Genomic DNA, 144,179 nt, shown 5'->3' with positions numbered 1-144,179 from the left:
TTAAACATAAAATTGAATTGGCCTCAGGTTTGCATTCCGTCCAAATCACCAGGTGCTGCATAGTGGACCTCACAGTCCAGGGGAGGGTTTTCAAAAATTTCAAACTCCTCATTCTCTCCCGTCTATGCGCTCCGGCACTCTTGGGCCTGGATTTCCAGTGCAACCTGCAGAGCTTGACCTTTCAATTCAGCGGCCCTATTCCTCCTCTTAGTGTTTGCAGCTTCACGTCCCTCAAAGTGGACCCCCCTTCCTTGTTTGCTAATCTCACCCCAGATTGTAAACCTGTCGCCACTCGGAGCAGGCGCTAAAGAGCCCAGGACCGGACCTTCATCGGGTCCGAGGTCCAGAGGCTCCTTAAGGAAGGAGTTATCAAGGCCAGCAACAGTCCCTGGCGAGTCCAAGTGCTGGTAGTTCGGACTGGGGAGAAAAACCGGATGGTCATCGATTACAGTCAGACCATCAACAGGTTTACGCAGCTGGACGTGTATCCTCTCCCCCGTATTTCCGACCTGGTTAACAGGATCGCGAAATACAAAGTCTTCTCCACGGTGGACCTTCAGTCCGCCTACCACCAGCTCCACATCCGCGCGAGTGACCGAAAGTACACCGCGTTTGAGGCAGATGGGCACCTCTATCACTTCCTCAGGGTTCCATTCGGTGTCACAAATGGAGTCTCAGTCTTCCAACGGGAGATGGACCGAATGGTCGACAAGCACGGTTTACGGGCCACCTTCCCGTATCTTGATAATGTCACCATCTGCGGCCACGACCAGCAGGATCATGACATCAACCTCCAAAAATTCTGTCCGAACCGCAAAACTCCTTAATTTAACCTACAATAAGGATAAGTGCGTGTTTAGCACCGACCGTCTAGCCATCCTTGGCTACGTAGTGCGTAACGGAGTGATAGGCCCCGATCCCGAACGCATGCGCCCCCTGATGGAACTCCCTTTCCCCAACTCCCTCAAATCCCTCAAACGCTGCCTGGGCTTCTTCTCATACTATGCCCAGTGGGTCCCCCAACTACGCCGACAAAGCCCGCCCCCTCATCCAGTCCACCTCCTTTCCCTTGTCGATGGAGGCCCGCCAGGCCTTTAGCCGCATCAAAGCGGATATCACAAAGGCCACGATGCATGCTATCGATGAGTCCCTCCCATTCCAGGTCGAGAGCGACGCATCTGACGGCCACCCTGAACCAAGCGGGAAGACCCGTGGCCTTCTTCTCCCGGACCCTCCACGCTTCCGAAATCCGCCATTCCTCGGTGGAAAAGGAGGCACAGGCCATAGTCGAAGCTGTGCGATACTGGAGGCACTATCTGGCCAGCAGGAGGTTTACCCTCCTCACAGACCAACGGTCAGTGGCTTTCATGTTCGACAATGCACAGACGGGCAAGATCAAGAACGACAAGATCTTGCGGTGGCGGATCGAGTTGTCCATGTACAATTACGATATCGTGTATCGTCCTGGGAAGCTCAACGAGCCTTCCGATGCCCAGCGCGCAGATTGACCGCCTCCGCTCCCTCCACACGGACCTCTGCCATCCAGGGGCCACCCGTTTCTACCATTTTATTAAGACCCGCAACCTGCCCTACTACATCGAGGAAGTCAGGACGGTCACTAGGGACTGCCACGTCTGCACCGAGTGCAAACCACACTTTTACTGCCCCGAACGAGCGCATCTGATCAAGGCATCCCGCCCCTTTGAACGTCTCAGTATAGACTTCAAGGGTCCCCTCCCCTCCAACAACCGTAACACGTATTTCTTGAGTGTTATCGACGAATACTCTCGATTCCCTTTCGCCATTCCCTGTCCCGACATGACCACAACAACCGTCATAAAGGCCCTCCTATCCATCTTCTCCCTGTTCGGTTACCCCGCGTACATCCACAGCGACCGGGGGTCCTCCTTTATGAGTGACGAACTGCGTCAGTTCCTGCTCAGCAGGGGCATAGCCTCTAGCAGGACGACCAGTTATAACCCCCGGGGTAACGGTCAGGTCGAGCGGGAGAATGGAACCATTTGGAAGACCATCCTGCTGGCCCTACGGTCCAGAGATCTCCCTATTCCCCGTTGGCAAGAAGTCATCCCTGACGCCCTGCATTCAATCCGGTCTCTCCTCTGTACTACCACTAATCAAACACCTCATGAACGTCTTCTTGTTTTCCCCAGGAAGTCGTCCTCAGGATCCCCTCTCCTGACCTGGCTGGCCATCCCCGGGCCCATCTTGCTCCGGAAGCATGTGCGGGGCACAAGTCCGACCCGTTGGTTGAGCGAGTCCTGTTACTCCACGCCAACCCGCAATATGCGTACATGGAGCATCCCGACGGTCGGGAGGATACGGTCTCGCTCCAGGACCTGGCACCCGCCGGCGTGCGGCCTTCTTCCCCTACACCAACACCCCCCCCAACCCCAATTCCCCCCCGCGCCCCCACGACCCAGCGCACATGCCCCCTCTCCCCCAATTACAGCGTCTCCACCACCGGCCCGGGGTACGGAGACACATCTACGACCGACGCTCCCGGAGACAAGGACAACCATCGGCCCGACATCACCGGCTCCACTGCGACGGTCTTCCAGAACACCACGGGCACCCAACAGGCTGATCGTCTCCATCTAATGCGGCCATGGGACTTTTTTTTGAACATTTTGTTTTATTCTGTTGTTATTAGTAGTAGTATTGTTTTGCCATTTTTTTTTCTTGGACATTTTTGTGATTATTCTGTTGTTATTAGTAGTAGTAGTATTTTTTTGCCACGAGCCAGTGGGCAGCTCACCCGTATCAATTTTCGCTGCTCATACCACCAGTCTTCGGACCCCCCCCCCCCCCCCCGCCCTCCCACTTACCCCCCCCTTCTTTCTCCACAAGGGGTGAATGTGGTGGTATGGATATGAGAACTGCCATTGGTGCAGAGCACTGGCTTCCCATTGGCTCTGGCTGGTCAGGTGCCTCTCTTCCGATTGGTTGGGACTAGTCATGTGACTGCTCTCCAATTGGTCGAGAGGCAAGTAGGCCTCGCCTCTGAGGTGAGGTATAAGTACCCAGAGTTCCCGGCGGTCGGTCATTCTCTGTAGTCGACCACCAGGCTAACAACTAGCTGATTAAAGCCACAGTTCGGATCCTAAATGTGTCTTGAGTCGAATTGATGGTACATCAATCACCATGTCCTGGTAAAGATGGATATAAAGTATTGATCTAATACCTCAGCCATGCCTCCTGCCTCCTTGCGTAAACTCCAATTTAGGTCTCTAATCAGCTCTACTCCTTTTAACATTCTCTTATTATTTATATGCCTGTAAAAGACTTTGGGATTCCACATTATGTTGTCAGATGTTCTCATAACCCTTTCTCACGTCTCTAATTAGCTTTTTCACCTCCCCTTTGAACCTTCCATATTCCTCTAAGTTCTCAACTGACACCTGTTATCGGTTGTAAGCACACTTATTTTTTTCTTCACTTAAATTTTATCTCCTTTTCATCCTGGGAGCTCTGCATTTGTTTGCCCTACCATTCCCTTTTAACGGAATATATCTTAACTATGATATCTGGACCATTTCTATTTTGAAGGTATGATCGGATGTATCTTATGAAATACCCTTTGGGTACATCACATCTATAGTTTCCTTTTGTCCACTGATGATTATTGACATGCCATATTTATTACTGTATCCGTTGACTATAGTGTAACTACTGTTAGAGGGACAATAAACTACTTCCATAAATGTTCTCTTAACTTTTCTATTTATCTCCTAATTCTACATCTTGTTCTTTCAAACTAAGTTCATCTCTCGCTGCCGTGCTAATGACATGAGTAATTAATAGTGCCATCTCACTGTTTTTCTACTTCCCTGTCATTCCAGAATGTCAAATATCAATTTCAATGTTCAATTCCTAGTCATTATAATTACGTCCATGTCTCTGTAACCTTGCATCCCTGTCTCTGCAATGGATACCAGTTCATACATTCTAATTTCTATTTGTGCAAACAATTCATCCATTCAGTTGTCACAACTGCTCACATTCAGATAGAAAATCTTTCCCATCCTGCCCACAGTGGTTTTGTTGACGGACAGAAGAATCTAGTTGCAATTCTCCCAATGATGGGTTAATGGTAGGCCGGTCTTCCCAATGGCTGGTGGCATAAACACCATTTTCAACATTTGCATCTCATGAATGCTCATTAAAACAGCTGGTTGCCGCTATCCCATCGGGCCCTCCAATCTTGTGTCACACCAGTGTGGAAATTACATTGTTCGAAAACCTGAATGGCAAGTGAGTGGCGTGATGGTCCTCAGTCTGCAAGAGATTTTGATGTGAATGCAACAAAGCCCTCATGCCATCATGTTGCACTGCACCTTATGTGCTGTACATCACCCTGCCGGGGCAGACCAGTTTCTGCCCTCCATCTTCAGGCTGAGCTGGATAGCTCTGTGCTGCTGGACCCACTTGTGTCACTGAGTCGGATTGGTACAGATTCTGGGATTGGGGAATGGAGGGGTCTGCACACCATTGTCAACCTGGACAGCACCGTGCTGCAGTGCGCATACTGCCGCTGCAACAAAAGTCTGAGGTTTGACCGAGGATGGAGTGTGAGGTGAGGCCGGATGGGGGGAAGGTGGGGGGGGGAAGGTGGGAGGATGGCCTGATTAAGTAAAGGGGGGCAATGTGGAAGGCGGTGTGTGCAAGTAGACAGATTTTGGAAAGAGGTAAAAGCAGGGCTGTGGTGGGTGATTTTAACTTCCCCTATATTGACTGGAATTTACTTAGTGCTAGAGGGGTGGATGGAGCAGAGTTTGTAAGGAGCATCCAGGAGGATTTCTTGAAACAATATGTAAATAGTCAAACTAGGGAAGGGGCTAGACTGGACCTGGTATTGGAAAATTAGCCCGGCCAGGTGATTGAAGCTTTAGTAAAGGAGCATTTCAGGAACCATGACCATAATTCCGCAAGTTTTAAGGTACTCGTGGATAAGAGTAGTCCTCGGGTGAAGGTGCTAAATTGAAGAAAGGCTAATTACAACAATATGAGGCAGGAACTGAAGAATTTAGATTGGGGCAGTTGTTTGAGGGAAAAACAACATCTGGCATGTTGTGAAGATGAAGGATAAGTATGTCACGTTTCGGGAACCTTGGATAATGAGGGATATTGTGCGTCAAAAAGAAGGAAGAATTTGTAAGGTCTAGAAGCTGAGAACAGGTGAAGCCCTTGAAGAATATAAAGAAAGTAGGAACTTAAGCAAGGGATTAGGAAGGCTAAAAGGGGTCATGAAATATCGATGGAAAGAGGATTGAGGAGAATCCCAAGGCATTTTACACGTATATAAAGAGCAAGAAGGTAGCCAGGGAAAGGTTTGGCCCACTCAAGGACAGAAGAGGGAATCTATGTGTGGAGCTAAAGGAAATAGGCAAGGTACAAAATGAATACTTTGTATCAGTACTCACAAAACAGAAAGACATGGTAGATGCTGAGTCTTGGGAAGGGTGTGTAAATATTCTAGGCCATGTTGATATCAAAAAGGAGGAGGTGTCTTAAAAAGCATTAAGGTAGATAGGTCCCCAGGGTCTGCTGGAATGAGAATACTGGGGGAGGCAAGGAAGGAAATTGCTGGGGCCTTGACAGAAATCTTTGTATCCTCATTGGCTACAGGTGAGGTCCCAGAGGACTGGAGAGGGGTGATAACTAATGGTTCAAGGATATATACTTGGATGCACGGGATCGGGAGGAACTGAGTCTGCCTAAGTGCTGAATCTCAGTGCCATCCATTGGAGATCCATTAGCCCTTAAGATGGACAGAACCGTCCATTTGACCCTGCCCATGAGGATGGATGAGCATTGAAACCTCCTGTCAGAACCCCCAGTGATGTAAAGATTAAGGGAGGGGACAGTCGGACGGAAGGCCAGAGGCGTTGACTAGGGCTGGTCAAGTAATGGAGACGGAAGGGCACCTGAGATGTGAATGAATGGTAGCCGCCAGATGATGTGTCAGACTGGCTGCTTCCTTGACTGGGAGGACAATGGGTGAGGGGAGCTACTGAAGTTAAGCAGCTGTGACACCAACCTCAGTATCTGTCTCTCTCTCTCATCTCTCACAGCTAACAGATCGAGATCGGTATGGAGCCAGTGGAGCTGGCAATTCTGTTAATTACAGTGCTGGAGGAGCACAGACTTCAGCAACGACGGGCAGCGGCATCCAGGGAACAGCCAGTGCCACGAAACCAGGAGGCCGCAGGGTAGGCTGAAGGGCCAGAGGCAGCAGCAGACGAACAGGGGGTTCGAAGGTGAAGAAGGAGACCGAGGGTATAATGAACCCGTCTGTCCTTTATGGAGCTATTGAACAACATGAGCCACAAGAGACTCTGCCTCACCGGGGAGGCAGTGTGGTACCTGTGCTACATTCTTTACAACTTGGTGCCATGTGGAGGCGAAGGAGACCCCTCCCTGCGGCCATGAAGGTCACAGCAGGCCTCAACTTCTACACAATGGGTTTGTCCCAGAATTCCATTGGTCACCTGTGTGACATTTCACAGTTATCCACCCATAAATGCATCCCTGTTCTCACAGATGCACTCTTGTCGAGGGCATTGGACGTCATCCATTTCGAGCTGCACCAGGTGTAGCAGAACGAGAGGGCTGTGGGATTTGGCAGCATAGCTGATCTGCCACAGGTGCAGAGGCAATCGACTGCACTCATGTCACTCTATGTACCCCGTGATATTAGGGAGTCCATTCATTAACAGGGAGGGATGCCACTCCCTTAATGCCCAGCTGGTGTGTGACCAGATGAGGTTCTTGCATAACAACGTGCATGATAACTACATCCTCGGGCAATCGCAATTCCCTGGAATATTCAAAGATCAACCAAGGCTGCAGTAATGGCTTATTAGGGGCAAAGGATACCCGCTGAGCTCTTGGCTGATAACACCAGTGTAGGGGCCTGAGACTGAAGAAGATGCCTGATAACAAGGCTATCAGTGCTGTAGTGAATGTAATATATGATATGTTAATTCACACTGTCTTTGTAAGCGCAGTAGCGTTATCCAACCACTAGGGGGAGTAGCTCTGGGAGTACTCAGGAACTTGTACTGGGCTCCACCCTTGGCTCCGTCCACGACTCCTCCCCCGAGCGCTGCTGTATAAATACCCTTGTCCGGAGTCAGCCTGAGTTCACTAAGAGTTCATCAACGGGTAACAGGCTGGCTCTGAAGTAAGTCGATTATAGCCTAGATTCATATCGAAAACACGTGTCTGGTGAATTGATAGTTCCATCAATTTAATCGACTTAAGAACAGTAAAGATCGATCATGGAGTCGGCCCTCAAGCCTGGACGCCTGGAACTCGACCCGCAGGATGCATGGGCTAAAGAAATCTTCTCCCACTGGCTGCGGTGCTTCAAGGTCTACCTGGCAGAAGCGAGCACAGCTGAAACGACAGAGGATCAGAAGCTAAGTCTACTGCACGCGAGGGTGAGCCACAGAATCTCTACGCAACTAAACTCGGCCAGTTCATATACTGCAGCGCTAGCAGTTCTCGATAAAATTTATGTAAGGCCGATTAATGAAGTTTACGCTCGCCATGTGTTCACGACTCGCCGCCAGCGGCCTACAGAATCACTCGCCGAATTTCTAAGGGAACTCAATTATTTGTCCAATGACTAATTATCAAGCGGTTACCGCGGCTGAACACAGGGAACTTGCTGTACGCGATGCTTTTGTAGCGGGCCTCAGGTCTAACTATGTGCGCCAACGACTGCTGGAAAAGGGGGCCCAGGACTTAGAAACGACTGTGGAAACTGCTACCACGATGGAGGTCTCCTTCCGCAGCCTTAACTCGTTCCCCGCGGACCCCGCGACCCAATCATGGGCCCCCGACCAGCGACTCCCCCAGGCCTGTGCCCCTAGGCCGCCCAGCCACCATAATGCTCCAGCCAGCCACTATGCTGCTCCAGCCAGCCACTATGCTGCCCCAGCCTGCCATTTCTGCGGCCAGAATCAGCACCCGCGGCAGCACTGCCCGGCCCGCAACGCGACCTGCAGCAGCTGCGGGCGAAAAGGCCATTACGCAAGAGTGTGCCTCGCTAAAAGGGCCCCAGCTTCCAACTCCCCAGCGACTCAAAGTAATTGCTCCCCTCACTCGCAGGCCCGCGGGGCCCGAAACGCTGCGGCCTATGCCCCGACTCCGCCCCCTCCAGCCATGTGCGATCCATGGGGGCCGCCATCTTGGAAAACCTCCACCACGCGGCCGGCCACGTGTGACTCATGGGGGCCACCATCTTGGACGCTATCTTCCTCGCCGCCCACCACGTGCGATCCACGGGTCCGATCGGCATCTCCGCGCTCGGACAACTCAGCGGAAGAATACGACTATGAACTCAGAGGGCAGTCATCATGGGGCCACTCCAGCACAGCTGATCGAGCCGCCGACTACCCGCAACTCAGCGCAGTCACCCTGGACCAATCACAACCAAAGAATCTACGAAACTCGATGGCAGAGGTCCATATCAACGGGTACAGAACGCCATGCCTCTTTGACTCCGGGGGCACTGAGAGCTTCATATATCCAGACCTGGTAAGACGCTGTTCGCTCCCCGTTTTCCCCATGCAGCAAACTATCTCACTCGCTTCAGGCTCCCATTCGGTCCAGATCCAGGGGCGCACCGCCACGACACTCACAATCCGAGGCGCTAGCTACTCGAAATTTAAACTCTACGTTTTGCCCGAACTCTGCGCGCCACTCTTATTAGGCCTCGACTTCCAATATAACCTCAAGAGCCTCACCCTCAGCTTCGGAGGGCCCCTGCCCCCACTCACTATCTGCAGCCTCGCTAAACTGCGAATCCCCCCCCTCCTCTCTTCGCCAATCTCACAAAGGACTGTAAACCCGTAGCCACTCGTAGCTGGCGGTATAGCCTGCAGGATAGGTTATTTATCAGAGCAGAGATCCGAAGGCTACTCAGTGAGGGGATTATAGAGGCCAGTAATAGTCCCTGGAGAGCTCAGGTGGTGGTCGTTAAGACCGGGGAAAAATTCCGTATGGTGGTCGACCATAAATAGATTTACGCTCCTCGACGCGTATCCCCTCCCGAGGATTGCAGACATGGTAAACCAGATCGCCCAGTACCGGCTCTTTTCCACGGTGGATCTGAAGTCTGCATACCACCAGCTCCCAATCCACCCGGAGGACCGCCACTACACGGCATTCGAGGCCGATGGCCGTCTCTTCCATTTCCTCCGGATTCCCTTCGGTGTCACTAATGGGGTCTCGGTGTTCCGACGAGCAATGGACCGAATGGTGGACCAGTACGGACTGCGGGCCACGTTACCGTACTTGGACAATGTCACCATCTGCGGCTATGACCAGCAGGACCACGACGCCAACCTCCACCGTTTTCTCCAGACGGCACAGAAACTGAATCTCACGTACAACAAGGAGAAATGCGTTTTCCGCACAACCAGACTAGCCATCCTCGGCTATGTCGTGGAAAACGGAGACCTGGGCCCAGACCCGGACCGTATGCGCCCCCTCTTAGAACTCCCCCTCCCCCATTGCCCCAAGACCCTCAAACGGTGCTTGGGCTTCTTTTCATACTACGCCCAGTGGGTCCCCCAATATGCGGACAAAGCCCGCCCACTCTTTAGGGCCACACGATTTCCCCTGTCAGCCGAGGCACGCCAGGCCTTCGACGACATCAAGGAGGACATCGCCAAAGCAGCCATGCGGGCGGTGGATGAATCCACTCCCTTTCAGGTAGAGAGCGACGCCTCAGAGGTCGCTCTTGCAGCCACGTTAAATCAGGCAGGGAGACCAGTCACATTTTTCTCCCGTACCCTCTCTGCTTCAGAACTCCGACACTCCTCAGTCGAGAAAGAAGCACAAGCCATTGTGGAGGCTATCCGTTACTGGAGGCCCTACCTCGCAGGTAGGAGGTTCACCCTCATCACCGACCAAAGATCGGTTGCCTTCATGTTTGACAACTCGCAAAGGGGCAAAATTTAAAACGACAAAATTCTGAGGTGGAGGATCGAACTCTCCACCTACAATTACGATATTAAATATCGACCCGGGAAACTCAACGAGCCTACGGATGCCCTATCCCGTGGGACATGCACCAGCGCGCAGATCGATCGATTAAAAGTCATCCACAATGACCTCTGCCACCCGGGGGTCACCCGGCTCGCCCATTACATCAGGGCCCAAAACCTGCCTTTCTCCAACAAGGAGGTAAAAGCGGTCACCAGGGACTGCCCGATCTGTGCGGAGTACAAACCGCACTTCTATAGACCAGACAGGGCCCACGTGGTCAAGGCTTCTAGGCCCTTTGAACGCCTCGCGATTGCTTTCAAAGGGCCACTCCCCTCAACTAACAAGAATGTTTACTTTTTAAACGCCGTAGACGTGTTCTCCCATTTCCCATTCGTTATCCCGTGCCCCGACATGACCTTCCACACAGTCATTAGGGCTCTGCATAGCATCTTCACCCTGTTTGGTTTGCCCAGCTACGTACACAGCGACCGGAGTTCGTCCTTCATGAGTGATGAGCTGCGTCAGTACCTGCTCAACAAGGGCATTGCCTCGAGCAGGACTACCAGCTACAACCCCAGGGGGAACGGGCAGGTGGAGAGGGAGAATGCGACGGTCTGGAAGACCGTCCTACTGACCCTCCAGTCTAGAAAGCTCCAAGTCTCCCAGTGGCAGGAAGTCCTCCCAGACGGGCTCCACGCTATTGGGTCCCTTTTGTGCACGGCGACCAATCAGACCCCTCACAAGAGGCTCTTCATTTTTTCCAGGGGCACTACCACGGGGGTCTCACATCCGGCATGGCTGAGGACGCCGGGCCCCGTACTTCTGAAGAAACACGTCAGGGCGCACAAAACCGACCCCCTTGTTGAAAAGGTGCGCCTGCTCCACTCCAACCCCCAGCACGCATTCGTCGAGTTCCCTGACGGCCATCAGGACACGGTATCCCTCCGGGATCTGGCACCCGCCGGATCCAGCACCCCCCTACCCCCATAGAAGGACCTCTCACCCTACACCCCATGCTGCCGCCCCCTTGCGCGCCCGAGCCCACGAGCTCGCTCCACCAGTTCCACGCACCCGCGCCGGCCAGCCCCCAGCGCCCCCAGTCCCCGGTCGTACCAGGAGAGTATGAAGCTCGGATACAACCCTCCCTGGAGTCCGCCATTGTACCCCAGCACACAACACCCATCCAGCCACCGCAAGAGGCTGCAACCCCGGTGCTCCGCAGATCACAGCGGACAATTCGACCACCGGACAGACTGACGTTGTGGACAACCACCCCCGCCGGACTTGATTTTTTTGCAGGGGTTGAATGTGGTAAATGTAATACAGTAGTCCCCCTTTATAACGCGGGTGTTGGGGTCCAAGACCCCAACCCGCGTTGCATCCGAGCCGCGGATATCCACGATGGGGGTTTTAAATTTATTTAAAAATCTATGCTAGCGCTTCCCATTGAGAGTCTACGGGGGGTGGGGGGAGAGGTCAGACCCCCGTAGACTCACAATGGGAAGCGCTAGCATAGATTTTTAAATAAATTTAAAACCCCCATCGTGGATCTAATTAAAACAGTGTCAATTTCAGCGGCCGGCTCACTTTGATCCGGAGAGGGAAGCTGCTCTCTCACTGAAACAATCAGCCGGCCGCTGAAATTGACACTGCCGGCTGCTCTCTCCCTCCAATCCAACTTTTAAGTTTTAATGTTTCTGATTGGAGGGAGAGAGCAGCGGGCAGTGTCAATTTCAGCGGCTAGCTCACTTTGATCCGGAGAGGGAAGCTGCTCTCTCACTAAAGCAATCAGCTGGCCGCTGAAATTGACACTGCCGGCTGCTCTCTCCCTCCAATCAGAAACATTAAAACTTAAAAGTTGGATTGGAGGGAGAGAGCAGCCGGCAGTGTCAATTTCAGCGGCCGGCTGATTGTTTCAGTGAGAGAGCAGCTTCCCTCTCCGGATCAAAGTGACCCGGCCGCTGAAATTGACACAACTGACAGTTGGGGTCCATAAGCCCCCCCGCGGTATATCGCGAACCGCGGTATTGCGGAGCGCGGTATAACGGGGGACTACTGTATATGATATGATAATTCACACTGTGTTTATAAGCGCAGTAGCGTTATCCAACCACTAGGGTGAGTAGCTCTGGGAGTACTCAGGAACTTGTACTGGGCTCCACCCTTGGCTCCGCCCATGACTCCTCCCCCTAGCGCTGCTGTATAAATACCCTTTGTGGTGAATGTGATTCACACTATATATAGTTGCCAATATCACTCCATGCATATATGTTCGTTATCTACCCATTTTAAGTGCAGTTGCACTATCTGACCACCAGGGGGGAGTCGCTCTGGGAGTACGCAAGAGTTTGTACTGGGCTCCTCCCTTGGCTCCGCCCAGGACTCCTTCCCCTGGGACCGGTGTATAAAGATCAGTGCCTTAGAGCCAGCCTGCCAGTTCACCTGAAGATCAACGACGAATAGGCGGGTTCTATTGTCAGTGTATTAAAGCCTCGGTTCAGATCCAACTACACGTGTTCGCTGACTTGATGATTCCATCACCCTTGTCCAGAGTCAGCCTGAGTTCACTAAGAGTTCATCAACGGGTAACAGGCTGGCTCTGAAGTAAGTCGATTATAGCCTAGATTAATATCGGAAACATGTGTCTGGTGAATTGATGGTTCCATCAAGTGCTACGTGGTCTGTGATTCAGTGATGCGTTGGGTATAATGTTTTTCTGCTGCCTGACAGGTCCGGTGGGGCCCTACAGTGCAGTTCCAGAGGGTCTCTCACATTGTGGTGGTCTGTTGCGCCTTACATAACCTGGCACTGCAGCAGGGTAACCAACTAATGATGAAGGCCTGGAGGTGTCGACATCTCCTCAGATGAGGAGGAAGACCAGGAGAGAGGCTGGAGAGGATGGAGGTCAGGTGGGTGCGAGGATTCGTATGGGCAGAAGGACCGGATTACTTTTATTTCTTCCCTTTTCACACTAAAGGAACACCATGTTGCCTGACAACTCAAGAAGCCACCCCCCCCCCCCCCCCGAACCACCACAAGACCATGCTAACCCCTCCACGACCATGGAAGGAGGGTTGTAGTAAAGCTTAGTCGTCAGGGCAGCGGCGTGCAGAGGTCTGGTGATGCCCGGGGCAAATCTTGATTGTATGCCCCAAAGACTCAAGTATAAGGCCTAATATACTGAGAAATATTATGAGAAAGGAAAACATTTTGAATATATAAACACAGATGAAACATGAAATAAACGCTTTATTCAATTTTAATATTAATCAATCAAATTTATTAAGTTATTTTCCCCAAATGATACCTCCTGTCACAAAACACCTGAACTACTTCACTTTTTACATCAGCTGTGAGAAATTTTTTTTCAATGCTTATTAAAGCCAGGTTGGTCAGTCGCTCCTGTGACATAGAAGACCTCAGATATGTTTTTATTAATTTCAGTTTTGAAAATGACCTTTCACAGCTTGCGACTGAAAATGCAATTGTAAGCAGTAATCTGTATGAAACACACAGCGTCGGAAAGACATCCCTCCCATACTGCAGTAAAGACTCCAGAGCATCTTTAGGATCAGGGGGAACTCTATTCCCTCCAGCTCGAAGGAGCATCACAAAATCAATAATTTCGTCATATAACTGAATTGCAACCACATCATTGTCATAATAATTTGCAAAGTCTGAACATTCCTTTTTTAATTTCTCTCTTTCTTGTTCATCTTCAATCACTACTGAATTCAAGTTCAGAAGAAAAGAAAATCGGTCACTGAGTCTTTGAAGACGGACACTGCGGTCTTCAATTTCAGTTTTTAACCTGTTCACAATCTCTACCATTACTCTATTCATTTCTTCTTGTGCCGTCAGTCCACTATCTCTTGCTGACTCTCCAGGCATTCTTCTTCTTCTCCTTGTTCGTGCAATTGGTATTCCCCAATTTTCACAATATTCATTGGCTAAATCTATTGCATTGTGGATAATTTCGTCATTCTTCAAATTCAAGATATGAATAAGTCCTCTCAGATCACAAGAAGCTTCATGGAACCCCATTTTCGGATCCTGCAAACGTTTTGAGACTTTCTCCACTGATGATAAAACTGAGTACCAAAAATTTAATAAAGCTATAAACGGGAACTGTTGAATAGAGTTAAGTAGCGATCCTGCATCAGATTTAGTTTCCCTTGAAAATTCTCCTTCCAGCAGGTGTTGAAGGCTTGCAATAACGTTGTCACACTCTTCGTGGATTACTTGCACAGCATCATGGCTGGAACTCCATCTTGTGTCACACTGTCTTTTCACAGTCCGAGTGACAAATGATTTTAACACTTCCCAACGAGAAGTAGATGAAGAAAAAAAAGTAAAGAGTTTTTCTAGAATGCCAAAAAATGTAACAACAACAGGTTGCACCTCACTTGCATGGACACAGGCCAAATTGAGGCTGTGGTTCTCGCAGTTCACAAACACAGCTTTTGGGTTAACTTCAAGAATTTTTTGTTGAACACCTCCTCTCACTCCAACCATAACTGCTGCGTTATCATATGCTTGACCACGACAGTCATTCATGGAAATTTTGTCTTCTTACAATTTTTCCTGAATTTTATTTACCAGGCTGACTGTATCTTTCTTGTTGACTTGAAAAAATCCCAGAAATGTCTCCTTTATTTCTACTTTTCTGTTTTCATCAATATGAACGTAACGCAGAATTTCAGAAACCTGATCTTCATGGGTAATATCTGGAGTTGAATCCAGCATTATGCTAAAATATTTTGCGTCCTTAATTTCGGAAATTATATTTTTCTTGACAGTTTCACCAAGAAGATTGATTATTTCATTTTGAATTCTGTTGGACATATAGGTGACACTTTTTGGTTTCTCTTTCCCTCTCTGCAAGTGTTTTACTAAGATGTCATCATATTTGGCCAAAAGTCTGATTGTTGCTAGAAAGTTTCCTGTATTTTCACTGACTGTCTCCCCTGGCTCTGATAACCCAGATATTCCTTCTCCTCGATGTCCACGATAGGCCAGATTCTGTTTTGCCAGAAAGGATATAACCTCGACAATCCGTTCAGTTATAGCTTTCCATCTTTTCTTTTCAGCAGACATTTGCTGTTGAAGTTCAGCATCTATCGTAGTTGAATGATGGAGTCGAACTACAAGGTTCAGGTATTCCCTCATGTGAGCTCTATGAGAAGGGCTTTTCTCATGGTCAGGTATTGTTGGATTTAATTTTCTCCAAGTGGAGAAACCGTCTTCTTTTCCAAAGTTTGACACAGACGACAAATGCTCCTTTGAAAACAAAAAGCAAACAAAACAGTAGCATGCTTTCCGATATGGAGAGTATAACAACCATTTTCTCTCCACAATTTCTCCGTTTGTGGAAACTTTATCAAACCACTGTTTGGAAAATGATCTCCCATCCTTCTCAGCAAATGGACCACTTTTATTCTGATATCTTTCAGGGCCATGTTGTAATATTGTCATCTTCAAATGATCTGGAATCGGTTTCTTCAAACAGCCAAAATCGCTTCTTTGCAAAGATATGCAAATATCTTCTTTATTTTCTTCACATGGATCATCATCCTGACAACGAGACTGAGGAGAGAGAGTATTATGTTCTGACCGAGCTGAATCTGTATCAGAAAAATCCTTCTCTGCACCCACATCATCTTTTACTTCTCCAGGTTCTCCTACTTCTTCTTTACTTCTTTTTATCCATGCATCTAATGCCCCTCTTTGATGGGACTCTTCTTCGACTCTGGCCCTCTTTTTTTTCCTGTTCTGTGCTCCACTCGGTTGTACACGAAATACTCGTAACATTTCATTTTCTATCTCAAAAACCGTAAGACGCATGAGAAAATGGGAAGAAAATGGTAAACAATCGGTCAGTTGCAGACGGATAAACCATATTTCATTTCTTTGTTCCTTCGTATCAAATTATTTCACACTGATTCTCCACTGATAATTTTGTGCAATTTATAATCATAGATTTGCAAATTAGTGGTATCTGTATTCGAATATTAGCATGTTAAGGAATAAATGTCTCCTATTCCGAGATTAAATGCCATAGCAGTCCTCTGATCATCCAGGCTTCACTCTTACTACATCCCACATAAATATTTCATTAAATATCGCCAAAAAACCTATAACAACCGTAGTTGCACCTGTTCTAGAGCTATTCACTGACCTGAGTAGGTAAAAGAACTAATCTAGATGCACAAAAAGCTGAAGAAAAGACGAGTTATGACTCGAGGAAACGCAGGAACGAACAGCCACGTCTGCTTGTTGCTTTTGATGGTTGCACCACGTACATCATCCGCATGCGTGTGGGGGGATGGGGAGAAGGACCATTTTCTCTAGACAGAAAGGGTACACCATGTTAAAGGAATAAAGGGCTAACAACTGCCGCTGCAGTGTGGTGAGCCTCCAAAAATTGATTTATCACCGCTGAAATTTTAAAATTACTATCTTATTTCCTTCTCTGGGGCAGCATGGTGGCTTAGTGGTTAGCACAACCGCCTCACGGAACTGAGGTCCCAGGTTCGATCCCGGCTCTGGGTCAATGTCCGTGTGGAGTTTGCACATTCTCCCCGTGTCTGCGTTGGTTACGCCCCCACAACCCAAAAAATGTGCAGAGTAGGTGGATTGGCCACGCTAAATTGCCCCTTAATTGAAAAAAATAATTGGGTAATCTAAATTTTAAAAAAAAATTTTTAAAAAAAAGAAAAAATTTAAAAAAAAAAAAATTATTTCTTTCCTTCTCTGATTGGATGCCCCCATCCAATGGATGCCCGGGGCCAATGCACCGTCGCCCCCCCCCCCCCCCCTCCCCCCCTCTGCACGCCACTGCATCAGGGTGCTGGGCCTGGGGAGTCTTGTGCCTGCTGATCAAAAAATGCAGTAGGTTGATGATGACTCACAATGATGAAAGCTCTGTGATGCACCTCAGCTATTGCTTATGTCTGACTCCTGTCTATCTGCTGCCAGCATGCTGACTCTCCGGCTCATGTGAAAGTGAGGTTCAGCCCTAGATCCCTTTGGCACATAGCACTCAAAAGGAATTTGGGCCGTAGGTCTCGGACTCATGGATTAATGCAGGGTCCATTCAGGAATTATGCTATTTTCACTTTGAGTGGGCCTAACTGTTTACCTGACTTCAGTGCCTGATTTTTACTTTGTGGGACCCCTTGCTCATCTTCATTTCTGGGCCCCCCACATGACATCAACATTTCCCTACGAATGGCGCCATACCCCTCCCGACCCCGCCCACCCTTGCCACACAGAACGCGAAGGCGCAAGAATTTACAAATTGATCGCTGCTAAACTGCTTTAGTGCTTTTTAACTTTTAAAAGCTCACATGTATGAATAATTGCTAAATTGAAAACCTCTTGGCAGAATGACAGTAAAGATGGTCAACATTGGGATGTGTGTGTCTTGAGGCGAACAAACATGGAACTTGCTGATGAGCAACGAGATGGAAAAATCAGCCAATGGCATCACTGCTGCACAGGCCAGTGCAGCACAGAATGAGCCAGTCCAGTGCAGGAGCAAATACTCCAATCAGCAAGATGCATATACTGACAATCAGTATATTTTAGAGTCTTTTTCAGTTTCAAAAGTTAACTTCAGTATTACCTGCCACCTGGAGTGTCCAGTGAGTCCAAGTCCAACATAAATGGCTCTGTCTGCAGGATTCCGTTCTTTGCCTGAAGGGACCATCTAAAGGCCAGTGTTGAGAGTGGTTACAAATATCAGCATGTGACCAGCTGCAGCCATTCTATCAGACCAGCAATGGTCCATTTTGGAAAACAGAATTTAATCAAGAAAATATGGATGACGGATAGATATTTAAGATTTTCTTAGACTTTGCTTGTTGGCATGGCAACTTACATAGCTTTTTTTCTCTTTATTCACAACACCATCAATTGTAATATCGTAGGTAAAATCTTGTAAAGACGCACTTTCAATCGTCAATATTCCTGAACTTGTCAAATATTTCTGATTCATTATACTTCGCAAATAATTTTAAATTCTTTTCAATTCAGTTAAAGAATGTTCATCAGAAGCATTTGTGATAGGTATTGTTAAAAATATTTTCATAATGGTTTCCATATTTGGGAAGGCTGCCCCCAAACCATCATGTACGATTCTGTACAAATTAGCTGGTAATCTCGAAGCATAGAGCTCATCATTATCAATGAAATTAATGAATTGTTTCACTTCATCTTCAAAAATAGTTGTGTCCATGTCCTCTCGATATAATTCATTTAATTTCCTATTGCAGTGGCTTTTAACATTCCCATCCAAACCCCTGTTGAAAAACACGCAAAATAAATCAACAATTTTCTTCAGAGATTCACTTCTACTACATAATTGCACTATTATTGTGTCACAAATAATATTGACAGTCTAAATGATGATCTTCTCGTTCCCTTTTAAAGTGATTTCATTGTCTCTAGTTTTATCGAAAAATAACTTCTCATCAGAGGGACCTATATTTTTTGCTAATGTTAGTGCCTCTGCTTCCCCCGAGCTATAGTCATTTCGAACTTCCATAACAAAACATTTGACTGAGGTTAACGATTGTGTAGCATTCAGTAAAGTTGTCTCAACATTTTGCAGCAATTTACTGATGGCATGAATTGTTTGAAGTAAACGATTCCATGGACCTTAATATTTTCCTGCCAAATTTGCAGCTTTATCGAAGCTCTGCCTGTGACAACTTTTGATGTCCAAACCTAAATTTGCAATGATTTCCAAAACAGTTGTTCCCAGACATTCAGAGGTTTGGGATTGTAAATGGAGAAAAGAAGAAAGTCAGTCTACAACTTCACAATCGCTGGTCACTTACTTTAAAATGAATGTTAATCAGTCCACCTGTCTCACATCTGGTGTTGAATCAACCATTATCGAATAGTCTTCGGCATATTTTACTTCACGAGTGAATTGGTTTCTGAGCAGCTGTGCCATTATAGTGATGAAGCCTCCATAGGTTCTGGGTGTTAAAAGGTGGTCTTCCTGAGGCACAATGTTGATAACTTTTCCATGCTCTTTGAGAAGCTCATCAAATTCACCGAGATATCCAAGGCAGGCTGAAAAATTAGCTCTTCAATTTATCAATGATGACTCATCATGCCCTCTTAGCGGCAGTCCCAATGAAGACAGCAGTTGGACAGCCTTGCACCTCATAGCGATGACCTTGCCTCGCTACTGGCCCAACTGCTTGGCTATGGCCTACTCATCCCATCTCAGCTCTGGCCTGGGGGTTTAAGATGCCTCAGGGATCGGTGCTGGGTCCACTGTTACTTGTTATATATATTAATGATTTGGATGAGAATGTAGGAGGCATGGTTAGTAAGTTTGCAAATGACACCAAGATTGGTGGTATAGTGGACCGTGAAGAAGATTATATAAGATTGCAACAGGATCTTGACCAACTGGGTCAGTGGGCCAGTGGGCAGCAGGGTAGCATGGTGGTTAGCATAAATGCTTCACAGCTCCAGGGTCCCAGGTTCGATTCCCGGCTGGGTCACTGTCTGTGTGGAGTCTGCACGTCCTCCCCCTGTGTGCGTGGGTTTCCTCCGGGTGCTCCGGTTTCCTCCCACGGTCCAAAGATGTGCGGGTTAGGTGGATTGGCCATGCTAAATTGCCCGTAGGGTCCTAATGAAAGTAAGGTTAAGGGGGGTGTTGTTGGGTTACGGGTATAGGGTGGATACGTGGGTTTGAGTAGGGTGATCATGGCTCAGCACAACATTGAGGGCCGAAGGGCCTGTTCTGTGCTGTACTGTTCTATGTTCTATGTCTATGAATGGCAGATGGAGTTTAATTTGGATAAATGTGAGGTGATACATTTTGGTAGATCAAATCAGGGCAAGACCTACTCAGTTAAGGGTAGGGAGTTGGGGAGAGTTACAGAACAAAGAGATCTAGGGATACAGGTTCATAGCTCCTTGAAGGTGGAGTCGCAGGTGGACAGGGTGGTGAAGAAGGCATTCAGCATGCTAGGTTTTATTGGTCAGAATATTGAATACAGGAGTTGGGACATCTTGTTGAAGTTGTACAAGACATTGATAAGACCCCACATACTGTGTTCAGTTCTGGTCACCCTATTGTAGGAAGGATATTGTTAAACCAGAAAGAGTGCAGAAGAGATTTACGAGTATGTTACCTGGACTTGATGGTCTGAGTTATAAGGAGAGGCTGGATAGGCTGGGACTTTTTTCCCTGAAGCATAGGAGGCTTAGGGGTGATTTTATAGAGGTCTATAAAACAATGAGGAGCATAGATAAGGTAGATAGTCAATTTTTTTTTCCCAAAGGTAGAGGAGTCTAGAACTAGAAGGTATAGGTTTAAGGTGCGAGGGGAGAGATACAAAAGAGACCAGAGGGGAAATTTCTTTGCACAGAGGATGGTGAGCATCTGGAACGGGATGCCAGAGAGTGGTCGAGGCAAGTACAATTTTTTCCTTTGAAAAGCAGTTAAACAGTTACATGGGTATAGCGTGGGTATAGAGGGATATGGGCCAAATGCGGTCAAGTGGAATTAGCTCATTGATAGAAACTGGGCGGCATGGACAAGCTGGGCTGAAGGGCCTGTTTCCATGCTGTAAACCTCAGTTAATCGAACCGTGACAGGCTCCCCCAATCAACTTTTGATTTCTTCCGTGCAGCTGTAGTCAGGTTCCCCGTACCTTCTAGGCTACGACACATTTTCTAGCAGCCTCTCTCAATCTCTTTCTCCCTTTTTTTGGTTAGAGGAGGAAGGAAGGATGGAGCACTACAGTAATGTTTGCAGCTTACCATTCATTGACACCGAGTTCTTCCGCGATCCGTTGTTTAGTTGTGGTGACCGTGGTGACTGCTCCCAGAATGCACCTCAGCAACTGACATCTCTCTCTGTTGGATGCTCGGTGCCTTGACGTTTCTCTGCCACTCTCTTGCTTGTCCTCCTCACAGTGCCTTTTTTTTTTGTTTAGAGGAGGAGAGAGGGAAACTCAAATGTAGTGTTTTGGGCTTAACCACTCCTTCACATCAGTTCTTTGGCTACCCAGTCGCTGCGACTGAGTAGACTTCCCCCATAATCCTCTTCTGTCACCTCTGCTGGATGATCTTCCTCCTGTTTATCACTGAAAGGATTGTTCTTAGGTTGTGGTATTTCCAAAATTGTTCTCATGTTCTTCTGCTCCTTGTGTAAGCCATCTGCATCGATGACGTGGCCCAAATAATTTATGGATGTCCTGAAAAAGTCGCAATTTTCCTTTTTAACTTGGAAATTATAGTTTTGTAGAGGTTTCAGAGGGTCATGAATGCCACCAAGTCCATCACACAATCCCGCCTCCCATCCATTGACTCTGTCTGCACCTCCCGCTGCCTGGGGAAAGCGGGCAGCATAGTCAAAGACCCCTCCCACCCGGCTTACTCACTCTTCCATCTTCTACTATCAGCCAAGAGATACAAAAGTCTGAGAACACACACTAACAGATTCAAAAACAGCTTGTTCCTCACTGTTACCAGACTCCTAAATGACCCTCTTTTGGACTGATCTGATCTCTTCACATATCTTCTCCACTGAGTAGTACTACACTCCTGTATGCTTCACCCGATGCCTGTATCTATGTATTTACATTGTGTATTTATGTTTGCCCTACTTATTTTCTTTTCCTGTACGGAATGATCTGGCTGAGCTGTACGCAGAACAATACTTTTCACTGTACCTCGGTACAGGTGACAATAAATTAAATCCAATTCTTTCTTTTGTTTTTTTTTTAATAAACATTTTATTGAGGTATTTCTTTGGCATTGTAACAGCAACAAAATAAACAATATACATAACAAGGAAAATATTAACAGAGTGCAAATACCACCTCCCTCTCCCACAGATCCCACCATTACTTACCCCCCCTAATCTATGCTAGCCTAACCCCCTCCCCCCCCCCCCCCCCCACCCCCCTTCTGCTGACGTTTAATTCTCTGCAAAGAAGTCGACGAATGGTTGCCACCTCCGGGCGAACCCTAACAGTGACCCTCTCAAGGCGAACTTAATTTTCTCCAGGCAGAGAAAGCTAGCCATGTCCGATAGCCAGGTCTCCGACTTCGGGGGGCTTGAGTCCCTCCAATCTAATAGTATCCGACTCCGGGCTACCAGGGAAGCAAAGGCCAGAACATCTGCCTCTTTATCCTCCTGGATTCCCGGATCCTGCGACACCCCAAAAATCGCCACCTCGAGACTCATTACCACCCTCGTATTTAATACCTTGGACATGACGTCAGCAAACCCCTGTCAAAATCCCCTCAGCCTTGGACATGTCCAGAACATGTGGACATGGTTCGCTGGCCCCCCTCCTGCACATTTCGCACACCTGTCTGCCACCCCAAAAAATCTGCTCATCCGGGGCACTGTCATGTGAGCCCAGTGAACAACCTTAAATTGGATCAGGCTGAGCCTGGCACATGTTGCGGTCGCATGTGACCTGCTGGTCTAATGGGGAATGGAATTGGAGACTCACTTGGACTTGCCTGGACTAGCAATTGGAGGTTTTGAACATGTAGAGCTCGATAATGTGCATGCTTGTTCTTATAATAAACCTCTGTTAATTCACCTACCTGAGTTTGAGCCTTACCTAGCTACACTACACTGTCTCCATACTGTTTTGAAATGAAATCTCACCTCTGCCAAATCTTTTCAATGAAATCTTGCCTCTCTCTTTATGCTGCCTTCAAATAAAATCTCCCCTCTATCTCTTCATTGTTTTAAATTGAATCTCACCTCTCTGTGTTTCTGTGGTGAATGTGTAATCACTATAAATTCACACTGTACATTACTGTGTCCCTGTGGGCTCCATCTGTGAGCCGTTGCCCGGCTCTGCCCACAGGGGGAGATGAGGAGCATGTACAGGGCTCCGCCCTTGGCTCTGCCCCCAGCAGGAAGTATAAGTGCTGCGGTCCTGCGACTCCGCCCTCAGTTCAGCATAGTCGCAGGCAGGCTCAGTTATAAGCCGATTAAAGCCACAGTTTACTTCAACTCGTGTCTCTGAATGAATTGATGGTCGCATCAGTTTCAAAATTAAATCTCTCCTCTTTCTTGTCGCTGTTTTGAAGTGAAATCTCTCCTCTCTCTTCACGTTGTTTCAAAATGAAATCTTGGGCGAGATTCTCCATTCGGCAATGCCAAAATTGTGTTCGCCAATCGGCCAGAGAATACCTGTTTCCGACGTAATCGGGGCAGCGTGCTTTCGCAATGCCGTCTCAACGGCCTCAGGACATTGCCTGAGGCCCACCCCCTCCCCCCCGATGCTCTGCCCCTCACCGGCTGAGTTCCTGACAGCGTAGGTCTCTCATGGTCTTACCTGGCGGGAACTCGGCATGGTGGCTGCGGACTCAGTACAGCGCTGCCACAGTTGAGGGGAGGGCCGATCCGCGGGCAGGGAGGAGTCTGACAGGGACTGGGGCACTGTTGGGGGGGGGTGGTCTGGGGCTCGAGAGACTGCCAAAGGGGTAGCACTATTTTGCAGGCTGCGTCCGCGCATGGCCGTCGCCATGTTGCACGGTGCAGCCGCTGCAGGTCGCCGCCGTGCACATGCGCAGCCAGGGACCCGGTAATTCTCCGGGCCATATCAGCAGCGAGAGCCGGGTGCTCTACGCTGCTTGGCTGCTAGCCCCCAGCCAAATGGAGGATCGGTGGCCGTTTTGCGCTGAGTTTTCGGTCATAAAACGCCACCATTCCCACACTGGCATCAGGACATAGCCTGAAAATCGGAGAATCCAGCCCCTTGTCTCTCTCTCTCTGATCTGTTTTAAAATGAAGGGATGGACTCTCTGCCGCTCGCTACCAGTAGTGCAGTCCCCATCCCGGCGGAGAATCAAACATTGGCCAAGACACTGATCTCGTTCCTGTCCCCCGTTGGCAGCAGTGACTGACAGGACCTGTGCCTTTGGGAAGATACAAATGGTTCATTTGCACCCATTTGCATCCAATTCACAGGCTGGAAGCCCTTATCCCCAGGCCCCCGAGATGCTCCAGACCTTTCAGCTGGGATTCACGTGGCCATGTGTAGATATTTTCAAGCGTGGCCCTGGACCCCACGGTGGGCCAAGGGGGAAGGTGAATAATGGAGGTGCCTCCAAAGTCCATCGGATGACCCCCTTTTACCTACAATCCTTCCCCCATCTGACCACCTCCCTGAGCCCCTGCATCAGACCACTCCCAGTTCCTCCATCAGACACCACCAAAAACACTCCAACAGGGAGCACCATGAGACTCGCTTACCCTGCTTTGATGTTAACCACAATGTTTACAAACACTCGTGCTCAGTGCCTCCTGAAGAAGTCAATGCACCTAACTGCATCCTATGTAGTGAGTGGCTGTCAATCATAGTAAGAGTTTTTATAAACATCGTGGTGAGCATCAAAGCAGGGTACATGAGATGCATTCAATCATGAAGGGAAAATGGATCAACAATCCATCAAGCATCTGTCTCTAGAGTAATAATACTGTCAATCACTGGCTAATACAATGTATTGCTGTGTGAAATTGAATGCAAGATTTACATTTCAAAGGCTGTCAATGGATTTAAAGGACTTTGAAGTGCACTTGACTTTGGAGGAAGCCGCTGACACTTGTAACAGCTGCTGCTTTAAACACTTTTGTCCCAGGCAGTAAATTTAGGGAAATGCAGTGATTTTTCACTCTACCTGGACTGCTCGTTAGCTTTCAGCCCGTGGTCCCTCATGGGGGTGGGGGGGTCTATGATTGGGTGATCTGATGGGGGGGTATGATTGGAGGTTGGATCACCCTCATGTGTTTGTGCTGTGGGGGAGGGAGGGGGGGGGAATAACCCGTTATTCTCATGGGGGTTGGAGGGGTAAGATACCCCTACTTGTCAGTGGGGGGGCCACATAACTTGCATTGTGGGGGGGGCAGGGGCACAGCGCTAGACCTCAGTATCAGGCTACTCAGAATGGTATGCCGATACCAGGATTCCAACGGACTCCGACGAGCTCTCCACCATGCATAAATTAGCATCAGAAGGGAGAGGTAATCACACCTAGGCGCCAGCTCCTAGCACCAGCGGAGACCAGTAGCAAGTCTCCGCTGGCAGGAGCATTTAGTGTTCAGGATTGTTCTGCATCTGTCCCTCAGCCTCTCTAATGCACTGAACCTCCCCGATCTTCTAGTTTTCAATGTAAGTGGAGGTATATTTCGGCATTTCGCTCACCCTTCTTGTGGATTCTGACCCAGGAGTCTTGCCCAGTTCTCTGCATTGCCCGTGCACCTTGTAACTGGTCTCCTTTTCTGATTCTACAGTACTCAGGGTCTGGCAATACCTCAATATCTCAAATAGAGATATTTGCCCAAAGAGAGGCATTCTGGTGAGTACTTTTGTTCAGACTTCGATTAAAACAGGATAACCACAGGTGTTGGGCCAGAGGCAGTGTCACGATAATATTATTGTCATTGTCAGATGTAATGATGCACTTTTAATTTGCAAACACAAAATGGATTTATTAGTAAGAAAACAGCAGCCTTATGGCTCTCTACATGTCTCCTGTTGAAGAGAGGGCTCCACCCCATGGGGTGATTATTCTTTTTTTTAAATTTAGAGTATTCAATTGATTTTTTCCAATTAAGGGGCAATTTAACGTGATCAATTCACCTAGTCTGCACATCTTTGGGTTGTGCAGGTGAAACCCATGCAAACACAAGGAGAATTTGCAAAGTCCACATGGACAATGACCCAGAGCCAGGATCAAACCTGGGACCTTGGTGCCGTGAGACAGCAGTGCTAACCACTGTGCCACCATGCTACCCCACATGGGGTGATTATTGACTGGGTCCCAATTGGTGCCCCAAGCCAGGTGACTCTGCTGAGTTGCCCTTTGTAATGACTTAGACCAGACATTTGAGATTGGCCAATTGGAATATGAGTTCCCTGATTAGTTGGTCAATCAGGGAACCTCTTCTTTGTATATAACAGGGAGTTTCAGATCCCATTCCCACTGCAGACAGCAAGCTGAATGCACATGGTTGTACGGCTGTTGGTTTTGTTAATAAAAGGGATTCTGCTGAAGGGGCTTCTGGCTCCCAGGACATATTACACCCTTAAATGGACAATCACCACAGATGTTGAGTCACAGATTAACCATTATCTAACTGAATAACTGAGGGGTTCTAGCATCTGAATGGCTTACTCTTATTCCCAATGGTTCTTATCATTGCAGGTAGAAGCAGAAAAAAATTAATAAACTTTTCAATTTGCCATAAATTAGCTAGACTTTCAAAAGTAACTAGAGGGTGATTAAATTATTTACATGTGAAAACATATTGAATTGAATAGGAGTAACTCCACAACTTATATGCTGATGAAAAATAGTTATGAGAAGTTTGTCTACTGTAACTTTGGGTGGTATAAGCGGTGTTGACTGTGGAAATGATTTATGTGTTGCTATTTTACATTCAGAAGTGGTGGAAATTGATCCCCCATCTCCATCTCCATCTCCCCTTCATTGTGCACCTTGCTAACTGAACTCAATGGGCAGGGAATATGGGCTGCGTTTATAACAGGCTCCTACCCGTCTCCTGCTGCCAAAAATGGAAATTACCTCGTGATGGGGTTGGGGGAGGGTGGAATTCTTTACCTTCAACCTAAAATGCTCTGCACATCCACAGCATTTAAACAATTTTCAGGAGCAGGTCAGAATTGAATCTTTCTAACAAGCTGCCCGCAGCAAACGGGAGCTTGGCTGATTTAGGATTGTGGGAATTTGGCTGCCTGTGGTGGTATAACTAGGAGGTTGACGGTACCTATCTGCCATTGGTGCAGAGCACTCGCTGCCCATTTGCTCAGGTCGGTCAAGTGCCTCTCTGCTGATTGGTTGAGGCTAGTCATGTGACTGCTCACCCATTGGCCGAGAGGCAAGTAGTTCCGCCTACGAGGTGGGGTTATAAGAACCCATAGGACCCGGCAGTCGGCCTTTCTCTGTAAGTCGACTGCCGGGCACACAACTAGTTGATTAAAGCCTGATATATGGAACTTCTTCACGACTCGAGTCCAATTGATGGTACATCAATTTAATCAACAAGAATTTTGAAATGGAGCTTCGGATCAAACCAGACCGCCTCCGCATCAGCCTGCATGCTACAAACGCGTCAGCAACTTTTAAACATTGGCTGGCGTGCTTCAACAGCTACCTCTCCACCACAGGCAGCCAACCCACCAAGGAGCAGAAACTTCACATCCTCCACTCGTGCGTGGGCACCGCCGTCTACTCGATGATTGAGGATGAACAAGACAAGGCCATGGACCTTCTGAAAGGACATATTCTCAGGCCTGTTCACCAAGTCTACGCACGGCAGCTCCTGGCTACAAGGCAGCAGTTCCCCGGTGAGTCCCTTGATTAATTTTATCGGGCCCTCGTTGTCTTGGGGAGAAATTGCGTCTGCCCGCAAGTTACTGCGGCAGAACAAACGGAACTGTTAATTCAGGATGCGTTCGTCGCAGGCATGCAACCTTCTGCAATACGCCAGCGACTATTAGAAAAAGACATTTTAAACCTCGCTGAAGCATCGACTCTCGCATCCTCTCTGGAGGTTGCCGACCGAAACGCCCGCGCATATGCCCCGGCCATGCGGCAGCCCCTTGGGCAACGTGGCACGCAACCCCCCTGTCGCCCGCCGACTCCGATCCCCCCCAGGCCTGCGCTGCGGGGCGTCCCGATAAGCTCACGGGGCCCCGCTGTTACTTCTGTCGCCTGGCCAAGCACCCCCGCCCGCGCTGTCCGGCCCGCTCTGTAGTATGTAAGAGCTGCGGTAAGAAAGGTCACTATTCAGTGGCCTGCCAATCAAAGTCGGTCGCTGCTGTTCCGCGCAGCGACCGCGGATTGCCCCCCCCCGCGCTCCTCCAGTGCCCCACGCAGCACACAGGCCTCTCTGCCCCCGCTCCTGGCCACCACGAGCAACCCACGGACACCTTTGCCCCTGCCTCTAGCCACCACGAGTGACCCACGGGCACCGCCATTTTGGGTCCCGGACGCCACGAGTGGGTCTTGGGCGCCGCCATCTTGGGGCCCCGTCTCCATGTGCGGCCAATGGGCGCCGCCATTTTGGACCAATGCAGAGGACCCCACCAGCGACTACTCCGCAAGCGAAGACGACCCAGACCACCTGCCACGACTCGCTGCAGTGACTCTCGACCAGTCGCGACCACGCACGCTCTCCACGGCGACGACACAGATCCTTCTCAATGGACACGAAACAAGCTGCCTACTAGACTCCGGGAGCACAGAGAGTTTTGTCAACCCCGATACGGTAAGAGACTGCGCGCTCCCCGTTCACCCGGTCAAGCATAAGATAGCTTTAGCCTCAGGTTCGCACTCTGTCCACATCACCGGGTGCTGCATAGCGGACCTCACGGTCCAGGGGAGGGTATTTAAAAATTACAAACTCCTCGTCCTCCCCCGTCTCTGTGCACGGCACTCTTAGGACTGGATTTCCAGTGCAACCTGCAGAGCTTGACTTTTAAATTCGGCGGCCCTATTCCACCCCTTACTGTCTGCAGCCTCACGTCCCTCAAAGTGGACCCCCCTTCCTTGTTTGTAAACCTCATCCCGGATTGCAGACCGGTCGCCACTAGAAGCAGACGGTACAGTGCCCAGGACCGGACCTTCATCGGGTCCGAGGCCCAGAGGCTCCTTAAGGAAGGAGTCATCGAGGCAGCAACAGTCCCTGGCGAGCCCAAGTGCTGGTAATTCGGACTGGGGAGAAAAACCGGATGGTCATCGATTACAGTCAGACCATCAACAGGTTTACGCAGCTGGACGCGTACCCTCTCCCTCGTATTTCCGACCTGGTTAACAGGATCGCGAAGTACAAAGTCTTCTCCACGGTGGACCTTAAGTCCGCCTATCACCAGCTCCCCATCCGCGTGGGTGACTGCAAGTACACCACGTTCGAGGCAGATGGGCACCTCTATCACTTCCTCAGGGTTCCATTCGGTGTCACAAATGGGTTCTCGGTCTTCCAACGGGAGGTGGACCGAATGGTTGACCAATACGGTTTACGGGCGACCTTCCCGTATCTTGATAACGTCACCATCTGCGGCCACGACCAGCAGGACCATGACATCAACCTCCAAAAATTCCTCCGTACCGCAAAACCCCTTAACCTCACATATAATAAGGATAAATGCGTGTTTCGCACCGACCGTCTAGCCATCCTCGGCTACGTAGTGCGTAACGGAGTGATAGGCCCCGATCCCGAACGCATGCGCCCCCTGATGGAACTCCCTCTCCCCAACTCCCTCAAATCCCTCAAACGCTGCCTGGGCTTCTTCTCATACTACGCCCAGTGGGTCCCCAACTACGCCAACAAAGTCCGCCCCCTCATCCAGTGCACCTCCTTTCCCCTGTCTATGGAGGCCCGCCAGGCCTTTAGCCGCATCAAAGCGGATATCGCAAAGGCCACGATGTATGCTGTCGACGAGTCCCTCCCATTCCAGGTCGAGAGCGACGCGTCTGACGTAGCTCTGGCGGCCACCCTCAACCAAGCGGGCAGACCCATGGCCTTCTTCTCCCGGACCCTCCACGCTTCCGAACTCCGCCATTCCTCAGTGGAAAAGGAGGCACAGGCCATAGTTGAAGCTGTGCGATACTGGAGGCACTATCTGGCCGGCAGGAGATTCACCCTCCTCACAGAACAGCGGTCAGTGGCCTTCATGTTCGATAATGCACAGAGGGGCAAGATCAAGAATGACAAGATCTTGCGATGGCGGATCGAGTTGTCCACGTACAACTACGATATCTTGTATCGTCCTGGGAAGCTCAATGAGCCTCCTGATGCCCTGTCCCGCAGTACCTGCGCCAGCGCGCAGATTGACCGCCTCCGCACCCTCCACGCGGACCTTTGCCATCCAAGGCTAGCCCGCTTCTATGACTTTATCAAGACCCGCAACCTGCCCTACTCCATTGAGGAGGTCAGGACCGTGACCAGGGATTGCCACATTTGCGCAGAGTGCAAACCGCACTTCTACCGCCCCGAGCAAGCACATCTGGTAAAGGCGTCCCGCCCTTTTGAACGTCTTAGTATGGACTTCAAGGATCCCCTCCCCTTCAAGAACCGCAACACCTACTTCTTAAATGTGATTGACGAGTACTCCCGCTTCCCTTTCGCCATCCCCTGCCCCGACATGACCACAACAACCGTCATCAAGGCCCTCCTATCCATCTTCTCCCTGTTTGGTTACCCCGCGTACATCCACAGCGACCGGGGGTCCTCCTTTATGAGCGACAAACTGCGTCAATTCCTGCTCAGCAGGGGCATCGCCTCTAGCACGACGACCAGTTATAAACTTCGGGGTAACGGGCAGGTCGAGCGGGAGAATGGCACAGTCTGGAAGGCCGTCCTACTGGCCCTACGGTCCAGAGATCTCCCTATCTCCCACTGGCAAGAGGTCATCCCCGACGCCCTGCATTCAATTCGGTCTCTCCTCTGTACTACCACTAATCAAACACCTCATGAACGTCTTCTTGTTTTTCCTAGGAAGTCGTCCTCCGGATCGCCACTCCCGACTTGGCTGGCCACACCCGGGCCCATCTTGCTCCGGAAGTACGTGCGGGTGCATAAGTCCGACCCGTTGGTGGAACGAGTCCAGTTACTACACACTAACCCGCAGTACGCGTACATGGAGTATCCCGACGGTCGGCAGGACATGGTCTCCCTTCGAGACCTGGCACCTGCCGGCGTGCGGCCCCAACCCCCCACATCAACACCCTCCGCCCAGTCCCACCCCACCCCCCTGGCGCCCCCGCAACCCAGCGCACAGGAACCCCCTCCCCCGGCCAGAGCTTCACTAGCACCGACCAGGGGTACGGACACAGGATCACGACCGCCGCTCCTGGAGTCAAGGACGGCCACCGGCCCGACATCACCGGCACCATGGCGACGGTCCATCAGAACATCAAAGGCGCCCGACAGACTGATCGCGTCGATCTGATGTTCCACTGGACTTTTATTGGACTACTTGTGTCATTCAGAGTTCCAATGTACAAGTTGCACATTTTATTTTGTTTCTTTTCCATTTGTGTACAGTTTATTACCGTTCATTGTATGTGCGCAGTCGTCGCGAGCCAGTGGGAAGCCACCATTTACCTCGGTACACCTCGTTCTCTCTAGTCATACTACCAGTCCAACAGCCCCCCTTCCTGTCCCCCCCAGCTTCTTTCTCCACAAGGGGTGAATGTGGTGGTATAACTAGGAAGTTTACGGTACCTATCTGCCATTGGTGCAGAGCACTCACTGCCCATTGGCTCAGCTCGGTCATGGGCCTCTCTGCTGATTGGTTGAGGCTAGTCATGTGACTGCTCACCCATTGGCTGAGAGGCAAGTAGTCCCGCCTACGAGGCGGGGTATAAGAACCCGTAGGACCCAGCAGTCGGCCTTTCTCTGTAAGTCAACTGCCGGGCACACAATTAGTTGATTAAGGCCTGATATATGGAACTTCTTCACGACTCAAGTCTAATTGCTGGTACATCACTGCCTTCTCTGTGGAACTGGCCAACTGGTCGGCTCTGCTTTTGGGTGGTCTGATTATGATTAAGAACAAGCTGGCAGTGGGCGAGAAAATTATTAAAAAGTTGTAGGGCAATTGAGCTTGACAGCACAGAAAGAAGCCCTTCGGCCCATGGTGTCTGCACCAGCCATCAAGCACCTGTCTATTCTAATCCCATTTCCCAGCACATGCTTGTATACTGTGATGTTTCAAGTACTCATCTAAATGCTTCTTAAATGTTCAGAGGGTTTTGATATTTTTAAGCCAGTATGTCGGGTTTGCGACGCTAGCTGCTCAGACTGGACAATCATTTTGCAGGCCACCCATGTCGTAGGTTACTGACCCCTGCGCTCCTATCTCCAGTGAAATGAATAGGCAGCTGCAAACTTAAGTCTGCTTTCATCTCCTTATAAACCATTTGCAGCACAGAGCTATGAGGTTCATGTTGCCGTTTTCATGTTGTCACCTTTAAAAAAGAAATGTCCCTTTTCTGTGTGCCCTCCACAGATCCTTTTATGGTCTACCGGTTCGGCTGCTCAATACCTTCAGGAACATGCATGGTGCATGCTTTGCCTATTTGCTCATTAGTGTTGCATTCAAGGTTTTACAACTGGCATCGGTCTCTGAATTTCTGATTTAAACTGCCTCAGGCTTGTTTTGGGTGGGATTGCTGGACAGCCTACCTGAAAATTAAATCAAGTGGGAAAATGGGTATCCACCAGACTTACTTGTACTAGTAACCCATGGCAAAGAACTGAAAATTTCCCTTCCATGGTAATAATGGAGTAAATTTTTGTTGAAAATTGTTGACAATCAAAATTCAGAAGATGCTTCAGTCATCCCAGTTTTCTGTCGTGATATTTCTCAAGTGCATTGTGCTCTAGTTTAAATCTTGTTTTTTCAGGTATATCCGAACAATGTACTTGGGCATTCAGAGCAGGAGAAAGAACGAACACCAGCGCCGATTTTACTGGGCCATGATGTACGAGTATGCAGATGTGAACATGCTGCGCCTTCTGGAGACTTTCCTGGAGAGTGCGCCACAGCTGGTGCTACAACTCTGCATAATGATCCAGAAAAACCAGGCAGAAACCTTACCATGTAAGTCTTTGTATTACATATATGTGTTCATTAATATCTGCAGTGAGTGATTTATGAAGACAGCATCATTTGTCGAGAAGAGCACTAATCCAGAAAATTTCTAAACTAAATGTCTGAGATATTCTGTATATCCTGAAAACCCAACAAATTGATGCAATTTGGTTGAATACATGTAAATTTTTATAAATGGTGCATCTTCAGAGATTAAAAGCACACTTATTTGACAAATTTTTCTCTGTCTGCCATAATGCAATGACATCTAGGACATTCAAATATGTAATTATGTGCTTTGTGTATTATGCCATTGAGAACAATATTTCTTCTGCATCAACCATTCAGAAAGGTTCTGTCAAATATACATTCATGGTATTGTTGCACCTTTGCAGCAACAGATTTTAGCTGAGCCTTTTACTTTTAGCTGGAAGCATTTAGCATAATAGTTCAAAATCAGGAACTGTGGAAGAAAACTGAATAAATGTTCCATATTAACATGCTTGGAATTCTTTTGCAAAATGATGTCGAGAAGAGCACTAATCCAGAACATGTTTAAACTAAATGTCCGATGAGATATTCTGTTTATCCTGAACACCCAACAAATTGAAGCAATTTGATAGAATACATGTAGATTTTTATCTGCTGACCTTTTAAACCAAAGTGAATAGACTGTAATCCATGTAGGGGAAAAACACTGTCCTTTTAAAAGTCTCACACCCAGTATTGCTGGGTTAGTACATTGTCATTCGCAAGACCTTGTGTATATAAGATACAAAACGGTGCATGTAGTCTAAAATCAGAGGATAGATTGTTATTGAGTACGACAGTGATCAAAAGGTATTGTGACTACAGTATGCAGTTCTATTCTTTAGGAGGGATATTGTTGCTGTTGATATGTACAGAGGCAAACAAGTGAACCTACTCCAGGAGGTTAAGTTGTGAGGAGGTTAAGAAAGTCAGGCTTATTCTCATTCTAAAAGGAAATTTAGAAGTGACCCTATGAAATTTTGAAAACTCCAATAGAATTGACAAAGTTGATCTCGACAATAATTTACAGTAAAAGGGTCAAGTAGCCATTAACAGAATTTGAAATTGGAAGTAATGAGTAGAAGGGGCTATCATGCGAATATTTCTTTCCGTAAGGTGTATTATAGTTCCAGAACTTAGTTGCCCGAGAAAGCTATTAAAGCAAATAAATAAGTTCAGAAGGTGACCAGACAAGTTCCTGGAGAGGGCTGAGACTCTGAATGCAGTGTGAACTAGGTGGCTTTGTGATTATGGCTCATTGCCAGCTTCTAAAAGTTCTTAAGCTTTAAAGTTACCATTTTCATAATCTGCCACTAGTCTTTTCTGTCAACAAACACTGGTGATTGCATTCTCTCTCAAATTAATAAAAAAATACTTGCTCTGAGTAGTTTATTTGGAGCATCATGCTTTAGAGTATTGCTGCTAATCTTGGCTATCTCAGTATTAATACAATATTAATGGCCAAGCTACAAGGTGGTCTTGTCCATCACTTGTGCACCCACTGCTCCCAACCCACCCTGAAAGTCTTCTGTCTCCTGTCTGTGCTTCTGCTAGCTTCCTTGTCATGCCAAAGAAAAACATCTAAAAATGTGAAAACCCTCCTCTTCCAGGGTCGAGACCATGACTTATGCTTGGACATCAATTTAGGTCCTGCTACTGTTACTGCTTTGGCCATTATGGCTTTTCCTTCTGGGTGTATCAGCTGCTAATTCCTTTATCAGTGTTTGGCAGGCCAGGGCCAGAGGAACTTCCAACCTTGGGAAGCTATGCAATTGGTCCACCATTTAACCTCGCTTAAGACAGAGCCAAAGGTTACTCCAAGGCAAGATCGAGGCTCAGTAAATCAGAGTTCTGACCTAGCTTTTACCATCACATTCCCACCACAATTACCAGGTTGAGTGCTGAGATTTCTGGCTTCATTATGTACTATTGGAAAAATGGGTAACATTGTTCAGTTACCTACACCTGGGCACGATCTTGGACTCATTAATACATTACAAGGAATGATAAGTATAAACTGTTAAACCCAATCATAATTCATCAAAAGCCCTGGCTACGTTCTATCTTATGCCAATCCATTGCTAGCAATAGATGCTCAGAATCATCCACTGGAAACTCAATTGGTAACTCATCCAGTTTCCTGTAATGGTCTGAGATTGTATCAGTCTCCGCTGCGATAGTGTAACTGAAGGCCCTACGGGTAAATGTGTCGAGGACAAAAGTGTAAAATGGACAAGAGAGAAATAGCAGACCATTTTACATCCTGCCTCTTTTTCTTTTCTATCATTATCAATATTAGTACAACCAAGCAAAACATAGAAGAGTGATGACAGCGTGGTCAGTTTTCTAATCTTTAACACGCCACGTATGTTAGTGGGAGGAAATAGCACTGCAGATCCAGATTTAAGCGCAAAGCACATTTTTCTGTCTCAAATTGACATGCAGCTGATTTGAATTACGTGTAAATAACACAAGGGCGATGTCATAAACATTATGCGAATAGAATAATCTCTATTTGAAGGTTTACAAGGTTCACAGACGAGCTTGGCTGGAATATTTTACCTGAACAGTAATAATATAAATAAGGGCCTCAGCAACCACACTAATGGATGTTTGACAGGGAACTGTGTGGATATTAAGGAGTTATGGCCAGTTATAGCGCAGTTCAGGAAGTTCACAATATTTTGTGTTGATTGATTGCTGCGATGTTGGTAGAGTTCAGTCTAACAGATGTTTCAAAATTTTTGATACAGGTAAACAGGTCAAACTATATCAGTCAAACACAAGCATCATGGAGGCTATTTACAATACATGTTTGACAGTTGTTCAGCTGTGGGAGCAAGAGCAATTTGAATCCTGTAAATAACTCATCCTCCAGTCCTTTCTATAAATCGTACATGGAATGGAAGATTGCCTGCTCTGGTGGCAAAGCTGCCAGAAGTGTGGCGGAGTGGAAAGCCCCACCTACCCAAATGATCCACCACTGGCACACTTTATGCGGCCAGTCCTACTTAAACTTTTTCAGTGGGTTCACTGCTTGAGCCAGTGCATTCAGGGCTATGAGGGAAAAGGGTAATGGTAGCTGCAGCTGGAGACTCCGATGTTTGCAACAACCTAAAGGGAAGACAGCCATGATAATGAAAAGCATTTGTGGTATTGATAAAGTGGTAAAATATGCCCAAGTGGCAAGCAGAAATTAATCAGCTGGCTTTATTGTGAAGTATAGATAATAAAGTGTCAGCTTTGGTTCAGTGGTTCAGGACTCACTCTGGAGACTTGAGCATACAATCTCGGCTGGCATGTCAGTGAGGGACTGAGGGAGTGCAGTACTTTCAGGTCTTTCAACTCAGACGTCAAACTGAGGCTTCAATTAACCTCCTAAGGATTGAAAAGGTCCCATGGAACTATTCAAACAAGAACAAGATATTTCTCCTGGTGCCTTGACTTGAGTTTATCATCCATTTGCATCGGGCATGTTCGGCGATGGGAACAGCGAATAATTATGCCTTTGGCAGCCAAGCCACAGGTTTCTTAAAAGGGACTCTAGTGGGATGGGAAGCCTGGGACAGTGCAATAGAGAGTTGGGGAGTCATCATGGACTGACCTTTCCACTCAAATCTGGCCAAGGGGTGGGGGTAGGGGGGGGGGGGGGGAGTGTTTCTGGAGGCTACATGTTGCCAAGGACAAGGTGAATTGAAAAATGTGTTCATCATTAGTGCCTTGTTAAGCTCAAACCATTCAGTTGTAGCTCAATTGACAATATGTTGCCTCCAGAAACACTCTATCCCCCTCCCCCACCTACCCCCACCCCTTTTTAAGATTTGAGTGTAAAGGTCAGTCCATGATGACGAGCCATGCAGTTATGCCCATTCGAGCTCCACGTGTGTGAGTACCACTGATTGTTACTCTGATGTCTTAAATCAATGGCTTTTGTGGTGTAAGTGTACCATTGCCTGACTGGGCAAGCACTATATCCCATTAGGGAGTTGGCAATGACACACTCCTAATCCTTGGCTGTGTGCTGTGTTGCATATTGACTAAAGACCAAGTTTAGCACAAGCTCTTGGAGCGAAGCTTGGGCAATGCCTGTGCATGAGATGAGAGCTCAGGATGTAGTAGAATGGCTAAAGATGTGGCCACTCAGTCATGTAGTATAGAGCAAGGATAGTGTGGGGTGTTGCCAAAGCAGAATGCAAAGTAATAGCTGGGCATCAATATTGAAGCCAGCAATGGGCTTTGAGCGGCACCTTCAGATGACGAATGGGGAAAGAGTGGTCCTTTGAAGACAACTGCTAAGCATCAAGTCTCTTCGATACTGCAGTGAGAAGAACACACTGAACATGGAGCCTGGTGATCTCAGTGGTACTATTCTCACTAATGTCCAAAGAATTAGCTGGTCACATCTGCCACTTACAGCAAGATTTGGTGCCAAGGGAACTTGGAGAGCATCCACTGCTAGTGTCACTGAAAGTTATTGAGACGCTCAATTTTCACGCAAGTGGTTCCTTGCAAGGCTCCAAAGGTGACTTCTGCGAGATTTTGAGAGCCTCCACACACAAATGCATCCTGGTGGTGACGAATGCAATCTTTGCGAGGGCACACAACTTCATCTATTTCAACCAGGATCATGCAAACCATGATGCAAGAGCTATGAGATTGCAAAATCTCTGTTTTTTCACAGGTGCGGGTGCCATCAACTGCACTAGCGTGGCACTCAGATCCCCATGAAAGCAAGTTGTGAACTATGTAAACCACAAGAGCTTCCACTTCCACTAAACACTGAATGTTCAGCTAATCAGCGACCACACCAAATGCATCCTGCAAGTGTGTGCACAATTCCCAGGGAGTATGCCCAACTCCTTCATTCAGAGCCACTCTCAGATTCCTGACTTGTTTTAGGGTCTGAAGAGGCTGCAGGGCTGTCTCTTCGGAGACAAGGACTACCAACTGAGGAGGTAGCTATGCGGAGGTTACAGAGTGCAGCTGAGACAAGGTACAACGTGGCTCATGCTGCAGCTCATACTTTGGCCAAGCAAACCATAGGGACACTAAAGATGAGGTTCTAGTGCCCAGACCAGCCTGGTGGATCCCTGCAATACAAACCACAGAGGGTGTCATGCATCATCATCGCCTGCACAACCTGGTTCTGGGTAATGGAGCCAGGAATGGGTAAGGAGCTTCCGGACGAGGAGATGGAGGAGTGGCACGTTTCTTCCAATGTGGAAGACTTCAAAGGGATTGATGAGGAAATCCAGTGAGGTCATCGCATTGGCATCTGTGAGCATTGCATCTCCATCTGACAGATGACAGCTCACACTCTCTGTGATAAGGCTGTTGTCATGGGGATGCAGCGGTTGTTCATACTCCCTACATTGCAGGAGGGTGATGATGACTTGCAGTGGGGACAGTCTAGAGATCCTCACAGAGCTTTTGTGAATGTTTAACTTTTGTCTGGCTGATGGCAGCTTTATTGCTCTCAATGGCTAGCGTCATATCATGGCGATGCAGAGGGAAAGTTTTGTCGCTCCTGATCTTGCAGCATCCTTCGTGAGCTGCACCCTTGAGGTTCATTGTCACCAGAGGCAAAAGCAGGTGGGGTAGGGGGTCCAGCCTCACCTCAAAGGTGCCAAGAGCAAACATTGACAATGACTGGAATGAGTGATGCCAGCCCTGTGCATTGTGGGAGACATCCTCATTCCTTACGAGATACAGGCATGACTGATGTGTTCATTCACGGTGAAAGGAAGCCAGCAATGCTCTGGGAACCTTGCACAAAGCACATGGAAGAAGGTCTGGACTGATCATCCTGCCTTTTTCTGGTACAGAAATCATGTTTTCAGATCAGCTCTGCAGGAGCACAGCTCTAAGAGTTTATTTACAGAGGAGAACGTTATGTACAAGTGCTCAAGAACCGTGCCCATGCTGTGCAACTAGAGCCTACTTAACCTTTCTAAGCCTGCCGGAATGCCTTCGTGTATCCCCAACAACCACAGCGGAGATGCCTGCTGTCTGTCATATTCTGGTGTCTGTGGTGATCTTGGCAGGCATCCGCTGGAGGGCTGAGATCTGGAAGGCACTGGCGTGTATTCAGGGTTCTGCTGTGTGGCAGTGCAACTCTCCTCTGCCTCTAGAGCTGGAGCTGGAACGGTCACAGGAAGAGGCGATTCAGATGGGCATGACACTCCTGGAGTCACCTGGGTGGATGGCATCAGCTGATCCTCTCCATGGGTGCCCTCGGGCCCCTGATTTCCTCCTTGTGTTAGATGGGCAGCTGGCTGACAGGAGCTTGAGAAACCCCACTGCCATCTGGCATTGGCACTGATAGATCCCCACAAGTGCCAGCATCATGGACTGCATGTCCAGCAGCAGTGCAGATCCTGAACCAAGGTGTCCACGGCGATCACCACCTAGCTGTGTTGACCTTTGGCACAATCACCTTATTTTGTGCAGTGATTGTCTATGTCTAATATTGTGGGCAGAATCTATTCGGAAGGGTGCAGAGAAATATGATGAACAGAGTTTGGGATACTTCAGATTTTCTTGCCTGATCCACACATTGCCTCCTAACTTTCCAAATTCATTGAGACTATTGGGAATCCCTCATGCCACAGTGTTGCAAACCAGTCAATCTATACCAATTTAAAGTATCACTGCTGTCCCTCAAATTCTAAATATAGCCAATCCATTATTTTCTCTTGTGTAAAATTATCTTGGCCACTTTGTGAAATATTTTACCTTCAAATCCACAGTCTATATGGTTTGTGCATATTCCCTGTTAAATGTATTCTGGAGTTTTACTGAGAAGCCTTTAAACTCAATAATCCTGCCAGGGAAATCCTAGCATTGCAATATGGCATTGCTAATATATGGGATACCAGGTTTTTAACATATTGTTCCACTACATTGATACTTCAGATATCTGGAGCATACTTATGGGAGTCAAAATATATTATACAAGTGGATGTTTAAGGGGTATTCAAAATCTTGAACATCGCAACAATGAGGAAACATTGAATTGTAATTGTGTGCAGAAAACTTCTATGGAAAACAGGAATTAATTTGCGATGTAATTTCCTCTTGGACACTTTTGGTAAATGCAAAAAATACCATTGAAAATAAGATTCTAAACTTGAAACTAGTGCTTTATTTTTTCTACTTCCATTGTTTTCTAAAGGTATTGGACAGCTCCATAACTTGTGTTTCCAATTGCAGCCTGCGGAAACTAGCATTCACAAATGTTCAGTGTTTGTGGCGAATAATTTTATCAGGTGTAGCACAACACAAATATCAAAATTTGCAAGTTTGCAGTAGAGCGAGACCCAAATGGGTTAAAGGTCACAAAGTCAGAATATTTAGGATAAATATTTGAAGAATTAGGAATTCTGTAATTAAAGGCGGGAAATTGTGTCTCTTATGGTTAACCCTGAAGCAGTATCGCTACTGGTTGCTGTTTAGGTTGGAAGAGAGTGAGTTTTAGACCAACTTTAAAACAGGGTTTCTGCAGCTGCAACCAGCTAATTAGATAACTGCCTTAAGCAGGTTTACAGAGGCTCAATTCAGAGAGTATGAAAGCAGGCCATCTTACAGTGCTGCTTTGGGCTGGCGTAGATGTTTAAGTTGGAGTTTGGTGATTGAGGGAGTTCGGTAGCTAGGAGTGAGGTGCTCTTTTCCTATTTTACCTTTCCTCAGAAGGGAGAGTGGTGACGGCCTTAGTAAGCAGGAACTGAGGAAGCCAAGTATTTGAACATTTTCAAGGCTGAGGGCGATAGGCTTTTACCTTCTCTTTGGTGTTAATTGATACCTCGCCATGTCTGGGTGGGATCCGAAACCTGCCATTGCTTATCCACCATCATCCCTTTAAGTAACATTTCCCAATCCATTACTGCCAACCCATGTGATCTAACAGCGGTGTTGTGCCTGGCGCAGTTCCATGGGATCAGGAACCTGCCAACAGGGGCGGACCGGTTAGATCGGAAACCAATCAGCACTCGGCGCAGATCCCAATGTCAGCCTCTCCTGCTATCTAACTGCTATGGAACTGCGCCAGGCACAACACCGCTGTTAGATCACATGGATTGGTAGTGATCGATTGAGAAATGTTACTTAAAGGGATGATGGTGGATAAGCAATGGCAAACAATCAAAGAGGACGTGGGTAAACTGCAACAATTGTTTATTCTTGTCTGGTGCAAAAGTAAAATGGGAAAGATGGCCAAACCATGGCTTACAAGGGAAATTAGAGTTAGAATTAGATCCAAGGAAGAGACAAACAAATTGGCCAGAAAAAACAACAGATCTGAGGATTGAGAGCAGTTTAGAATTCAACAAAGGAGTATCAAGGGATTGATTAAGAAGGGGAAAGTAAATATGAGAGTAAGCTTGCAGGGAACATAAAAACTGACTGTAAAAGTTTATATCGGTATGTGAACAAAAAATAATTGGTAAAGACAAATGTAGGTCTATTATAGTCAGAGACAGGGGATGTTATAATGAGGAACAAAGAAATGGCTGACCAGCTAAATACATACTTTGATTTTCACAAAGGATGACACAAATGGCATACCAGAAATATTAGGGAACACAGAGGGTGAGGGAGGAACTGAACTCAGTATTAGGAGAGAAATGGTATTGGGAAATTGATGGGATTGAAGGTCCATAAATCACCAGGACTTGATAATCTACATCCCAGTGTGATGAATCTAGAAATTGTTACATATTATATTTATGGCAGTACTGTTATTAAAATCTCTGGTTCAAAATACATGCAGGCAGTGTGTCCACTAAAGCTGTAATTACGAAGCCGTAAAAGGTGAGGTACCCATGGTTTCTAACCATTTACTTGTTTACATACAGATAGCTAATTGGAAATTATTTTGATTGCTGAAGATTCCCTGGGGTGTAGATAATTTATGAGGAAGTGTTTTTAGTCCTAACTGGGCAGACTATGGGACATCTTAGTGGGATACAGTTGATGTAATTAAGGGAGGAGCCAGGTCTGTTTGTAGTTATGCAGTCTGTTATAGGATTTCATGTTAAACAGGATTTGAGTCTTACAAGACAGAAGCATTTTCAGGTTGTTCCTGAAAGGGTCTCTCTCTCCAAAGGTCTGCACAGATAAGCAAGTAACCATGATTGTTAACTATTTATAAGTGGCATTTGGACTGCATTGGGTTGCTCTAGGGGATTTTCACAGTAACTTCATTGCAGTGTTAATGTAAGCCTACTTATGACAATGAAGATTACTATTATTATTATATAGTGGTAGGTGTAGCTAGTGCATTGAACGTTTTTTTCCTTTTAAGAACTGTTTCAGTTAATTGTAAGATATTTGTTTGATGTTAATTCGTGGTTAATTCTGTTTTTAAAGTAAAGTTTGTTTTAACATTAAAAATACATATTGGTCAGAGTCAACACCTCCGGGGTAAAATATTCTTTCTTCATAGTTTTATAAAAGTTGTTTGGGGTTTCTTATCCGGTTTCCTTTTTTTTTAAATTTAGAGTACCCAATTCATTTTTTCTAATTAAGGGGCAATTTAGCGTGGCCAATCCACCTACCCTGGGTTGTGGGGGTGTGACCCACGCAGACACGGGGAGAATGTGCAAACTCCACACGGACAGTGACCCAGAGCCGGGATCGAACCTGGGACCTCGGCTCCGTGAGGCAGCAATGCTAACCACTGCGCCACCATGCTGCTCTTTCTCGTCCGGTTTCCAAACAAATGTTGGGGGACTGGTCCGATATTCTAACACAGAATACTTAGGGAAGTGGCCCTAGAAATAATGGATGCATTGGTAGTCATCTTATAAGAATCTAACAACCCTGGAACAGTTCTTACAAATTGGAGGGTAGCTAATGTAACTCCACTAATTAAAAAGGGAGGTAGATAGTAAACAGGGAATTATAGATCAATTAACCTGACGTCAGTAGTGGGGAAAATTCTTGAATCCATTATAAAAGATTTAACAACAGAGCACATGGAAAATAGCGGCTGGAGTCAGAATTGATTTCAATAGGGAAATCATGCTTGTCAAGTCTCCTGGAATTCTTTGAGTATGTAACTAGCAGAGTTGATGAATGGGGGAAGGGTGCAAGTGGATCTGGTTTATTTGGACGTTCAGAAGGCTTTTGAGAAAGTCCGACATAAGAAATCAGCATGCAAAATTAAAGTGTATGGGATTGGAGGTAATGGGCGGGATTCTCCGTCCCCCCCGCCGGGTCGGAGAATCGCCGGGGGTCTGCGTGATTCCTGCCCCCGCCATCCTCCAAATTCTCGGACCCCCCCCAAAAGTCGGCGAGGTGTGAATCGCGCTGCCCGCCTCGGATAATGGCGGTGACTGGTGCGATTCAATGGGACCCGGGGCTGCCTGAATTCTCCGGCCCGCGATGGGCTGAAGTCCCGCCTGTTTTTTGCCAGTCCCGCCGGTGTAGATTAGACTAGGTCCCTTACCGGCGGGACCTGGCGGCGTGGGCGAGTTCCGGGTTCCTGGGGGGAGCGCGGGGCGATTTGGCCCCGGGGGGTGCCCCCACGGTGGCCAGGCCCGCGATCGCGGCCCACCGATCTGTGGGCGGGCCTGTGCCGTGGGGGCACTCTTTTCCTACACGTTGGCCGTGTCAGCCTCCGCGATGGCCAACGCGTCGGTGAACCCCCCTCCCCCCCCCCCCCCCCCCCCGCGCATGCACTGGGATGACGTCAGCAGCCACTGACCCTCCCGCGCATGCACGGACTTGCACCTGCCGGCGGAGTCCCTTTGGCCCTGGCTGGCGTGGCGCCAAAGGCCATCCACGCCAGCCGGCGGGGCGCAAACCACTCCGGCGCTGTCCTAGCCCCTTCCCCATCTTTGGGGTGGGCTGACGCCAGAGTGGTTCACGCCACTCCGTCCCGCCGGGACCCCCTGTCCTGCCGGGTACAGGAGAATCCCGCCCCACATATTGAGATGGATAGAAACCTGGTTGGCAGGCAAGAATCAAAGTGTAGAAATAAACGGGTCTTTTTCTGAATATCAGGCACTGACTAGGAGGTAGCGCAGGGATTGGTGCTTGAACCCCAACTCTTGACAATATATATTAATGATTCAGAAGAAGGAACTAAATGTAATATCTCCAGGTCTGCAGATGACACAAAGCTGGTGGGAGGGTGAGTTGTGAGGAGGATAGAAAGATACTTCAGTGTGATTTGGACAAGTTGAGTGAGTGGCCAAATGAATGGCAGAGCAGTATAATGTCAGGTTATTCACTTTGGTAGCAAACATAGGAGGACAGATAATTATCTGAATGGCTCTAAATTGAGAGAGAGTAATGTGATATGAGACCTGGGTGTCCTTGTACACCAGTCACTGAAGGTAAGCATGCAGGTGCAGCAGGTGGTACAGACGGCAAATTCTATGTTGGCCTTCATGGCGAGAGGATTCAAGTACAGGAGCAGGGATGTCTTGCTGCAATTATACAGCCACTTGTTGGGACCACACCTGGAATATTGTGTACAGTTTTGATCTCCATATCTGAGGGAGGATGCTCTTGCTGTAGAGGATGTGCAGCGAAGGTTTACCAGACTGATTCCTGGGATGGCAGGACTGATTTATTTTTAAATTTAAAAAGAAATAAATTTAGAGTACCCAATTCATTTTTTTTACAATTAAGGGGCCATTTAGCGTGGCCAATCCACCTGCCCTGCACATCTTTGGGTTGTGGACGTGAAACTCAGACACAGAGAGAATGTGAAAACTCCACACGGACAGTGACCCAGGGCTGGGATCGAACCTCGGACCTTGATGACGTCAGGCAGCAGTGCTAACTACTGTGCCATCGTGCTGCCCTGGCAGGAATGACATAAGAGGAGAGATTGAGTTGGTTAGGTATGTATTTGCTGGAGTTCATAAGAATGAGGGGGAATCTCAATTGTGACAGGATTAGACAGGGTAGATGAGACTGGATGTTTCTGATGGTGGGTGGTGTCCAGAACCAGGGGTCACAGTTTGAGGATACAGATGTGACTATTTACGACTGAGATGAGAGGAAATGTCTTCACCCAGAGAGTGGTCAGCCTGTGGAATTCACTGCCCACAAGAAAACCGTTGAAGCCAAAACATTGTGGGCACAATTCTATACCTCGCGATGTCACAAACGCGAACCAGGATTGGACAGAGAGTCAGGCATCCGGCCAAAATAGTGGTCCGCGTCTGGAGCTGATTTGGGTCCCAGGCTTTGGTCCCTCATTGGTGTCAATAACAAGGTTTGCGCCCCGGCGCCATGCAAAGCCGGCATTTACAAGCATTTAAATGTGATTAGCTGATTGGACACAGCATTCTCCGCCCTTCAGTGATGCTCAAATGCTCAAATGGCTACTGATCATCTGGGAGTTCACCCAGGTTGCCCCTCTGGGCACCCTCATACCCCAGCTGTATCATCAAGGGCAAAGCTCAATCAGGAGCCCACCAAGTGTTGGCACTCCTCAGAAGTGCAGCTCCATTGCAGAGGAAGCAGAGCTCACCCCAACCAGAGGACGCCTGCACCACAGCCTTTGGAACCCTCCATGGTTCACTGCCCCTCTCAGGCAGAGGACTCGCCACTGACCCCCACTCCTCTGGATCACCAGCAGTCTCTTCCTGTTGATGCTTTCAGGACTGACCCTCTGCCACCACCACACAGGCAGTGTTTAGGAAGGCAGGCTTGAGCCGCAGCCCACCCTTTGGAAGAGCGTGTCCCTCTGCACCTCATTGGCATGAAGCTGTGAGTCCACCTTGGGCTCTCAACCTCGGGGGGCTGGTCTTCTCTGAGAAAGCTTGGTGGCTGTAGTGAGTGTGTGGTTAGTGGAGATCTTAAAAACAGCTGCAGCTGCCAGGCTCTTTGGTGCTAACTCTGGCCCCAGCGACTAGTGTGCCCACTGGGCCAGGAATTGGTCGGAATTCGGGCAAGCAGATTGCTGTTGCATTAGCTTGTCCTGAATTGTTCCCCGAATAGCGCCCCAGCGGAATGCAAACCCCACACAATTCAGTCCTGGTGTTTACACTTAGGGTGTGATTTACCAGCTGTGTCCTGTCGAAATCAGGACAGGGCATGGCCAAAAAATGTTGCAAGAGGCCTCTTCCGGGATACCTGATGGTCGTGATGCCCAGTGAGATCTAACGAGGTTTCACGCGATGTCGCAGGCGGGTTCTAGACTCGCATAGTTATGTGAACTTAACTGTCCACTTAACTATGCCTACGCCAAATCTAACAGGCCCCAGAGATCTAACGGCCTCACCGAGGAAACCCCAATCAGGTGCAGTTTAGTATTGGTCCACACAAAGGTGGATCAGGTGGTATGGCAACTTTGGTGGGCCTCTCCGGCCATTGGAGACTCCTGGTGGTTAGTGACAGGGCAGGGTAGAACCTTGGTTCTCCCTCTGGCACCCAGGGAGCTTGCCACTGCCAGGCTGGCACTGCCAAGGTGCCTGTGTATAATTGCCAGGCTGCAGGGGCACTTCCAGAGTGCCTGGGTGACAGTGCCAGGGTGCCCGGGTTCCAGCCAACGATCGAGGCCTGACGGCCATTCGCATTAAAGTGGCGATATGGGGGGGGTATAAAGCATGTGGGGTGAAGGATGACTATGAAGGGGCCTCCAAAATGTTGGGGATGGGGGGAGGGTGAAGGGTGAGGAACCTGAACGGGGAGAGGGCTCAAAAGGAGGCAAGGGGAGACTTGGAAAGAGGGTGCCCTCAGTGACCACATAGGAGGGTGTCTTCACTTCAGGGTGTGTGTGGTAATGCACAGGTGTGCAGGGGTGGCATTGCCAATGTGTGGGGGTGTGTGGTCGCCTGATCTCTGAGGAGTTGGTCTGGCCAACGGGTTATCTCCCTGATGCACGATCAATTGCACGAAAGACTCAGTTTGGTTCATTTGTGGCTTTATTAAAGTCAGATGCGTGGCCTCCTGCTTCAGCTGGCGAAATGGCTGATCAGGAGGAGGACACGCATATTTATATGGCTCCTTGTGGGCGGAGCTAAACGGCAGGGGCTACCGGCGAACCTGTAGTGCAGGTCCTACCTTACATCCCCTAATACAGGTGCACACAGTGGATCACCACATTCACCCCCTGTTAAAAATGAGTCCGGCGGGGCTGGCGTGGAACTATATACAGATTTACAAATAATTTACAGAGGGGAGGGGGAAAAAATATGTCCATCTTGTAGTCTGGTTAGAGGTTAGAGGTTAAGTCTGTTTGGTGGTTTGACGGTTCGCTGAGAGCGACGTAGCGGTGGTGGCGATGTCGGTGCTGGCGGTGTCGGCGTCGACGACGTCGGTGCTGACGGTGTTGGTGCTGGCCAGTAGTTGGATGATTCCGGGAGCATGCCAAAATCTTCCACGTCCTCTAGCGCAGCCCCGCTGCGTGTTGTTGAACATGAAGGCTACCGACCGCTGGTCAGTGAGGAGAGTGAATCTCCTACCGGCCCGGTAATGCCTCCAATGCCGCACCGCTTCAACGATAGCCTGGGCCTCCTTTTCAACAGACGAGTGTCGAATTTCAGAGGCATGAAGAGTGCGGGAAAAGAATGCCACGGGTCTGCCGGCCTGGTTTAGAGTGGCGGCGAGGGCGACATCTGAAGCGTCGCTCTCTACTTGGAAGGGCAGTGTCTCATCTACTGCATGCATCCCGGCCTTGGCTATGTCTGCTCTAATACGGGCGAAGGCATGTTGTGCCTCGGCCATGAGGGGAAATTGGGTGGACTGTATAAGTGGGCGGGCCTTGTCCGCGTAGTTTGGAACCCACTCGGCATAGTAGGAGAAGAACCCAAGGCAGCGTTTGAGGGTCTTGGGGCAGTGGGGAAGGGGGAGCTCCATGAGAGGGCGCATGCGGTTGGGATCGGGCCCCAGGAGTGGACTACGCAGCCGAGGATGGATAAGCGGTTGGTGCTGAACACGCACTTCTCCTTGTTGTAGGTGAGGTTGAGGAGAGTGGCGGTGTGGAGAAATTTGGCAAGGTTGGTGTCATGGTCCTGCTGGTTGTGGCCGCAGATGGTGACATTGTCTAAGTACGGAAACGTGGCCCGCAGTCCGTACCGGTCAACCATTTGGTCCATTTCTCTTTGGAATACCGAGACCCCGTTAGTGATGCCGAAGGGAACCCTAAGAAATTGATAGAGGCGACCGTCCGCCTCGAAGGCAGTGTATGGACGGTCCGATTTACGGATGGGGAGCTGGTGGTAGGCGGATTTAAGGTCAATCATTGAGAAGACCCGGTACTGTGCAATCTGATTGACCATATCAGATATGCGAGGGAGGGGGTATGCGTCGAGCTGTGTGTACCGATTGATGGTCTGGCTGTAGTCCACGACCATTCTGTGTTTCTCTCCAGTTTTAATCACTACCACTTGGGCTCTCCAGGGGCTATTGCTGGCCTCGATGATACCCTCCTGAAGCAGCCGCTGGACTTCGGACCTGATGAAGGCCTTGTCCTGGGTGCTGTACCGTCTGCTCCTGGTGGTGACGGGCTTGCAATCCGCAGTTAGATTGGCAAAGACGGAGGGGGGGTCAACCTTGAGGGTCGTGAGGCCGCAAATGGTGAGTGGGGGTAGGGGCCCGCCGAATTTGAGGGTGAGGCTCTGGTGATTACACTGAAAATCCAGACCCAGCAGTAGTGCAGCACAGAGGTTTTGGAGGAGAATTCTACGCCCTGGACAGTGAGATTGACCACACAGAAACCTCGGATCGAGACAGAGTGGGATCCGGAGGCCAGGGAGATCCGATGGTTGGCGGGGTGGACCGTGAGGGAGCAGCGCCTTACCGTGTCCGGGTGGATGAAGCTTTCGGTGCACCCGGAGTCCAGTAGGCAAGAGGTCGCGTGGCCGTTGATTTCCACTGTCGTCGAAGCGGTGGCCAGGTTGTGAGGACGGGACTGGTCCAGTGTCATAGAGGCGAGCTGCAGGTGGTCGTCCGAGGTCAGATGGGGAGCGTCGGCGACCCGGATCCAGCGTTCCAGTCCCGTGGGGGAGACAAAATGGCGGCGTCCGGAGAACCTGTTGAGGAGAAGATGGCGGGCCCATGCAGCGCATGTTGTAGGGGCAGGGCAAGATGGCGGCGTCCATGGAGCGCCCCTTGCGGGGGCGGGGCAAGATGGCGGCGCCCATGGTGCGCACGTTGTGGGGGCGGGGCAAGATGGTGGCGCCCACGGGCCGCACGTGGACCTGGGGGGAGAAGATGGCGGCGCCCACTGGCCGCACGTGGCCCCGGGAACAGAAGATGGCATCGCCCATTGTGCGATCGGCTGGGGGAAGGGGGCGATTGCGGGCGTGATAGCAGCGACTGCGTGGGCCTGGCACACCGCCACAAAGTGGCCCTTCTTACCGCAGGATTTGCAAGTGGCGGCGCGGGCTGGGCAGCGCTGGTGGGGGTGCTTCTGCTGGCCACAGAAGTAGCAGCGGGGACCCCCAGGGTGCGTGGTGCGGCGGGAGGCGCAGGCACATTGAGTAGGAGAGGCCCCAGTCGGGGGGGGTCGTTTGCAGGGTCCAGGACGGGTAGAAGGGGTGGGCCGCGTGGCGCGCGGGGTAGGATTGGACGTTGCGAGAGGCGACCGTCATGGAGAGCGCTAAAGCTTTCGTCTCCGCTATGTTGTGCGTGGCCCCTTCCAGCAGTCGTTGTCGGATGGGGTCCGATGCAATCCCCGTCACGAATGCTTCACGCATGAGGAGATTGTAATGTTCAGTGGCCGTGACGGCCTGACAGTCACAGTCCCGTACAAGTGGGATAAGAACCCGCCAGAAGTCTTCGATCGACTCACCAGGTAGTTGTACGCGAGTGGCGAGTATGTGCCTTGCAAAGAGTGTGTTTGTCTTCTGAACATAGTTCTCTTTAATGAGTGCTATCGCTTCCGCATAACCCGGGGCATCCTGGATCAACGGGAACATGCTGGAGCTCAAACTGGAGTATAGAACTTGGATCTTCTGAGCTTCCGTCGGCGTGGGGGTCGCAGCGTTGATGTAGGCCTCAAAACAAGCCAGCCAGTGATTAAAGTCCTTTCTGGCATCTGGCGAGTGCAGATACAGCTGCAGGCGATCTGGTTTGATCCTGATGTCCATAATGTAGAAATATCTGACTGTAATAAATTGATGCACGATCAATTGCACGAAAGACTGAGATTGGTACAACTGTGGCTTTATTACAGTCATATGCGTGGCCTCCTGCTGCAGCTGGCTAAATGGCTGATCAGGAGGAGGACACGCATATTTATACGGCTCCTTGTGGGCGGAGCTAGCCGGCAGGGGCTACCGGCGAACCTGTAGTGCAGGTCCTACCTTACATTCCCATAATACAGGTGCACATAGTGGATCATCACACTCCACAATAAAGAAAACATTTGGAAGTGTGGGCTTGACTGGGGATAAACTTGCAACGCCCCAAAAAATGACTGAGTGTGGTTAAATAGTGGTGTTGGTCTCACTGACAAAGCTAACGGTAAACACCCAGCAACACCCGCCTGAAATGATGCTTAGGGCGTGATTTAACCAAATTTTTCCAGTGTGATGGTGAGTGGGAACTACCACGAGCTTCACTTTTCCCTTCAAAGAAAAGGTGGGAAATTCTCTTGGTGCCCCAAGCAATATTTATCCCTCCACATACATCACTAACACAAATTATCATTTGTAAAATAAGGACATGGGGAGTAAAATAAGAAACAAAAGACACAATGTACTGGCCGTGCCGTGTCCCTGTTCAGACATGATACAGCCGGGAGAGGCTTTTCTAGGATCTACCCTGCTCGCCACCCCTCGCTAAATCTAATGGGATCTTGCGAGATGTTGAGATCTTGGTCCTGTCCATTGAAGGCGGGTCAGTATTTGACAAATCTGCACATTAGAGTGAGTAGCTTGTCTCACTCTAACATGCAGCTCGCCTGATCTACCCGAGGCGATGGGATTTACCTCTTTCGCTTCAGAGACCTTAGACTGGCGCCATTCAGTACTAGTCCCCACACACAGGGACCAGGTGAAACTGCACTTGGGGGGGATCTCCCCAGGGATCAGAGACCCCTGGGTGTTTGGCCTCTGGGCAGAGTGGCACCCGCGCACTGTTGGCACCTGGGCACATTAGAACTGTCAGCCTCGTACCACCAACCTGGTACACTGGGCATGCCACCTTGGTGCCAGCCTGGCGCCATCAAGGTGCCCATGTGGCACTTATAGGCTGGCAGGGTCACTACCAGGATGCCAGGTCTGCAGTTCCAAAGTGTCAGGCTGGCATTATGCCCACCCTGGGGATCAGGCCTGGGGTTGTCCTATCCATGTGAGGTGGGGTGTGAGGGGGGGGGGGGGGGGGGCACAGGATCCCCTTATGGGTGAGTTGGAGCTTTGGAGGGTCTGTGGGTCATGCCGGGAAGGGTCGAAAGATCTAGGTGCCATTTACAAATGGCGTCCCGAACTCCTCCTTCACTGAGGAGTTCTGGCAAGCAGAGCTCCTATAGTGCAGGAAACGGTGTGGCCACTTGGGACGTCCCCACTGAGGCCTTGGTTTGTAACAAAGTCGCATTTGATCGCACGGTCTTTCTCACCACTGCAGGGGGAACACGGCTGACTAAATACACTCGACGCGGGACTCTGTTGCAATTTAGTTAAATCGCGCCCAAAGTTTTATTAACACAAACGATATGTACACTACCTGGTTGATCCCGAGTGGGTTCCTCTCTGGTCAGTGACTTAGTGACCATTGAGATTGAGACAATTGAGATACCCCACCCCTAGCGAGGGAGCTCGTACACCGCCAGGTGCACAGGAAAGGCAAGCATTCCCACCCCATAGGTTCCCAGCGGGATTTTACAATTTCCTCATTGCTCTTTGTGGGAGTTTGCTCTGTGTAGATTGGTGAACTCGTTTCCCTGCATTGCAACAGTGACCACATTTTTTAAGTATGTCATTCGCTGCAAAGCGATTTACTGCATCCTGATGTTGTGAGAGGTACCAGATAAACGCAAGTCATTTCCTTTCAGATTGAATTCAAAAATCTCAGTCATTAGGCAAAGTTTCACAATATAAATTCCTCTGTATTACAGCACAAGCTTTGAGGAAATCATGATCTCTCCAGGTTATCAAATTTGAAAGAATGTTAGTGTTGTTTAAAAGTTCTCTCAAAAGTAAGGTTAAGGGGGGGTTGTTTGGGTTACGGGTATAGGGTGGATACGTGGGTTTGGGTAAGGTGATCATTGCTCGGCACAACATCGAGGGCCAAAGGGCCTGTTCTGTGCTGTACTGTTCTATGTTCTATGTTCTATATTCTGGGATGTGAGCATTGTTGGCGTGGTCAGCATTTATTGCGCTTGGGAAGGTCTCCATCCTTTATAGTAAGTTTGATTGAACTGAATGGCTTGCGAGGCGAATTCAGAGAGCACATATGAGTCATAGATTATCATAGAATTTACAGTGCAGAAGGAGGCCATTCGGCCCATCGAGTCTGCACCGGCTCTTGGAAAGAGCACCCTACCCAAGGTCAACACCTCCACCCTATCCCCATAACCCAATAACCCCACCCAACACTGAGGGCAATTTTGGACACTAAGGGCAATTTATCATGGCCAATCCACCTAACCTGCACATCTTTGTGACTGTGGGAGGAAACCGGAGCACCCGGAGGAAACCCACGCACACAAGGGGAGGATGTGCAGACTCCGCACAGACAGTGACCCAAGCCGGAATCGAACCTGGGACCCTGGAGCTGTGAAGCGATTGTGCTATCCACAATGCTACCGTGCTGCCCATCACTGTCGCATCACTGTGGGACTCTCGTCACTGTTGTGTTATGTACTCTGGGATAACATAGGCTGCAACTGGATTCAGCTTTAACCAAAAGATACTCCAGACCTTGAAGTTAGTTCAATCTGATTTATTGAACCAGTAGCACAGTTACCACAGTTCTCTATGAGTTTGACTCAAAGTATAACAAAGAACAAAGAAAAGTACACCACAGGAACAGGCCCTTTGGCCCTCCAAGCCTGTGCTGACCATGTTGCCCGTCTAAATTAAAATCTTCTACACTTCCTGGGTCCGTATCCCTCTATTCCCATCCTATTCATGTATTTGTCAAGATGCCCTTGAAATGTCACGATCATCCCTGCTTCCACCACCTCCTCCGGCAGCAAGTTCCAGGCACCCACTACCCTCTGTGTAAAAAAACCTGCCTCGTACATCTCCTCTAAACCTTGCCCCTCACACCTTAAACCTATGCCCCCTAGTAATTGACCCCTCTACCCTGGGGAAAAGCTTCTGACTATCCACTCTGTCTATGCCCCTCATAAATTTGTAGATCTCTATCAGGTCACCCCTCAACCTTCGACGTGCCAGTAAGAACAAACCGAGTTTATTCAACCGCTCCTCATAGCTAATGCCCTCCATACCAGGCAACATCCTGGTTAATCTCTTCTGCACCCTCTCTAAAGCCTCCACATCCTTCTGGTAGTGTGGCGACCAGAATTGAACACTATACTCCAAGTGCGGCCTAACCAAGGTTCTATGCAGCTGCAACATGACTTGCCAATTCTTATACTCAATGCCCCAGCCAATGAAGGCAAGCATGCCGTATGCCTTCTTGACTACCTTCTCCACCTGTGTTGCCCCTTTCAGTGACATGTGGACCTGTACACCTAGATCTCTCTGACTGTCAAAATTTTTGAGGGTTCAACCATTCACTGTATATTCCCTACCTGCATTAGACCTTCCAAAATGCATTACCTCACATTTGTCCGGATTAAACTCCATCTGCCATCTCTCCACCCAAGTCTCCAAATGATCCAAATCCTGCTGTATCTTCTGACAGTCCTCATCGCTATCCGCAATTCCACCAACCTTTGTGTCATCTGCAAACTTATTACTCAGACCAGTTACATTTTCCTCCAAATCATTTATATATACGACGAACAGCAAAGGTCCAAGCCCTGATCCCTGCAGAACACCACTAGTCACAGCCCTCCAATCAGAAAAGCACCCTTCCATTGCTACTCTGTGCCTTCTGTGACCTAGCCAGTTCTGTATCCACCTTGCCAGCTCACCCCTGATCCCGTGTGACTTCACCTTTTGTATCAGACCACCAGGAGGGACCTTGTCAAAGGCCTTACAGAAGTCCATATAGACAACATCCACTGCCCGACCTGCATCAATCATCTTTGTGACCTCTTCGAAAAACTCTATCAAGTTAGTGAGACACGATCTCCCCTTCTAAAACCGTGCTGCCTCTCAGTAATACGTCCATTTGCTTCCAAATGGGAGTAGATCCTGTCTCGAAGAATTCTCTCCAGTAATTTCCCTACCACTGACGCAAGGCTCACCAGCCTGTAGTTCCCTGGATTATCCTTGCTACCCTTTTTAAACAAAGGAACAAAATTGGCTATTCTCCAGTCCTCCAGGACATTACCTGAAGACAGTGAGAATCAAAGATTTCTGTCAAGGCCTCAGCAATTTCCTCTCCAGCCTCCTTCAGTATTCTGGGGTAGATCCCATCAGGCCCTGGGGACTTATCTACCTGAATATTTTTCAAGACGCCCAACACTTCGTCTTTTTGGATCTCAATGTGACCCAGCATATCTTCACACCCTTTTCCAGACCTAATATCCACCAATTCCTACTCTTTGGTGAATACTGATGCAAAGCATTCATTTAGTACCTCGTCTATTTCTCAGGCTCCACACATAGATTCCCTTGCCTATCCTTCAGTGGGCCAACCCTTTCCCTGGCTACCCTCTTGCTTTTTATGTATGTGTACAAAGCCGTGGGATTTTCCTTAACCCTATTTGCCAATTACTTTTCGTGACCCCTTCTAGCCCTCCTGACTTCTTGCTTAAGTTCTTTCCTACTTTCCATATATTCCACACAGGCTTCGTCTGTTCCCAGCCTTCTAGCCCTGAAAGATGCCTCCTTTATCTTTTTGATGAGGCCTACAATATCTCTCGTTATCCAAGGTTCCCGAAATTTGCTGTATTTATCCTTCTTCCACACAGGAACATGCCTGTCCTGAATTCCTTTCAACTGACATTGAAAGCCTCCCACATGTCAGATGTTGATTTACCCTCAAACATCCGCCCCCAATCTAGGTTCTTCAGTTCCCACCTAATATTGTTATAATTAGTCTTCCCCAATTTAGCACATTCACCCGAGGACCACTCTTATCCTTGTCCACCAGCACTTTAAAACTTACTGAATTGTGGTCACTGTTCCCGAAATGCTCCCCTACTGAAACTTCTACCACCTGGACAGGCTCATTCCCCAATATCAGGTCCAGTACAGCCCCTTCCCTAGTTGGACTGTCTACATATTAGTTTTAAGAAGCCCCCCTTGGATGCTCCTTACAAACTCTGCCCCGTCTAAGCCCCTAGCCCCAAGTGAGTCCCAGTCAATATTGGGGCAGTTGAAGTCTCCCATCACAACAGCCCTGTTGTTTTTATTCATTTCCAAAATCTGTCTACCTATCTGTTCCTCTATCTCCCGCTGACTGTTGAGAGGCCTGTAGTAGACACCCAACATTGTAACTGCACCCTTCTTATTCCTGATCTCTACCCATATAGCCTCGCTGCCCTCTGAGGTGTCCTCCCATAGTACAGCTATGATATTCTCCCTAACCAGTTGCGCAACACCGCCACCCCTTTTACATTCCCTCTATCCCGCCTAAAACATCTAAATCCTGGAACGTTTAGCTGCCAATCCTGTCCTTCCCTCAACCAGGTCTCTAATGGCAACAACATAATTGTTCCAAGTACTAATCCAAGCTCTAAGATCATCTGCCTTACCCGTAATACTTCTTGCATTAAAACATATGCACTTCAGGCCAGCAGGCCCGCTATTTTCAGCAAGATCTCCCTGTCTTCCTCAGAGCCATACTCGCCCTATTCCCTAGTTCTCCCTCAATGCTTTCACCTTCTGACCTATTGCTCCGGTACCCACCCCCTGCCATACTAGTTTAAACCCTCCCATGTGACACGAGCAAACCTCACGGCCAGGATATTTATGCCTCTCCAGTTTAGATGCAACCCGTCCTTCTTATACAGGTCACACCTGCCCCGGAAGAGCTCCCAGTGGTCCAGATAACGGAAACCCTCCGTCCTACACCAGCTGTTTCGCCACATGCTTACCTGCTCCATCTTCCTATTTCTAGCCTCACTGGCACGAGGCACAGGGAATAATCCCGAGATTACAACCCTCGAGGTCATGTCTTTTAAATTTCTGCCTAACCCCCTGAACTCCTGCTGCAGGACCTCATGCCCCTTCCTGCCTATGTCGTTAGTACCAATATGTACAATGACCTCTGCCTGTTTGCCCTCCCCCTTCAGGATGCCCGCTACCCGTTCTGAGACATCCTGGACCCTGGCATCAGGGAGGCAATATACCATCCTGGAGTCTCCTTCATGTCCACAGAAGGGCCTATTTGTTCCCGTGACTATAGAGTCCCCTATGGCTATTGCTCTTCTGCGCTTTGACCCTCCCTTCTGAACATCAGAGCCAGCCGTGGTGCCACTGCTCTGGCTGCTGCTGTATTCCCCTGATCGGCCATTCCCCCCAACAGTATCCAAAGGGGTATACCTGTTCGAGAGGGGGACAACCACAGGGGATTCCTGCACTGACTGCCTAGCCCTTCTTGTGGTCACCCATTTCTCTGCCTGCACCTTGGGTGTGACCACATTTATATAACTGCTATCTATGATGCTTTCCACCACCTGCATGCTCCTAAGTGCATCCACCTGCTTCTCCACCCGAACCATGCAGTCTGTGAGGAGCTCTAGTTGGGTGCACTTTCTGCAGATGAAGCCATCCGGGATGCTGGAAGCCTCCCGAACCTGCCACATCTCACAGTCAGAGCACTGCACCCCTCTAATTGACATTACATCAATTAATTAGTAAATTAAATTTTAAATTTTTTTAAAAAAGTGTGACTGTTAACTATATGTTTCCTAGCACTAGATTTCTACTATAAATCTGAAAGCTAAATACAGTACTCTCCAATCTGCTAACTCTCTGCTAACCTAAGTGTGGTTACTCCGTCTGACTGAACCAGACTAGCTCTCAGCCACGTGCTGGAGGTGTGATACTGTACATACGCCCTGGCTCACTCTGTAGATGTTCATCAGTGGAAAGAGCCAGAGTGTGAGTGTCTCGTGCCTTTTATAGTGAGATACCACCCATGAGTGTCCTGCCTGCTCAATTTGGGTCCCGAAATCGGCGGCCTGCTCACCTTCATGAAAAAGTCAATAAACAAGCTAATAAACCTGTTAAAAACCTAATAGACTTTTTTTTTACGGTCCATTCCAATTTACGGGAGGCACATGGGAAAAACTTTGCAAGTGGGTTACATCAGGTATGTCACATACATCAGTATGTGAAGCGGCACATGGTCATATGAAAAGGCCTACAAATAGGTTCTTGTGTACATGTAACAGAAGAGGGCAGCAGAGCGGCAATGCTGATTGGCTGTTGCGGGGAGTGATCTGCCTCAGGTGTAGTCACTGTGACTAGAAGGAGCTCTCAGTGAGGATAGACTGCGGAGACAAGTTGAAAGCTGCTGTCGGGGAGTGAGAAAATCAGGTAAGCTTTTTTTTCTCTCTGTAATTGTCAAGTGGATAAATGAAAGGGATGGCAGAGAGGGCAGTGCAATGTTCCCCCTGCAGGATGTTCGAGGTGAGGGGCACCGTCAGTGGCCCCGCTGAGTTCACCTGCGGGAAGTGCACCCATCTCCAGCTCCTCAAAGACCTGGTTAGGGAACTGGAGCTGGAGCATGATGAACTGAGGATCATTCGGGAGGCAGAGTTGGTTATAGGTAGAAGCTACAAGGATGTAGTTAGTCCTCAGAATGAAGGTAGCTGGGTGACATTTAAAAGGAGGGGGAAGAAGCAGTCAGTGCCGGGATCCCCTGCGGTTGTTCCCCTCAATAACAGGTATACTGTCTTGGATACTGTTGGGGAGGGAGAACCTACCAGAGGTAAGCCACGGTGACCAGGTCTCTGACACTGAGTCTGTCACTGTGGCTCAGAGGGGAAGGGAGGAGAGCAGGAGAGCATTAGTAATTGGAGACTCTATAGTTAGAGGTACAGATAGGCGGTTCTATGGCAACCATAGAGGTTCACAATTGGTGTGTTGCATCCCGGGTGCCAAGGTCCGTGACGTCTCAGATCGTGTTTTCAGGATCCTTAAGTGGGAGGGGGAGCAGCCACAAGTCGTAGTACACATCGGTACCAACGACATAGGTAGGAAAAAGGGACGGGGATGTAAAACAGGAATTCAGGGAGCTAGGGTGGAAGCTGAGAGCCAGGACAGACCATGTTGTCATCTCTGGTTTGCTGCCAGTGCCACGTGCTCGCGAGGTGAGGAAAAGGAAGAGAGTGCAGTTTAACACGTGCCTACAGGGATGGTATTGGATGGAGGGTTTCAGTTACTTGGATAACTGGAACACATTCTGCGGAAGGTGGGACCTGTATAAACAGGGTGGGTTACACCTGAACCAGAGGGGCACCAGTATCCTGGGAGGGAAATTTGCTACAGCTCTTAGAGGGGGGTTTAAACTAATTTGGCAGGGGGATGGGAAACTGATTTGTAGTCCAGGACATAGCGTTGCTGGAGTTCATGAAGTTGAGGGTAGTGCAATACTGGGTAAGGTACCAAGGTCGCAAGAGTGGACCTGCAGGCATGATGGTGGTTTGAAGTGTGTCTACTTCAATGCAAGGAATAAGGTAGGTGAGCTTGAAGCATGGATTGGTACCTGGGACTACAATGTTGTGGCCATTACAGAGACGTGGATAGAACAGGAATGGTTATTGGAGATTCCGGGGTTTAGATGTTTCAGTAAGATTCGGGAAGGTGGTAAAAGAGGTGGAGGAGTAGCATTGTTAATCAAGGATAGTATAATGGCTGCAGAAAGGCAGTTTGAGGAGGATCTGTCTACTGAAGTAGTGTGGGCTGAAGCTTGAAATAGGAAAGGAGCGGTCACTTTGTTAGGAGCTTTCTATAGGCCCCCAAACAGTAACAGAGATGTGGAGGAAAAGATTGCAATGCAGATTTTGGATAGGTGCGGTCGTCACAGGGTAGTTGTCATGGGTGACTTTAACTTTCCAAATATTGATTGGAACCACTATAATTCGAATAGTTTGGATGGGGCTGTTTTTATCCAGTGTATGCAGGGAAGCTTTCCTCACACAATACGTGGATAGACTGACAAAAGGCGAGGCCACATTGGGTTTGGTACTGGGTAATGAACCGGGCCAAGTGTTATTTTTGGTTGTGGGAGAGCACTTTAGAGATAGTGACCACAATTCGGTGACTTTCACTATAGCAATGGAGAGGGATAGGAACATACTGCAGGGCAAGGTTTATAACTGGGGGAATGATAATTACAATGCTATTAGGCAAGAATTGGGGAGCATAAGATGGAAACAGGAACTGTCAGGGATAGACACAATTGAGATGTTGAGCTTGTTCAAGGAGCAAATACTGCGTGTCCTTGATATGTATGTCAGGGAGGAAACGGTTGAGTGAGGGAACCATGGTTTACAAAAGAGGTTGAATGTCTTGTCAAGAGGAAGAAGGGGGCTTATGTGAGGATGAGAAAACAGGGTTCAGTTAGGGCACTTGAGGGATACAAGATAGCTAGGAAGGAGCTCAAGAAAGGGCTTAGGAGAGCTATGAGGGGGCATGAGAAGTCCTTGGTGGGTAGGATCAAGGAAAACCCCAAGGCTTTTTACACTTATGTGAGGAATAAAAGAATGACCAGGGTGAAGTTAGGGCCGGTCAATGACAGTAGTGGGAATGTGTGCATGGAGTCTGAAGATATAGGAGAGGCCCTAAATGAATACTTTTCTTCAGTGTTCACAAAGGAGAGGGGCCATGTTGTTGAGGAAGATAGTACGATACAGGTTGGTAGGCTGGAGGAGGTAGATATCCGGAAGGAAGATGTGTTAGAAATTTCGAGAAGCCTAAGGATAGATAAGCCCCCTGGGCCTGATGGGATATACCGTAGGATTCTTTGGGAGGCGAGGGATGAGATTGCAGAGCCTTTGGCTTTGATCTTTATGTCCTCACTGTCTACAGGAATAGTGCCAGAGGACTGGAGAGAGGCGAATGTTGTCCCCTTGTTCAAGAAAGGGAATAGGTATAACCCTGGGAATTATAGGCCGTTTAGTCTCACTTCGGTCATTGGTAAATTATTGGAAAGGGTCCTGAGGGATAGGATTTATGATCATTTCGAATGAAACAGCTTAATCCAGGATAGTCAGCATGGATTTGTGAGGGGTAAGTCTTGCCTCACAAGTTTGATTGCATTCTTTGAGCATGTAACTAAGTACATAGATGAAGGTAGAGCAGTTGATGTGGTAGACATGGATTTTAGTAAGGCGTTTGATAAGGTGCCCCATGGTCAGCTCATGAAGAAAGTAAGGAGGCGTGGCATAGAGAGAAATTTGGCCGATTGGATCAGTAACTGGCTATCACATAGAAGACAGAGAGTGGTGGTAGATGGTAAATTTTCATCCTGGAGCCCAGTCACCAGCGGTATATCACAGGGACCAGTGCTGGGTCCGCTGCTATTTGTGATTTTTATCAATGACTTGGATGATGGAGTTGAAGGTTGGGTTGGTAAATTTGCTGATGACACCAAGATTGGTGGAGTAGTGGATAATGTGGAGGGCTGTAGTAGACTGCAAAGAGACATTGATAGGATGCAGAGCTGGGCTGAAAATTGGCAGATGGAGTTTAACCCTGATAAGTGTGAGGTGATTCATTTTGGGAGGACAAATTTAAATGCAGATTACATGGTTAATGGCAGGGTTCTGAAGAATATGGAGGAGCAGAGAGATCTCGGCGTTCATGTCCATAGATCTCTGAAAGTTGCCACCCAAGTGAATAAAGCCGTGAAGAAAACCTATAGCGTGTTAGCATTTATTAACAGGGGGATTGAGTTTAAGTGACGTGAGCTTATCCTGCAACTGTACAGGACCTTGGTTAGACCGCGTTTGGAGTATTGTGTGCAGTTCTGGTCACCTCATTATAGGAAGGATGTGGAAGCATGGAAAAGGTGCAAAGGAGATTTACCAGGATGCTGCCTGGATTGGTGGGTAGGTCTTATGAGGAAAGGTTGAGGGAGCTAGGGCTTTTCTCATTGGAGCAAAGGAGGATGAGAGGTGACTTAATTGAGGTGTATAAGATGATGAGAGGGATAGATAGAGTGGACGTTCAGCGACTTTTTCCTCAGGTGGATGTAACTGTTACAGGGGGCATAACTATAAAGTTCATGGTGGAAGATATAAGAGGGATGTCAGAGGTAGGTTCTTTACTCAGAGAGTGTTTGGGACGTGAAACGCACTCCAGCTATGGTAGTGGAGTCGGACACTTTTGGAACTTTCAACTGGTTATTGGATAGGCATATGGAGTGCACTAGAATGATTGTGAGTAGGTTGATTTGATCTTAGTTTCAGACTAGTTTGGCACAACATCGTGGGCCGAAGGGCCTGTACTGTGCTGTACAGTTCTATGTTCTATATGAGTCTACTGCTGATGGTGGCAGCATTTGACTCTAGTACGTGATTTATTCAGCTCCTATTGTCTGACAGAACAATTAAAGAGAGAGTGAGACGAGGGGAGCACGGTGGTACAGTGGTTCGCGCTGCTGCCTCAAGGTGCCGAGGTTTCAGGTTCAATCCCGGCTCTGGGTCACTGTCCATGTGAAGTTTGCACATGTGAAGTTTGCACATTCTCCCTGTGTTTGCGTGGGTTTTGCTCCCACAACCCAAAGATGCAGAGTAGATGGATTGGCCAAGCTAAATTGCCCCTTAATTAGAAAAAAATGATTTGGGTACTCTAAATTTAAAAAAAAGAGAGAGTGAGAGAGTAACAGGCCTTTAAATTGGTGGCTGGGACAGATTTCCTACCGGATGGCCTGCGCTAGGTGCTTGATTTGTCGCGGTATCCTCCTGCACCACGGGGAGAAAGCGGAATGCAAATTTCCCCACCTGTCTCGCTTCTTCCACCAATAAGTGCAAAATCCAGTTCTGTGTCTCAAGAGGATTAGTCCAAGCCTCCGGATTACAGGTCCAGTAACATTAGCACTATGATACAACCCCCTGTCTTTCAACAGTACAAATACTCAAAGTGCATCTCTGGATAGCTCTCAAATATTCCCTTAATCAGATGAATCCACTGGGGATGAGAAATTGTCTTGTTAACCCCTCCTCTTTAGGGGTGCTCTCAGAGTACCGTTAGAATTTTTTGAATGAGCTTATTGAGGTAAGTTGCATTAAGCATCATAGAAGCTGCCAGTCCTGACCCTCCCTTTGCCATGTTTCAGTTATGGATATAATATCCCAGTCCCACGTACCTATCAATGTCCGAAGTTCATCAGCCTTACATCAGCCCTCTTGTTTTGAAATGGATGCAATTTAATCGAACAGGTTTCCCCCGCTCCGTGCTGTGCTCCTGCCTGTCATGTCTATTCAGCTTGCAGTTGCTGAGTACTGCATCTCCTTTCAGCCCCTCATTTGCTTCCCTGCTGTTGAGGATCCCATCCTCCTATCAAACTAGTTTACTGTCAAAAAACAGGAGGAGGCCATTTAGCCCATTGAGCCTGCTCTGCCATTTATTATGATAAACAAATTCAACCCCCTAATCCCGCCTTCTCCCATATCCCTTGATTCCTTTCACCCCAAAAGCTGTGGAGGCGATTCTCCCAAATGGAGATGACCGATTCTGGCCCCCACAGGGGGCCAGCACAGCGCTGGAGCAGTTCGTGCCACTCCAGCCTCCCTTCCAGGCGCCAAATGGGCCCCGCGCCAACCCGCGCATGCGTGGGTGACTTCTTTAGCGCGCCAGCCCCGACTCAACATGGCGTTGGTGTTCAAGGACTGGCCATGCAGGAAAATAGGCCCGGGTTGGGGGGGAGAGGCCTGCCCGCCGATCGGTGGGCTGCGATCACGGGCCACACCCCATCGGAGGCCCCCCCACAGGCCGCCCCTGACCGTTCGCACAGAGTTCCCACCAAAAGCGACCAGGGGTGAACGGTGCCGGCGGGACTCTGTCATATCGGAGCGGCCGCTCGACCCATCCAGGCCGGGTGAAGAAATTTCTCCTCAGCTCAGTCCTATTAGACTTACCCCTAATCCTCAAACTATGAACCTCTAATTCTGAACACCCCCACCATCGAGAACATTCTTTCTGAATCTACCCGGTCTAATCCTGTTAGAATTTTATAAGTTTCTATGAGATCCTGTTTCACTCTTCTAAACTCCAATTAATATAATCTTAACCGACTTGGTCTCTCCTCATACAACAGTCCTGCCACCCAGGAATCAGCCTGGTAAACCTTTGCTGCGTAGCAAGAACATCCTTCCTTAGATAAGAACACCAAAACTGCACACAATAATCCATGTGTGGCCCCTCCAATGCCCTATACAATAGCAGCAAAACATCCCCATCCCTATATTCAAATCCTCTCACTATGAAGGTCAACATACCATTTGCCAACTTTACTGCCTGCTGTACCTGCACGCTTACTTTCAGCGACTGATGCACGAAGACACCAAGTTCTCACTGAGGAGCCACCTCTCTCAATTTACACTGCCTTCCTATTGTCCTCCCACAGTATTGCTGCAGGGCTAATATGCGCATTGAATATCCATTGGATGTATGGAGAGCAGGGCTGGAATTCTCTGGCTGTTCGTTGGCGGCGGGATTCTTTGGTCCTGCTGGCAACACACCCCTGCCCGTGGGTTTTCCAGTGGCGTGGGGTGGCTTTAATGGCAAATCCCATTGACAGTGGTGGGTGCAGACAGTCCCACCACCAGTGAATAGCACGCGCCGCCCACCAAAAAGAAGCACGTAGCTAGGAGGCCAGAGAATCCCACCCCAGGTATATCATGACATCAGTGATGCCTATGGTGCCATTTAGGAGAATATTGGCTCAGCTAATACCCTCTCTTAAGCGCACACAGCTGAACACTTGTAGGACTCCCTGCTAACTCTATTTAAAAGGATCAACACAACACAGCTTAGTTGTAGGTTGATTTCTTCAGGTTGTTACTTGAATTTCACAATGTTTGCTGCTTTGCATAATGATTTCAAGTTGCAAAGGTTGAGAGGGATTGGTGTGACAGGTTTGGTTAACTTCAAGATTTCGACACAAAACAGTTGCTCCCAGACATGGATGCAAGTGCACTAAGAGTCATTCCCCTTGAAATACGACGTGGCTTGGTGAAGGAAAAAGAGGTGACAAAGAGCAGGTCAAGCTTCTGAAGGAAGGAGGAGGAAGAGGGGGAGAAGAGTTCTCAACAAGAGCTCATATCCCTCAAGTTGTTCAGGGAGCAATTCTGCTACCTAAAGCTCAGTGCAAAACAAGGATGAGACTCTGCACTTTAGTAAGTATATGCTCACTGAAATCTGGCGCCTGCAGCAGCCGCTACTGCAATTTCACAGCAGTTGGCGCGTGGAGGATGGTATCCTCCTGAGGGGAGCTTGCTGATCTCCCTGCGGTTAGATCGACACATGATCCTGCATGATCGAAATAGTGAACACACTGGTATCTCGAAGATGAAGATGCTTGTGAAGAGCTGTATGAGGTGGTGTGAAATTAGCAGGGACATTGAGAGCATGGTAAAAAGGTGCTCAGCATGCTAGGAACACCAAAAGCTGCCCTTGTATAACCCAGGGTGCCTTGCACGCTGACTTCGCTGGGCCGCTCATGGGCTTGATGTTTCTGGTCCTCGTCGTCACCCACTAGAAGTGGGGAGATGTATACCGGATGTCACTACTACCTCAAGGGCTACCGTGGAGAAACTACACCAATCATTTGTCACCCATGGGATACTTGAGGTATTTGTCACTGGGCCCACCCAGCTGGGGCTCGTTATCTTGCACTTTAAAAGGTGGCCCAGACTGTGATGGGAACTTCTGTTAGTCCCGACCAGGACCTATGTGTTGTATTGCCATTTCCTTAAGCTTAAATAAAACTCCAGTTAACTTACCTTCTCAGGCCTCCTGGACCTTTATAATGTTGTATCTCTGAAAGTATAAATGCTCAAGGAGCTCAACCCTCTTGCATGACAGGAGGGAACTGAGGGGTTAGACATGGCTCCATGTCCTCACCCTCTTTGAGGAGATGGTGTTCAGCATTATTGGTGTGGTTACCAATGGAGCCTTGGCAACTGGCATTTGCTGAATCCATCCTCGCTAATAGTCCTTTTCTACCTTATGCACCTACTAAATTCCACTTCACCTTCATTCCAGAAACTGGCATGATATAAAAGTGCAAATGGCTCTTGCTTTCCAGCCATCTCTCCCCTTCCCTCACCCCACCCTTCCACTTGAGCATTTATGCAAGACCTGCTACCTGGCTAGCCAGTGGTGCCTGAGGATGGAGGCCCAGAGGAAGAACACACCTCCGAGGGAGAAACACTTTCACATAATCTGACATTCACAGCCACCAGCTCAAATACCGGCACTTTAGATGGTAATATAGAGACGATAGACTGGATTGTCATCAAGGGGATCAGAAGTGTGAGTCATGAAAATTGCCGACCACGCAAACCCATCTCCAGTGAGGATGCTTCCGCCCACCCTGTTTTCATTTCAGACAGATAGTAGTGGATGGAGTCAGGTCCACTGCAACAACAGAAGCAGAATGACAGGTAATGTCATTATGAATACTTGGCTGCCTCCAGGAGTGACTCATCCACTTGGCTCAGCAGGCAATGTTTTCTTAGCTTGCAGAAGAGTGTGAATTTATTAGATTGACATCTCTAATGCCTTGTAATAATTTATTGTTTTCTTTGTTTGTGTGTATATTTATTCAAAAGTTTCTGGTATTGATACTGTGAATGGCAGTGACTAACAGCTTCATGAGAAGGTAACAGGGTCACTGAATTTCATTGGGAATATTGAATGGCTATTTATTCTCACTGTGCCTTCTGCCAATTCAGGATGGCTGCACAAGATGGCCGTCAACATTGATCTGCGCGCGTGCACTTGATTGTGCATGTGCAGACACCATTGAGTGGTCAGATGTGCCTGCAGCAAGCAACTCCTTGTTTGTTTAGGGGATAGTGCCTTTTTTATGCATTTGTGACCTGGAGCTGAAGCAATTGCCTAGTTTTACATTAAGATCTGAATGGTGCAGCATCGGGAATGTCAGTGATATGGCCCCAACACAACAAGTGGGCTTGCCGCTGCTGGTAACATGAACTCAAGGAAACTCAAATTGAAATTTGTAAATGCTTTATATGGTCTACATTTTGGCGTGCTTTCCAGCACATTAGTCAGTACGCAGGCCTGACCAAACCACAAAATCCAGAGAACATTGGGGCAGAAAGGGGTGGAAGCAAGGATGACCTGAATTCTTTAAAGATAATAAAGTGCATAATTGTGCATCTAAGCTGATTAACGCCACAATTTGGGACTGCCTGTTTGATCAAGTCTGCCAGGTTGGTGCTGGGCCCCTCCATTTTCCTTGATGTTGACTGAAGGCTGTCTGGCAGGCTTCTCTGCATACCGAACAGTGTTCTTTTGTAGGTTTCCCCAACAAAGTCATCATTTGCAACAGAACATGTAGACAACCTTTGTAAGGTTTCGGGTTTGAGGTATAAAATCCTTCAAATTAAAACAAACTATAAAGTCTGAATTTCGAGCACTCGGGTCCTCAGTTATGCTTGACCAACAGAGGTGTAAATAATTAGTATTTATGAATGAAGTTGAATTTATTAAGAGTTTACATATACTTAACTAGAAGCAGTGAAGACAACACAGAAGCTTCTCATCTCTCAAGATCCCAGCAACTCTGAGCCCAGACAATGTCCCTCTTTCTTGTCTTTGATGTGATATTGATCACTGTCCAGTAGAGTCATACTCCAGAAGCCATTGTAACACTGTGCCAACAAAGATTATGGTTTCTCAACTTTTATCCCCCAACCTCCCACTCCACCTTCCTTTTTTTACAGGCAGTCCAAAATTCACTACTCCTATTGGCTGTAGGGCGCAATTCATCTTGTGTCACCCCACGTTTGCATCAATCCTTGATCTATAGGTCATTATCTCAAGGTTTACATTCCATCGTAAACAAACGCACACTTCCTTACAGCCTCAGAGAAGCGATAAATAAAGATCCATTCTCTTGTCAGCGTATCTCAACTCAAGCCCTAAACTAAAACTATTATAAATAAAAGAAAAGACCATTTCTAATTATAATATCAGAGAATAACATTTTCCTCTCTGGAACAGATCAATGAAAGCAATGCATGGTTTGTTTAAACAGAAGGGCTGGAATTATCCATCCTTTCGGATTCTCTATACCTGCCAGCAGTGCACCCCCGCCCGTGGGTTTCCCAGCAGCATGGAGTGGCTTCAATGGGAATTCCTATTGACAAGTGGCGAGAATAGAGAATCCTGCTGCTAGTGAATGGCACGTTGCCGAGAAACACACGGCTGGAGGACTGGAGAATTCAGCCCCTACGTTCAGGCTGCTTTAGCTATTGCTTCAAACTGACACAAAAACAAATACCATATTGTAATTTGGTCATTGAGACAGCTTCAGCTCAAGACTCAAATGAGTTCTGTCATGAAATACTGAAACAACTTTGTTTATTCATAGACATATGGGCTGGATTCACCAATTTTGCCGAGGCTGGCGTAGGAACTGTGGCTTTCTACGACACCACAATCGGTGCCAAACCCCTGCTGATTCCGGGACCAGTGAAGGGCTAGCAGTGACGTCGGGTAAAACTCCCGGCTACCATGCCAAAAATAGCTGGAGAATGGCTGGGTCCGTGGCCGCGCATGCGCACACCTGACCAATGACATCAATGGTGACTGCACATGCACAGTCAAGTGCATACGCGGTCGTGCCGTACAACATGGCGGTGGCTGGGCTCAGACCCAACCTGCCCGATAATGATTCCCCCCCCCCCAGTCTACCCAGCACTCGCAAAACCCCCTCAGGCCAATGGCACATCTCCACACCACCCCCGCCCCTCCCGACTGTGGCAGCGCTGGGCACAGTCGACAGTCGCCACGCAAGGTTGACGAAAACTGTGAGCACAAGTGATCAGGGGTGGAGTATCGGGAGAGAGCCTTCAGGTGACGTCCTGAGGTTGTCCCAACAGCGTGCGGCATACTGCCCCAATGACGTTGCTTTGGAGGGGGCGGAGTATCCGAAAACAGGCGTCGCCCCCGATTCAGTCGTAAAAAGGGATTCTCCGCCCAATCGCTGATTACAATATCGGCGTGGGGCAACGGAAAATCCCGCCCCATGTACCCCCGCGGGAGCAGCCTTGCACCAGTTTTACGACCCCCTTGCAGTCAAAAAATGGGATGAAATTCAGTGGTCCATGTCATGTAAATTTATGCATGCCATGGAATATGAGGGATTCCGAGGGAATCCTGCTATCAGGCCACATCGTGAGCGGGTGGTCCAATAGCGAGTTCCCGTGGCCTGCCAAACCACCCACCCCCCCTCCCAAAACCGCAAATTGGCCCCAATTACCCCCTCTTCCGCCACACAACAGCCCCTCACCCTCGGATTGCCTGGGTTGCTCCGTACCGCCAAATGCTGAGGTTCCTGACCCACCTCCTCTTTTATAAGGGGACCACCCCCAGGGAGCCCTGTAATGGGGGACCCCTCCATAGGGACTGCTGTAATAATGGGACACCCCACAGGGGCCCCCTCCCTAAAGGAATCTTCTCAACCACCCTCCCACACACACAGAAATCTCCCATCACCCTCAGAAAAGGGACCCTGCATGGAAGCTGGAAAGCAGTTCACATAGGGGCAGTGGGAAGCTACAATAGTAACCTAACAGCTCCACGTATCCACTCCTTGAAGGAGAGCAGCTGTGCCTGTGTCTGGTTGCCACAGATCCATTTACTGCAAGCCATTCATAGCTTTAGAGTAGTGGTCTGTGATTGACAGCCCCTAAAAGCGATCTGCAGCTTTGATCCATTCATATCCTTTCATGCTTCAGTGGCCGAAGTGATGAAACCCCAATGTTTGTAAGCATTGACCACATGGAAGAAATGTAAGTGCAGTGATATCACATCTTGAGTGATTGGAATGTACTTAGTGCTTGGAATGCACTTACATCTCTTTGATGTAGCCCCCTATTACAGAGGTCACTGTGGGGGGTTTCCTTATTACAGCGGTCCCTTTGTGGGGGCTTGTTGGGGGAGGAGTCTGATATAGAAGGTGTGGGCAGGCAGTGCATTGTTGGGGGTGGGGGCTTTGGATGGGTTCCAATGGTCTCTACCTGTGTGGCCCTGGCCTGGTGGGCCTCGCAGTGGCCCACTGCGACATCAGCCATACCAGGTTCAGAATTGCTGGAACCACAAGTGATCCGCCCCCACATGATTCCCAGCTGGGACCGGAGAATCACAGGAGGCCGGAGCATAGGGTATTGGGCCTGTTAAATAGCTGCAAATGGGTCATTAAGATCTACTTGCATTTGGCAGTGGTTAGCACTACTGCCTCATGGTGCCGAGGTCCCAGGTTCGATCCGGCTCTGGGTCACTGTCCGTATGGAGTTTGCACATTCTCCCTGTGTTTGAGTGGGTTTTGCCCCCACAACACAAAGATGTGCAGGGTAGGTGGATTGGCCATGCTAAATTGCCCCTTAATTGTAAAAAATGAATTTGGTACTCTAAATTTATTAACAAAAAGACGTGCTTGCCTTTATTTACATCGTCCCGATGGCACGCATTATCAACCTTGTTTATGCCGCCAGCAGGGGGTGTCGGAGCCACTCGGTCGGATTGGCGCCCGGCACCGATTCTGATTTTCCCCTGATGCACCTGAACTTCGAATTCCCGGGACGGGGAATCCCGCCCTGCATATTTGGCCTCACAATCAGTCTGCTGTTTAACATCCAACTGGTGAACCACCAAGAAACAGAACTCCAGGCAAAACACAACCTGCTCCTCAAAACCCATCTCTGCTATAAGATATCCTACTATCGCGTGCAAACCAACCCGGTCTCTGTATCTTGTGGTGTTAGAAGCGACAGTAAAGCAAACACTACAACTCCAGTCTTCAGCCAGCTGAACTTGAGCTCCTGCGCGAAAAGATTCCTCATTGTACTCTGACTCTGGAAATCACCTGACCTTATATTCATTTCTGTGGTTCTTGTACTGTTAATATCTATAATTATAAAACTCTTGTTTCTATTCCCTTCTTTCTGTATGTGTATGTAATGGAGTAAAAATCTGGGAGCTTTTCACAGTACCTTCATTGAAGCCTACTCATGACAATAAGCGATTTTCATTTCATTTTCATTTCATTTCATTTAATCTGGGAATACTCTCCCCCAGGTTTTGAATGTGGAATAAATTAACCTTCAGAATTAATCATAACATGAGTTTGCTGCGAGTTATTCGTAAATTGGATCACACAAACTGTAGGTTTAGGAAAACACGCTACCAATACTTTAAAAACAATTCAAAACATCATCTGCTTACAGACGGTTAGTTCGTTAGGGGAAATAAGTATAGTTTGCATGTCTCTCTCCTGTCCTGACGTATCTCTTTGATGCACTGGGTTCTGCTATTGACATAATAATAGAATAGTTTTGTAAAGAACTCTGGGAATTGAAGATACATTAAGTGAAAACAGTAAACAATGTATTCTGCAACCAAAATATAGAGATGTTTCAGAAGTATGGCATTGTTCAGGTCTGATGAGCATATCAGCTGAATAAAGCTCACTGGGTTTAGCTCACTAGGCTAAATCGCTGGCTTTTAAAGCAGACCAAGCAGGCCAGCAGCATGGTTCGATTCCCGTACCAGCCTCCCCGGACAGGCGCCGGAATGTGGTGACTAAGGGCTTTTCACAGTAACTTCATTGAAGCCTACTCGTGACAATAAGTGATTTTCATTTTCATTTCATTCAAATACCCATTTTGTCCCCAGAAGTTCATTAATTTACTTATTACAGGTACCACTTTTTGAAAAACACATCAAATGGAATTAGAACATAATGCTGTCCCAGCCTATTGGTGTGAGCTCAATAACAAAATATAAAAATTGTAATAACATGCCAGTTTAGGTGAGAACTGCAAAACACTTGTACATTAACAACGGATAACCCTGCAAATTACAGAAACCTGAAATAAAACAGAAAGGTGCAAATTCTCGCATTTGAAAGCAAATGGCTGACCAAGGAAAAAGAAAGAGAGTTTTTTCTTCTGCATTTGCATCATTTATCCATTTACTTGTGATATGAGTCCGCTCACATGGCCCTTTTTCCAATTGCACATCTGGAGATGGCACAAAATGAGGGTGTTTTGACTCACATTATGGTTGAAGAGCAGAGATAAAGGCTATAATACCCTTCTGGGCTAATGACTGAAATCTGATTGATGATGCAAATCCTAATCATTGGAAACTTTTAGAACAATAAAAACAATGTTCAGACCTGCACAGTGGGTGTCTCAGACCTTTTATGTGACAATGACTGAGATTTTACAGATGCAATGACTGTAATAATTCTCAGCATTTGCTATCATTACAGCTGTGAAACTGACAGAAACATCTGCAGCGGGATTCTCTGACCCCCCACCGGGCCGAAGAATCCACGTGGGGCGGCGTGAATCCCGTCCCACTGCACCGACGCCGGCTGCCGTATTCTCCAGCACCGGTTTTTGGGCAGAGGCGGGATTTATGCCACACCGGTCGGGTGCCGTTCGCAGCGGCCCCCTCCCCCCCCCCCCCCCCCCCCCCCCCCCCCGGGCAATTCTCCGGGCCCCAATGGGTCGAGCGGCCGTCCATTGTTGGCCAGCCCTGCCAGTGTGGGGTAGGCATGGTCCCACACTGCGGGACCTGGCAGGGCTAAGGGGCTGGTTTAGCACACTGGGCTAAATCGCTGGCTTTTAAAGCAGACCAAGGCAGGCCAGCAGCACGGTTCAATTCCTGTACCAACCTCCCGAACAGGCGTCGGAATGTGGCAACTAGGGGCTTTTCACAGTAACTTCATTGAAGCCTACTCGTGACAATAAGCGATTTTAATTTTTCATTTCATTTTCAGGTAGGTCGGCTGGAGCGGTCCTTGGGGGGGCGCGGGGGAATCCGACCCGGGGAGCGGGGGGGGGGGCCCACGGTGGCCTGGCCTGCGATCAGGGCCCACCGATCTGCAGGCAGGCCTGTGCCGTGGGGGCACTCCTTCCTTCCACGCCAGCCCCTGTAGGGCTCCACCATGGCCGGCGCGGAGAAGACAACCCCCTGATCATGCACCAGAATACGCTGGTCGGTCTGCACATGTGCAGAACCACAGCGGTGGTTCCGTGCATGCATGAGAAGACGCCAATCCTTCGGTGCATGCGCGAACTCGCGCATTCTCTTCGGCGCCGGCTGACGCGGCGTCATCCCCTCCGGGGCTGTTTTAGCGCCGGTTTTCCTGACGGAGTGGGGACTTAGTCCTACAAAAGGAGAATACCGCCCCTGGAGTCCGCAGTCAAATGTGGAAATCTGGAAGATGCTGCTGACGTTCCCCCATAGGGTTGAAGTCCTTGCAGGTGGAAATTTTAGGAATCACTTGATTTGACGGCACCTACAACTTTTTAGTTGACACAGTTGAAGTTGAAGACGACTATGATCTTGTTAATTAGTGGAGCAGGTTTGAAACCAAATGGCTTATCCCAGCTCCTATTCATTATGTTCTTATGTGCTTTTAAACTATTAGCCTCATTCCAATGTGAAACATCTCCCATATCTGATATTGGAATGAAATTCACATCAGGAAAGATAAAATCAACACAAGAGGGATTGTTGGCTCATTGTGAGTTGCTTTTTCCTCAAGGTTAGCGCAGGCACTGTTGTTTTGCTTCTGACCTGAAAATCCAGACCGGTGGCCTTTCCAGGACACACCTAATTATTCAGCTTTTCTACCATTTAATAAGAGATTTTGTGCGGCAGCAGTCTTTTTGAAAGAAATGGAGTCACCTGTCTAAATTGATATCAATCTTGTGGTTCTTGTATAATTTGTTTATCCAGTGACAACTACTGATCAAGATTCTAATTTCTTTACTTGTTCCAAAGATAAGTTTACAGCAAACGACGAGCAAGTACCTTTTTTCATAATTGCTTTGGGGTCATATTGATCATATCCCTTTCAAATCGCACTGTGGGCAAACCTACACCACACGGAGCAGCTCAAGAAGGCAGCCCACCAGCACCTCCTCAAGGACAATTCGGGATAGGCAATAAATGCTGGCTTAGCGACACCCGTGAAAGAATAAAAATAATATCACCCTTCAGAGAACATGAGAAAATACGAAATGTGAGCATGAGTAGGTCAATCAGCCCCTCAAACCAGCTCCACCATTCAATAAAATCATGGCTGATCAGATCTTGGCCTCAACTCCACTTTTCTGCCTGTATCCTATAACGCTTGATTTCTTTGTAGCTCAAGAATCTATCAGCCTTGAATATATTTAAAGATTCAGTTGGCATAGCTCTTTGTAGTAGAGAATTCAAAGATTCACGACCCTCTGACAAAATAAATTTCTCCTCATCGCAATCTTAAATGAGGGAACCATGAAACTGTATATAAATTTCCCATGAGAAGAAACATCTGTCAACGTTAACCCTCTCAAACCCCCACAGAATCTTATATGTTTCACTAAGATAGTGGCCTGGATTTTCCTCGCCCCCATCGGGATGGGCATGTTCAGTTGCAAGATCGCAAAATATCCCAAGAAGGTCTTAGACACATTTCCCGGCGGCGTAAAACCAGGAAGCGATTGTCCCTTCCCCTGAAAGGGCCCACCATATTTCCCACTGCCGAATGTCGTGAACGTCATTAGCATCAATTTGCTTCTCATTATTGTAGACGTATGCCGGAATCAACCCCCAAGTAAAATTTAAATACCACGTTGGCATGAATGGAGACTGGCATGATTTACAATGGCTTTTAAAAGACATGCAGCTGGTGACCTGAACTTCGAGGGGAACTCAGAGGTGAGTTCACACAACTCAGCACAGTGTTCACAAGGAATGCAAGGAAGCGGCGTCACAGATTCGGCAAGCTTTCACAGCATGCTTCATCATGGCTTTAGTGTGATGCCAGGACAAGGGCTCCAGTGTGAGGGGGAACAAGGCAGCACAACTGAAGGAAGAGAACCTTGTGGCAAGGGCTCCAGTTGTGCTTAGAGAATGTAAGATTATGAACAACACCAAACTGTGGGTGGGGGGGATTTACGGATGAAGAAAGCGGACAGGCCAATGGAGAAATAGTTCAAAAATGCAGAGATGGGTTAGACATGCTTAGAGTTAGGCTAGTGAAACAATTTTTGTTTTCTGTTTTTTTTTAATTTAGAGTACCCAATTTATTTTTTTCCTATTAAGGGACAATTTAGCGTGACCAATCCTCATACCCTGCACATCGTGGGGTTGCATGGGTGAAACTCATGCAAACACGGGGAGAATGTGCAAATTCCACATGGACAGTGACCCAGAGCCGGGATCAAACCTGGGACCTTGGTGCCGTGAGACAGCAGTGCTAACAACTGGGTAGTACTGGAGGGGTGGGGTGGGGTCTGGAGGTGCGTTCCATTTTAACTTGTCTGCTTTGGAGGGGCCTTGAAAAATGGCACCCCGATCTTTGAAAAATTAAGTTATTGGTGGGGTGAGACCCCCACACCTCCCCTCACCAACCAATGTGATTTTGTGGGATCGATCCCTCAGATTTTTTGTACTATGTTCCTGACAACACGACAGAGAAAGCCTCCATTGGTGCCAGCACCGACAACGCCACTTTTCTGCCATGTAAACATTGCTCATTTCCAAAGGGGTGACCCTGACCTTGTGAGGTGGGGTGCGTGGGGGCATTGGTGGGGTCCGGGAGTTGCTTCACGGGGTCAACAGTTCGGGATGCCGGGGCACTAAAAGCAGAGTGCCGTGAGATAGTGGGGTCTGTCCCGGTGCTACAACCTAATCCTGCTATTCCCACCCAGAAAGGACTCTATTTTCTTTTCGTTAGATCACGTCCTTAGTTGTTTTTTTGGGCCTTAGGGAGTTTTTTCCCGGTCTAGCCCGCACTTAGAAACTTTTTCAGCAGTGGAGAGTGTTATGTTCTAGGCCAGTAGTAATCATGCACTAGAGTATGTCTAGTTCATGACTAGTTGAAGTTTATTGTTGAACAATAACATGGTTAGATAACAAACTATGCAAAACTACTAACTATTAAATTATTACTATCAAAATATCCAAGAGCTACTACAACTGTGACTATCCACTTCAATGATTATCTCCAGACTCCCTGAGGTTGCAGTGCCACATGGTTGTTCTCTACTTCCACCTGCTGGTTGGAAGTTGTATCTGTTAATATTACCAAAACTGCTTATGCATATCATCACATCCTCTTTCCTTTCTAAATGAATATTTACATGCATTATTTAAATTCAATACACAATACATATGATATGCATAATACTTCAATTATTTACATCTTAAAATCCATCACACATTCAATCTGTCTGGCCTTCTTCTGTGTCTTTGCTGACCTTCTAAGAACTGGTTGAACTTGTGAGTTTGACTGGCATTCAGGTATTTCTGAAACTCACTGTTGTTGTGTCTCTGTGCTTTGCATTGCTTGACTTTGTACTGTCTCTGTGTGCTGAGGTAGCGTTTGTTCAGGTTGCCTGAGATTGCTCTCTTCAGTATCCATTGGATCAGAAACAAGAGCCGGTGCAGACTCGATGGGCCGAATGGCCTCCTTCTGCACTGTAAATTCTATGTAATTCTATGTAAAAAAAAACACGTTGCTGAACCTTCAGCAAGGCTCTTGTTTCTTCTTCGGATATGTTCTTGACCCATTACAACAATGTATGACTGTGGACCTTGTGGTTGTATTACCTTTGCGCACGTTAACCATCCATTAGGATCTTCAATCCTGACTGTGTCATTTCTGATTAAAGGTTGCAGACATTTTGCAGGTCGGTTCTAACATTTCTTCTGCCTCCTTTTTTGAAATTCAAGTTTCTTGACTAGCTCTTCATTAATTGTCTCTTGGGAAATATGTGGTAAAGTGGTTCTAAGTTGCCTATTCATGAGTATTGGTGAAGGTGACAATCCATTTATCAACAGTGTTGTTCCATGGCTAAGTAGCACAAGACATGGATCTTCTCTGCTATCCATAGCTTTTTTGAGTAGCTGCTTCACAATGTGAACACCTTTTTCAGCCTTCCCGTTAGATTGTGACTAAAGAAGACTAGAAGTGACGTGCCGGAAATCATATCTTCGTGTAAACCCGGTCCATTCATGACTGCTAAAACATGGGCCATTGTTAGGCAGCAGGGTAGCACAGGTGATAACTCTGTGACTTCACAGTGCCAGGGTGCCAGGTTCGATTCCCTGCTGGGTCAGTGTCTGTCTGGAGTCTGCACGTTCTCCCCGTGTCTGCTTTGGTTTCCTCCGGGGGCTCCAGTTTCCTCCCACAGTCCAAAGACATGCAGGTTAGGTGGATTGGCCATGATAAATTGCCCTTAGTGACCAAAAAGGTTAGGAGGGGTGGGTTACGGGGATAGGGTGGAAGGGAGGGCTTAAGTGGGTCGTTGCAGACTCGATGGGCCGAATGGCCTCCTTCTGCACTGTATGTTCTATGTTGCTCATGACAATCTGTGGTATTGCATGATGAGCAAAAATGTCCTTGGTATGTTTAATGACACATCCGGCTGACAAGCTGGCTAGTTGTATTGCTTCTGGAAAGTTAGCAAAGTAATCAATTATCAACAGGTATTCATTTCCTGCCAGATGAAAATGATCTATGCCATTTTGCCATGGAATTTTTATAATTTCGCCAACTTGCATCGGTTCTTTTTTGTTGTTTTTGCTGAAATTTCTGACATGTTTCACAATTTTCAACCATTCGCTGGATGCCTAATTAATACTTGGCCAATACACCATCTCTCTAGCTCTTCATTTGCATTTTTAATACCCAAGTGCCCTTCATGAATCTTTTGCAGAATCATTTGTCTTAGCGATTGTGGTATTACAATTCTGTTCTGCGTAAGTAAGAATACATTAGCACTTAATTTCATTCATACATTATGAAATTGGCAACGGGGCTGGTCTAGCACAGGGCTAAATCACTGGTTTTGAACGCAGACCAAGGCAGGCTAGCAGCACGGTTCAATTCCCGTACCAGCCTCCCTGAACAGGCGCCAGAATGTGGCGACTAAGGGCTTTTCACAGTAACTTCATTTGAAGCCTACTTGTAACAATAAGCGATTTTCATTGGCCATCCCTCTCTGAGAGTTTTATGATCCTTTATAGCATTTCATCCTTTTTGGTTTCTTTTTTAATCAACTTCGACTCCTCATCGGACACCGGCAGAGTTTCTGTCACAAGATTTACGTGTACTTGGATATCCTCATCCATGCATCTGACTTCTACCATATATGTAGCTTGTGAGAGTGCATCAGCGACTACAATATGCTTTCCAGGCGTGTATAGAAGACAAAAGTCATACCTCTGTAACTTCATCATCAAATGTTGTATTGTTGGTGACATCTCATTTAGATTTTTCTTTATTATCGCTACAAGTGGAATGTGATCTGTTTCAACTAAGAATATTGACAAGCCATACACATAATTATGAAACTTTTCCAATCCCTTGATCAAACCTAAGCATTCTTTCTCTATCTGAGCACATCTGCACTCTGTTTCAGTCATTGACCTTGAAGCACAAGCAATTGGTTGTTATTGCTCATCACTATTTTGCTGCAATAGTACTGCTCCTAACCCATCTTTCAATGCATCTGCCCTCATTATCGGGTCAAAGAATGTCAGCACTGGAGCTGTAGTTAATGCAATTTTCAAAATCGCCACTCTTGCTCACCTTGGTCAGACCATTGGAAAATCGTAGCTTTCTTTATAATTTCTCGTAAACATGCTGTTTTAGCTGCTAAATTAGGAATGAATTTCCCAATGAAATTTATCATCCCAAGCATTCTTAGAACTGCTTTTCTGTCTGTGGGACGTGGGATGTCTAATATTGCCTTTATCTTTATGTAGTCTAGTTATACTCCTTGAGCAGTCAACTTGGGCTGGATTTTCCCAAAATGAGACTATGTCCCCACGCCGGCGAAAAAACGGTGGAGTTTTACTCCAGAGATTCCTGCAAAAAAGTTGACCTAATTCAATGATCTGCAGGGGGCTTGCAGGGACCAGGAGCAAATCTTGCAGCTTTAGCTGCAGAAACGGGCCCCCGCACGTCCGGTTCGGAGTCCACGCATGTGCACGGCGGCCTCCAGCAGCTGCGCCATGGCGGATCAGACCGTGAAGGCAGACAGAAAAATGAGACCCCCCCCCCCCCTGATGAGCCGCGCCCTCGAGCATATAACCCTGCAGATCTAATCCCCAGCCACCTATAAGGGCCAGTCCAGTCTCTGATCCCACCGCCCCCGACCAGGACGGCCGCGGACTGAATCCGCAGCCACCATGTCAGTATCCCGACTGGCAATAGGTGGTTAGTTCGACGCCAGTCGTGAGAGGAGGATTGCTGGGCAGGCCTCGGGCAATGGCCCCCCGGCGGCGTGGCGTAATCCGCAGTCACGCCGATTTTTGGGTCCCGGAGAATCGCCAATTACGCCGTGAAAGTGGATTCTCCGCCCCCACACCAGCAACGATTTTGGCGTTGGGCTGTGGTGAATCCAGCTCCTTGTCTCCTAAAACGGTTATCTCTCCAACACCAAACTGTTTAATCTTAGACCATGGGCGGGATTCTCCAATTGCCAGTGCCAAAATCGCATTCAGCGATTGGCCTGCAAATTTGTTTTTCACCGGAGTGTGGGGTGGGGGGGGGGGGCGTTTTTTGGACACTCCGCCCCCTCAAAGACGGCATAATTGCCGAGTACGCCGCATGCCGTTGGGACAGCTTCAGGATGTCACTTAAGGCCCACCCCCGATGCTCCGCCCCCAATGGGCCCACTTCCCGACGGCATCGGTCGGGTGCCCTCTCAGTTTTCGGGGACCTCGCTTGTCCAGCACCACCGGACATAGCCTCAAACTCGGAGAGTCCAGCCCTATATTTCTTCACTCTTCTGAGAACTTTAGTGAGCATTTTGTTGTGTTTCTTGTCTGTCGAACCCCAAATGATACTATCATTCACATTTAATCTGACGCCTGGAATTCCTTCCACGATGTGTTCCATTGCGGCGTGAAAAATTCCAGATGCTGAAATAATACCAAATGATATCCTTGGAAAACAGTGTGCGGGATTCTCTCAGGCCGAGTCGGTTCGGAGAATCGACAATCGCGACGGTTTTCCGTGCGACCCCGGTCCAATGCCGTTTAGTGATTCTCACAACTAGTGAAAACGGCGTGATTGTGATCGGCACCGCACTGCCCGGAGAATCGCCCGAGGGCGTCCGTTCATTGATTCTCCGGGCTCCCGGGGATTCTGCGGCCCGGATGGGCCGAAGCCCAATGCCGTGACCCCAGGTCACGTCGGCGCAGTTCTAACCTGCTAATAAAAATCGTCAGCCAGTCGTGCGGGAGCAGGAGGTGAGGGGCCGGCCTGTGGGGGGACCTACGTCTGTCAGGACGGGGCACGGCCGTGGCTGGAGACGAGAGGGGGAGGGCCTCCATGTTCGGGGGGTGGTGGGGGGACGTGGGGATGACAGGGCCGCCGGCCTGGAATGGCCCGCCATGCCAAAGCCACGGCCGCCATTACGGGGGACAGGCTAATGGGCACCAACCCTGGGCGCTGGCTGAGCGCAAGCCTGCCGGACCAGCGCATGTGTGCCAGACCCCCCAGGGGGCGCCCTCCCAGCCGGCCGCATCCCGGGCGCATAGGTCCAGGGCCACACCCTTGGCAGCCTCCCGTGAGGGCAGTGCCATCCATAGGTGGCACTAGCAGGAATAGTGGGCGGAGCACAGAGGGTGTGGGCAGGGGTCTGGGTGCATGTGTGGCTGTGGTGCAATTAGCCAACCAGGGCGTACATGTAGCTCATGGTGCCTGGCTGTAGAGGGGGCCATGCACCATCCCTAAACATGTTGTATACCCCCCCACCCCCGCTCCCTGCAGATCATAATGTTTGAGCAGCAGCCAGTGATGTTGGCCACCGTGGTGGGAGCCGCTGCCCCGCATGCAGCCCTGTGGCAGCGACGGCGCAGGTGGTCCAGAGAGTCTGCCGCAGCAGAGGGATGGGCTGCAGCAGAGGGATGGGCTGCAGCAGAGGGACGGGCTGCAGCAGAGGGATGGGCTGCAGCAGAGGGACGGTCCGCAGCAGAGGGATGGGCTGCAGCAGAGGGACAGGCTGCAGCAGAGGGACGGGCTGCAGCAGAGGGACGGGCTGCTGAGGGACGGGCTGCAGCAGAGAGACGGGGGCTGCAGCAGAGGGACGGGCTGCAGCACAGGGAAGGGCTGCAGCACAGGGACGGGCTGCAGCACAGGGACGGGCTGCAGAGGGACGGGCTGCAGCAGAGGGAAGGGCTGCAGCAGAGGGACGGGCTGCAGCAGAGGGATGGGCTGCAGTGGAGGGACAGGCTGCAGCAGAGGGACAGGCTGCAGCGGAGGGACAGGCTGCAGCAGAGGGACGGGCTGCAGCAGAGGAACGGGCTGCAGCAGAGGGACGGGCTGCAGCAGAGGGACGGGCTGCAGAGGGACGGGCTGCAGCAGAGAGACGGGCTGCAGAGGGACGGGCTGCAGCAGGGGGACGGGCTGCAGAGGGACAGACTGCAGCAGAGGGACAGGCTTCAGCAGAGGGATGGGCTGCAGAGGGACGGGCTGCAGCAGAGGGACAGACTGCAGCAGAGGGACTGGCTGCAGCAGAGGGACGGGCTGCAGCAGAGGGACGGGCTGTAGCAGAGGGACGGGCTGCAGCAGAGGGATGGGCTGCAGTGGAGGGATGGGCTGCAACGGAGGGACGGGCTGCAGCAGACGGATGGGCTGCAGAGGGACGGGCTGCAGCGGAGGGACGGGCTGTAGCAGAGGGACGGGCTGCTGCAGAGGGACGGGCTGCAGCAGAGGGATGGGCTGTAGCAGAGGGACGGGCTGCAGCAGAGAGACGGGCTGCAGCAGAGGGACAGACTGCAGCAGAGGGACGGGCTGCAGCAGAGGGACAGACTGCAGCAGAGGGACGGGCTGCAGCAGAGAGACGGGCTGCAGCAGAGGGAAGGGCTGCAGCAGAGGGACGGGCTGTAGCAGGAGGAGGGGCTGCAGCAGAGGGATGGGCTGTAGCAGAGAGACGGGCTGCAGCAGAGGGACGGGCTGCAGCAGAGGGACAGACTGCAGCAGGAGGAGGGGCTGCAGCAGAGGGATGGGCTGTAGCAGAGGGACGGGCTGCAGCAGAGGGACAGACTGCAGCAGAGGGACGGGCTGTAGCAGAGGGACGGGCTGCAGAGAGACAGACTGCAGCAGAGGGACAGACTGCAGCAGATGGACGGGCTGCAGCAGAGAGACGGGCTGCAGCAGAGGGACGGGCTGCAGCAGAGGGACGGGCTGCAGCAGAGAGACGGGCTGCAGCAGAGGGACGGGCTGCAGCAGAGGGACAGACTGCAGCAGAGGGACGGGCTGCAGCAGAGGGACGGGCTGCAGAGGGACGGGCTGCAGCAGAGGGACGGGCTGCAGCAGAGGGACGGGCTGCAGCAGAGGGACAGGCTGCAGCAGAGGGACGGGCTGCAGCAGAGGGACGGGCTGCAGAGGGACAGGCTGCAGCAGAGGGACGGGCTGCAGAGGGACGGGCTGCAGCAGGGGGACGGGCTGCAGAGGGACAGACTGCAGCAGAGGGACAGACTGCAGCAGAGGGACGGGCTGCAGCAGGAGGAGGGGCTGCAGCAGAGGGATGGGCTGCAGAGGGACGGGCTGCAGCAGAGGGACGGGGGCTGCAGCAGGGGGACGGGCTGCAGCAGAGGGACGGGCTGCAGCAGAGGGACAGACTGCAGCAGAGGGACGGGCTGCAGCAGGAGGAGGGGCTGCAGCAGAGGGATGGGCTGCAGAGGGACGGGCTGCAGCAGAGGGACGGGCTGCAGCAGAGGGACGGGCTGCAGCAGGAGGAGGGGCTGCAGCAGAGGGATGGGCTGTAGAGGGACGGGCTGCAGCAGAGGGACGGGCTGCAGCAGAGGGACGGGGGCTGCAGCAGGGGGACGGGCTGCAGCAGAGGAACGGGCTGCAGAGGGACGGGCTGCAGCAGAGGGACGGGCTGCAGCAGACGGATGGGCTGCAGAGGGACGGGCTGCAGCGGAGGGACGGACTACAGCAGAGGGACTGGCTGCAGCAGAGGGACGGGCTGCAGCAGAGGGACGGGCTGTAGCAGAGGGACGGGCTGTAGCAGAGGGACGGGCTGCAGCAGAGGGATGGGCTGCAACGGAGGGACGGGCTGCAGCGGAGGGACGGGCTGCAGAGGGACGGGCTGCAGCAGAGGGACGGGCTGCAGCAGAGAGACGGGCTGCAGCAGAGGGACGGGCTGCAGCAGAGGGACGGGCTGCAGCAGAGGGACGGGCTGCAGCAGAGGGAAGGGCTGCAGCAGAGGGAAGGGCTGCAGCAGAGGGAAGGGCTGCAGCAGAGGGAAGGGCTGCAGCAGAGGGACGGGCTGCAGCAGAGGGAAGGGCTGCAGCGGAGGGACGGGCTGCAGCAGAGGGACGGGCTGCAGCGGAGGGACTGGCTGCAGTGGACGGATGGGCTGCAGAGGGACAGACTGCAGCAGAGGGACGGGCTGCAGCAGAGGGACGGGCTGCAGCAGAGGGACGGGCTGCAGAGGGACGGGCTGCAGAGGGATGGGCTGCAGCAGAGGGACGGGCTGCAGCAGAGGGACGGGCTGCAGCAGAGGGACGGGCTGCAGCAGGAGGAGGGGCTGCAGCAGAGGGACGGGCTGCAGAGGGACGGGCTGCAGAGGGATGGGCTGCAGCAGAGGGACGGGCTGCAGCAGAGGGACGGGCTGCAGCAGAGGGACGGGCTGCAGCAGGAGGAGGGGCTGCAGCAGAGGGACGGGCTGCAGCAGAGGGACGGGCTGCAGCAGAGGGACGGGCTGCAGCAGAGGGACGGGCTGCAGCAGAGGGACGGGCAGCAGCAGAGGGACGGGCTGCAGCAGAGGGACAGACTGCAGCAGAGGGACGGGCTGCAGCAGAGGGACGGGCTGCAGCAGAGGGACGGGCTGCAGAGGGACAGACTGCAGCAGAGGGACGGGCTGCAGCAGAGGGACGGGCTGCAGCAGAGGGACGGGCTGCAGCAGAGGGACGGGCTGCAGCAGAGGGACGGGCTGCAGCAGAGGGACGGGCTGCAGCAGAGGGACGGGCTGCAGAGGGACAGACTGCAGCAGAGGGAAGGGCTGCAGCAGAGGGACGGGCTGCAGCAGAGGGAAGGGCTGCAGCGGAGGGACGGGCTGCAGCGGAGGGACGGGCTGCAGCGGAGGGAAGGGCTGCAGCGGAGGGACGGGCTGCAGAGGGACGGGCTGCAGCAGAGGGACGGGCTGTGTGGTAGTATGACTAAAGGTACTACGGTACCTGGGAGTGTGAGCTGCTATTGGTGGAGAAGGCTCGCTGCTCATTGGCCCAAGTGTTGCTTTCTGATTGGTCAAGACGAAGGTAGCTCCGTCCAATGAGGCGGAGTATAAGAACCCGTGTTACCCAGCAACCATCGTTCTTTCTGTACTCAAGCTGCTGGGGAAACATTTTGTAGATTAAAGCCTTCAATTCGGACTACTCCTTCGTTTCTGTGGTTATTGATCGTGCATCTATTTAATCTACAAGTTTTAAAGGATGGAGCTCGGCATCAAGCCGGAGTGTCTTCAACTCAGCCCCCATGCAGCTAACGCAGCAGCCACACTCAAGCACTGGCTGGCTTGTTTCAACAGCTACCTCAGTACGGCGGAAAATGTACCGTCGAGGGAGCAGAAGCTTCACATCCTCCACTCGTGCGTCGGCACCGCCATCTACACGCTCATCGAGGAAAAGACCGACTACGATGCGGCCATGGAACTGCTCAAAGGACACTTCATCCGGCCGGTAAATCAAGTTTATGCTCGGCACTTACTGGCCACAAGGCAGCAGATCCCTGGTGAGTCGTTGGACGATTGTTACCGTGCCCTCCTTGTACTGGGGAGGAACTGCGGCTGCCCACAAGTGTAGGCTAGTGAGCACACTGAACTCCTCATCCGAGACGCCTTTGTTGCAGCCATGCAGTCCCCACAGATCCGGAGAGACTATTAGAAAGAGAAACCTTGAGCCTCACGGAGGCACGGTCCCTCGCTACCTCCCTAGATGTCGCGAACAGAAACGCCCGCTCATACGTCCCCGACCGCGCGGCGGCCCCCTGGGCAGCGTGGAATTCAGCCTCCCTCTCCCCCATGGACTCGGACTCCCCCCAGGCATGCGCCGCAGGACGCCCCGAAAAACCCGCGGGGCCCCGTTGTTATTTTTGCGGCCAGGCGAAACACCCCGACAACGTTGCCCAGCTCGATTGGCAAATTGCAAGAGCTGCGGGAAGAAAGGCCACTTTTTGTCCGTCTGCCAGGCCAAGGCGGTCGCTGCGGTCCCAGGCAGCGATCGCGGGACTCCCCCTCCTCTCTCCAAGGGCCCCGTGCAGCCCGCGAACCTCTCTGCCCCCATCCCCCAATGCCATGTGCGGCCTCTGGCTGTCGCCATCTTGTGCGTCAGACGCCACGTGCAGGGGACGGGCGCCACCATTTTTTCCACCCCCCACCATGTGTAACCGATGGGCGCCGCCATCTTGTATCGGCTCCGAGGACCCCGCGGGTGACTACACACCGCCCGATGACGACTCCGACTATCTGCCACGACTCGCTTCAGTCACTCTGGACCAGCCTCGACCCCGCACCCTCTCTACGGCAATAACGAAGGTCCTGCTCAACGGGCACGAAATGACCTGCCTACTGGACTCCGGGAGCCCGGAGAGGTTCGTACACCTTACCACGGTAAGACGCTGCGCTCTCCCTGTCTATCCTGTCAAGCAAAAAATCGCCCTGGCCTCTGGCTCCCATTCAGTGGAGATCACGGGGTTTTGTATAGCGGACCTCACGGTCCAGGGGAGGGAGTTTAAAAATTACAGACTACGTCCTCCCCCACCTCTGCACGGCCGCACTCCTGGGGATAGACTTCCAGTGTAACCTCCAGAGCCTAACATTTACATTTGGAGGCCCTATGCCTCCCCTCAGTGTCTGCAGCCTCGCGACCCTCAAGGTCGATCCCCCGTCCTTGTTTGCAAACCTCACCCCGGATTGAAACCTGTAGCCACCAGGAGCAGACGGTACAGTACCCAGGACCGGGTCTTCATCAGGTCCGAGGTCCAACGGCTTATGGAGGAAGGGTTCATCGAGGCTAGAACAGCCTCTAGCGAGCACAAGTTCTGGTTGTAAATACCGGGGAGAAGAATAGGATGGTCATAGACTACAGTCAGACCATCAACAGGTTTACGCAGCTGGACGTGTACCCTCTCCCCCGTAGATCCGACCTGGTCAACAGGATCGCACAGTGCAAGGTCTTCTCCACGGTGGACCTCAAGTCCGCTTACCACCAGCTCCCCATCTGCACGAGCGATCGCAAGTACACTGCGTTCGAAGTGGACGGCCAGCTCGACCACTTTTTAAGGGTTCCCTTCGGTGTCACAAACGGGGTCTCGGTCATCTAAAGAGAGATGGACCGAATGGTCGACCGATACGGTTTACGGGCAACCTTCCCGTATCTCGATAATGTCACCATCTGCGGCCACGATCAGCAGGACCACGACACCAACCTCCGCAAATTCCTCCAAACCGCAAAACTCCTAAATTTGACTTATAACAAAGACAAATGTGTGTTCAGCACCGACCGCATAGCCATCCTCGGCTATGTAGTGCGAAATGGAGTGATAGGCCCCGACCCGGAACGCACGCGCCCCCTGATGAAGCTCCCCCTCCCCCACTGCTCCAAGGCCCTGAAGCGCTGCCTCGGTTTCTTCTCGTATTACGCCCAGTGGGTCCCCAACTACGCAGACAAAGCCCGTCCCCTCATCCAAACAGCCACTTTCCCGCTGTCGACGGAAGCCCGCCAGGCCTTCAGCCGCATCAAAGCGGATATCGCAAAGGCCATGATGCACGCTATCGACGAGTCCCTCCCCTTCCAGGTCGAGAGCGACGTGTCCGATGTAGCTCTGGTAGCCACCCTCAACCAAGCGGGCAGACCCGTGGCCTTCTTCTCCCGTACCCTCCATGCTTCCAAAATCCGCCACTCCTCGGTCGAGAAGGAAGTACAGGCCATAGTAGAAGGTGTGCAATACTGGAGGCATTATCTGGCCGGCAGGAAGTTCACCCTCCTCACAGACCAACGGTCGGGGGCTTTCATGTTTAACAATGCACAGAGGGGAAAGATAAAAAACGACAAGATCTTGCGGTAGAGGATCGAATTGTCCACCTACAACTACGATATCTTGTACCGTCCTGGGAAGCTAAACGAACCTCCCGATGCCTTGTCCCGCGGCACCTGTGCCAACGCACAAGTGGACTGCCTCCGAGCCCTCCACGTGGACCTCTGCCACCCGGGGGTCACCCACTTCTTTCATTTTGTAAAGACCCGCAACCTGCCCTACTCCATCGAGGAGGTCAGGACAGTCACGAGGAACTGCCACATCTGCGCAAAGTGCAAGCCGCACTTCTACCGCCCCGAAAAAGCACATCTGATAAAGGCTTCCCGTCCCTTTGAATGCCTCAGCATGGACTTCAAAGGTCCCCTCCCCTCTACCAACCGCAACACGTACTTCCTCAACGTGATTGGCGAGTACTCCCGCTTCCCGTTCGCCATCCCCTGCCCCGACATGACCACAACCACCATCATAAAAGCCCTCCACAGCCTTTTCTCCCATTTCGGATTCCCCGCTTACAAACACAGCGATAGGGGGTCCTCCTTTATGAGTGATGAATTGCGTAATTTCCTGCTCAACAAGGGCATTGCCTCAAGAAGGATGACCAGTTATAATCCCCGGGGTAACGGACAGGTCGAGAGGGAGAACGGCACGGTCTGGAAGACCGTCCTACTGGCACTACGGTCCAGACATCTCCCGGTGTCTCCCGCTGGCAGGAGGTCCTCCCGGACACCCTCCACTCCATCCGGTTGTTGCTTTGCATATCTACAAATCAAACGCCTCATGAACGCCATCTTGTCTTCCCCAGGAAGCCTTCCTCAGGGACCCCGCTCCCGACTGGCTGGCTGCCCAAGGGCCCATCCTGCTCCGGAAACACGTGCGGGCGCACAACAATCGGACCCATTGGTCGTCCAGCTGCTTCACGCTAACCCGTAATATGAGTATGTGGAGTACCCCAACGGACGACAGGACACGGTCTCTCTACGGACCTGGCACCTGCTGGATCCCCGCCATCGCCCACGGCACCACCCCATACGAAGGTAGCTCCGCCCATTGAGGTGGAGTATAAGAACCTGTGTTTCCCAGCAGCCATCGTTCTTTCTGTACTCAAGCTGCTGGGAAAACATCTTGTAGATTAAAGCCTTAAATTCAGCAGAGGGAAGGGCTGCAGCAGTGGGACGGGCTGCAGCGGAGGGACGGGCTGCAGCAGAGGGACGGGCTGCAGCAGAGGGACGGGGCTGCAGCAGAGGGACGGGCTGCAGCGGAGGTAAGGGCTGCAGCGGAGGTAAGGGCTGCAGCGGAGGGACGGGCTGCAGCAGAGGGACGGGCTGCAGAGGGACGGGCTGCAGAGGGACAGACTGCAGCAGAGGGACAGACTGCAGCAGAGGGACGGGCTGCAGAGGGACGGGCTGCAGCAGAGGGACGGGCTGCAGCAGAGGGACGGGCAGCAGAGGGACGGGCTGCAGCAGAGGGACGGGCTGCAGCAGAGGGACGGGCTGCAGCAGAGGGACGGGCAGCAGCAGAGGGACGGGCAGCAGCAGAGGGACAGACTGCAGCAGAGGGACGGGCTGCAGCAGAGGGACAGACTGCAGCAGAGGGACGGGCTGCAGCAGAGGGACAGGCTGCAGCAGAGGGACGGGCTGCAGCAGATGGACGGGCTGCAGCAGAGGAACGGGCTGCAGCAGAAGGACAGGCTGCAGCAGAGGGACAGACTGCAGCAGAAGTATGGGCTGTAGCAGAGGGACAGACTGCAGCAGGGGGACGGGCTGCAGCAGGGGGACGGGCTGCAGCAGAGGGACGGGCTGCAGAGGGACGGGCTGCAGCAGAGGGACAGGCTGCAGCAGAGGGACGGGCTGCAGCAGAGGGACGGGCTGCAGCAGAGGGACGGGCTGCAGCAGAGGGACAGGCTGCAGCAGAGGGACGGGCTGCAGCAGAGGGACGGGCAGCAGCAGAGGGACGGGCTGCAGCAGAGGGACGGGCTGTAGCAGAGGGACGGGCTGCAGAGGGACGGGCTGCAGCAGAGGGACAGGCTGCAGCAGAGCGACGGGCTGCAGCAGAGGGACTGGCTGCAGCAGGGGGACGGGCTGCAGCAGAGGGACGGGCTGCAGAGGGACGGGCTGCAGCAGAGGGACAGGCTGCAGCAGAGCGACGGGCTGCAGCAGAGGGACTGGCTGCAGCAGGGGGACGGGCTGCAGCAGAGGGACGGGCTGCAGAGGGACGGGCTGCAGCAGGGGGACGGGCTGCAGCGGAGGGACGGGCTGCAGCAGGGGGACGGGCTGCAGCGGAGGGACGGGCTGCAGCAGAGGGACGGCTGCAGCGGAGGGACGGGCTGCAGCAGAGGGACGGGCTGCAGCAGAGCGACGGGCTGCAGCAGAGGGACGGGCTGCAGCGGAGGGACAGACTGCAGCAGAGGGACGGGCTGCAGCAGAGGGACGGGCTGCAGCAGAGGGACGGGCTGCAGAGGGACAGACTGCAGCAGAGGGACGGGCTGCAGCAGAGGGACGGGCTGCAGCAGAGGGACGGGCTGCAGCAGGGGGACGGGCTGCAGCAGAGCGACGGGCTGCAGCAGAGGGACGGGCTGCAGCGGAGGGACGGGCTGCAGCGGAGGGACAGGCTGCAGCAGAGGGACGGGCTGCAGCAGGGGGACGGGCTGCAGCAGAGGGACAGGCTGCAGCAGAGCGACGGGCTGCAGCAGAGGGACGGGCTGCAGCGGAGGGACGGGCTGCAGCGGAGGGACAGGCTGCAGCAGAGGGACGGGCTGCAGCAGGGGGACGGGCTGCAGCAGAGGGACAGGCTGCAGCAGGGGGACGGGCTGCAGCAGAGGGACGGGCTGCAGAGGGACGGGCTGCAGCAGGGGGACGGGCTGCAGCGGAGGGACGGGCTGCAGCAGGGGGACGGGCTGCAGCGGAGGGACGGGCTGCAGCAGAGGGACGGCTGCAGCGGAGGGACGGGCTGCAGCAGAGGGACGGGCTGCAGCAGAGCGACGGGCTGCAGCAGAGGGACGGGCTGCAGCGGAGGGACGGGCTGCAGCAGAGGGACGGGCTGCAGCAGGGGGACGGGCTGCAGCGGAGGGACGGGCTGCAGCAGAGGGACGGGCTGCAGCAGAGGGACGGGCTGCAGCGGAGGGACGGGCTGCAGCAGACGGATGGGCTGCAGAGAGACAGGCTGCAGCAGAGGGACGGGCTGCAGCAGAGAGACAGACTGCAGCAGAGGGACGGGCTGCAGCAGGGGGACGGGCTGCAGCAGAGGGATGGGCTGCAAAGGGCCAGGTGGCATCCGCTCAGGCTGCTGGGTCGGCCGCCCGACGGGCGCAGGAGGAAGAGGAGGAGGAGGAGGAAGTGGTGGTGCCAAGGCGCCGGAGGCGCCCGATGAGGCCTCATGCTAACCTTCGAGGACCTGCCGGACAGGGCATGCAAGAATAGACTCCAGATGAGCTGGGAAATCGTCAGCCATATCTGCCACCTGATGGCAGACCTGGCACCGCGTGGCACTGGGGGAGGACACCCTCTCCCCGTGGCCATCAAGGTTGTCATAATATGAGGGCAGCACGGTGGCCTAGTGGTTAGCACAACCGCCTCACGGCGCTGAGGTCCCAGGTTCAATCCCGGCTCTGGGTCACTGTCCGTGTGGAGTTTGCACATTCTCCCCGTGTCTGCGTGGGTTTCGCCTCCACAACCCAAAAATGTGCAGAGTAGGTTGATTGGCCACGCTAAATTGCCCCTTAATTGGAAAAAATAATTGGGTAATCTAAATTTATAAAAAAAAAGGTTGTCATAATATCCACTCATGTATATAATGAGATGCAGACAGACAGTGATTGACACACAGGATGACCAGTCAGCACACAACACAGTGCAGCCAATCAACAGACAGGACACTACCACTATAAAGCCAGAGGGCACCACGTTTCCCGCTCTCTCTGGACCCAGCCACTGAGACAGTCAGAGTTCGTGAGCTAGCCAGTGCAAACACCATGTGGTAGCTAGTAAGTCTGATCAGGCTAGTACTAGGTCTCCAGTCAGTTCAGTATAGTGTCCACCCACAGCTGAATATGTTTATCAGTTCTATCGTTGAATAAAACAGTGTTGGATCTTCTCCAGTGTTAGACGTCTGTTTCTAGCTTCCCTGCATCGAGTGCAGACCACATCGAACCAACCTGCCTAACACATCAAAGGTTATGGTGGCCCTGAACATTTATGCAATGGGGTATTTCCAGTCACCGAGTGAGGAACTGTCCGGCATCTCCCAGCCATCGGCGCACCAGTGCATCCTTGCAGTGACTGACGCCCTGTATGACATCGTGGATCGGTACATCCAGTTCCCTGTGGACCACGCCCATCAGGATGCCCGAGCAGCGGGATTCGCTGCCGTGGCCAGGATAGCCATGGTACAGGGGGCGATCGATAGGATGCAAAATCGCCATGCGGCCACCAGCAGATAACAGGGACGTGTTCATGAACATTCAGGTGTACTGTGACCACCAGATGAAGATCCTGCACGTCTGCGCCAGGTACATGGGCAGTGTACATAACGCGTTTATCCTGGCGCAATCATTCATCCCTGCTGTTCGCTGGACCCCCACACCGGCTGAGGGACTGGTTGCTGGGCAACAATGGTTACCCATTGCGGTCGTGGCTCATGTCGCCTATACGGACGCCACAGACCGAAGCGGAGACTTACTACAATGAGACCCATGCAGCGTCCATGGGTGTGGTCAAGAGGTGCTTCAGGCTGCTGAAGATGCGCTTCAGGTGCCTGGACCGCTCTGGGGGGGCCCTCCAGTACCCGTCGGAGAGGGTCGGCCGCATCGTTGTGGTCTGCTGCGTCCTCCACATTATAGCCCAGCAGAGGGGCGATGTGCTGGAGGATGAGGAGGAGGAGGAGCCAGAGACCGAGCCTGAGAAAGGGGCCGCCGCGCCAGATGAGGAGGATGGGAAGGAGGGGGGCAATCGACGCGATATGAGGGCTGGTTGTGGACGCGAGGCTGCACGCCGCCACCGGCTTGGCCAGCGAGCACGCCGGACTTTCACCAACTAGGTGGTAAGGGTCCGCTGAGCATGGGCACTGACCCCACTGTACCGCACCACCTCACCACCCCGCACCCCCACCTCACACAACATGTGACACACCTCCCACACCACCCACCACCCTTAGCACCCACATGACCACATACACAACACCCATCCATGACACATCCACCTGCGGCAGAACGGGCTGGGTTCACACTGTTGCTTGTGGAAGCGGGTGTGATCGATGCCATGGAGGATGATGACAACCTGCTGTGCGATAAGCTGTCAGCTCCAAATCATTAGACACTGTCTGACTCATGGCCACATTTGCATCACCCACCTGGGTGGTCCTTGTATGCGTGCGTGCACTCCATCACATGGTCATGTTGAATCGCTGGCGGCGGGGTGCTGTGGGCATCCGGGGGGGGGGGGGGGTGTAAATTACACCCACCTGGGCTCAATGTTCCATCGTCCTCGAGCACAGTTGCCCACCAGATGCACCAGGGACGGAACGGGGGGAGTCCAAGGTGTCGCGGTGTTCTGGATCCTCCCTTGCAGGAGTCACTGGAACGGGCCCCAGAACCTCCTCCTCCTTCGGGGTGCCCGGTGGTCCACGGGCCTCTCTATGGGACGGGGTGCGAACGGAGACAGGTCCCAAGGCACCACCGACACCTGGCACCTGCCAGTCCTGGAGGCCTGCTGTGGTATCGACCAGGGTCCTAACGTCAGCTGCGATGGAGTCCAGTGAGTGGGCCTTCCCTGTCTGGGACTGTGCCACCTCCCTCTGGGCTTGTGCAACGCCATCCAGCATCTGGGCAATGTCGCCGATGCTCTCAGCGATGGCCTACTGAGACTCGGCAATACTGCAGGGCGCGGCTGAGATGTCCAGGTGGCTCTGGCACATGGCTGCCTGTGAGAGGGCAGCCTTGTCCTGGGCCATGGATGACACATGCACATGAAGCCCTACGCCTTGCATAACACTGGGGGCCGACACTGTTGCCCCCATTGCCTCCATCGCGGACGCCACCCGTGCGGTGTAGGCCTGTGTGGCAACCATGGCTGGCACCACTCCCTGCTCCTGGACGCGGATGGACTCCTCCACCTGCGTCTGCAGCTGCTGGAAGCCGGCCGTCATCCCGTTGTCTAGTCCCTGGGTGTCCGAATGCATCAGATCTGTGGGTGGGTCTGGAAAGTCCAGGAACCCGGGACCTGTCTGGGCGGCAGCTGGTTGCTGGGGCCGGTCTGCCCTCCAACCATCTGGCCCCTCGGCTGCTCCTACCTCCACCTGCTGTAACGGAACAACTGTGTGGTGTGCACCACTGAGTGTCCCAGAGGCCTCATCACTAAAGTGCCCAACCGAGGTGAGAGTCTCTGCGATGGTGATGGTGTTGGAGATAGCAGTGATGAAAAGTCCAGGTCCTCATCGGAGCCAAAGTCAGGGGTCTCCTGCATCGCCCTTGACCCAATGGTCCTTGTCAGCCCTGTCTGAGGGTCACTGTCCAGTTTGTCCATCAACTGGGTTCCCGTCCTCTGTGTGTCACTGTCCTGGGTCACCATCCTCTGTGTGTCAGTGTCCTGGGTCACAGTCCTCTGTATGTCACTGTCCTGTGTCACAGTCCTCTGTGTGTCACTGTCCTGGGTCACCGTCCTCTGTGTGTCAGTGTCCTGGGTCACTGTCCTCTGTGTGTCACTGTCCTGGGTCACCGCCCTCTGTGTGTCACTGTCCTGGGTCACCGTCCTCTGTATGTCACTGTCCTGGGTCGCTGTCCTCTGTGTGTCACTGTCCTGGGTCACAGTCCTCTGTATGTCAGTGTCCTGGGTCACAGTCCTCTGTGTGTCACTGTCCTGGGTCACCGTCCTCTGTGTGTCACTGTCCTGGGTCACCGTCCTCTGTGTGTCAGTGTCCTGGGTCACCGCCCTCTGTGTGTCAGTGTCCTGGGTCACCGTCCTCTGTGTGTCACTCTCCTGGGTCACCGTCCTCTGTGTGTCACTGTCCTGGGTCACTGTCCTCTGTGTGTCACTGTCCTGGGTCACCGCCCTCTGTGTGTCACTGTCCTGGGTCACAGTCCTCTGTGTGTCACTGTCCTGGGTCACAGTCCTCTGTGTGTCACTGTCCTGGGTCACAGTCCTCTGTGTGTCACTGTCCTTGGTCACCGTCCTCTGTATGTCACTGTCCTGGGTCACTGTCCTCTGTGTGTCAGTGTCCTGGGTCACCGTCCTCTGTGTGTCACTGTCCTGGGTCGCTGTCCTCTGTGTGTCACTGTCCTGGGTCGCTGTCCTCTGTGTGTCACTGTCCTGGGTCACAGTCCTCTGTGTGTCAGTGTCCTGGGTCACCGTCCTCTGTGTGTCACTGTCCTGGGTCACAGTCCTCTGTGTGTCAGTGTCCTGGGTCACTGTCCTCTGTGTGTTACTGTCCTGGGTCACCGTCCTCTGTATGTCACTGTCCTGGGTCACAGTCCTCTGTGTGTCACTGTCCTGGGTCACCGTCCTCTGTATGTCACTGTCCTGGGTCACCGTCCTCTGTATGTCACTGTCCTGGGTCACAGTCCTCTGTATGTCACTGTCCTGGGTCACAGTCCTCTGTGTGTCACTGTCCTGGGTCACAGTCCTCTGTGTGTCACTGTCCTGGGTCACCGTCCTCTGTATGTCACTGTCCTGGGTCACAGTCCTCTGTATATCACTGTCCTGGGTCACAGTCCTCTGTGTGTCAGTGTCCTGGGTCGCTGTACTCTGTGTGTCACTGTCCTGGGTCGCTGTACTCTGTGTGTCACTGTCCTGGGTCACAGTCCTCTGTGTGTCACTGTCCTGGGTCACCATCCTCTGTGTGTCACTGTCCTGGGTCACCATCCTCTGTGTGTCACTGTCCTGGGTCACCGTCCTCTGTGTGTCACTGTCCTGGGTCACAGTCCTCTGTGTGTCACTGTCCTGGGTCACCGTCCTCTGTGTGTCACTGTCCTGGGTCACCGTCCTCTGTGTGTCACTGTCCTTGGTCGCTGTCCTCTGTGTGTCACTGTCCTGGGTCACCGTCCTCTGTGAGTCACTGTCCTGGGTCGCTGTCCTCTGTGAGTCACTGTCCTTGGTCACAGTCCTCTGTGTGTCAGTGTCCTGGGTCGCTGTCCTCTGTGTGTCACTGTCCTGGGTCGCTGTCCTCTGTGTGTCACTGTCCTGGGTCACAGTCCTCTGTGTGTCACTGTCCTGGGTCACCGTCCTCTGTGTGTCACTGTCCTGGGTCACCGTCCTCTGTGTGTCACTGTCCTGGGTCACCATCCTCTGTGTGTCACTGTCCTGGGTCGCTGTCCTCTGTGTGTCACTGTCCTGGGTCGCTGTCCTCTGTGTGTCACTGTCCTGGGTCACCATCCTCTGTGTGTCAGTGTCCTGGGTCACTGTCCTCTGTGTGTCACTGTCCTGGGTCACCATCCTCTGTGTGTCACTGTCCTGGGTCACCGTCCTCTGTGTGTCACTGTCCTGGGTCACAGTCCTCTGTGTGTCACTGTCCTGGGTCACCGTCCTCTGTGTGTCACTGTCCTGGGTCACCGTCCTCTGTGTGTCACTGTCCTTGGTCGCTGTCCTCTGTGTGTCACTGTCCTGGGTCACCGTCCTCTGTGAGTCACTGTCCTTGGTCACAGTCCTCTGTGTGTCAGTGTCCTGGGTCGCTGTCCTCTGTGTGTCACTGTCCTGGGTCATGTCCTCTGTGTGTCACTGTCCTGGATCACAGTCCTCTGTGTGTCACTGTCCTGGGTCACAGTCCTCTGTGTGTCACTGTCCTGGGTCACTGTCCTCTGTGTGTCACTGTCCTGGGTCACAGTCGTCTGTGTGTCACTGTCCTGGGTCACCGTCCTCTGTGTGTCACTGTCCTTGGTCGCTGTCCTCTGTGTGTCACTGTTCTGGGTCACAGTCCTCTGTGTGTCACTGTCCTGGGTCACCGTCCTCTGTGTGTCACTGTCCTGGGTCACCGTCCTCTGTATGTCACTGTCCTGGGTCACAGTCGTCTGTGTGTCACTGTCCTGGGTCACCGTCCTCTGTGTGTCACTGTCCTTGGTCGCTGTCCTCTGTGTGTCACTGTTCTGGGTCACAGTGTTCTGTGTGTCACTGTCCTGGGTCACAGTCGTCTGTGTGTCACTGTCCTGGGTCACCGTCCTCTGTGTGTCACTGTCCTGGGTCGCTGTCCTCTGTATGTCACTGTCCTGGGTCACCATCCTCTGTGTGTCACTGTCCTGGGTCACCGTCCTCTGTGTGTCACTGTCCTTGGTCGCTGTCCTGTGTGTCACTGTTCTGGGTCACCGCCGATGCCGGTGTTTATGTGGTTACATTGTATATCTTGTGTTGCCCTATTATTTCTTTTCATTTATTCCCTTTTCTTCCCATGTACTTAATGATCTGTTGGGCTGCTCGCAGAAAAATACTTTTCATTGTACCTCGGTATACGTGACAATAAACAAATCCAATCCAATCCAATCCAATCCAGTGCTCTCTGCTCGTGGATGGTGAGGCGGTACAATACAGGTGGACCCCCTTCAATTCTCTCACGCTCCCTGTGGTTGTGGGCGGTCTTATCGTGGGGGGGAGGGGGCGAAAGCACAGAGTTAGGTGGTCCTGCCGCATGCTGCGCAGCTATTGGCTGGGTGATGGCATGGGAGCACGGGGCGCCTGGCCATAGCGGCTCACATGGGTGGCTGCAGCCCATGTGGGTCAGGTGGGGGGGTTTTGCCTGGGGCAAACATACTTTCACATGTGTGGGTGGTAGGGGTGGCGTGGTGCCAGGGGCACATCTCTGTGTACTCACCCAGGCTGCCCTCGCCAGGTCACCGGTCCGTGGGGTGTGCCCCACTGCACTGACGGCATTGCCCACCTTCCTCCAATTACGCCGGACAGTGCTGCTCGGGCGGTGATGTCCCCATTGGGGCACAGGATCGCCCTCCTCTCCTCAACCGCGTCTAGCATCGTATCGAGTTCGTGACCCCTGAAACTCGAGGTGGCACGGCGGGCAGTGACCACCTTGCGAGTCTCGGGACTGTGTCGCTCGCGCACCTTTAGGTGACACAGCGATGCGTCATTGACGTGTCCCGCGCATCCGACGCTGGTCTGGCACCATTTGCGGGCCAGAATCGATCCTCAGAGCGGCCCATTCATGCCGTCGTAAAACGCGACGGCGTCAACACTCTGCCACGGGATGAGGGAATCCTGCCCAGGATCTCCCGAATGGAGTATTGAAGTTGCACAGTTTTGTGCTTTCCTCATCCAACTTGAGTTGCCCAAATCCCTGCGAAGCATCTAATTTGTTAAAACATGTCGCTCCTGACAGCTCACTGGTGATCTCTTTACTTTTCGGAATAGGATAATGCTCTCTCTTTATATTTAAATTGAGCTCTCGGGATCCATGCAGATTCTCAATTCATTGTTTTCCTTCTTTACACATACCACGGAATTCACCCAGTCCGTTGGGTCTTCAGTCTTTTTTATTACTCCCAGACTTGTCATCCTCTCCAGTTCAGCTTTGAGCCATTCCTTTAAAGTGTAGGAACTACTCTTGGTGCATATATAACAGGATGCGCATTCTCTTTCAATTGTATTCTCTAAGTAAATGGCAAAACTCCAAATCCCTGGAATACCTCTGGAAATGCTTTAATGATTGAATCCACTGAAGTACTGTGTATGGTTACAGCATAGTCAGCACTGTATATTCTCTTGACCAATTCAAGTTTCTCACAGGCTTCTACTCCCAGCAATGGATAATTTAACTTTATGCATCTTATTCTTCACACTGACATCTAGTTCGCATACTCCTAAAGTGTTGATTCTTTTACTGTTATAATCCTTCAAAAGTACCATTTTATTCAAAATATGAGATTTAATTTTTATTTCTTGCATATCAAATAAATTTATAAGATTCATCCTCGCTCTTATGTCAAGTTCAGCATTAACTATGTTTTTTTTGTCATTAGAGGAACTGTCCAGTTATCTCTATGAACACTTGAATCTTCAGTATTGTACTGCAAATCTGTTTCGAAGACTTTTCAGCTCACATTGCGTTATTAACCTTATCTTCACCAGATATAACATCAAAAATGTATTTCTGTTTTTTTAGTCGAATAGCATTGTTTGCAAAGTGATTTTTGCCTTTGCATTTAGCACACATTTTTACGAATTACATAGAATTTACAGTGCAGAAGGAGGCCATTCAGCCCATCGAGTCTGCATCGGCTCTTGGAAAGAGCACCCTACCCAAGCCCATACCTCTACCCTACCCAATAACCCAGTAACCCCACCCAACATTAAGGGCAATTTGGACCCTAAGGGCAATTTAGCATGGCCAATCCACCTAACCTGCACGTCTTTGGACTGTGGGAGGAAACCGGAGCACCCGGAGGAAACCCACGCACACACAGGGAGAACGTGCAGACTCCACACAGACAGTGACCCAAGCCGGGATTCGAACCTGGGACCCTGGAGCTGTGAAGCATTTGTGCTATCCACAATGCTACCGTGCTGCCCAATGCTGGACATTGCCTTTGCAAATGCCTATTGCATCATTTGCACAAAATGGTGGAATCGGATATACATTGAAAATGGCTACCACTGTTGAGACCATGTTTAGCTTTTGGGTGTGTCACAACATCAATGGTGTTGGCTGCATCTCTGATTTTCACGCCAAAATTTCTTAAGTTTAAGGTGCTTATCTGCTGCACTGCTAATCCGTTGGCATGGCAAATCTTAATGGCATCATCGAGCTGGATTTCATTCTCCCTCAACCATCTTTCGCAAAGCTTATCATTGTTGATTCCAAATATAATTTGATCGCGAATCATGGATGCTTGCAATGTTGCAAAATTACAGGTTTGAGATTTCAATCTTAAATCTGTTAAAAAGTGTCAAATGATTCTCCTGCCTGTTGGGTGCGCATACAAAAAATGTAGCATTCGAATGTTTCGGGTTTTTTTAGGCATACAGTGATGATCAAAATTTTTTAGAACTTCATCAAAGTTTTTTTTTATCAGCATCGTTGTCAAATGCGAAAGTGTTAAAGATTTCTATTGCTTGTGGACGTGCTACGGTGAGCAGCAACACTATTCTCCGTTTATCAGGCTGTGCCTGAAGACCAGAGCCGCCATGTAGAATGTGAATTGCTGTTTAAAAGCGCACCAATTTGCATCTACATTACCAGTAACTCGAAGCTGGTGTGGTGTCTTCAAACCTTCCATCATTGACTTTGATTGCTAGTGTTGCGTTGAGCATAAAGAATCCTCATGTGAATGAGGCGGTCGCAGCTGTCTGGTGTAGAGCGCAGCTTGAAGTGGCATTGTTGTTGATGAGCGGGTCTGCCCCTCTGTGGTGCAGTGGGCATCAGGGTGATGATCTCCTTTGAGTATTGTTCTGCATGATGATCTCAGTTCCGTGTTGCAGGCCTTTGGTGCTCACCTTGAAGAACTGCAAAATATCCTTGAGAGAATAGATGAAGTGCAGGAGAGAATCCATGCATTTGATAGCGCACTTTCCCTAGTAAGGGCCCGCCATTGGTTCATTAAGATCCTGCTGCGTGGTGTGTCATATATCCTGATAGATTGGGGAGCCAAGGGCTGTGAAAGGTGTGTCTACGTGTCGCAGGAAGTGAGAGGTGGGTTCCTGACTGAATTTGAAGATTGGCTGCCTGCTTCAGTATTCATGATTTAGAGGCTGGATGTATCAGGATCAACATTGCACGATATCTGGTCTTCAAGGCCTGGGGTTGGTTGGGCCTTCTGACCGCTGGCCTTATGTCATCCTGTTAAGTGAAGCTGCTTTGTTCGTTGGAATCCTCAAGGGATCCTGAGAATTGTTTGATAATCCTGTCATGGCTTTGGCCTTTTCAATATAGATGGTGTTATTATACTGCAGTTCTTCAATAATCCTGGACGTTACTCCCTTATGGTTATGTGGTTGACTATTTGGTGTTTTCTTTTCTCCTGTAAGGGTATGCAAGGTATGAGCTTGAGGGCAAAGTCGCCTGTTATCCTGTTCTAGCAAAAACCATATTAAGTCAATTATATGGTATGTGGACTGGATTCTCCCAAAATGGGACTATGTCCTCATGCCAGGGTAAGAACGCTGGAGCTTTACTCTAGAGATCCCTGAAAAAAAGTACAGCTAATACAATGCCCTGCAGTGGGTTAGCAGGAACCCGGAGTAATTCACGCAGCTTTCGCTGTGGATACGGGCCACCACACGTCTGGTTTTGAGTCCGAGCATGTGCATGGCGGCGGTCGTGCCGAGCTCCATGACGGAGTCGGACCGCGGAGGCAGACAGAAAAATTAGACCCCCCCCCATCGGCCGCTCGCCCAAGCATCAGACCGCGCGGATCTTGTTAGACGTTTAGCTGCTGTTGTATAAAGAGTCAAAGGTTCTGCTCTTTTTCCACAAACACCTTTAATTTACTACAACAGACTCTGTACAAAACTCTAACATCACATCACCTGACACAAAGGCCACCTGAAGCCTCTTTACATAATCAGTGTCAATTATTGGATACTTAACATAAATGAAACAACTAATTGGAGTGACTCTTAACCCATTACTTAACAGATCTAACCCCCGGCCACCAATAAGCCCCCCCCCCCCCCCCCCCCCCCCCCCCCCCGGTGTCAGATTCCCCCCCACCCCCCCACCAGGGTTGCCGCGGACTGAGCCGCAATCACCACGACAGCATCCCGACCAGCAATATCAGCACACTGTCGGGAACTCGGCCAGTCGGGCACGGAGGATTGCTGGGCTGGCTTCTGGCAATGGGCCCCCAGCCACGTGGCATACTCCGCAATCACCCCGATTCTCGGGTCCCGGAGAATCGCCAGACCAGCGCCGGGCCCGATTTCGGCATGAAATTGGATTCTCCGCCCCCATGCCAAATGCGATTTTGGTGCGGGGCTGTGGAGAATCCAGCCCATGGTTTGTGCACAGTCTTATTCCTTCCTTTTTATGTGCCTTTATCGTTGCGGTTATGGGAAGGAAGTATACTTTGAATACCCCTTTACTTATTTATAATGAGGATGATTGGAGCCACGGCAGTGTGATGGGTGGATGGTTGGTGGGGAGTTGGGTGATGGGGTTAGTTAAATCCTCACTGAGATTGAGGATAGTTTCCCAGTCGGAGCTAACTGTGTTGGGTTTTTATTATTTTGAATTTAAGAATCTGTGTCTATCTCCAGCGATGGCCTGGGCAGATTATGTATCCTGGGGAGGACTGGGTTCCTTCTGATCTTTCCTGGAGGTCAGCGTTTTCAGGGATTAAGTGGTGACGCACGCCGAGGGGCGCTCAGCTAATCCTTGATTGATTTGTTGATTGTTCCGAGACCAACTCGGGGTGTTTTCCCTTAAAGGGTTTTTTCTTTTTCTCTTCATCTGGCCAAGCAGTTAAAACATATATTCACAAACAATATACACAATGATGTGAAGGACGTTGGAGATGTCCTGCTACAATTGCTGAGTGCGGTAGCAGCGTTAAGACCCTGTGGTCTGTTCAGCCTTCCAGAGGTTAGGTGGATTGGCCATGCTAAATTGCTCCATAGTGTCCGAAGGTTAGGTGGGGTTACTGGGTTGCAGAGTTAGGGTGGAGGTGTGGGCTTTGGGAGGGTACTCTTTCAAGGGCCGGTGTAGACTGGATAGGCCGAATGGCCTCCTTCCGCACTATAAATTCTATGATTCTATAAAGCAATGGCCTTGCTTTTATCCTACAGTTCTAAGGTCATAACATCATATCCTGCACTTTATAAACATTGCTTCACAAAACTTACATCAGATCAGCATTTCAAAGGTTTTTTGATTTCTATGGTATCAGTGAGTAGATGTTTCATGGCCTTATTTATCTGTGCTTCTGGTAGCCTGACAGTAATACAGATAAGCATATCTGTGAGAATGTTGAAGCGATATAAAACAGCGGGCAGCTAGCTTCACAACCCTAGCCATACTACCCTTGAACATCCAAGCTAGTTTTGATCATGTTCCAAAATGCTGTGCCAGCAGATTCTGTTTGTTACTAAGTCAATTATTTAAATTAAAATAGTTGTTTTAACAGAATCTTCCTTGCTAGCATTGTTAACTAATGTGTTGTTGAGGCAGAATTTAATCAGGTGGAAGAATGGCGAGTTCCCACTTTAACCCCAACTAAGTCCCTGGCGGGAAAGCCTGTGGACAGCTACCCCCACTATCACCTCCACAAATTGAGGCCCTTCATGCAATTAATGTCAGCTTAAAGACCTCACCCTGCAGTGTCAATGGGGGGAGAGGGAGGGGGCTCAGTATGTGGAAGTAGGTCATGCAAATCCATTATGCATTGCTTGCAGGCTTCTGAAGGTGGGAAGGGGTGTCCCCATCAAACACAACCAGTACGTGCTCAAGGGACTGGCATCAGGAAGCAAGGCCTGCTAATAGCCACCCCCTGCCCTTGCTGCAGATACCACTGTCTCCCTCTTACCTCCAAAGTACAGCCTTCCGCCATTACTCATCTATGTCCTAGGATCGAGCAACACTACGAGGCTTCAGGTGGCTATTGGCCCACCTCCCCAGGGGTGCTGCTGTTCAATAGGGATGCCAGCCTCTTTTTGGCTGGAAGCTCTCAGCAGGCAGGCCTTTTTGCCCCCTGGGTCCTTGATCCTGGAGAAGGTTGAGTGGCACTTATACTGTGTACCTTCCCAAAGAGGCAGCACTGGGCTCTCCGAAGAAGAGTCCCTCGCCCAGGCTCAGTTCCAAAGAAGAGTCAAATTGGACACGAAACATTAACTCCGTTTGTCTCTCCACAGATGTTGCCAGACCAGTTAGTTTTTCCAGCATTTTCTGTTTATATTAATGCAGGGCTTTCACTGGCTCTCTGCCCAATGGGTAGAACTTTTGTTACCTCCATGCATCCAGAGAGGCTCATGGCTATGTTTTGGATTTCTTTTTTGTCAATAGGTTTTGCTCCCCTAAGACTACTTTTTGTTCAGAGAATTTCCCTAAAATGAAAGGAATTACTGCACAATGTTGTTTCTCATTTTAGATAACGAGGAGCTCCAAAAAGGCAAGATTATGTTGCAATGTATACTGCTAGATCTAAGCCATTTAGTAAGCTGCTAGCTAGCCCCTTCTGTAATCGAAACCTAAACGTAGAGGCAGATTTTCGTAGAGTTGGGAGAATTCTGCAGACCTTTAAAAACGGCAGGCGGGATTCAGGTATGCAAGTCACATCCCCATTTGCAACAGGTCCCCCTTTTGCTGGTAGAGGAAAACGCGCACTGAGAGATTCACACAGGAGGAAAATCCAAACTCGATACGGTCTTTTGAACTCAGTGCTGAATTCAAACAATTCTCAAACAATTAATACATTTTGGCTGTTGCAAGGGCCTTAACTCATAGCATGAGAGTCATAAATCAATTGAAGTATAGGATAAGGTCTGTATAACTGTCATGAACTGAAGTTTCTGAAATTCCAGCTCTTTAAACTTTATAAAAATGATATGATGCGATGAAAAGAAAATCATGTCAACTAGTGTTTGAATAAAGCAATAGCTAATGTCATCTGGTCTATTCTAAAATTATTTATACATTTACTCCCTTTGCTCTTTAATGCTTAATATCAATTAACATACTTAAATTGAAGCAGAAGCAAAATGTTGCAGGTACAGACGATATGAAACTCTTAACTGAATGAATACTGTCAGGAACATTTAAAAACCATTGTAGGGCTGTATTCTGTGGGATCCCAGCCGCGTGCTCCTTGGTGGCGCGCTGTTCTCTGGTGGTGGGATTATGTACTCCCGCCACTTGTCAATGGGACTTCCCATTGAAGCAACCCCACACTGCCATACCCTGCTGACGGGAGAATCCCAATGGGTGGAGAATTCCAGCCGTAATATAAAATCATCATTGTTGGTCTAGTTTGTTTTGAGAATAGTGAGAATTGCTGCTCGACCTGAGAGGTGATTTTGACTCCCTTTTCCCAGTGGGAATCTGGCAGTACAGACATTAAAATTAAGGTGTCCGCTTGCTGCTCTTTTTCTGCCCACCTGCTGTCTTCAAGTTGGACAATTGAATCACCCACCTGAATCAATTGGCAAACGCAGGAATTTATACTGGTCAGGATTTTATTGTGTAGATAGTGTCATAATATGCACTCATGCACATCATGAGGTAAAGACAGGGAATGATAGACACCCAGGTTAGCCAATCAACACACAGGACAGAATGCAACCAATCACTAGACAGAACACTAGAGGGGGGCTTCCTACTATAAAACACACGAGGCATCAGCACTCCGTCTCTTTCCACTGGTGACAACTGTAGTGACAGTCAGGGTGTATATATCAATTAGCATCTTCTACACGTGGATCAGAGCTAGTCTGGTCTAGTTAGTTAGAGTTAGCACATTTAGAGTAGTAGAGTGTCAACCCACAGCAAGCTGTGTGCCTTGTTACAGAAGTTCAATAAATCGTATTGAACCAATGTCTAAGTTTGGTGTCTGCTTTTCAGTCTAACTGCATCCAGATGCAGTCCGTGTTACCCCAGGTTCAATAACACGACAGATAGGACTGTGAAACCAATTTTATGGCCGCTACCTCTTTTCTAACAGCTTCTGATATTTGGATCAGGAGCAAAGCCCTCCAAGGTAAGAGGAGCCAGGAGAAACAGATATGTTTCTGATAACCGAGCAAAGAAAGTTGCATTTCCTGAGGTCAGGACACTTAAAACCTGCAGTGAGAAGCTGTACCTGTATCACCACATCTTGGATCCTGATGGAGTGGGGTGGTAACAAAAAAATGTAATACTTGGGCACAACCAATAGATCTGACTGTGAATTGCTGAAACAATTTGAAATTGCCCACTTCACGAATGAGCTAACTCCAGTTTTGCCAAAATTTAAGAAATCAGGTTGGAAGGGATAGTACACAACTATTATTGATGCAAATTGGATGTGGCATAAATGATTGAGGAAATTCATATGCCGCAATGTTTCACATAAACCAGCACAAATCAGTTAGGTGAGAATTAACACAGAAATAAGTAGCACAACTCTGTTCTTACATCATAATTACACTGAGTGCTGGCCTATTAGCATGTCCCGAATTGTTCCACATCTAGCATCCCCAACTGGAATGCGAACCGCATGCAATTCAGTGCCGGCGTCAACACTTAGGGTGTGAATTCTCCGCCTCCCAGCCACATGTTCCTCGGCGACGCTCCGTCGCCAGCAGCAGTGTTTCCCATTTTGTCCACCCCACGCTGCCGGCAGAACAGAGAACCCCGCTGCGGAAGAATTCACCTCTTAGTCTCCCAAACGGAGAATTTCACCAATCATATTAAGATCAAAAAAGAAATTGCGGGAATTCATTCAGTGGTCCAGTTCCAGCAAAAAATTGGTCAGAAAGGACAATAAAGTTCAAATTTTTAGACAAGAAAAAGAAGAATTTATGGAGAAAGCTAGAAAACAAGTGGACAGCGTCAGCAAAGCTAAGGGAATTTGTAAGGAACCCCTGAGAAGTAGGAAAAGGGCAGGAATAATCCTACAATTAATCCTACAAATTCAATATAAAAGAAAAATGAACATTTCTGAACAAGAAAATTCAAGAGCAATTTCAAACCAAGAATAGACAGGATTTACTATCAAAGAGTTAAAACACATACCTGTACCACAGAAGCAGACACAGCACTTGCAGTTGTTTTATTGAAACAGTTTCAGTACAAGTTACCGAAAATATCTCTTTAAAGAATTTTTCTTCAATGAAACATTTAGTAAGATTGTTGCGACACAGTTTCTTGAAGCTATTATTTGTGATTGGTGCTAAGAAAGGATACTTGTTGTTGCTCCTGGATATGGAAATTCCTTTGCTCAGTTTTCCTTTGTTCGGATATAAATTTTCTGCAACCTCAGCAAATATGAGGGTCAAATTTTCAAAAGACTTATTTTTTGGCACAGTGACTGTGTCATTCAATTACCAAAGAAACAAAATCAATAAATTGATTTTGCACATTGGATAAACTATCTCATCTCAATGTGAATCGCTTGCTGGTATTGTGCACAAGAAAACTCATCCAGTTTCAGTTTTATGTTCGAAAATTGACCAGAGGCAGTTTAAAGAGTCTATTTTTTTCCAAAGTGCTTGCCGAAAGAACTCAGAATAGTTTAGAAAGAAAAAACAGAATAATTTAGGGAGAAAATACCTGAAAGTATAGATTAAATTAATAAAATAAAATTAATAAAATTAGAAGAACGCTCCCTTCTTTAACTTTTGAGTTCTTGCTGGAAAGCATACAATATCAACAATTTTGTCGGACAGCAAAATAATAAAATTGAACAGTAAAGCAGAATGATCAATAATTACAGTTAATAACCCTGGAATAATTATTTCAAATGTTTTATTATGAATTCAATGGTTTCATTTTGTACATCTCCTGCTATTTTTAGTTTCTGAATTTACTGATGATCAAAATGTAAATGTAAATGATATCCCATTATATAACAAATACAGCACAGAAATCGGCCATTCATTCCGTGTTGGTATTTAAACTGCACCCGAGTCTCCTCCCATCCTATCTTAATTAGCATTGCTTCTCCCTTTTATGCTTATCAAGCCTCCCCTTAAATGTATATCTACGATCTGCATCAACCACTCTCAATGGTAAAGAGTTCTCGTCCCTCTCCTACCAGGAGGAATGATAGACAAATCATTTCACTGCATTGTCTCCAAACCTACTGTTTCACCTCAGTTAATGCTGCTCAAGAGTTAGAGCAAAACGATCCGTAGTATTTTCAATTCTACAGGTTAACTTTGTTAAGCTCCAGTGGTATCTCTGCAATAAGAACTATGAAGCAAGTCTTAACATCTTCAACTCCAATTTTATTGTGTTCTGCAATCACTTTTCCTCCAGCTTCACAGTGCCACCAGTATCCCTTTATGTGCAATCTATCAAACAATAAGTGTGGCCTATTAAACAATTAAAGCTCCAATGCTAAATTAAGCACTGGGGAACATTAAGGCCAGAATTCTCTGGCTATTGAGATTCTCTGTTCCCGGCAGCAATGCAGCCCAGCCCACGGATTTCCCAACAACGTCGGGTGGCTTCAATGGGAAATCCCATTGACAAGTGGTGGGGAATAGAGAATCCCACCGCCAGCGAACGGCGGGTTACCGAAAAATATGTGGTTGGGGGACCGGAGAATCCCGTCTTAACAGATTCCCCCCCTTCAAGAAAAAAAATTAATCTTTAAGTTTGATGTAAATTTCCAGAACACAAATTAATACATCTTTTTTTCTACAATAAATGCACACTATTACCCCTTCACAATTAAAAAAAAATCCACCCTCACATTCTCTTCCTTATAGGAAAAGTCACCCCTCTTTAACAATTAGTAATAATCTTTAGTGTCACAAGTAGGCTGACATTAACACTGCAATGAAGTTACTGTGAAAATCCCCGAGTCGCCACATTCCTGCGCCTGTTTGGGTGCACAGAGGGAGAATTCAGAATGTCCAAATTACCTCACAGCACGTCTTTCGGGACTTGTGGGAGGAAACCGGAGCACCCAGAGGAAACCCATGCAGACACGAGGAGAACTTGCATATTCCTCACAGACAGTGACCAAGCCGGGAATTGAACCTGGGACCCTGGCTGTCATTGTTGCGAGCTGGTTGAGATTGTCTGAGCAAGTGCATCTTAAGTGCTTCTCAACCTTGTTAGCGCGGTCCCAGCGAATCTGCTGGCAAGCCTTCATTTGCAGCAAGAAGCCCGTGAGGCCTCATTAAGTGGGCCAATTAACATTGAATAGTGTTGCCGGCCTCACTGGGCCCAGCACCGGTGATGCGCGATCAATAACTACTGAAACGAAGGAGTAGTCCGAATCGAAGGCTTTAATCAACAAGATGTTTCCCCAGCAGCTCGAGTACAGAAAGACAGTTGGCTGCTGGGAAACACGGGTTCCTATACCCCGCCTCATTGGGCGGAGCTACCTTACATCCCAACCAATGAAATGCAAACACTTGGGCCAATGAGCAGCGAGTCTTCTCCACCAATGGTAGCTTACACTCCCAGGTACCGTAGTACCTCTAGTCATACTACCACATTCACCCATTGTTGAGAAAGGAACCGGGCCGGGGGGGGGGGGGGGGGGAGCAGTGCTTCGGCGTCCAGTCATGACTGATAGTCCGTTGCGGGTGGGACAATGTTACTGGTAGTATGACTAGTGATATGGGACTATACCTCACTCCAACGGCGGCTGCCAACTGGCCCGTAACTATGTACAGTGTGTTGTGTTATCAACATGGCAATTTTTTACAGAGACAGAGAAGAAGAAAAAAGTCCATTAAGAGTTCATATTAACTCGATCAGACGGTCGGGGGCCTTGAACGTCCTCTGCGACTGACGGAGCTTCGTCGGAGATGTTGATGGAGATGCGGGCGTCCATGGCTCCGGGAGCGATGATCCGGTCCTTGTGGAGGTTTCAACACCCTTAGACGGCGCTGGCGCGGGCCGGGCCGGGGGGGGTGGGGGGGTCGTCTAGTCCGCCAGGTGGCGCAGGTGAGGGGGTTGGTGGGCCAGGGAGGGGAGCGCCTGCAGGGAGCAGTTGCGGTTGGTGGGTCCCGCCATAGCCTGTGGGGGGGAGGGTGGGGGGGGCTGGTGCCAGGGGCGATGGCGGGGATCCGGCGGGCGCCAGGTCCCGTAGAGAGTCCGTGTCTTGTCAGCTGTTGGGGTACTCCACATACGCATATTGCGAGTTAGCGTGGAGCAGCTGGACCCTCTCGACCAACGGGTCCAATTTGTGCACCCGCACGTGTTTCCGGAGCAGGATGGGCCCGGGGGCTGCCAGCCAGGCCGGGAGTGAGGTCCCTGAGGAAGACTTCCTGTGGAAGACAAGAAGGCGTTCGTGAGGAGTTTGATTTGTAGAAGTGCAGAGTAGAGACCGGATGGAGTGGAGGGCGTCTGGGAGGACCTCCTGCCAGTGGGAGACTGGGAGAGTTCTGGACCATAGGGCCAGCAGAACGGTTTTCCAGACCGTGCCGTTCTCCCTCTCGACCTGTCCATTACCCCGGGGGTTATAACTGGTCGTCCTGCTTGAGGCGATGCCCTTGCTGAGCAGGAATTGACGGAGTTCGCCACTCACGAAGGAGGACCCCCTATCACTGTGTATGTAGGCGGGGAATCCGAACAGGGTGAAAATGCTGTGGAGGGCTATAATGCTGGTGGTTGTGGTCATGTCGGGGCAGGGGATGGCGAACGGGAAAAGGGAGTACTCGTCAATCACGTTGAGGAAGTACGTGTTGCGGTTGGTAGAGGGGAGGGGACCTTTGAAGTCCATGCTGAGGCGTTCAAAGGGACGGGAAGCCTTTATCAGATGCACTTTTTCGGGGTGGTAGAAGTGCGGCTTACACTCCGCGCAGATGTGGCAGTTTCTGGTGACTGTCCTGACCTCCTCGATGGAGTAGGGCAGGTTGTGGGTCTTCACGAAATGGAAGAAGAGGGTGACTCCGGGGTGGCCGAGGTCCTCGTGGATGGCCCGAGGTGGTCCAATTGTGCATTGGCACAGGTGCCGCGGGACAGGGCATCAGGAGGCTCGTTTAGCTTCCCGGGACAATACAAGATGTCGTAGTTGTAGGTGGATAACTCGATCCTGCACCGCAAGATCTTGTCGTTTTTTATCTTGCCCCTCTGTGCATGGTCAAACATGAAGGCCACCGACCGTTGGTCTGTGAGGAGGGTGAACCTCCTGCCGGCCAGATAATGCCTCCAGTGTCGCACAGCTTCTACTATGGCCTGTGCTTCTTTCTCGTCCGAGGAGTGGCGGATTTCAGAAGCATGGAGGGTGCGCGAGAAGAAGGCCACGGGTCTGCGCGCTTGGTTGAGGGTGGCTGCCAGAGCTACGTCAGACGCGTCGCTCTCGACCTGGAAGGGGAGGGACTCGTCGATGGCGTGCATCGTGGCCTTTGTGATATCCGCTTTGATGCGGCTGAAGGCCTGGCGGGCCTCCGTCGACAGGGAAAATGGTTGTTTGGATGAGAGGACGGGCTTTGTCGGCGTAGTTGGGGACCCACTGAGCGTAATAAGAGAAAAACCCGAGGCAGCGCTTCAGGGCCTTGGAGCAGTGGGGAAGGGGGAGCTCCATTAGGGGGCGCATGCGTTCAACGTCAGGGCTATCACTCCATTTCGCACTACGTAGCCGAGGATGGCTGAACACGCATTTTTCTTTGTTATAGGTCAAATTCAGGAGTTTTGCGGTTTGGAGGATTTTGTGAAGATTGGTGCCATGGTCCTGCTGATCATGGCCGCAGATGGTGACATTATCGAGATACGGGAAGGTTGCCCGTAAACAGTATCGGTCAACCATTCGGTCCATCTCACGTTGGAAGACCGAGACCCCGTTTGTGACACCGAAGGGAACGTTTAAAAAGTGGTAGAGCCGCCCGTCCGCTTCGAACGCAGTATTTTCTTGCATTTTGAAGCTTGAGGCCTGTTTCAAGGCCACTTTGCCATCCCATTAACATTTGGTGGGATTCACTGACGCCCCCGCCGGGTCAGAGAATCCCCGGGGGGGGCGGCGCGAATTCCCCCCCGACGCTGGCTGCCGTATTCTCCAGCGTCCGCTTTTCGGGCAGGGGGCGGGTATTCCGCCATGCCAGTCGGGGACTATTGGCAGCGGCCCTCCCGGCGATTCTCCGGGCCCCGATGGGTCCAGCAGCCGTCCAGTGTTGGGCAATCCCGCCGGCGTAAACCACTCAACTCGCGCACCGGCGGGACCTGGCAGGTGAGTACACGTGGGCGGTCCTCGGCGGGGGGGAGGGGGGTGGGGGGGGGGCGACCTGGCAACCACGGTGGCCTTGCCCGCGATCGGGCTGACTGATCTGCGGGCGGGCTTGTTCCTTGGGAGCACTTCTTTCTTCTGTGCCGGCCCCTGTATGGCTCCACCATGGCTGGTGCGGAGAAGAGAAGCCCCTGCGCATGCGCCAAAATATGCCGGCCGGTCTGCGTATGCACGGAATCATGCTGGCCGTTACGCGCATGCGCGAACGGCGACGGCTGGAGCAGTGTGAATCTCTCTGGTGTCCACCTAGCCCCCGAAAATGCGGAGAATTCCGCAACTTCAGGAGCTGTTGACCCCGGAGTGGTTGGCATCGGTTTTCCGGCCAGCATGGAGACTTAATCCCCTGAAGGGAGAATTCTGGCCGATCATGTTTCTGTAGTCTGTCTTATCGCTGATCAGTCCATTTGTGTCATGAATGCTGCTCGGAAAGAATATTTTCCCAGGAACCTTTTTAGAGCCGCTGATATTTGTTCTAACAGGGTGTGTTTCTGAAAATGTAATTCCTTTCAAAACCCGAAGCCTTTCCATATTTGTAACTTTAGCACAGTTCAATAATTTCGATGGCAGTACTGATTGATGGATTTCTAGGTGACATTTTTGCTGTCTGCTAAATTCCATAATAATAATCTTTATTGTCACAGTAGGTTGACATTAACACTGCAATGAAGTTACTGTGAAAAGCCCCTAGTCGCCCCTGTTCGGGTACACAGAGGGAGAATTCAGAATGTTCAATTCACCTAACAAGCACGTCTTTCGGGACTTACGGGAGGTAACTGGAGCACCCAGAGGAAACCCACACAGACATAGGGAGAATGTGCAAGCTTCACATAGACATGGCCCAAGCTGGGAATTGAACCTGGGACCCTGGAGCTGTGAAGCAACAGTGCTACCCACTGTGCTACCATGCATTATATACTCTTCTATGAAGGTATCCTCTGACTTCCTAAATCTGTCAAAATATGACAATGCCTCAGAAGCACTTGTCATTCTTTTAGTATATTTTATGAAAGTTAATAATGTATCCAAACCTTCATTAAAGTCCAACTGATCAGAATCCAATGCATCGAATGCATTGCATCTTACTTTTGCTTTCTTATGGTAATCGAAGTGCTGTGCCATTCCTTCTTTTTGTTGCGCAAGAACATAACGCGTGTCCCAGAAAAAGGTTCCAAGGCAAATATTCCTTCCCAGTAGCATTCATTCCTCCATTGGTCAATGGGTTGGCACTCATCAAACAATGTTAGTTGTCATACCCGCCATTTCTCTACCTTGGATTCAGTCATTAGTTTTCCAAGTTTATCAAAATCACTCTTCTAGGTTAGAATTCAGAATACAATCATTCATTTGAAGAAATCTTAGTTTGCAACCATCCTCTGCTACAATTGTTAATCTTGAGTTGGTATCTCTGCGATAAGAACTAGAAAGCAAACCTTGACTTCTTCAACTCCAATTTTATTGTGTTCTACAATCACTTCTCCTCAAACTCCACAGTGCCACCTGTATCCCCTTATATAAAAAAATATATATTATTTGTGTGTGTGTGTGCGTGCATAATCTGTAAAACAATAAGCGTAGTCAATTAAACAATTAAAGCTACAATTCTAACTTAAGCACTGGGGAACATGGAGTCTTTCCTACAGATTCCATCTGTTCCAGAACCTTGCTCACCACAATCCTGATGGATGTCAGGATTGGCTGCCAGGTTCAATCTAAGGGGAGAAATGATTGAAAAGGCAGCAATAGCCTGGGGACTAAAATTCTCATGTTGGGGCCCAGAGAGGCACTTCTACTCCTCCTAGCTCCAAAGGAAAATAAAAACAAATGCTAAAACAGCTTAACATTTTGAACCTCTTCTGAGCCCAATGCACATCCCCGGTGGATTGATCTTCTGGGAAACTCACTGCAGCTTCCCATTCACGTAACCAGTTAAAATTACAGTGAGGTCCCCAGGACATCACTGGAACCCAAAATGCATACTTTTAATGGTCCCTGAGGGCAAAAGTCTTTGCCGCTGCTCAGTTGCGTTGTTTACAATTCTGATCCATCATCTCCCAGCAGCTTCAGGACAGAAAGTAGGTTATCAGTGTCTCCATGAAAATGTTTGATTTGAAGATTATAACATTATAACAATGGTTGCCGATCATCTGTGAATGTGCAAGTCTCAATTTAAAAGATAGGCTGTAGATACAGCACTAGTCAAATTCATAATCTGCTAATAAATAAAAAAGCATTTTAACTATTGTGCTATCAAGCTACAATCAAGAATAATAACTGCTATGAGAATTCATTGGAATTGGAGAGTTCAAAGAGTTCCAACTTTAGAAATAATTGTTGGCAACTTTGTAAACTAATCTATAGAAATAGATAGACCCATAATATTTTCTATATTATCACCATTTAAGATGGTTTGTTAGTTTGTGGTTTTAACTCTTGACTTTTCTCAAATTATTTTTAATAATTAATTCAATGCTCAGGATTAAAATGTGAAGAGGTATGATTCTAGATTAGATGCAATAAATCACAGTTACTATGTGCTTTACAGTTTTTAAAAAGGTTAGATATAGTGATATTATCTTATTTTCTACTTTACCAAGGTCATTTGTCAAACAAAATCACATGAATTATAAAATTTAATGCATTGCAATGCAAAATCTACAGAAATTACAATTTAATTTACTGGTACTGGTTATATTATTTTATAATTATTTTATAATTTCAATTAGACATAATTGTTGCAGAAGACAAATAATGGAAACATTGCTACCGACTGAAGTACCAGATAACTTCCATATTTTATCAATCAAGTTATCAAAATGCAGCCTTGCATTAAATTTAATATGATACTGGTATGAAGATGTTATGATATTCTATATTTGAACCAAAGCAGTTTTTTCTGAGAACTAGATATACAAAGAATAAGAGTTTTTAGATGGAATTAGTGTTTTAGTTTAATTCAAGGGTTCAGATAATGCCATGAATGGTAGGACTGTACTCCATGTGGTTTAGCTATGTTGTCTCAATTCTACAATTAGCAGTCATACAATCATTTTATTCTATTTTCGTATCTCACAGGATGAACTAGTCTAACTTTTTATTTCATTTATATTAATTTTTGTACCAACACTAGTTATCATGGCTGCAGTGTGTTTCACTTGTTTAGCACAGTGGACTAAACAGCTGGCTTGTAATGCAGAACGATGCCAGCAGCGCGGGTTCAATTCCTGTACCGACCTTCCCGAATGGGCGCCGGAATGCGGCGACTAGGGGCTTTTCACAGTAACTTTATTGAAGCCTACTTGTGACAATAACCGATTATTATTATTCATAACAATAATACATGTGATATTCATATTTCAGGATAATGGTGTGGCATGATGACAGCCCGTTTCTTAATTTTAAGTTTGTTGCCCTTGATTTGGATATATGGGGCGGGATTCTCCCCTACCCGGCGTGACGGAGGGTGCCGGCGTAGGGGAGTGGCGCCAACCACTCAGGGGTCGCGCCTCCTCCAAAGGTGGGGAATTCTCCCCACCTTTGGGGGCCAGCCCCGCGCCGGAGCAGTTTGCACCGGTAGACTGGCGCAAACACCCGGCGCAGTCGGAAGCGGGGCTGGCCGAAAGGCTTTCGGCGGTCGGCGCATGCGCCGGCAGTGACGTCAGCGGCAGCTGGCCGCTGACCTCACTGCCGGCGCATGCGCGATGCGGGGTTCTCCTCCGCGTCCGCCATGGCGGAGGCCGTGGCGGCGCGGAAGGAGAAAGAGTGCCCCCACGGCACTGCCCCGCGGAGTGAGCGGGGGGCCCCGATCGCGGGCCAGGCCTCCGTGGGGGCACCCCCCCGGGTCCGATCGCCCCCCGCCCCCCCCAGGACCCCGGGGGCCCGCTCGCGCCGCTGAGTCCGCCGTTTCCGAGGTGGTGTACACCTCGGCGGCGGGAGAAGGCCTCCCAGCGGCGGGACTTCGGCCCATCCGGGCCGGAGATTTAAGGTTAGTTGTTAAAAAAAGAAATCTCGCCGGCAGCCAGCTGTTTTCACAGGCTGCCGGCGGGATTTGCACAACGCCGGTTTTTTACCGGCGGGAGAATTAGGAGACCTGCGGGAGCGGAAATCACGCCGCTTCCCGCCAATTCTCCGACCCTGCGTGGGGTCGGAGAATCCCGCCCATAGTCTGAATTGCATAATTGGCAGCAGTAATCCATTTTGTTTCACTTTCTTTAAGTCACAATAACTGCTTTGGGATGATCACACTTCTTCAAGTCACAATAACTGCTTTGGGATGATCACACTTCTTCATTACTTCTCCAATATAACATCGACATTTAAAATACAACTGGAAAGTTTTATTCTCGAAAGTTTATGTAAAAAAAGGCAATGTAACAATTCAAAAAGCATATTTAATTAAAACATTTTGATGTTTATTATTCTCACAATTCAGTTACGCCCACCATTTATAAATTCAATCCCTTCCTCTCAAATTTCCAGCTTTGCATGAATTACTTTTGATACACAGATCTAATGTTACTGGATTTGTTCACAAAACCTCAAAGATTTTAAAAATTCATTTACGGGATTGGGCATCACTGGTTAGGCCAACATATATCGCCCATCCCTAGTTGTCCTTCAGAAGTGGTGGTGAGTTGCCTTCTTGAACTGCTGCAGTCCCCGAGGTGGAGATACACCCATTGTGCTATTTGGGAGGGAGTTCCATAATTTTGCCCCAGTGACAGTGAAGGAGTGGCAATATATTTCCAAGTCAGGGTGGTGAGTAACTTGGAGGGGAATCTCCGGGTGGTGGGGTTCCCAGGTACCTGCTGCTCTTGTATTTCTTGATGATTGTGGTCGTGGGTTTGGAAGGTGCTGTCAAAAGATGTTGAAAAATAGAGCAGATGAGATGGTTTTATGTTACTTAATGAGACAGTTTCACTTAGATCAAGAACATTGAACTTACCAAACATGTGGTTGTCTCAAGTATATTGGGGTTATTAATGTAGGTTTATATTTCTAGGTTTGTGCACAGATTTTCATTATGGTTCCACCCTTTATCATAAAGTTCGCTTGAACCAAAGATAGTTTAATACTGCAAATATTATTATAACCATGTTTTCTCTCTGTCATGCCAGGTTTGTCCTCTATGGCCTCCCTGATGTCCCTTGCCTGGGTGCTAGCTTCATACCACAAATTGCTGCGGGACTCCAGGGATGACAAAAAAAGCATGAGCTACAGAGGTGCCCTAATCCACATCTTTTGGCGTTTGTTTACCATATCATCCAGGGTCATTTCGTTTGCATTGTTTGCATCTATTTTTCAGTTATATTTTGGAATATTTGTAGTTGTGCACTGGTGTGCTATGGCATTCTGGATCATTCATGGAGGAACAGATTTCTGCATGTCCAAGTGGGAGGAGATTCTGTTCAATATGGTGATAGGGATCGTGTACATATTCTGCTGGTTTAATGTCAAAGAAGGCCGGACACGATATCGAATGTTTGCCTATTATACTGTAATCTTGACAGAAAACGCTGCCTTGACTTTTCTTTGGTATCTTTACAGAGATCCCACAACCACTGACTTTTATGCCATAACTGCACTGTGTACAGTTTTTGTTAGTTTTGTTGCTGGAGCAGCATTCATGTTCCTGTATTATGGCATACTTCATCCCATGGGACCACGGACCAGGATCCTTGCCAGTTCTTGCTGTGCTGAACTGCTCTGGGGGATCCCTCTGCCTCCAGAGCTGGAGGCCATGGCAGCAACGCCCGCAGCACCTAGAGGATCCCAGACCACACCAACTAGAGTGGCAGGTGATCAGGAGGAGGAGGACGCAGCAGAAACCTGCCTGCCTGTATTCCAAGTGCGACCCACAGTGCCACTTACACCATCAGGCCGACCCTACCTACCGGAGGGACCAATCATCAAGATTGACATGCCAAGGAAAAGATACCCTGCCTGGGATGCCCACTTCGTAGACAGAAGGCTGAGGAGAACTGTTAATATATTACAGTATGTAACTCCCACATCTGTAGGAATTAGGTATAGAGATGGACCACTTGTATATGAGCTGCTACAGTATGAATCTTCATTTTAAAGCTTCATCCATTGAAACTGACAAAGAAGTAATTATGTTTACGTCAGGCACTCAGACACTCTCATACAACTCCCAAAACACAAAGCTCATGTATGGTTTCCTTTTCCTGGTAGCTGTCTGTATATAAAGATATTCTATATGTTTTGTAAGTAACAAAAAAGTGAAAAAAATCTTTTTACACAGTAAGATACAGTATTTATACTGTATATCTAATGGCAGAAATCTTCATTCAGAATTTACAGCAGTTATTTTAAAAAGTCACAAATACTGGTGCATATATAACACATACAGACACAGAGACAGCATACATAACACATATACATACACTCCATTCATCTGTATGCAGAGCATTTAAGGACTGATGGTAGGTGGGACTGAAAAAGCAAATCATACAACATCTATTCACAAGAAAACTTATAAGTGGTGCAATTTTGAATCCCTTTCAGGGTTTTGTGATCTTGTGGGGTTTTTTCAGTTCCACAATCCCATCCTTGGCAAAAAAAAATGATGTTTCTAAGTAAATACTGTATGTTTCTTTATGTATGTGAGCTTTTTATTCAAGTAATAGCAATCTGTTATTACCGTTCAAGGTGCAACCATATGTCAAGTACAGCGCATCAGATCCTTGACATATAGTTTTTTTTTAACTGAAATATTGCTGTTTGTTTTTGTAATTTACAGAGTGCTTTTTTTAATTTAAATAGTTGCAGAAAATTTATCAATTTTATAACTTGCAGCATGGGAAAAACTGGAGTTTTTCTTTACCTGAATATACCTGATTAATTGGTTACAATCACATAAGCAACAGTGTTATATAACAGGTTTTTATACATACTCAATCTATCACAACTGTCTGCCATACACGGACAGGCCAAGATACTCTGGCCAAAGCCATATGGTGAGATTCAATAAGCCAATTTACAACCTCCGACACTTAGCTTTCTTTTTAGCCCTTGTGTGCCTAATCAGGCCTTTGCATGAGGAACGTGCATGCAATCTTCTGGAAAAGGGTTACTCTTACGACTTCCTTGTGCAGCTCAGGTGTATTCTGGTGCAGAGATTCCCAGATAGCTTTGACTTAGGAGACTTAAAGGCTTCTTTGGATAATGTGGATTGAGATTTTATGACTATGAAGCAATGTCTCAAATGGCAATCATCACAATGCTAGTCACCCTGCAGCAAAGATACAGCTTAGACATTTGGTTATATACAGCTCCCTAGTGCAACTCAATGGACATTATAGTTTTGTTGCATATGTCAGAATAATCTAGGTTAATGAAATTTTCCTTGAAGTAAATTTCTTTCAGATCTCACAGGTGCTTCATTGAGATTACTTGAAAAATAAATGCTAAAGCACATTCACATTTGTCGGCCCTCCTGAATTCCAAGCAATCTGGCATGATAGAAATTCTCCAATTTAAAAAAAAAACATTTCAGTTTGTTTCCCAACTATCCTTAAAACTATCCTTCTCCCTCTATCATATACTTCAAATAACCAATATATTGAACAAGATTTGATTATACAAACTATTTGTATCTGAGTAAAGGACATCTCCCATGTTTGGTTTATCAAAAGGGAGATTTTTATAGTTCTTGGCTGGGATTTTATATTCAGGAAATCAGGACTGCAGGCATGTATAAAATCCAGCGTGATGATGTCAGTTCACAAACCCGCCATCCACACATTGGATTCCAGTATTATAGGTGGTTTGGTGCCTGCCCACCATTTTTTTTAAAATGAATGTGCAATGGAGCTTACAAACAGGGCCATTTCACCCAAATATTATGCTGCCCATGTCACAATGCTGCTGGAGTGGGGAATCTGCTTTCTCACCATCTGAGGTGTGAAAGTGGGAAGAAAGGGGTGTACTTTCCTTTGGAGGGGTGGAATGGAATGCTGCTGTGATTTGGAAGCCTTCCAGGTCTCCAGAGAGCATGGATATTATAGTGACCAGGCCACAATAACATTTTCACAGTGCATAGACAAGAATAAAGATTTTGATCAGAGAGCTGCTTGAATCCTCCATGCCATGCATGATCTTCAGATTTGCCAGGGCTAGAGAGGGCAGTCCAGCCATGAGACCCCCATCCCAGAAGAGAGTCCCGAGGTCAACACCTTGGGCTGGATTCTCCAATGTCCAGGCTATTTCCTGACGCCGCCTTGGATCGGTGGCATTTTATGACCGAAATATCGGCACAAAATGGTCACCGATCCTCATTTGGTGGGGCGCGAGCAGGCAGGCAGCGTAGAGTACCCGGCTCTAGCTGCCGATACGGCTGGAGAATTGCTAGGTCCGTGGCCATGCATGCGAACAGCGGCGGCCTGCAGCATCCGCACCATGCAACATGGCGCCGACTGCGCGCAGACCCGGTCTGCCAAATAGTGTCCCCACTTTGGCCAGGTTCGGGACCCCCAGACCACCCCTCAACAGTACCCCCAGCCCCTGCTGGAGTTCCCCTTTACCGCGGATTGGCTCTCCCCAGATTGTAGTGTCAGCTCTCGACAAATAATAGCATAAAAGACCCACGCCGTCGGGAACTCGGCTAGTTGGGGGCGAATCATCAGGGGGAGGGCCTCAGGTAACGTTCTGAGGCTGTCGATATGGCATGCGATGTACGCCTAGAGTATGGCGCTTTGGAAGGGGTGGAGCATCACGAAAGTGGCACCGCCCCCAATTTCGGCACCAACGTTGATTCTCCGGCCGATCACCGAACGCAATTTCGGCGTCGGCGACCAGTAATTCCCACCCCTTGTTCTAAATCCCCACAGTCAGAAAAAACAATGTCCCTGCCTATCCATGTCCGGACCTGTCAGAATTGTGTACCTTTAATTAGATCCTTTCATATTCTTCGAAATTCTAGTGACTACAAGCCCATTCGACCCAATCCTGCCTTTCCAGGAATCAGTCTGGTGAACTTTCACTGCACTCACCTAGGCGCTGTACAGCGGCAGTAAAACATCTTTGCTTCTGTACTCTTGCAGTGACGGCTAACATACCATTTACCTTCCTAACTGCTTGATGTACCTGTATAAAATAATTCTATACTATCCTGCAAGATTATGCCTTTCCATTCCTGATGACAATTTATGTTGTTTCTAACTGTAGTCCATTGTCAATTATTGGCTCTCCCCAGATTGTAGTGTCAGCTCTCGACAAATAATAGCATAAGAGGTCCCATTTACCTATTGTTTCTATTCCAGAATCTTTTTCCCCAAATGGATGCCAAATATTTTTTCTAGCAATTGGCTTGGTTAGACCATTTGCTTCCAGCCACCTGTTATGGACTAATGCATTGAATCAGGCAATTATTCCACTGAGCCTTTGCTGGTGTGAACTATTCAACTGAATCTACCTACATCAATCCCATTTCTCATCCCTTTCTTATATCCCTTTACATTTTTCTGTTTTAAATATATTCCAATTCTCTTTAAATTATGTTGTAGGGTGGAATCGTACCACACTTTAGCAGAGTCAGCCTCAGATAGAAAACTGGTGTGGAGCTCTCCTGTTGCACAGACCAGTTTTCTCGCCAAATCTTGAGCCTCTTAGACAAAAAAGATGAGTGGGTGTGGTTTACGCCATCACCCTGGAGAGATGGGGCCTCATAGAACCGACAACCAACTCCAGAGAGATAAGGGCACCAACTTTAAAGGGCGCCTCAATCAGCACTTCTGTCTAATGGCCCACAGCCCTCATCACAAAGGCATGAGGGGCACCCTCCCCTCTCATTGGAAATCATCTCCAGCATTCTGCTCCCCTTTCCCTTCCCGCCCCCACATCCACTACCCGCATTGAACTTCCCCACCAACACAGCAGAATTATAGCTGGCACTCCCCCCCCCCCCCCCCCCCCCCCCCCCCCCCCCACCTCCTGCCCCGTATCACAAATCAATGCATGGAGCTCTCATTAGGGCCAGCCCCTGGCACTGTCCCATGGCATAAGTGGACACTGCCATGTTGCCAGGGGGCAGTGCCAAGCATGTCCCTATCCCCCCAGGGGGCTATACTTACCTCTGTGCCCCTGTAGGGATCTCGTCGACTGTCTCATGTCTGGCCAAACCTATTGTAAACTATGCTGACGTGATATCTCATCAGCGAGGTGTGAGTATTTAGTATGGTGGGATCATTTTCCGGGTGGATGGTAATAATATTTAAATCAATGAAAACTATTAAAATGAGGTTCACACCCTTTGTGGGTTTGAATCTCATGATGTCGCCGGAGAGGGGCGGGGCAAATCGGAAAATGAGATCTTTCCAACGTGAATTGCTTTTCCTGATTCTTGAGGGATTTTCCGCTCGCGTCGCCGATCCCGAGGATGGCGAGTGTAGGCTCAAAATCGCCCCCATAGTCTCTGCCACAGTAAACAATTGTAACATATAATTCCAACACTATGTTTCACTATTTAACCATTAAAAACATTTCCTCATTTTGAATATCTTCATTATATCAACTCTTAGTGTTCTCAGTTTCATGACCAGTTCTTCATAACTATAATATAATTCGCCTGCCGTTATTCGAATGATTTTTCCCATGTTTCTAATATCCTTCCTATTTTTAGTACTCAGAACCTCAACTGTGCCCTAATCAATGTATTCAACACCACTATCTTCCTTTCATATTCAGTCCAACTATGTATGAAAATTAAATCCAATGGTCTTTCCCATCTCCTCTCTACATGCATGGACCTTACAGTTTTTCTTCTCAGAATATTACTGCTCAAAGTTATTATATTTCTTTTCACTAAAAATATACTGCACATTTTTCTCTGTTTTGAACCAAAGCTGCCACCTACCCGCCTACCCTGTTAAACTCTCTACACCCCTTTCAAACTTCTCATTATTTGCCATGCCTCCTAATTTGATATCATTCCCCTTGTGCCGCCAGCTAAATTATTTATTCAAATGGAAACCTAGCAGAACTCACAGCATTGATCCCACGGTACATGAGATCTCCGGTCTCCCAGCTACATGTCTCCCAGCAGTTCGTTGGTGTCGAGATTCTCTGTTCCCGCCACTCTCAATGGGAATTCCCATTGAAGCCACCCCACGTATCTGGGAAACCCGTGGGCAGGGGTGTACTGCCAGCTGGAGCAGAGAATACCCCCCCGCCAGCAAACGGCCAGTGATTCAGGCCAATCTTCCCATCGAAAAAAAGCATCAGTTTATCCCCTACTCTTTAATTTTTACCCTTTAGCCTTCTTTTTCTAGATGCAGCTGCAATGTGTGACATGATATGACCGATCACGTTGATAATTATGCCATTTGACCTTTTCTTCGAAGGTCCCCAAAGGCCTGAATTTTGTAGCCATTAGTGAAGCAAGGGTGCATATCACTGACCTTGAAAAAAGCTTCCCACAAAGATCATGCAATCTCTGGGACATGGTTTTCCCCTTTCCCAATGGTAGTATAAATCTGGGGCTTGGTTCTCTGATCTCCCAGACACATGTTTCTCAGCAGTGCGCCATTTGCTGGCGCTGGGATTCTCTATTCCCGCCGCTTGTCAATGTGATTTCCCATTTTAGCCACCTCACGCCACCAGGAAAGATAAAATGAAGATAAACAAACTTTTAAAAGCTGAAACATTTTTTTTAAATGTGAAACTTTTTATCGTTATGGAGAAAGTGACATTCCACAAATATAAACTTGTTTTTTCAGGGCCAGTGAGGGTGTTTAGCAATAATTGTGAAGTTAGTGCACTATTAAAATCCCAATTACATCTCATTCAACCAGGTGCAACATTTTCAAAAGTTTTCTTTCCACGAGAGATCAACAACATAAGAATGTAAGTTCTCAACCATTCAATTGATTTCCTTTATGATTGCAGTCAGAGGTATTTCTGGAAAAGAGTAGATTTCCTGACAGCAATCTCTCGCTTTCTGTATTATTATACATGTCTGCTTCCAGAATATAGTGTCAGCTTCAGTAGAATAATAATGGCAAATGTTGACAGTTTTGCCATCATTACCACCACAAAATCCAGATAATTATATTGAATGATTCCAAACCAATGTAACGGCTTGATGAGACAAACTCACGTTAGAACAGTTCACAGTGAATACAGTCAGAAATACAATCCTGATTCACTATTTAAATGTTGCTTTATGTTCAAGCATTTTTGAATATATCTTAAGAAAGGATTCAAGGATTCAGTAAAATACTTACCATAATTTAACTGTAAAATATTATTTTTAGAAAGGAACATATTTTCACACCACAGAAGTTCAAGGGGGACATTGGCTACAGCTATCATCTATTTACAAGAAAATGAAGTGAGATATATTAAATTAATGAACCTGCAGTATTTGTTTTTAAAGAGACAGCATTGTTCTAGTCAAAATTGGTGCCATTATGTCAATTGTTTTATCTTGAATAAGCTGTATCTTCTCTTCTGGTAAGAAAAATGCATTGTGTATAAGACACAACTTGGTGAAATTAGTATGCCATTGTTTAATGTAGTGAAATATCTGTCCACATTATTGAGGAATATTTTTTAATTCAGACTGTGGTGCACTGTTGTTTGCTGGGGAGTCTAATGAACTCAAGCAAGATGAAGCTTATCACTAACAAAAAAAAAAAATCTGCCTTTTTATTTCTGGACTGTCTAGCACAATAGTCATGATTCGTTATACTAGAATATTTAGTATGATATCTTTACGCAACTTTAGTAAGCTAACCCTTTGTGTACTGAGAAAATAGATCCATTTCCTTTCAGAATCGAAATACCACCTGCCACAAAGAACCTTGGTATCATTAAATCTCAATTGACAGTCAAAAAGTATATGTAATGTTGCTCTATTGAAAATAATCTGTCATTTATATGAAAGTGCACAATGAGAAGGTCTTTTCAGCACTCAAGGGGTTACAACAATTTAATTTAATTATATAATGCCAACGTCTATATTGCCTAGTGTGATTGGCTGAAAGGTGTGTATTAGCAAACAGAAAAGCATACCTTCCTTGAAACAGCAAACTGCAAGGGTGCTAAATTTCCAAACACACTAAATTGATGTACTTTTTTAATGACAGAAATAGTATGATTTATTTTTATAAAATGACGTTTAATGCTCTGAGGCATTATATAATAGTGGTAATGAACAATATGGTATGCATTATTGGTTGGTAAATTGCACTTTAAGATATCCTAACTCTGGCACGCATTACCATCTGATAATCACCACATTTATGTTCCTTATCACTGAAGCAAATTAGTATTTTGTGTCATCATATTTCATCATATGTAATACTATTATATCTTTATATACACAAGAAAATGTGCTGCAGCGTGATGTAAAAGATGCAAGCAACCCGAATATTGCAGCAGTCGAAGGACCTAGTTAGTAAATCATGAATCATCCAAAGGGCTTTCAAGGTTAGCTAGTTATCTAGTTCAACTATCATGTTAATCATAAAATATTACTAAATGTATTTGTTATTTTAATTGATTTATATAAAGCAGCAATAGCTTAAGTTGTCTTCCTAGGAAAGAAACTAACATATGAGAGATCATTTCTCAAATTAGAAGAAAATAGATCAGGTTTTATATTTTTTCAGTGACATCTAGTTGGAAATCTTTTTAACAGCAGTGGGCCAAAGCCAAACACTTCAGACTGGTGCTAGCAACTTGCAAAATTTGCTGGTTGCGTTTTACAATCTGCCACAGTGACTTGTCATCAAATAGACAAATATGTTGAGCTGTCAATGTCAAAAATCTAAATATGAAAGCGACAAAAGGCCCAGTTATTTGTTTCCTAGGAGGAAATAGGATATTGATTGATTACTACCAGTTAACAAAAAATACATTTGAGACTTAGATTCATGTGTCATCCGTTGTTTAGTATATTCCTTTCATTTCCAAAAAAGTGAATGATTAATTACACACCTTTGCTGCAGAAATACTGTGCATTAACATTGACCTAACTTTAAAAGAACTCTGAAGGTGCTTTATCAATTTACATTTGTAAATGTGTGTACTTGCCTTTGTGGATATACTGTTGAACAAAAGCCTAGCACATCAGGTAATGACATGCATTACAGGTAACTTAGTTTATATTTGACTGGTGCACTTCCAGTCATATTTGGACCTGCAAACACCTGGCAGTTTTAACAGCATGGATTGCTGTTGCGCAGAAAGGGGCTATATCCCCTGTTTCCATCGGGGCCATCCCATCAAAAATTGTACAAGCCCCCTTCTCTCCTCCTTGGTGGGGTGTCCCAACAATGCTTGCCGGAAACCCTCACATATACCTGAATTCTAGGAGACACCTTCACCTTCTTTGGGACTGCTTGTATCCCCAGCAGCGGCCACCATTGTCTTCAGGGGCCTCTGGGACTACAGAGATGCTGCCCAATCAGATTGGCCAGATGTTCTCCAGGATGGGTATCCTGTTCCTGAGGAAGGCCCTCTCTGCTTTAATTAAGGCTAACCCCCAGCGTATTATTGCTGTGAAGCAGCCCAATTTCATGTTGATGAAGTACAGCCAGACTTAGGTCGGGTGGGGCGGGGGCAGGTAAGATGTTGCTCTGTACAATCTACCCTAAGGGTGGAATTTAACAGGGCTCTTAAAGTGGGTTGGCAAGCAGAGGGAGGAACTGGAGAATTGAGAAGAATGCAGGAAGTGTCATCTTCCCGATACAGTAGCATTTCCACAGCAGCGGAGAAGGTGGAGGATGGCCTCCCCACCCAGTGGCCTATTGAGATAATTAAGTGGCTAATTAATGGTCACTCTTCCCACCACCACTGGAATTTCACCAGTGGCAGCAGGCCCTCAGCCATTTGTAGAGACAGTACAGTAAAATATGGTGGCTGTCATACTGGCTCGGGGTGCCCCATGATTCGACACCAGGTGCAAGGGCTACCCCCACAGAAACCCCCCCGCCCAACCCTCCACCTTCACTAACCACAACTCACCACCCTATTGGCATCTAACTGACTTACCTTGGCTTCCACGATACTGTTGTGGGCTGAAGTAGACCCAGCAGTGATCATCATTCCTGATGAAGCTGCTGGGAATGAAGAGCTGCCAGCCATCTGATTGGAACGTCCTCCCTTAAAGGCCCAGGAACCCCGACTAGCAGCTGGCTGCCTCATTGCCACAGAATCTGGTCAGGGCTCCAACCTCTGGGGCTACCACCACCCTGATAAAATTCAGTCCAATTTCAGTCAAAACATTTATCTTATTTTTATGAATTGGTACAGTATAGTATGAAAAAAATGTTCAGCTAATGACCAGCCTAGGCAATATAATTTCAAATCCTCTCTACCCTCTTTCCTGTTTTTATCTCTTATGTTCTGCAGGTAGAAATGAATACTCACTTAGGAGTATCTCATAAAGCAGTGACTGAGATCCAGATCTCATCACTTTGAGGACACCTCAGACCTAAAACTGAACTCAACTGTAAAACTGACTCAACTACTCCATAATTTCCTTCTGCTGATTGAACATGAAGTGTTGCAGTCTTTTAAAGCTGCGTCTGTGTTAATGAAAATAATCGATTATTTATTCCGCTGACCGTGAAAGCCCTAGGTTCTTAAATCATCTTAGCTTAGGATGTGATTTTAAATAAACAAAGGAAAAACTCTTTGCTTCTCAACCTTGTGGTGCCTTTTCTCTAGGTGCTTATGGTACTCCTATCAAGGCAGCCACTTACAGCAAACAACAATGCCAGTACCTTTTCATATTATGTGCCAGTGCAGTAAAAATAAAAGAATCACTGTATATATATATATGTATATTATATGTGAGGTTCTAGTGCAGCTGCATGGAGAATTTGTAATTCTCCTGCAGAAACAAAAAAACGTTTAAAAATTAAGGTTCTCAACAGGAAATAGCTACTGTGTTAATGGGAGCAACATCAATAATCAAAGGTGCTAACATCGAACCTCAATTTTATAGTGTGGTTTTTAGAAAACAAAAAAAATTAACCGAATACTTCCTGTGAAGCCTTACTGTAGATTGATATAGCTGTTTATCCAAAAACAACACAAAGAAACTGTAAATAATGTATGGAAGAAAAACTTTGCTATTTCCTATAATGTAATGTATATGTTCAGATGTATGTTTGGTTCGTGAACTACTCTTACCTCAAGACAGTTGAGAAGTTTGTAGTTATTTTTTTCCTATTTCAAGTTGCAGCAATCCATGTGAAGCTGAACTTTGCCCAGGTGCTTTTTCCCTTCTTTCTGAGGAAGAGGTGGGTCTGTGAGTTAAATTCATAGGCTTAAAAGTGATGACAAATTTATTTAAAAAAAATTGTGCATGAAGTAATTAAGAAAGGATATTTATATGGCTGTAAATGTCAGGAGTTTGTGAGCATGTGTGTACTGTACATACATTTCCTGTGTGAGATATACAGTTAAAAAGTCAAATGAAAAAAATAAACAAAAATGATTTTCAAAGGATATTTTATCTGACAGTGTTCTTTTCACCTTGATACGAAGCCCCAGCTCCCAACTATGCAATCTTCCAGTCTCTCAAATCTCCAAATTTTAGGCAACTTTTTTTCCCCATATTCGAACTGTTTTTCCTTACAAACATCTCGTATCAACAAGGTGAAAATGCTACATCTTGAAGTATACATGTTTAATTCATGGTTTCTTCATGTGATGTTGAATAATGAAAGGCATCTTCTAACTGTGCCAGATTTCCTTTTCAATTTTATATAGCTTCAATATTACTTTATTGTAGTTGTATCTACCTCACTATAATTTCTCTGATTTCATGTGGCTTTAGCATTTACTTTCCATTTGAGATTTAATAGGTAGACAGTAAGTAAATTCAAGTATTTTGCTTTTGCAATCAGTCACAAAGTTATATAATATTCAGATCACAGTCTTGACAGGCCCCTGCAACAATTACAATCAGTTATATGAATATCATGGCTCTGTATAAAAATTATGACTTGAACTAATAGTATTAGAAAAACACAAGAAGTTATCTTCCTGCTTTAAATAACTGCAATTTTGCGTCAGTTTTCTAATGTGTATTAGGGAAAGACCAATGATGCCAAGTAGCTGCACCAGTGATTCACATTCTAATGGGCTGTCCAGTGTAGGCAGCTCCAACAGCCTAGATACCAATTATAAAATAATTCCTGTAATGTATACCACATTTTCTTCTGTGGCGTCCTTTACATGATATATGCTGATACCGTTTTGCCTACTTTATTTTTCTTAAAGCACACTGTCCAGTATGTTCTATGAGAAATCATATTATTAAAATACATTGTGATGTTAAATCATTTTGGAATGTCTTTTTGGAGTCTCATATTTCATATCCCAAAACTCAACAATCCAATCAGTATATACAGTACTATATAATAACTATAAATAGCATATAGAATAACATTTTTTAAAAATTAAGCAATGTTAAGTGATTTTTCACAAAGAGCTTGTATTGGGATGTGGTATCAATAAAATGAGTAAGTGGTCTCTGTAACTATTGACAAATAACGTTTTTGTCAGTTCTTCTTGTGTATTACATTAACTGTCTGCAGAAGGTAGAATTGTGAATCAGGTAGTAGATTGTAGTTGGAACCTGGAATAAAAAAGATATCAGAAAAAGTTGTGAATACTTGAAAATAAACTTTCAGATATTTCATTTGATTGAAGCCATGTCACTCCTTTGTGCACTATCCACAGAAATATATTGTTAATTTGAAAGCTTCATTTTCAGTGTACCTGATGTGTTTGATGCAAAAATGTCCTAGAAGCACAAGAAACATTGCTTGTAAAATGCAGTCCATACTGCCAATGTTTTCCATTACTATCTGTATAGATTAGATGGTACTTGATCAATTGACAATATGCAAAACCATTGAAATAAGAATATTTAATCAATTTGTAATTACTTTTTCTGAATAAGATCACACATGTTTGTTCCTGTGAACTAAGATTTAATTGTTTCGTTATTTATACGATTTAAATAACACTGCTGGAGACAGTCACGTTAATTAGAATTAACATCGCAAATATTATTCTGCTACAATCCATTTATCACGTGCATGGAATTTATGTCCTATACTGAAAAAGATCTCTTTTATTATGAAATTAAGGTAAAATTCATTACAGTTGAACCCACTTATAGTGAACTCCAATGTCGTGAGAGTGTTTAAACTGAAAATATCTCAGTGCTGAAATTCACTTAGAACACAATAAAGGGCAATATTTATGTTAGCTTTTGATTCCAACCTCTTTGTAATGATAATTCAAGTTTTTAAAACATTTTCGTTCCAATAATGTCCAATAGAACACCTAATTCAGCATCTGGAAAGCAATGCTACGAATGATAAAATGCTCTTCATATTCATGGAATCTCTTAATTATGAAGAAAGTGCTAATTCCAGTTCAGCTGCCAAAAACAGAAAATCTTTGTACTGGATTTTTTTTCATGATGTAAACAGTTGTTTTTTTGTAGCTCCAGTTGTCTGTACAGCTGGTTCGTGATGCAGGGTGGGGCCAGCAGCACGGGTTCAATTCCCGTACTAGCTGAGGTTATCCATGAAGGCCCCGCCTTCTCAATCTTGTCCCTCGCCTTGAGGTGTGGTGATCCTCAGGTTAAATCACCGCCACTCAGCTCCACCCCTGCCCCCCGCCCCCCCCAAATGGGAAAGCTGCCTATGGTCATCTGGGACTATGGTGACTTTACTTTTACAATCAATAAATAGCTCACATTTACCGTAAATAAATAATTTAACCACAACAATTTGTATTTATATAGCACCCTTAATTTAATAAAATGCATCATAATCAAACAAAATTTGACACTAGGCCACCCTAAGGACATATTAGGATAGATTATCAAAAAGCTTGATCAAAGCGTCAAGTTTTAAGGAGCATCATAAAAGAGAAAGGTGAGCTAGAGAGGCAGAGAGATGGGGGGAGGGGGGGGGGGGGGAGGGGGGGAGTGGAATTTCAGAGCTTATGCGCCTGGCATCTGAGGACATGACCATCAATGGTGAAGCAATTAACATCAGAGATGCTCAGGAGGTCAGAAATAGAGGAGCGCAGACATCTCTGGGGCTTGCACCTGAAAGAGATTATAAAGATAGGGATGGGAGAAGCCATGGAGGGATTTTGAATTATAGAATGCAGCAGGAGGCCACTTGGTTCATTGTGCCTGTTTCAACTCTCTACAAGGGCAATTTAGCAAGTCCCATTACCCTACTTTTTCCTTGTAGTCCTTCAATTTTTTTGCTCCAGGTACTTAGCATATTTATTTTTGCAAGCCATGATTGAATTTGCTTCCATGACCTTTTCAGACAGTACATTCCAGGATGAAAATTTTGAAATCAAGGTGCTGCTTAATTGGGAGCCAATATAGGTCAGTGAGTACAGATGTTGATGGGTGCACAGGTTTGGATGCAAGCTATCACATGAATAGTGTTTGGGATGACATCAAGTTTACAGAGAGCAGAAAGTGGGAGGGCATCCAGGAATACATTGGAATAGTCAAGCCGAAAGGTAACAAAAGCATGGTTGAGGGCTTCAGTAGCAGATGAGCTGAGACAGAGTTGGAGTCAAGCATTATTACAAAGCTGGAAGCAGGCAGTCTTAGTGATAGTGCAGATATGTAGTCAGAACTCATCTTGAGGTCAACTATGACACCAAGATTGAAAAACATGTGTTTCAGCTTCAGACAGTTGGCAAGGACAGGGATGGATTCAGTGGCCAAGGAACAGGGTATGTGGTGGGGACCAAAGACTGGCTTCAGTCTTTCCAATATTTCCCCCAATACTGGGTGTTAATAAAACAGTCTGATAATTTGAAGATAATGGAATGGTTAAAAGACCCAATGACATTAACTCTATTTTAAATATATTTGCAGGTGCATGTACGTCACTCTTACTAAAGTTACATATATCACAGAGTGTGATTTAATCATATCATCCTCAAACTAATTCAGATCTGTGTTCAATTAGTTCACAAGCTGATCTTAATGATGTGTTCATATTTTGCTATGCTTTCCCCAAATTTACAAGATAAATTGTAACCCATCTCATCTCTTACATGATAAAATCAGTTTCAATTGGAGGTACATTTTGGAGTTAAAACAAACTTTTATCTGACTCGAGCTGGATTTAAATCCCTGTTCTGCTGCAACATACCCATTAACTCATATAACTCTTCTCCTCACACTACTACGTCATTCCAATGTCCAAATCTCTTCCTGCAAAGTGTTCTGTGAAAGTGAATATTATAGTCTACCATATCTTGGGGGAACAACTGATTATTATCATCACAAAATTTTCTCCTCGCCCAGCATTACTCCACATGTCAATTCTAGTTCACTTCTTAAAGTCAGTGTGCCAATAGCATAAGACTGTTGGCACAACATAATTTAATTACAGTTACTATAGTGTCAATGCCTTGTTAATTTCTTATCAGTGCATTTGATTTGTACGTTACTTATTGGGCAACAGGTTAGACCACCAAAAATAAATTTCAAGTAAACAAAATAAAATTCCAGAAAATTAAGCACTGAAATTGAGATTGAGATGTTTTCTGCCCTATTTATCCTTCCTCTTCCTATACATAGGCCAACCTTAGGCAGGTAGGAGAATCCAATCTACTGTTTGCTCTAGAGTCCACATTGGTCTGCTTTCCTTCTTCTGCCCACATAGCCCAACTAAAACTGATGAGCATCGCTAAGAAAGGCTGAGACTGAGTTGTAATTCAAATTCTTGTCTAGTTAAGCATTCAAATGCTTCAGTAATGCAACTATTAGACTCTTCAAGTTTTGTGTATGCAAAGTTAAACTTAAAGATGCAACGTGTTCTGCTTGTGTCCAAAGTAATGCATTTGTAAGACTCTATATATAAATAATTCGCCCTATTAATTGCTAGGTAAAAGTGTTCACTGTGCAAACGTTTCGTATAACTTCAGACCCTGTGCTGTGTTCCTTGAATCTGGCAACTATGCTAACTTTTAAAAATCATTTACAGTAGTTTTAATTTGTTGAACAGATAGAAGTCAAATTGCTGTTCATATCTCACACCTTCAGAATTTCAGATAATTAATTGATATCTTCAACTCAGCCCACCCTTTCTGCAAACAGGAAGAATTTGTATTAAGCAAAGATATGTCAGAGAAAATCTGAACAGTAAAGTTAGTTATGCTTTGAATCACTTATGTGAACACTGACTAATTATAGGGCACAATTCAATGGCTTTGTCATGCCTGACTCGATGATGCAATAAGGCTGTTAAATCTCACAGCGTTTGCAACACTCGGAACACGTTGCGAGATCTAACGAGATCTCGTGAAACATTGCGATCTGCATCTCTCCCTCTCTGGGCGAGATCCATATTTGCATATTCAAGTGAGTCATTATGCTAATTTAAATATTTCAGCACCCAATTCTCCTGATGCTTTGGAACTAACAGCCGTGCCTGAGAGACCTCGCCAAGGCACTGTTTAGCTCTGGTCCACAAAAAACGTGGACCAGGCATAACGGCACCTGGGGGTCGTCCAGGCCATTGGAGGCCCCCAGGTGGTCAGGCACTTGGCAGGGTGCTACCCTGGTACTCCTGCTGCTACTCTGGCTCTGCCAGGATGCCAGGCTAGTGGTGCCAAGGTGCCTGGGTACAAGGTTGCCTGTGCCAGGGATCAGACCCGGGGGTGTCCTGCCCTTAAGAGGTGGGGAGGGAGGGTCTTGAGGACCCTCTAAGAGATATGTTGGAGCATTGGGGAGTCCGGAGGCCACTGTGGGGAGTCCGAGGGAGGGCGAGAGATCAACGCAGCATTTTAAAATGGTGCCCCGATGTCTTCCTGCACTGACGAGCTGAGAAGTGCAGGAAGTGAGGTAAGTGCAGCCTCAATGGGGCGTTCCCAACAGAGGTCCCCCAAAAAAAGAGTCCCGTTTGATAGCTGGTTCGTTCTCAGTGCAGCAGGTACCGAGAAACATTCCACTACTCGTGCCCAAAACAGGACTCTGTTTCTTGGGATAGTTAAATTGGGCCCATAATTTTAAATGGATTAAAATCTACCGTTGCTGCATAATTTTAATACATTGAAAGGAATTAACTTTCTGTCATATTCACATATGTGGACTGTACCTCTTAGGGTAAATCTCCTATATAGGGGAGGCAGTAGCAGAATGGTATTGTCACTGGACTAGTAATCCAGAGACCTCTGGTCAAATCCCACCACGGCAGATGATGAAATATGAATTCATTAGAAATTTGAAACTAAAAGTCTGGTGATGACCAAGGAACCATTGTCGATTGTCCTAAAGACCCATCTGGTTCATTAACGCCCCTTAGGGAAGGAAATCTAGGGCGGGATTTTCCCATACCCGGTGGGGCAGGGGGTCCCAGTGGGATGGAGTGGCGTGAACCACTCCGGCGTCGGCCCACCCCAAAGGTGCGGAATCCTCCGCACCTTCAGGGGCTACGCCGGCGCCGGAGTGGTTTGCGCCCCGCTGGCCGGCGTGGAAGGCCTTTGGCGCTGCGCCAGCCGGGGCCGAAGGGAGTCCACCGGCTGGCGCGAGTCAGCGCATGCGCGGGAATATCTGAAGCTGCCCGCGTCATCCTCTCGCATGTGCGGGGGGGGTTCACCTACGCGTCGGCCATCGCGGAGGCTGACACGGCCGACGCGTAGGAAAAGAGTGCCCCCACGGCACAGGCCCGCCCGCGGATCGGTGAGCCCCGATCGTGGGCCAGGCCACCGTGGGGGAACCCCCCCCGGGGCCAGATTCCCCCGCGCCTCCCCCCCCCTCCCCCAGGACCCCGGAGCACGCCCGCGCCGCCAGGTCCCGCCGGTAAGGGACCTAGTCTAATTTACACCAGCCGGACTGGCAAAGAACCAGCGGGACTTCAGCCCATTGCCGGCCGGAGAATCGCCGGGGGGGGGGGATCTGTGAGCGGCCGCCGACCGGCGCAGCATGATTCCCGTCCCCGCCGAATCTCCGGTGCCGGAGAATTCGCCGGTCGGCGGGAGCGGGATTCACGCCGCCCCCCGGCGATTCTCCGACCCGGCGGGGGGTCGGAGAAACCCGCCCCTGCTGTCCTTAACTGGTCTGGCTGACATGTGCAGAATCCAGATCCACAGCAATGTGGGTGACTCTAAAATGAAGGGCAGTTAAGGATGGAAAATTAATGCTGGCCCAGCCAGCGATTCCCACATCCCATAAAGGTGAAAAAAAAATCATTAAAGTATGCACATTTCTTGTTGTCATTACCCTCCACATGAGGATACAGTTCTAATTACATTTATCCCCACAGTTTGCATAATCCTTAAAAACCTTTTCCTTCTTTCACCTATCTAGTCCAGTCTTTAAAATGCTCAGCAGTGAATGGGGCAAGCTTTGCAATATATTTGTAACCACTCTGATTTTACAGGAGAGATTGCTCATGGGTCCATTGTGCTCCCCTGTTTGATATTGAAACTTTTAACCTGTTTTTAACACCCGTTTATGTGAATAGCTTTGAAGTAATTACAGATTTAATCTGGATCAAAGTAAAACAGATTACATAAACCACCAGCAGCCAATTTGTCAGAATCAGTTCTGGAATATGCCTTGTTTTCCTGTCAGCTGTCATCACATGAAATCAACTAACCTTTGGGAAAGAACAACCTTCTTACCATGGCAGCAATCTGTGCTGTATGTTTTAATATAGAATCACAATGAAATGTACAGTCACCTGCAAAACATGCTAGGCATGTGAAAGAAAGAAACATTCAAAATGCCAATGACTGTTATGTCCCACGCATGCACACACACACATACACACACACCTTCCAAAGCATACCTGTCTTATACCTGGTTCAGGGTGTGCAGATCCACATTAGTCAGTATGGTTAATGGGAATTACTCAGGTACTTGTGTTTTAACATGTAGGAAAAGACTCTTGATATAGATCCACAGAGCTATCCCTGATCAGATATTTTCCTCGTCGTTTAAAGTGCTATTTTAATAAGGGCTAGAGATTTAGTACCTTAAATTATTGTCATTTAATCATATACTATAGACTACTCTTCAAAATTTACAAACTGCAATTACTCCAACCTCCTAATACAACTATGAAATGGAATGGTCAAAAGAATACTGGAGTAAAAAAACAGTATAGTGTACACTTAAATTACAGTATGGAGGCAAAACATAACTGCCAAAGGCATTGCAGTATTTGCCTTAGTTTCTGATCTCAAATGAGGCAGAATTTATGGTGCTCCATTATAGCTTTCTTTCCCATTTCTTTATGGTGCAAACACTGTGCCTCTGCAGAAGGATTTATTTTATATTCTTTATGAATCATCTAAAATTAGAGTGGAATTTAGGGCTTATCATTGTCATTGCAACTTTTTAAACAATTCTTCATAACGTATCCAAAGCTCATTTCTCAAAGGTAACTACAATCAAATCTATCAGAAAAAAAGTCATACTGGTGCTTGCTAACAGTTTCATATGCCAACTTCTAGCTCTGATTATCTGGGCATTTCAGAACACCAGCTTCTCTGAGGAGCAACAACCAGAAATTCATGCAAAAGTATAAATAAGATTTTTTTTAAGCTACTTAGCTGACTTACTTAGAAGCTTAAAATCTGTACTTATCCCTAATATTACAAGACTAACGGTAACTAGGATACCAGTCTACAAGCGATCTATACACCAACATGTTGCTGTTATTTATCATATAGCAATAGTACACATTTGAGTTGTTCACTTACAGCCAAGCAGAAACTGCATTTGTGTTATGCACAGAAAACAACAAAATGCTGACTAATCATAATTTGAAAGATAAAACCACACATTACATTATAAAATTATACTTGACACTTTAAATACGTAGTCACAGAAGTACCTGGACAATTCTGTTATTATCTCAGTTTTCTGTTTACTGTATACTAATTACTTTGCAATGAAAGTCATAGTTCCATAGAAAAAAGTCCAATTTTTTTGACTTAAGTGTCATTACAGAGCATATTATCTACTTCCACTTCAGTGTAGAAATGTCAGTCACATTGATAATTTAACAATAACTATTAAAAGAAGATTCTTTGTCAATGATTAAAGTTATAGAGCACAATGGAGTGATATAACACTTTAATTAAATGGGATGTTTGATGATTACGTTGTGATTTTTGTATCTTCTTTCTTTGTATTTAGGCATTAATATATTAATTGAAAAAGCAGTTTGTAAAAAGTGATTGTAATGTATCATTTGTAAATGTAAACAATATATTTGTTCTTTTAACCATTACTATGCTGAATTTCTCAATAACTGGTGCATATGTCAGATACTCTATGTATAAAATCAACAAACACAGGTAAATTATACGTGGAACTTCTTCATTCAAATAAGAATTGTTTCTGCATAGTAATGGTTAAATATAAGGCCTGTTTCTTGACTGTAATGTTACTGTTCAATTACCTTTAATGAAAATATTCATATTATTTAGTTATTGGACCCCAATTTCCACTGCTTTGGAACAGACCTGTTTAAACAATTTAGAAATAAAATTCATCCAGGATTTCTACATTCATGATAACCGTATGCATTGTTTCCAATACTGTCAGTCTGGGCAACTATTCAAACATAAAGCTTATATGTACAAAATATGATAATATTGAATAGTGGTATTAGTGTTGATTGTGATGGGCATAGCTAATACTATTGAATGGGCTACTAATGTAAGGCAATCAGCTACCTACATATGACATTTTGTCTCATTTTTTTACTAGATTGCAACAATGAGCCCATATTTTTATCAATCTAATTACTTCTCTTCAAAATTCACCTGAAACTTATCTGCTGAATTGCTGAAAACTATTTTTGAAGAAATGTTCACTTATACAATCTGGCATGTCCGTGTCAAAATTCTATCCACTGTTAATTTGAATTGTGGATTAGTTGCTCAAGGTTAGTTCGGAGATAATCTTGCCTCATCTTCAAACAGTAGCATGAGAGATTAATCAACAGTTCTGATGCAGTTTGGATTTATTCCTTTTTCATGATGCAACTGCTAAAACAAAACATACTCCATAAATTTCAACCAATACCTGATGTGGCTGTCAGTTCATCAAAGTCAACAAAACTAATACCAGGTTCAACATTTATAGAGACCAAATTCAAGACATTAAAGATGAAATATGAAGAATTTTAAAAAACGAGCACTATTAGCTGTGGTGCTGTGTAATATTTTTCACTAAAGTGTATGGTACAGGGCAACACAAATCAGATGTCCAAATAGTCAAAACTATAAGTCCTTCATCACCATCCTCTCATGAATTGCCCAGGAGGAATGACAGTATGCAATGTTTCATGGGTAACAGGATCCATGGTTAATAATCTGCCCACAAAAGTTGGAGATGTTAATATGAATCAGACAGCATGATGTTAATGCTTCTATATTTTGATAATATGCCTTATAGGTGCTGTGTCATTGTCTAGTCCTTTATTAGCTTTTTAAAGGCCACTACCAATGAGGATGTATATTGTTTTCAGCCAGTTGATCCTTATTGTACTGTATTTTGTATTATTTCGTGTAAACTTAAGTTGGTAGCAAAATAATTTTCCTATTCTTTGACAAAGAAGTGTTTTCTATACTACATGTAATGTTGTGTTGTCCAGATTCTATATACAAAAACAAAAAATATATGTATATGATGTATCTGATATTTGACAGCTATGAGCTGTTACTTTAACCAGTATAATTATGAAAAATTGCATAATGTCAGTGTTTAAAAGTTTAAAACTAGTTAAGATGTTTGTGTAATCTTGCATGGTCAGATGTACTTAGTGAAATGTTGAGAAATGTTGTTGAGGTCTTCAGTGCGCAGGATGGTTTCATTTTTGACTATAATGGTGATTGGTTGTTGACCAGAAAATAACTCTTTTATCCTTTTACTGCATCTTGTCTCAAACTAGGGTTCTTCTTTAGTTTATCTATTGTATTTTAATACTGTTCCTTAAAACCAGGTTGTGGAAATTAAAGCAGTCTTTGGCAAATTATTGTCCAAGAACCACAGTATTTGTTTCTTCTGTTTTGTTCAGTAGCAACGTTTTTCATTGAGGCATAGTCAAATGAGTTAAACCAAATTTTAAAAAGGTCTTTTATTTCATTGTGATAGGAGTTAAAACAAAATCCATGCTGCTTAATTAATTTAGTTCCTGTATAAAGTAATAAAAGCACATATGCAAATAATAGAGAAAAAACGATTTGTTCCTTCCCACAGAGTAAGTTGATCAAAAGCTTTATTAGAAGACAGGCACCAAAGATTTACATGTATCATACATAACTTTGCATTATTTAAATGCGATTCTAGTTCATCTTGCATTGAATCATTTTGGATTAAGGATTAGTGTAGTTGTTCAACAACCATAAAAGATGACTGTTAATCTGTACTGAGTCTTAGATTATCGTTTATATAGCACTCTTTAAAACATATTTTAATAGATTGATACAGTTCTTCAGCATCACATCACATCTCCAAAATCTAACACCAAATAAATTAGGTATGGCCAAACAAGAAAACTACTGCAAATAATTACTGTAAATTTATAAAATTACAATATCTGATAATTCACTTTCTTTATGCTAACTCTCTAGGAGTTGGCCATTTGGCACTTTGAGCCTGCTTCTCAATTCAGTATGATCATGCCTAATCCTCTATCTCAATGCCATATTCCCGTTTTCTCCCCATACCACTTGATGCCTATAAAATCTAAAAAAAATCTATCTCTTTCTTAAATATATTCAGTCACTTGGCATCCACAGCTTTCAATCGTAGAGAATTCCATAGGTTCACTATTGTTTGAGAGAAGAAACGTTTTCTCATCTCAGTCCTAAATGGTCCACTGACATCACAGATTTTCTAACATCACAGAAATACAGCTGGAGCGATTCTCCGGCCGCATTGTGCCTGGCACAAATTCTGCTCTGTCCAGAGAATTGTGAAAGAGCCATAAAATGGGGTTTCCAATTCTCCCGGTCTGTTCCAGCTGGCTTGACCAGGATCTCGCCCAAAGAGGGTGGGGAACTGATCACAGACAATTGGCATTTACTTTAATTTCATAGAATCAGTGCAGATTTACAGTACAGATTTAATCTCATTAGTGACACTGAAGTCAAATGCAGCAACCTTCTGATATTCCCCTCAACCCCCCCCAGTGGGAAGTCACCCAGATGCAAATCACTGCTGATCCTTAAAAATGGGGACCAAGCGCCATGGTCTCTGAGTTGGAGCAAGGAGGTGAGTACCCCTCGCCACTTACATCCAGGGACCACATGGGCACAGCAACTGGTCAGATTCCGTGGTGGGGGGTCAAAAGGGGAGCTGGGTACCAGGTCAGGGTTTCCCCGAGATGGGGGTTGCTTTGGGTCTGTGAAGCCTTGAAATGTGCTTTCTTTCATGTTTAACACTACATTACAGGGCAAAGCACAGCTGCAGCCTGCCTGCCCTAAAATCCTCTCATAGGACAGAGCTATTCTGCAGTGTGTTTCTTGGAGAAGTATTTTACTCCCCTTGATGTTTCAATGGGTTCTGTGGTTTCAATGTTGCAGTATGCCTTCTTTTATCCCTTTGTACTTGGTTGGTTACATTGAATTTTACACCCCATTGATTTTTACAACTCTCTTGATTGACAGCTGAAGGCTATCTCAAAGGAGGGTTAATCTCATTTTTTTTATAGCACTTCATGATCCATTAACTCCTTTGAGCAGGTGTCCTGTCTGACTGCATTTCTTTCTGTAGTGGATTTTATTCTACTCTGTCGTGCTTATTCTACTCCGTAGTGCTTCCTAGAAAGACCAAGTGCTCTGTCTGACAGCAATTTGTTCAGACTGGATCTTTTTCAGCCTCTGATGCCTGAACAGCATGCCTCACTGGAGGTACTTTTCCACCATAGAAGCAGCTGGCACCACTCAGACAAGGGTTACTCAATGAGGACCTTCTTGCAGGCATTGTATAATTCACTGGATAGACGTGATGACTACGCCTGAGGGCACGGAGGCCTTTGTCGACCCCAGGTGATCAGGGATGTGGCTGGGCAGTACCCTGGCACTGTCTCCTGTCACTCTGGCAGTGCCAAGGGGATGAGCCTTAAGGAAGAGCTGGGGAGGTGTCTGAAAGGAAGGTAACACCGGAGCGGGGAGTCACTCACTTCAAGGGGGGTCTGATGACAGAAATGAGGGGGAGGGTCTGTGCTGGCAAGAAGGTGGGGGGGGGGGGGCGCTGTAGGCCTATTCTGAGTTTGGGCTGCACCGATCTTTGAGGATCCGTCCTTACCGACGCCTTCAGGTCCCACACATCGCACTTTGGTGCGAATCACCCGGGCTCCAAACAAAAACGAAGTGTCGGAAAATTACGATGGGAATTGCATTGGAACAGCTGGCACAATTTGCATTCATTATTCTGCCCAAAATGACATTCCGTAATTTATTTGGAGAATTCCACCCAACGTATATTAGAATTTCCTGTCCTATTTCCTAGTCTTCTGGATGTATCCATAGAATTCCTCCGTGCACTAGGAGGCCATTTGCCGTCCGAGTCTGCCCTGACCCTCCGAAAGAGCACTCTAACTAGGCCTATTCCTCGACCCATCCCCGTAACCCTGCGCATTGATTGTGGCCAATCCACATGGCTAACCTGCACATCTTTGACACTAAAGGGAAATTTAGCATGGCCAAACCACTTAATCTGCATATCTTTGGACTGGGAGAGAAAGCCAGAGCACCCGGAAGAAACTCACACATATACGGGGAGAACGTGCAAACTTCAGACAGTCACCCAAGGCCGAATCAAACCCAGATCCCTAGTGCTGTGAGGCAGCAGTGCGAACCACCGTGCCATAGTTCCACCCTTTAAAAGAAGCCAAGTAAGAATGACTTCCCAATATTTGCAAATGTACTCTTAACATGCTAATAGGGCATTTCCCTGCAGTATTTTAGCGGCCATCTTCGCCCATTTAAAAGAAGCTGGCAAACAGCAGTGTTGAAATAGTGCACATAGGTGTATTATATGAATGTGTTAATCATTTAATTGGTACTATTAGTAAAAGCTAATTTCTGAATTGTAATCTTAATTTTGGTACTCAATAATAATAATAATATAAGCCTATTCTTGGTTTTAAAACATTGCCATGGACACCAAAGGGTAGATGTTTTACTGGGGCACAATATGCACCCAAAATGAGAGGCTTAAGGATCAATGGAAATTTGTACTTGGGCCTCATTAGCCGGTGAAGAGTACAGCACCAAATCACCTTCCTCACTCACCCTGGCCCTCAAATAGTTTCCAATAGGAGGGTTGACGTGGACTACCAGTCTGGGCAATCTTATCTTCTGTGGAGTCAGGCGGAACACTCCTCCTCCTGACTCCGTAGGAACAGTTAAAAATAATTAAACTTAAGTATTGTTGATTGCCACCATTTAAAAGACCCAAGGCCTGCCCACTCATCTAATTTCAGCAAGGGGCTTTTCAGCAAGTGTTAAGCACTTAATTTAAATAATTAATGAAAGTGAATGGATGTTTTAGTTTTCTGTCCAGCGTACTTCGGGGAACAATGTTCCTCAGATTTAACACTGGGACCAACACTGAACATTGGCCGTAATGCATTCCAATTTCTACCCCACAGGCTGTCAAATGACCTGAGTTGAGTTTCATTATCTAAAGTCCTGATAATCCACATACACACAGTGCAAAGCTTATTTTGGTCAAGTCTAAGTATCACACTGAACAAGTATTGAGGTGAGTGACCTTTCAGATTTGGTTTAATTCAAGAACTTTCTAAGGTGTGTTTCTTAAATTATTCATCTTTAGATTTTTGTTCTGTGTCTGTAAAGTTACTGCAGCCATAAAAAAATGTTTCTTGACCTTCACCAAACTTTCAATGTCTGTGGCTGTCTTCCCTTGGACATTAATGAATGTATGTATCCTAAGTGCAGAACATGGCTTGCTTATTTAGACTGATTGGAAATTGCAGTTTTAAAAGTATATTTATTTAACAAATTCAAATTCTACTGTTTTCACCACTATTTACGTGGTTTTGGGGAACGTAGTGTGTCAAGACATCACGCCAAAACAATTCTTTTGTTGTTGTATTTGTTAATGTTCTGTTTCACAGAACACATTTTAAAAAAAGTGAAATGCCATTTAAAATGTTTTATTGTAACATGAACAGATAAAATCATCTGGACAAAAGATTTATACATGAATCAGAAAATATTTATTTCAAATTTTGTACCTTTCCATTTTAATACATTATATGATGTATTGACTGAAATGAAAAAAATATAAACAGTTTTCATTTTATTAAATTGTTCTTGTGGCTTTTCCTGTACAAACACAAACATGGTTTTGAAACTTCAATATGTTTCAGCAAGTGCTATAATTATACAAGTTCTAAATGTCATCATCTTCCCTTTATATTAAGAGTGTAAGGTGTAGGTTCGTAGAACATAGAGGAAGTACTAAACACTACACAAAACAAATATTTTATGCTCAAAGTTCTGTGTGGTACACAAGGCTTGCAACTATCCTTTTTCGCTTTGTAATGATTGGGATCAGGGACAGCACAAAAGATTTGTTTACATTATCATTGCCCAGTATGTTCTGGTTACATATGTTTTTAAAAAAACATCAAATAGTGGGAGTTAATTTTGGTACCGGAAGTAAATTTTCCTTCTCTTTCTATACATTAGGTGGAATCTTCCTGGTCCCACATTAGATGGAATTTTCCCGGTCCCACTGAGGAGGACTTTAAATGATGAAGGGGAGGGATAAACCCCACAAAGGCTACCCACCCAGCTGCAGTGGGTAAAGTTCCCAATTGTAAGTAGATTGGGAATCCTGCCAAGATCTTTCTGTGAGTGGTGGGCCGAACACTGGGGCCAAAGCCCAGAACGTGCCCGGAGGCAACTTGCCACTTGAGTCCCATGAGGTCTCTTTCAGATCCCTCCACTTGAGGTGCAGGGATTAGGGGGAGGGGGGGGGGGGGGGGTCCAGTCCACAGCTGCTGCCGCAGGCCATTATTATGTGGTGGGTTTTCTCTTGACAGGGTTGGGTCTGATAGTAGTGGCCACATTTTAAAATTGTAATACCACTTCAGAGGGTGCCTCGAGATCGAGATGCTTCACTGTCCTCATCCTACAGGAAGGGCCCATCTCTGCCATTGGGGTCCCAATCCTTCTAAGGCTGCAGATTATTTGACTGGGCCTCATGAACCTGCTCACCATCCTTAATTGGATGGCATATGTGGAGGTGGAGGCAGCTAATTTAAGACTGAAACCCAGCAATTCATGTTGTTGGATGTATTTCCAGCAAGTACGGTCCAGAAGTGGCCCTGACCCACAATTCTTTTTAAAGACTCTCATATTCCTCCCATTCAGAGCATCATTGTAACTCCCCACAATCCAGTGGGTTAAGGTAATGCCCAACAAAGCATTAAGTGATACAGGCCAGAAGATTCTAAACTCGCTTCTTGGTCTGTGATGAATTAGGTATTATTAGCTGGGGTAACATTTGAATAGTTGGACTATGATGACCTCTGGGGTGTAATGACCAAGCCGAGTCTTGAAGAACAAATTTGACAGAACAAGTCTCTCTCTGCCCAGTGGGAACCAACACAAGGCAATATTCTACTTGACCTTTTTCTCACTAACTGATGATGCACATGCATATCTGCCCGTGATAGCATTAATAGAACTGTCTTCAGAGTAAGCACACTTCCTTTGTGTGTGGTGTGTCAAATCTACAGACAGATCTAGCAGCCTAAAGTGGCTTTGATGAATCCCATGGGCCATTAGCAGCAGTAACCTTCTGGTCAAGTACTCCCTTGCTCACTGAACATTTTCAACCAACAGACCAATCCCCAAGAATAAGTTAGTAGTATCAGGCATTACTTACAATGAAAAGCAACCAAATGAAGCTACAGCAGGGGAAATCTGTATATTAAACACCAAAAGCAAACTGATATATGCACAGATAAGCATTTCCATGAGCAACAATCGAAAGCAGATCTCTGTAGACCCACAACATCCAATTGTGAATGGTACAAGACAAGTAGGCAGCTTATGTGAAGAGGATGTCCATGAACAATCCCATCCTCAACCATGAGAGAGCCCAGTGTGCGAGTGAAAGATATGAGTCCAAAATCTTTTCATGCATCTTTAGCCAAAAATGTTAAGTGAACAAATCAACTTGTTTCCCTCATAAGGTCCCCACTATTATAGATGCTGGTGTCCAGCCATTTTAGTTCACTAATTGTGATAGTAAGAAGCTGCTGAGTACACAAGATACAGTAAAGCCTTTGAGCCCAAACAGCATTCCAATGCACTGCTGAAGATCTGTGCATCAGAACTGGCCACCTGTCTAACCAGATGTCCCAGTACAGCTGCGACATGACAATTAATTTCTTATTAGCCTCTCCAGAACACCACCAGAGTATTGGAAGAAGTCATTAATATGATTTAAGTGGCAACCACCCTCCAGTAATCTGATTGATCATCATGGTCAACTCTGATTCAATCAGAACCACTCAACTCCAAACCTCATCACACCCTTGATCCAGAATGAATGCATGAGCTGAATGCGAGCGAAGAAGTCAAAGTATCTGCTGTTAAAATCGAGCAAAATATATGTGGCACCAAGGGGCATGAACACCAATTCCATTGTAGCACGAGAACAGGTGCAAGAAAACATTGAAGGGTCAAGGCATTCTAAAAACTGAACAAATCTGTCACTGAAGGCTTCAGCCAAGGTCTTCAGCAGGTAAGTGATTGGAGAGGGATGAGGACTCAATTAGGCCTACCTCTCACCATTTGTAATTAATGTGACTATTACTATGGTTATCATGGGAGGGATTTAACCACCGCGTTGCAAACCACGCTGGTTAAATAACGGGAAAGGCCAAAATCGAGATAGGCTTCGGGCGTGAATCAGTTTGTCATCTAATCCGGCCTGTTCCGGATCTCGCCCAAATATGGTAAGGATTGCATCAATTTCCATCTCAATAGCGAGATTGCAGTCAAATGTAATGGCCTCCCCGGAATTAACCGGCTCCCCCGAGAGAAATCACTCGAGCGCCGTTTAGTGCTCCTTTTTAAAAAGGTGAAGCTGGCACAATGGCTGCTGACAGGAACAGAGGAGGTGGGTAGCCACTTCCATTTTTATGCAACACAAGGCCACTGGAGCCCTGAGGAGGATTGGGCTTGGTCATGGAATTGAAGCATTTCCTGGTCGGGGGTCTCCTCTGGGCCTGGGGCGGGGGTGAGTTGGGGTTGATGGGCTTCATAACAGGGATGACTACAACTGCTGCCTATCTGTCCTACCAAACACTTCCAGAGCAGAGCCAAGTTCTTGATTGTATGCTGAAGGTCATTTTAACTCCCTCTGACTGTGAGCAGCCTCTAGCTCTACAGCTGAAGGCTTTTGCTAA

General features: G+C 48.0%; 1 protein-coding gene across 1 annotated transcript; it reads left to right on the top strand.

Annotated features, from left to right (window-relative positions):
• The first annotated feature begins 30,940 nt into the window (after positions 1 to 30,940).
• LOC119967938 (XK-related protein 6-like) lies at positions 30,941 to 116,347 on the top strand. Its single transcript, XM_038801036.1, has 4 exons — positions 30,941 to 31,047; positions 32,458 to 32,654; positions 85,059 to 85,064; positions 114,840 to 116,347. The coding sequence occupies exons 1-4, from the start codon at positions 30,941 to 30,943 to the stop codon at positions 115,802 to 115,804; spliced, it is 1,275 nt and encodes a 424-aa protein (XP_038656964.1). The 3' UTR covers positions 115,805 to 116,347.
• The last annotated feature ends 27,832 nt before the right edge of the window (positions 116,348 to 144,179 follow it).

This window comes from Scyliorhinus canicula, chromosome 6 (assembly GCF_902713615.1).
Source record: "Scyliorhinus canicula chromosome 6, sScyCan1.1, whole genome shotgun sequence".
Taxonomy (NCBI): Eukaryota; Metazoa; Chordata; class Chondrichthyes; order Carcharhiniformes; family Scyliorhinidae; genus Scyliorhinus; species Scyliorhinus canicula.
This window is presented reverse-complemented; position numbering and strand designations above follow the sequence as displayed.

Excerpts from the sequence above, each read along its gene's own strand:
- LOC119967938 (XM_038801036.1), top strand. The coding sequence starts at position 30,941 with ATGGCGACGGTCCATCAGAACATCAAAGGCGCCCGACAGACTGATCGC. Across the intron at positions 31,048-32,457 it reads GTGTCATTCAGAGTTCCAAT|GTATATCCGAACAATGTACT; the intron begins GTACAAGTTGCA and ends TTGTTTTTTCAG.